At 46.3% G+C, this 141,187-nt stretch overlaps 8 protein-coding genes and 1 pseudogene across 10 annotated transcripts; 6 read left to right on the forward strand and 3 right to left on the reverse strand.

The window, feature by feature from the left end:
• Positions 1–20,143: 20,143 nt before the first annotated feature.
• On the reverse strand, positions 20,144–21,514 carry LOC131902718 (large ribosomal subunit protein eL8-like; annotated as a pseudogene).
• A 3,742-nt stretch (positions 21,515–25,256) lies between these two features.
• On the forward strand, positions 25,257–26,278 carry LOC131902719 (vomeronasal type-1 receptor 4-like). The gene has a single exon (XM_059253719.1). The coding sequence runs from the start codon at positions 25,328–25,330 to the stop codon at positions 26,276–26,278; it is 951 nt and encodes a 316-aa protein (XP_059109702.1). The 5' UTR covers positions 25,257–25,327.
• A 26,318-nt stretch (positions 26,279–52,596) lies between these two features.
• LOC131902721 (vomeronasal type-1 receptor 4-like) lies at positions 52,597–54,700 on the reverse strand. The gene has a single exon (XM_059253720.1). It carries the CDS (start codon positions 53,716–53,718, stop codon positions 52,624–52,626), a length of 1,095 nt encoding a protein of 364 aa, XP_059109703.1. The 5' UTR covers positions 53,719–54,700; the 3' UTR covers positions 52,597–52,623.
• A 15,585-nt stretch (positions 54,701–70,285) lies between these two features.
• On the forward strand, positions 70,286–80,457 carry LOC131894905 (myeloid zinc finger 1-like). The gene is made up of 5 exons (XM_059245262.1): positions 70,286–70,715; positions 71,099–71,282; positions 71,716–71,786; positions 71,906–72,026; positions 78,946–80,457. Exons 1-5 carry the CDS (start codon positions 70,323–70,325, stop codon positions 80,376–80,378), a joined length of 2,202 nt encoding a protein of 733 aa, XP_059101245.1. The 5' UTR covers positions 70,286–70,322; the 3' UTR covers positions 80,379–80,457.
• A 5,674-nt stretch (positions 80,458–86,131) lies between these two features.
• Ube2m (ubiquitin conjugating enzyme E2 M) lies at positions 86,132–89,183 on the forward strand. The gene is made up of 6 exons (XM_059245252.1): positions 86,132–86,812; positions 87,792–87,886; positions 87,986–88,024; positions 88,119–88,222; positions 88,519–88,582; positions 88,669–89,183. The coding sequence occupies exons 1-6, from the start codon at positions 86,704–86,706 to the stop codon at positions 88,807–88,809; spliced, it is 552 nt and encodes a 183-aa protein (XP_059101235.1). The 5' UTR covers positions 86,132–86,703; the 3' UTR covers positions 88,810–89,183.
• A 501-nt stretch (positions 89,184–89,684) lies between these two features.
• Positions 89,685–92,738, forward strand: Chmp2a (charged multivesicular body protein 2A). 3 transcript variants are annotated; one of them, XM_059245211.1, is made up of 6 exons: positions 89,685–89,818; positions 90,444–90,657; positions 91,928–92,107; positions 92,182–92,312; positions 92,397–92,458; positions 92,532–92,738. In XM_059245211.1, exons 2-6 carry the CDS (start codon positions 90,490–90,492, stop codon positions 92,657–92,659), a joined length of 669 nt encoding a protein of 222 aa, XP_059101194.1. In that variant the 5' UTR covers positions 89,685–89,818; positions 90,444–90,489; the 3' UTR covers positions 92,660–92,738. The 3 variants fall into 3 exon arrangements, with proteins under 3 accessions (XP_059101194.1, XP_059101209.1, XP_059101200.1); XM_059245226.1 differs by having other exon boundaries at positions 89,689–89,818; positions 90,382–90,657; XM_059245217.1 differs by lacking the exon at positions 89,685–89,818 and adding an exon at positions 89,825–89,953.
• A 777-nt stretch (positions 92,739–93,515) lies between these two features.
• On the reverse strand, positions 93,516–99,960 carry Trim28 (tripartite motif containing 28). Its single transcript, XM_059245103.1, has 17 exons — positions 99,612–99,960; positions 99,210–99,322; positions 98,919–99,051; positions 96,609–96,744; positions 96,410–96,526; positions 96,224–96,338; positions 95,978–96,124; positions 95,762–95,876; positions 95,571–95,677; positions 95,437–95,473; positions 95,299–95,344; positions 94,962–95,214; positions 94,557–94,876; positions 94,353–94,476; positions 94,164–94,250; positions 93,942–94,079; positions 93,516–93,859 (listed from the first exon to the last, which is right to left on the reverse strand). Exons 1-17 carry the CDS (start codon positions 99,958–99,960, stop codon positions 93,683–93,685), a joined length of 2,514 nt encoding a protein of 837 aa, XP_059101086.1. The 3' UTR covers positions 93,516–93,682.
• Positions 99,961–118,694: 18,734 nt separating this feature from the next.
• Positions 118,695–123,737, forward strand: Zbtb45 (zinc finger and BTB domain containing 45). The gene is made up of 3 exons (XM_059245160.1): positions 118,695–118,948; positions 120,923–122,225; positions 122,921–123,737. Exons 2-3 carry the CDS (start codon positions 120,923–120,925, stop codon positions 123,175–123,177), a joined length of 1,560 nt encoding a protein of 519 aa, XP_059101143.1. The 5' UTR covers positions 118,695–118,948; the 3' UTR covers positions 123,178–123,737.
• Positions 123,738–125,507: 1,770 nt separating this feature from the next.
• On the forward strand, positions 125,508–136,661 carry Slc27a5 (solute carrier family 27 member 5). The gene is made up of 10 exons (XM_059245275.1): positions 125,508–126,256; positions 127,315–127,524; positions 129,147–129,305; positions 131,263–131,387; positions 134,204–134,398; positions 134,485–134,575; positions 135,533–135,731; positions 135,902–135,999; positions 136,164–136,294; positions 136,371–136,661. The coding sequence occupies exons 1-10, from the start codon at positions 125,569–125,571 to the stop codon at positions 136,545–136,547; spliced, it is 2,073 nt and encodes a 690-aa protein (XP_059101258.1). The 5' UTR covers positions 125,508–125,568; the 3' UTR covers positions 136,548–136,661.
• Positions 136,662–141,187: the final 4,526 nt, after the last annotated feature.

Raw genomic sequence — 141,187 nt, forward strand, 5'->3', positions numbered from 1 at the left:
GGGTCTTGGCTGGTCAAACCTGATGTATCTTAAACTGGAACAAATCTATAGCCTTTGGCTTTCTGTGGGAACAAAAACAGAGTCTCCTTTCCAAAACAACATATCCTTACATCCAAATTTTGAAGTCAAGGAATCTTTAAAATATACATATTGGTTTAACTCAGCTTCCTTTACAATCAAATATCTCTCTGTAGTTAAGAATCCCAAAGACAACACAATCTACATTCTCTGTGTAATATTCATCTTTACGTGGCTTATTTTTTATATTAATTTTACTGTCTCTTTAAAGACTTTATCTTTTAAAACTATGTATTTGTTTATATAACTGTATATATCACCATTTTTATCTCTTTCAAGCCTATGTATATTTTACATACATTGTAAACTATTACATCTGAATCTGTCTTATTGTGAATCTATTGCTTTAAACTGCAGCAGCTGTGGCTGCTGGCTCCGCCCACCTCAGCTTCTCAACATGGTGGTGGTACGCTTTCCACCAGCTCTGGGAGCTATTGTGGGTCTCTATGCTTTTATCCAAGCAGCGTGTAGCCCAGAAACCTCTTTTTTTGTTGTTTGTTTTGTACTAGCAAAGGCTAAATCCACCACACAGCTTAATGTGTCACTTGCAGAGGCCTCATTCCCGCCATAGGCAGGTCGGCATGTCAAGCGCACACAATAGGAACCCGCCAGTAGCTCAAACCGGCAGCTGCCACTCATTTGAGAGAGACAATTAGGAACTGTTTTTAGCTCCATTTTGGAATCTTTTTTCTCAGTTTTTTGGTGGAAACTCTTGCCCCACGTTGGGCGCCATTTGTAGCTTGAGTTTTCCTGCCTGGCCCACAGTCAGGACAAATCTCTCTCACCTGCCAGTCCCACAGCCGCTCAGACTCAACCAAGTAAACACAGAGACTTATATTGCTTACAAACTGTATGGCCGTGGCAGGCTTCTTGTTAACTGTTCTTATGTCTTAAATTAACCCATTTCCATTCATCTATACCCTGCCACGTGGCTCATGGCTCACCGGCATCTTCACATGCTGTTTCTCATCATGGCGACTGGCAGTGTCTCTGACTCAGCCTTCCACTTCCCAGCTTTATCCTCCTCCTCGTGCCACCTATACTTCCTGCCTGGCCACTGGCCAATCAGTGATTTATTTACCAACCAATCAGAGCAACACATTTGCCATACAGAACATCCCACAGCAGAAAACTACAACAAATCCAACTGCAGAGTAGTGAAGCCCAGTCCCAATGCATGTAGCTACAGGACAACTTCTGCACCTAAGGCTCAGGGAACGTTGATGAAGGGGGACAAAAAGACTATAAGAGCCAGAGGATGAGGGAATCTGCTGTGGGATGGTGTCACCTGGTAGAATCAGAAGTTACACCCATAGACTATCACAAGCCTGACTTTTCAATATTTTTTAATTGAAATAGAATTAAATCACTTTCTCACCTCCTTTTCCTCTCTCCAGCCCCTCCCAACTACCTTCCCTCAAATCCCTCCCTCTCACATCCCCCCCCCACACTCTCAAGTTGATAGCCACTTTTCCTCTTATTATGGTTACATACACATGTATGTGTGTGTCATGTGTGTCGTGTGTGTGTGTGTGTGTGTGTGTGTGTGTGTGTGTGTGTGTATGCAGCAATAGATATAGATACAATCTGCTAGGACTGTTTCTGTTGTTTGTATACTATTTCAATGTTGACCACTCTGGATTGGACAACAAATAAGGGGGTTCTTCCCTGGGGGAGACATCTCCTTCTCCCAGCAGTAGTTAGTTGTCTCTAATTCTTTATCTCAGAGTGGGACCCAATGAAATTTTCCCTCTTCCATGTTAATATGCCCACTTATGTTGCCATTGTTCCAGTCTTGATTATATAGCCATTTCTAGGATAGACTCTTTCATAGCAGACTTACTGATATCCTGGCTGTTAGAACCTTTTTTGCCCCCCTTCTGAAATGTTTCCTAAATCATAGATGCAGTGGCTGGGATGGAGATATAACCATTGGAGCTGGGCTCCCCCCCATCTGTTGATTTCTACATTGTGACCACTTGTGGTTTTCTGTGATGGTCTCCTATTAATCTGAGGATTTGGAGCTAAGAAACGAAGATAAAAGAAAATATGTATTTGCCTTTCTTGGTCTGATTACCAATACTCTTGTAATGAATCCAAATAAAACATCTTTTTTCAAATAAAACATTTACAACACTCTGTCCTTGGCCAGAATCCTTTGATCTGTTATAGCCTCCTCTATGTGGAGTGAATAGATGTGTCTTTATATAACCCAAGTTAAAGTCCTTTGCAACAGCTGACTAAATAAAACATTATACATTTAAACATGAATTGGAGTGGAGTATCTGCCAAGAAAATCCTAGTGCTGTATTTACATCATTTCCACCTCTGCCTCTGACCTTGACACTTCTCCCATCGCCCCTACACTTTCTCAAAGTCATGACCTCTTCTTCTATAATTATTATTGTTCTATGCATACATTTACATAAACACTCATTTCACATTACATTTCTATGTGACCAGCTGAGTCCAGTTAGTGTTGCTTGTATGTATATGTTTTAAGGCTGATAAACTATCAGGGGCTTTATCCCTAGAAAGGGCTGATTCTTCTCTCCACAGCCATCATCATCTAGGAGTGAAGTTTTGTCAAATCCTCCAATGATGTTGGCATTTCAACTGGTGTTGTCATTATAAAGGTCTTGTATGGACAACCATAGTGTTGAAATTTCAAGGGTGCAGCTTCCCTGTCATACCTAGAAGTAAGCATCTTAGTATTTTGGCTGTTACAATCTTTCAGAACATTCTTCCACAGTGTTCTCCGAGACTTAGGAGTAGGGGTTGTGTTTCATATGAACCAATTGAGATTGGCAACCCCAAAGTCACTTACTGTCTGCATTTTGACAAGTTGTGTATCTCTACAGTAGCCTTGCTGGGAAACAACCTTCATTGACTAGGGGTGAGAGCTTCACTGTGGATGTAAATATACATGTTTAGAATACAGTTAGAAACTCTGTAGTTTAGGAAAATAGCAGCACTATTAAAAAATGAAGCGTGCCGGGCGGTGGTGGCGCACGCCTTTAATCCCAGCACTCGGGAGGCAGAACCAGGTGGATCTCTGTGAGTTTGAGGCCAGCCTGGGCTACCAAGTGAATTCCAGGAAAAGGTGCAAAGCTACACAGAGAAACCCTGTCTCGAAAAACCAAAAAAAAAAAAAAAATGAAGTGTATCTCTGAACAGAGAACTCTCAAAAGATGAAATGAAAATGGCTGAGAAATATCTTTGAAGGTGTTCGTCATCCTTAGTGATCAGAGAAATGCCAATTAAGACACTTTGAGATTTTATCTTACTAAGATCAATAAAATGACTAACAACAAATGAAGGCAAAGATTCAGGGATATGGGGCTCTTATTCGCTGGTGGTGGAGTTACAAACTAGAATAGCCATTATGAATATCAGTGTAGTCAATTCCCATAAAGCTAAAAGTCAATCTACCACATGACCCACCTAGACCACTCTGTGGCATATACCCGAAGGACTCAATATCCTACTACAGAGATACTTGTTCAGCTATGTTCACTTTGGCTCTATTCAAAATAGGTAAGAAATGGAAGCAACCTGTATGTCCTTAAACTGATGAATGCATAATGAAAATGTGGTACATACCCAATAGAAGTATAGTCAGCTGGAAAAGAAAATACTTGAAGTTTTCAAGTAAGTGAGTGGAACTTGAAAATACTATACTGAGTGAGTTAATCTAGATCCAGAAAAACAAATGGTGCATGTCTTCTCTTATTTGTGAATCTTAGCTCAAATTTTTAGGTGTGAGTATATAACCCAAAGCAACTGAAAAGTAGGATGGTTTCATGGTCACGATGGAAGGAGAAGAAGCTCAGATGAGAGAACTAGTGGGACACACAATAAAAAGGGAGATGGAGGGGACTTCGACAGAGGAGAGGGAAAGAAGGATAATGCAGAGGGAGGGAGGACAGAAAGATAAATAATACTAAGGATGTTTGGGAAAACCATGGGGATTACAATGCTCCCCTTGAGAGCAATAGACTAGTCAACAAAAACCCTAGTTCCAGACATGAGAAACCTCCCTGTGAGTTGTTGGTCAGGGGCCACCCAAGATACTTCCCAAACAATAGAGGCTAGTGTTGTTGTCTCTTGTCGTTTGCTCAGATTTAAAGAGAAGACCCTATTGCTGAAGGCACAACACAATTCAGACACTCAACCTGGGATAATTGATGTGGGAGTGATATGGAAGCCTCTTATTGAGGACTGCTTTTCATAGTATCAGAAGGCACTGTGCAAACTGGCAAACGAGAAATGCTGAAGAACATTTTTTGTACACTGAATATGTATTACTGTCATTGGTTAATAAATTGCTGACTGGCCTATAGCTGGGGAGGAAGACATTGGCTGGGAGAGCCCGACTAGGAGGACTGGAAAGAAGGGCAGAGTCTCAGGAAGTGAGAGCAAGATGCAGAGGAAATAAGAGATAAATATGACTTACTAAGATAAGGTGCCGAGACATGTGGTAGAACATATAGAAATATGGATTAATTAAAGTTGCAAGAGATAGTTCATAACAAGCCTAAGCTATCAGCCAATCATTTATAATTAATATTAAGTCTCTGTGTGGCTTATAAGGGAGCTGGCTAGTGAGACATAGATGACCAGCAGTTCCAAAATGAATTCTGCCTACAGAGAAAAGCAATCAAAGTCCTACCCAGCTGTGAAGCCTACAGACAACAATAACCAGCAAAACAAAATATACCCAGCCGTGCAATCATGATATGTTTGCTTTAAAGGCAATCAACAGCAGCCTAACTGGGCTTCAGGTCTGCTCAATAGGAGAGAAGTCATACCTGGTACTGTAAACCTAGCAAGCTATCAACCACTTCTCCTCAGGAGCACAGCAAACTTCCAGTTATTTTATTGCTCTGAAAAGTTTTTTTTGACATAGTATATATAACTAGGTATCAGGTTCAGTCAAATAAATACCATCAGTAGCTTCCTCAAAGCCCTACTATGTATTCCCTACTTACTCCCCCTGATGCTGTCTACACACTAGGCTAAAAACATATCTGAACCTGATGAGCTTAATTGTTGGCCATGTTTCCACAGAATCTCTACTGAACTGAATCTGCATTTTCCTTCTGGTTATTTGTACCTCTAATCTGATATATAGAAATGCTCTGAAACATTTGTTCAATAGCTTGATGCTATATGAGAAATGCACACCAAATCCCGGGCCCCTGAAATGCCCCCTTTTTTCCCCAAGGCTATAGCCAAGTCAAAGGAGCAATAGAAGTTAGGCATTTGTGCCAAAACTGCAATGTGGAAAAAGTAACTTACTCACCAGTGTCTTAGTTATTTTTCTATTACTGTGAAGAGATGCCATGACCAAGGCAACTTATAAAAGAAAGCATTCCATTTGGGACTCACAGTTGCAGAGGATCAGATGCCATGACCATCATGGTACAGAACTTAGCATCAGGCAAGACAGCATGGCACTGGAGCAGTATCTGAGAGCTCACATCTGATCCATGAAGAGGAGGGAGAAAGGAAGAGAGAGAGAGAGAGAGAGAGAGAGAGAGAGAGAGAGAGAGAGAGAGAGAGAACTGGGAAATAGATGGGCTTTTGAAACCTCAAAGCATATGGAAACACAGAAGCTCCTGAGTAGCAAAATATCCAGATTTAAAAAAAAAAAAAATAGTGCTGGAAGTATGACCATGCCTAACTTCAAATCATAACATAGAACCATATTGACAAAAACACACAGGTCAACAAAATAGAAACAATCACCTGATTCACAAAGATACCAAAAATGCACATTGGAGGACTGAGAGATGGCTGAGAGGTTAAGAGCACTGACTGCTCTCCAGAGAACATGGGTTCAACTCCCAGCAGCCACGTGGCAGCTCACAACTCTCCGTAACTCCAATTCCAGGGGGCCTGACACCCTCAAAAAGACATACATGCAGGCAAAACAACAATGCACATAAAATAAAAGTAAATAAATTTATTAAAAATGCACACTGGAGAAAAAACAACCTCTGACAAATGGTTAAATGGAGACTGAAAACGCATGGGTAGAAGAATAAAGCTACATCCTAATCACTCACTCTAAACAAAAATCATCTCCAATTAGATTTTCTTTAATTTTTTAAATTGTTTTATTCATTTTACATATGAACCACAGTTCCCCCTCCCTGCGCTCCTCCTTATCCCGCCCTCCTCTCTCAACCCACCCCCATCCACTCCTCAGAAAGGGTAAGGCCTCCCATGGGGAGTCAATAAGGCCTGGCATTTTCAGTTGAGGCAGGACCGAGGCCCATCCCCCACCCCACCTGTTCAAGGCTGAGCATGGTATCCCATCATATGAAATGGGCTTCAAAAAGACAGTTCATGCGCCAGAGATAGATCCTGGTCCCACTGCCAGTGGTCCCACAAACACACTAGGCTACAAAACTGTCACCCATATGCAGAGGTCCTAGTTAGGTCCCATGCAGGATCCCCAGGTGTCAGTCTAGTGTCTATAAGCTCCCACAAGTTTGGATCATCTGTCTCTGTGGGTTTCCCCATAGTGATCTTCACCCTCCTTGCTCCTATCATCCCTCTTCCCTCACTTTGACTGGACTCCCGTAACTCAGCCTGGTTCTTGATATGGGTCTCTGCATCTGCTTCCCTCAGTTACTGGATGAAGCTTCTATGATGACAGAGTAGTCACCAATCAGATTACAAGAGAAGGCCAATTAAGGCACCCTCTCCACTATTGCTAGGGGTCTTAGCTAGGATCATCCTTGTGGATTCCTGGCAATTTTCCTAACACCAGGTGTCTCACTAGCCCCATAATAGCACCCTCTATCAAGATAGCTCTTTGCTTTCTCTCCCACTCCATCTTTTCCCCAACTCAAACATCCCATTCTCTCATTTTCTCATCCCCTATTCCCTTCTCCTTACTGCCCCCCGACTCCCAGTTTACTCAGAAGATCTCATCTCTTCCCACTTTCCAGAGCTATCCACACATCACTCTTAGGGTCTTCCTTGAAACCTAACTTCTCTTCAACTGGGGTTTGTGGTCTGGTTATCCTTTGCTTTACATCTAGTATCAACTTATGAGTAAGTATATACTGTGTTTGTCTTTCTGGGTCTGGGCTACCTCACCTGGGATGATTTTTTTCTAGATCCATCCATTTGCCTGCAAATTTCATGATGTCATTGGTTTTTACAGCTGAGTAATACTCCACTGTGTATATGTGCCACATTTTTTTTATCCATTCTTCAGTTGAGAGACATTGAGGTTGTTTCCAGGGTCTGGTTATTATGAATAATGCTGCTGTGAACATAGTTGAGCAAGTGTCCTTGTGGTATGATTGAGCATCCTTTGGGTATATGCCCAAGAGAGATAGTCGCTGGGTCTTGAGGTAGATTGATTCCCAATTTTCTGAGAAACTGCCATACTGATTTCCAAAGTGACTGTACAAGTTTGCATTCCCACCAACAGTGGAGGAGTGTTCCCCTTACTACACATCCTCTCCAACATAGGCTGTCCTCAGTGATTTTGATCTTAGCCATTCTGACAGGTGTAAAATGGTATATCAGAGTCCTTTTGATTTGCATTTCTCTAATGACTAAGGATGTTGAGCAATTCCTTAAATGTCTTTCAGCCCCTTCAGATTCTTCCATTGAGAATTCTGTTTAGCTCTGTAGCTCATTTTTAATTGGATTGTTTTGTATTTTGATGTTTAGTTTCTTGAGTTCTTTATATATTTTGGAGATCAGCTTTCTGTCTGAAGAGTCATTTCCCATTCTGTAAGCTGTTGTTTTATCTTACTTAAGATGTCCTTTGCTTTATAGAAGCTTTTCAGATTCAAAAGGTCCCACTTATTGATTGTTGCTCTCCGTGTCTGTGCTGCTGGTGTTATATTTAGGAAGTGGTCTCTTGTGCCAATGCATTCAGGCTACCTTGCACTTTCTCTTCTCTCAGTTTAGGTGTATTATACAGGATTTTTTGAGCTCTCATGGGTTTTTTGTTTTTCCCTATGAAGTTGAGTATTGTTCTTCCAGGTTGGTGAAGAATTGTGTTGGGATTTTGATGGGGATTGCATTGAATCTGTAGGTTGGTTTTGGTAAGGTTGTCATTTTGATTATGTTGATCCTACCTATCCAAGAACATGGGAGAGCTTTCCATTTTCTGGTATCTTCTTTACTTTCTTTCTTCAAGGACTCAAAGTTCCTGTCATACAGATCTTTCACTTGTTTGGTTAGAGTTGCCCCAAGATATTTTATATTATTTGTGGCAATTGTAAAGGGTGATGTTTCTCTAATTATTTCTTGGTCTGTTTATAATTTGTATATAAGGAAGGCTACTGATTTTTTTTAGTTAATCTTGTATCTTGCTATATTACTGAAAGTGTTGATCAGCTGTAGGAATTCCTTGGTAGAAGTCTTGGGATCACTTATATATACTACCATACCATTGGCAAATAGAAAACATTGGACTTCTTCCTTTCAAAATTGTGTCCCATTGATCTTCTTTTCTTGCCTTATTGCTCTAGCTAGAACTTTAAGTACTATATGGAATAGGTATGTGGACAACCTTGTCTTGTTTCTCATTTTAGTGGAATCCCTTTGAGTTTCTCTCCATTTAATTTGATGTTGGCTGTCAGTGTGCTATAAATTGCCTTTATCAAGTTTAGGTATGTTCCTTGTATTCCTGATCTCCCCAAGAACTTTTATCATGAAGGGGCACTGGATTTTATCAAAGGCTTTTTCAACATCTAATGAGATGATCATGTGGTTTTTTTCCTTTTAGTTTGTTTAGATGGTAGATTACATTGACAGATTTTCACATGTTGAACCATCCTTGCATCTCATGATGAAGACTGCTGGATCATGATGGACAATTTTTTGATGTAATCTTGGATTCAGTTTGCCAGTATTTTATTGAGTATTTTGTTCATGAGGGAGATTGGTCTGCAATTCTCTTTCTTTGTTGTATCTTTGTGTGGTTTGGGTATCAGGGTAACTGTAGCCTCATAATAAAGAGTTTGGCAATGTTCCTTCTGTTTCTGTTGTGTGGAACAATTTGAGGAGTATTGGTTTTATGTCTTTTTTGAAATTCTGGTAGTATTCTGTGCTGAACCATTTGGCCCCAGGATTTTTTGGTTGGGAGATTTTTAATGACTGCTTCTATGTCCTTACAGTTTATATGTCTGCTTAAATTGTATATCTAGTCTTAATTTAATTTTGGTATGTGGTACCTATCCAGAAAATTGTCTTTTTCTTTTCATTTTCTATTTCTGTGGAGTACAGGTTTTTAAAGTATGACCTGATGGTTCTCTGGATTTCCTTGTTGTCTGTTGTTATGTCCCCCATTTCATTTCTAATTTTGTTAATTTGGATATTGTCTCTCTGCCTTTTGGTTAGTTTTGATAGGGGTTTGTCTATCATGCTGCTTTTCTGGAAGAACTAACTCTTTGTTTCATTGATTTTTTTTATTGCTCTCTTGGTTTCTATTTTAATGATTTCAGCCATCAGTTTGAATATTTCCTGTCATCTACTCCTCTTGGCCTAGTTTTCTTCTTTTTGTTCTAGAGCTGTAAGGTGTGCTGTTAAGTCACTAGTGTGAAGAAAATTCATAGCACTAAATGCCCACATAAAGAATTTGGAGAGATCTCAAACTATATTTTAAGTCTTGATACAGGACCCAACATTCTGAAACTATTAGAGGAAAAATAAGGGAAAGCACTTCAAGATGTAGACACAGGAAATACTTTCTGAATAGGACCCCAGTCCCATGAGAAGCAATGACAGCAGTTGACAAACATTACCTCAACCTGGGCAAAGGGAGGAGGGGACTGGACCTGTCTCAATTGAATCTACCAGGCTGAGCTGAATCCCCAGGAGAGTCCTTGCCCTGAAGGAGATGGGAATGGGGGGTGGGCTGGTGGGAGGGCAGGGGGGTCTGGAAGAGGGAGGACGGGGAATCCGTGGCTGATATGTAAAATTAAGTTAAATTATAAAATAAATTTTTAAAAAAGTTTCTTTACAGTAAAGGAAAGTAAATCAAGTGAAGAAAAAGCCCCAAAAATTGGACAAAATCTTTGCAAGCTATAACAACTGATAGAGGATACATAAGAATATATAAAGTTAAAAGAACTCTAAGAATTAAAGAAAACAAACAACCCAACCAGTAATGGGCTACTGAAATAAACAGACAGATATCAAATACAAAACAGAAAAGGTCAATGAGCAGCTGGGTGGTGGTGGCACACACCTTAAATCCCAGCACTCAGGAGACAAAGACAAAGGCAGGTGGATCTTTGTGAGTTCAAGGCCAGCCTACTCTACAGAGTGAGTTCTGGGACAGCCAGTACTACACAAAGAAACCTCATCTTAAAAAAAAAAACAAACAAGAGCCGGGTGGTGGTGGTGGTGCACGCCTTTAATCCCAGCACTCGGGAGATAGAGGCAGGCAGATGTTTGTGAGTACAAGGTCAGCCTACTCTACAGAGTGAGTTCTGAGACAGCCAGTACTACACAAAGAAACTTCATCTTTAAGAAACAAATGAAGTCATTGAGCATATTTAACAATAATAACTGAAGAAGATGAGGTCATGAATCTGATAGGGAGCTGGGAAGGGATATAGGAGGTGTTGGAGGCAGGAGAGAGGAGGGGTAAAAAGACATAAATACAGCACTCATGTAGGAAATTCTGGCAAAGATGTGGGGAAGATCTGAGAGGAGTTGAAGAGAGGGAAAACATGATCAAAATATATTGTATAAAAAACATTTTAACTAAAAAGTCTGTATATTGGTTACTTTATTACATACATACATAAACTAGCCATCAAATAAGTGCAAATAAAAACCACAGTGAAATTCCATTATGCCCCAGTTAGAATGACATCACCTCCCCACAACCTTTCTTCCTTCCAGGCCATCCAGATGTTCTTCCTAACACTCTTCCCATGACGCCCAACTCTCAAGTTGATAGCTTCTTTTTCTTTGATTGTATATGTGTGTGTGTATGTGTGTGTGCACAAATACACATATGTGTGCCCTCAATACACTCATATATATGGGAATACACACACACACACACACACACACACACACACACACACACATTGCTGAAAGTCGATACCAAGACAGAAAACTACAGACAATTAACGATGGTATGGAGAAGGAGAACTAGATATTCCAAGGTATGAGCCCCCCATTATGGGTTGTCCGATGCAGAATGGTGAGCCCTGAAACCATATACACACAAAAAACAAAGTTTTTAAATAAATACAAATTAAACTTAAAAAAACAATACCTACTTTGTGACACAGCTGTACCATTCTTGGGCATTAATGCAAAGAGCTCCACATGAACACAGATGGTAAAGTACTTTCTACAGAAGATTGAGGACCTGAGTATGATCCGCAGCACCCAGTAAGGACCAAGGCACAGGGGCATGTCTTTGTAACTGCAGCAATAGGAATGTGTACACAACAGGATTTCTGATCCCCTCAGGCCAGTCAGTATAGCCTAATTGATGATACTCAAGTCCCATGGGAGAGCTTGTCTCAAAGGCAACAGAAGAAGCTCAGAAAGAACATAAGGCTGAAAATAAGGAAGAGCACTGTGAGTGCTAATCAAGACACCTGATATGGCTGTTGTAAATATAAACTCACAGCAGCTGTGGAGACCTTCACAAAACCAAAACAGTTTAACATTCCAGTTTGGGGTCGATCATGAATCCCCACCCTCTAATGATAAGCTATTGACAGTTGAGGGCTTCTGATGTAGAGACAGAGACAATAGTCTCTAAGGTTGTGGCCCCTAGTAAGTTGACCATTTTCCTATAGATGACCCCACACCCAGGAGTTTATGGATAGCACAAATTGGACCCATTGGATTTTTTTAAGGGAACATGAACATGAAAAGGAGTGAGGGAAAGATCTGGGAGGAATTAGGGGGGAGAGTGAGGAATGATTATGATCAAAACACATTATATGAATTTTTCTAAGTATTAATGAAAAAGTTCTAAGGGGCATGAGAGATGGCTCAGTGGTTAAGAGCACTTATTGCTCTTATAGAGGACCCAGGTTCAGTTCCCAGCACCTACATGGTGGTTTACAACTGTCTGTAACTCCAGTTCCAGGGGATCTGGAACTCTCTTCTGACCTCCACCAGCACCAGACATGCACATAGTACACATTCATTCATTCAGGCAAACATTCAAATATATAAAATAAAAAAACATAAGAAAATATTTTTGAGGGGCTCAATAATGACTCATCAGAGCACTTGTGCCCTTCCAGAGTATTGAGATTCAGTTCCCAGAACCCGAGGTAGAGGCTTACAACAGTCAAAAGTTTGATTTTCATTCATTGTTTTTGTTTTGGAAAGAGGAAGGAGAGAGAGGACATGAGGTTGGTTGGCTAGGGCCATGAAGAGGATCTTGGAGGAGTTGGCAGAGAACAAAAAAAACATAAAATATATTGTGTGAAAAAAGAAATTTTTAAAGATATATTTATTATGCATACCATGTTCTGCCTGCAGGCCAGAAGAGGGCACCAGATCTCATTATGAATGGAGGGAGCCACCATGTGGTTGCTGGCAATTGAACTCAGGACCTCTGGACATCTCAGCCATCTCTCCAGCCCTGAAAATAAGAACTTTTAAAAACCTAGCAGGGAATGAGAGAGACACTACTAAAGCCCCAATCATACACTTGGGACAATAGGCAGTTGATGGCCACTAAGAGAGGAGAGTCATTTTTCTGTAGGAGGGTAGATACTGGCTGACTGCCCATGCCCCACTGAATGATCTCACAGCTGTGAGCACATGGACAGCACTGAGTGGATGAAATGAGTTAATTTTTTAAAAAAGCACATGAAGTTAAGAGAGAGATGTGTCTGGAAGTTGTTATAGGAAGTTGGAGAAAGTTGGAATGGGTAGGGGACAAGATCAAGATACATTGTATGCATTTTTCAAACTCATAAATAAAATGTTATTTTAAAAATCAATAAACATTAAAAACAGGCTTATACCGGGCGGTGGTGGCGCACGCCTTTAATCCCAGCACTCGGGAGTCAGAGCCAGGTGGATTTCTGTGAGTTCGAGGCCAGCCTGGTCTCCAAAGCGAGTTCCAGGAAAGGCGCAAAGCTACACAGAGAAACCCTGTCTTGAAAAACCAAAAAAAAAAAAAAAAAAAAAAAAAAAAAAAAAAAAACAGGCTTATAAGGAAAGATACCAAAACTGATATCTGGGCCCCACATGCCCAAGCATAAATGTGCACATGAGCATGTAGACCTGTAGGCAAAGCTTTCCTGTGCCTACAGCTGATCCCAAACAACCAATCAGAAACTTAATTATAAATGCTTGGCCGATAGCTCAGGCTTGTTGCTAGCTAACTCTTACATTTAAATTAACCCATGATCTTATCTATGCTTGGCCATGTGGCTTGGTAACTTTTCTCAGTGTGGCATGGCCATCTTGCTTCTCTCTGCATCTCCTCACAACTCTAGACTCCACCCTTCTTCCTCCCAGCATTGTCAGTTTGGCTCTCCCACATGACCTTATCCTGTTCAGCTCCTGGAACTTGTTTATTAAACCAAACACAGCAGCATACATTCACACAGTGTAAAGGAAAATCCACACAACCCAAAACTAATTCCACTGATGCTGGTCATGGAGAGACCATGCTTATTGTGAATCCTGGAAGTTAGGTTTCACAGCAACCCAGAGTATCACTCATTATTTAGACTTATTTTATGTGTATTGGAGTTTTGCCTGCACCACATGTGTGCTATGCTGGCAGAGGCCAGAAGAGGGCACCAGATCCCCTGTAGCTGGAATTAGAGATGGCTGTGAGCCACTATGTGGGCACCAGGTATTGAACCACATGGTTCAAAGAGAGAGCAACAAGTGCTCTGAACCTGTGATCCATGGGTCCAGTACCCTGGAATTGTATCTTAATATACTGATTAGAGGTCTCTTTGTGGCCCCTCCTCCCAGCCTTCTCCTGCACATAAGCCACGCTCAGCACCCTCTTGCTGTGTACTTTCAACAGTTGAACTACTTTGTCACTATTCATTGGTTTTATACACCTGGGAAAAATCCAAGATTAGAGGGAATTAATGTAATTTTAACAACATTCACAAAAACTTTGAAATAGAATCAAACTGGATCTACATCAACTGATAAATGGATAAGGAAAACATAGTACCTTTACACATTGTAACTCAGCTGTAAAAAAAAAATAAATTAATTAAAAAACAGCAGGTAAATGGATGAATAGGGACAACTCTCTTTTGAAGAATTTCTAAAAGTGTTAACATCACTGTGTACAAAGTGGAGTTGCTGATAAAGGCACTCTCGGTGGGTCTGGTGAGGGAAAGACAGATGAGGAGGAGAAGCAGGTTCACATGACCTGAGTGCAGCTCCAAGTGCTGGCGTTGCAGCAGATCAAGGGGAAGGAGGACTGTATGGAACTGGGGTGCACCAGGCTCAAGACACCTTCCCCTAGTCCCCCAGGGTCCTGCAACACCTGCCTCATGCAGCAAGGCATTTCTGTGATCCCTGAAACTCAGCAAAGATCTGCATGAATAGGGATGGGGGTTGGGGTCCTGCTGGGAATAAAAACTGCCCTTGACATAAAGGCAAAGGACTGTCCTTGATGGAGTCTGGTTACTTGGAGAAGACCCCTGTTTAGAGGGTACAAAGCTGGCCTAGATGATGACACACGAGAAGATAGTAATGGGGACTGTGTGATCTCCACTCCACCACATCTGCCAGAGTGGGCCTTTTCCAACATGCTTTGAGAATGTTCCCATAATAAATGCCTGTGTTTTCTTCAAGAAACATTTTGAGAGATATCAAATTGATCATTTAATCATGCAGCTAGGCATGGTGGTATACACATTTAATCTCAGCATTTTGGAGGCAGATGCAGGTAGATCTCTGTGAGTTTGAGGCCAGCCTGGGTTCCAGGACATCCAGAACTCTGTACAGAGACCCTGCCAAAAAGAAAAAAAAAAAAAAAAAAAAAGACCATCAATTATGCACCTGAAACATGTAAGCTTTTTTTTTCCTTTTTTTGTTTTTTGAGAAAGGGTTTCTCTGTGTAGTTTTGGTGCCTGTTCTGTATTTCGTTCTGTAGACCAGGCTGGCCTCGAACTCACAGAGATCTGCCTGGCTCTGCCTGCCAAGTTCTGGCATTAAAGGGACTCACTACACCCAGCCACCATCCTTTTTTGCTCTTTTTTGTATACAGGTCTTGATGACACTGCTCCTCTGGATCTTGGAACGTTTGCCCCTCTCCTTCCAGTATTTTCTGGGTCTTGCAGAGGATGTAATGGATGTCATATTTAGGTATCCAGACTTAAAACCCACTTATCCTCCGCACTTTGAATGCTTATCTGTATTATCTCTGTATTAACCATCCGCCTCTGATAGGAAGTTTCTCTGATCCAGGTAGAATCAGGACTTGTCTGTGGACATAATCATAAATATTTGGAAGATGATTAACTAGGGTCTGTTTTGCAAAACTACGCAATCTTAGAATAAAACTTTATTCTTCAGCAAAACATGTGATACAACCATGACTAATCCCCATATTACGTGGTCAAAATACATCTCCAAGTGTGGTGTCATGTTCTCTAAGGAACCTTAATATACACCATAAGAGCAGAAGCCCAATGTCTCCAATGAAACAGTGTGAGTGTTCTCTGTGGCCCGGCTCAGTGCTCAGCTTGTTCTAACAGCTGGAATAATTCCCACCACTGTCTTTAAACTTTTAATGACTGCTGGAAGCCCCTGGAGCCACCTGAGTGGCCAAGCCACTCCCCCGAGGACCTCTAACTGCCAGGTTCCACCCACAGAACACTCTAACAGCCCTAACTGCTGGACCCTGTCCCCACCCTGCATAGCAAAAACCCAATCTCCGGTCATGAAATCCCACCAATCTCCACTCGGAAAGCTCCACCCTGAAAAATTCCACCCCCTTCCCAAGAAGCTCTATATAAGCCCTCTATCCTGTTTAGTATGCTGCGGTTTCTTGCTCCAGCAGAGGCAGCCACACTCCTGTTTTGTTTGTTTGTTTTTTTCCCTCCCAAAAAATCTCTTGTGTGAGGTTTGTTGTGCAGTGTGACTTTGTGGTATTTTTGGCTGCCAGCTGCCAGGATACCTTTCCACGCGAGCTGCAATGCTTACAATTTGGTGCTGTGACTCAGATAGGCTCTCCTAGTGCCTGCGTTTCCCCTCATGGTCTAAGCTGCACTGGGACCCTATCTCTCCTCTCCAGTCCACCCGCAACAGACTCACCTTCTGCCTCACTGACTGATCTGCACCCCATCCTCCAGCGTCAACTAGGTAAGCTTTCCCTTTGGTCAGTGTAATCGTTTCCCTGAGTCTGAGGAAGTGACCGTTGAGTGTCCGGCACCCCTCTAGTACTCTTGGAAGCAGAGGTACCCCCAGCCACCGTCTTTAAGGCTTCGGCTGGCCCTCTTCACCTGACCACACTCCCCCAACCTTGGAATTGCAATCAGACAGTTTTCTTAGGCCCAATTGGGTCACAGCATCCCTTCCTGTCTTTTCTCCCTCTCTTCCCCAAAAAAAGAAGCCACAAAAGCCTCCTTTTCCATCCCTTTGCTCTGGATGACACCCTCCCTCCTAGAGCGTGGTTTTCTCTTGCCTTCTTGCTTCTACAGAAGCCCTGGTACCAGGCACCCAAGTCTCCCCAACCAGCTTAGCCATGCTAAACTTGCTACACTTGACCACCCTTGAGTTGGTGATGACCTTCTGAATGGCTTGGTCCTCCTTCTGTCCTCCCTGAGTTCAGGGGGATGCCGGAGACTACAGGCTGCGGTGACCTTTTCCCTCACCTCTCCCATCCATGGGACTCAGCACTCCATACCCTCCCATTCCCCCTTCAGATGCATCTTATAAAACCCCCAGCCTCCACCTGACACCTGACCTAAGGAGCCTAAATTTATCCACTTTTGCAATCATATTTGGCTCCAATACCCCTTAGATAATCAATCCAGAAGGCCACCTAACAGTACCTTAGATCCTAATGTTATTTGGTACCTCTACAAATACTGAGTGATCCGGGAAATTGAAAGAGATTTCCCCATTCCCTGTTTCTCTGCTCCAAGCCCTGTTTGTTTTTTCTAGTCTCCCCACCCCCACACACTGTGTGAATGTCCTGGTTTTTAAGTTACCATAGATGGATCTGTCAGTTTGTTGCAAAGTGGGAGCTAGGAGCCAGACCCAGCAAGACCGGGTGAAAGCACAGGAGTAGGCCAGCTGCGCATGCGCACACCCTGCACACATTCTTCACTGGCTGGTGCGTCTCTCAGCTCCTTCCTCTAGTGTCCTCTGTCTGTGTTCAGGGTTCCAAAAATCCTGTCTTATGCCTTCTCTGCTAGCTTACTGGATTCAGTTTTACAGGGACTAAGGTGTCTTTTAGGTATGAGTGGCACTGGACCGATGTTTTATATTGTCCCACTTCAATTAAAAGCTGGCTCTGGAGTTAGGGTATGAATCCCCCTCCTCTACCCTAAGCATGCTTGTGTAAAAGATTTCCTCCAAAATCTCTGTCCTACAGCAGGCGAGCCACCTGCTGTGTGACAGAAAGGAGAGCAAAACAAAATGAAAGGACAGACTACTCCCAATGGGGACTCTTGTACTCATCCCATACGCTTTTGGTTTTATTCTCTACATCTTTTGGTAAGGTATAAATCTTGCCTCAAAGATCTGTAAGCATATTGGGTAAGGTTAAAATCTAAACAACATGTAAACTGGGGTTCATAGTTAAAATTTATACTTAGGTCATCTTAAAGGAACCATGTGGTATGATGCCATTTTAGGATAAACCAACTAAGGAGGAAACAATTCCTAGCTATGAAGCCCAAATCAAATAATTCCTCCACTATTTTCTATCTCACTAGTAAACCTTCCCCTTATCAGCCTCAATCAGTAGTCCCTTCTCTTTCTATAGTTTCCCTTTCTTCATCCTGAGCAACAGGCTGCCCACCAGTCAGTACTGAGTATGTGGCGTTAGAGCAGAGTACTCCACTATTACATGAGACCTTACTCTATGAAAACCAACTGTATATCCAGTATATTACCCAGTCTTACAACCTGGCCTTTCATGATGTTTATATGATTCTCTCCAACAATCTTACCCAGAGGAGTCTGGGACCATACTAGGGCCCATGCAGATGAAATCCACCAAACTGAATGCACCTACCCAGTTAGGGCTAGGACAGTCCCCCATGAAGACCCTGAATGGGATTACAATACCTCAGGAGGCCTCTTATCTAGGAATTAACTTATAACTTGCCTGGAGGTCAGTATCCACAAGGCTGCCCTTAAGGTGGTAAATTACAAAAAAGTCCAAGGGGTCATCCAAGAAAAGCACAAAAATGCATCTCAATTCCTAGACCACCTTACAAGTCCTCTTGCAATATACCATTCTGCATCCAGATACCACATGTGGGGAGAAATTCCTTATGAACTTCTTCTTCTCCCAGAATTTCCCTAATATTAGGGCCAAACTCAAATGTCTAGGGAGAGGATCCCTGACTCCACAGGCAGAAGTCTTAACTGTGGCATTCAAGGTGTACCAATGAGAGAATAAAAAGTCCCAAAACAAAAATACCTGATGATGGCTGAGGCCTTTCAGTTGGCCAAAACAAAAACCCAGGTCTCCTAAAACCCAAGAACCTTGGTGTCCTTGTTTCAAATACAGTCAGGAGGGTCAAGGGGCCTGATCCTGGGCCTGTCCAAAACCTCATAAACTACCCAGACTATGTCCAAGGTGCCATTAAGAAGGGCATTGGGGTGTTGATTTGCCCTATGTCCCTTGCAGGATGGGGACCTCAAGCCCAGATCGCCCTTTATCTGGTCTGGCCATGAACACTGAGGAAGACTGGGCTCCCTTGGCCTGACTACCACCATCTCTGACAGGGAGACTCAGGTAGTTATCATAGTATCAGGGTGATTCATATCCTTCCTTCTGGACACTGGGCCCACCTCTTTGGTCCTGAAGAAGTTCTGGGAACCCATCTCCGGCTCATTCTTCTATTTTTGGAGTAAGGAGGGGGTCTTTCCAGGCTCATCGAACTTCCTTAGCCCATCTGGGCCCCTGCAACCTTGTCCCCCCGTCTCTCTGCTCCCACTTGGAGCTTATAGAAACTCCCTCCAGCGGAGTTCACTTTGGGACCCTTCCCCTCTTTCTCCTCAACCTCAATTTTATTAAAGACTCTCTCTGGCCTTAGTACAATTCAGAAGGCCAAAATTGGCATCGTCGAGTTTCAATAAAGACTTGTGCCAGTGCACAAACACAATATCCAAAATTCTCTTATATCTACACATGCTCTCTTCTCTATTTCTTCTTACCTGTACCCATCTGCTTAGTTCTGATGTATGAATGTTTATCATACAAGTGACTCTCTGCTCTAATCAACAGCCCCTCCTAATGGGGTCAGGAAATTATACCAGGCTGTCAAAGGCTGATTCAGTCTCCTACAACTCTCTTATCCATTTCTCCTACTGTGACTTATCATCTATGCGTGTTTTCTCTATTCTTGTATAATTCCTCTCCTGGAAATAAAAATCATAAAAACAGGGTTTGGGATAGAATTTAAAAAACAATGCTTGTTTCATAAGGTATTAAAGCTGCACCTTCGTGTATACATACAGGAACCTAAAAGTGTTATAAAAGTGTAAGAATGTGAAATCTTAGGAAGTGCTGAGGATAACTTAAGTTCTGAGGGTCTAAGAAAGTGTTGCCTGAGGATGTGAAAGCTTAAGTAAGTTTCAAGGTGTAAGAAAGTGTTGTGTAATGAAAGTTCTGGAGGAATAAGAAAGTGTTCTAAAGTGTCATGTAAATGAAAGTTCTGGAGGTATAAGAAAGTGATTTAAGGCATGTACATGAAAGTTCTGAAGGTATACGAAAGTGATTTAGGGTGATGGAAATGTTTCAGATTTCTTTCCCCTCTACGCTATTGTTAGATCTATACTTATGGTTCAACAAGAGCACTTGCACAGTGGGGTCTGGAGACCGCTCACCAACCGGGTACCAAAAGGAGATACTTATCCCTGTGACACCTAAATCAACTTTTAAAACACCTGTCCCCTATTCCTTCTTTCTCTATGATCAAACTAGAGATCACCATCCACATTGGCCAGATGCAGACTGTCCTTAGCAGTCTATAAAAGATAAGATCCAACAACTTCAGACAGACCTTCAAAAACCTAAGAAACAGATTGATGCCTCTGGCCAGTAGATCAATAGTCTGACAGGAAACTGGATGCTACCCTTCTCAAACCCTCTTTCCTTCTTTTCTTTTCTTTAAGTTTGTAATTTTATATTTATGTACAGAAAACTTAGCAGTGTACATTTAACCCAATTTAGTGGCGAGTTCTTTGGCCTTTCCCTTTTCCAGCTTGGCAATCCGAGCTACAGATTTAGGACCCAGGACATTGCCTCCCCAGTGGTGGCAGATCTCATCATATCTGTCATTATAATTGGTCCTAATAGCTTCCACCAGCTGAGCCAGAGCACCCTTGTCTTCCGAGTTAACCTGTGTGAAGGCAACAGTGGTGCATGTCTTCCTGTGGACCAGCCGCCCCAGCCTGGCCTTTCCCTTGATGATGCTGTAGGGGACCCCCATCTTTTGACACAGGACAAGCAGGAAGACCACCAGCTCAATGGGGTCTACATCGTGGGCAATCACCACCAGCTGAGCCTTCTTGTTCTCCACCAAGGTGGTGACTGTATTGACCCCCGCTTGGAGGACAGGTGCTCTCTTAGTTGGGACATCCCCTTTGCCAGCAGCTTTCTTCTCAGCACAGCCCTTTGCTTCTTCTCCTGCTTTGTCTCTGGCCTGTACTTGTGAGCAGGCTTAAGCAGCTGGGTAGCTGTTTGCCGGTCCAGGGCCTGGGGAACTGGTTAATGGCAGGAGGTACTTTGATCCGCTTGTAGAGGATGGCTCTTTGCCGCTGCAGCCTAATGTAAGGGGGCCATTTGACGAAGCGTGTGAGATCTCTTTGGGGCTGGATGTCCTGCCCAATGCCTAAGTTCTTAGGCCTTTTCTCAAACAAAGGATTCACCACCTTTTTGGCCTCCTGTTTCTTCACGACGGCGGGGGCCGGGGCCACCTTCTTCCCCTTGGCCTTCTGTCCCTTGGGCATCTTGCTCGGCTGGAGGAGAGAGCTCCTTCTTTTCTTAATCCCACTTGTTGTACCCTGCCTTGGAAATTTCTTCTCTAGATTTCTTCAACAACAGCTCCAAGAGGTTTTTAACCAGACTTTTAACCAGTTCCTATTACAGGATTACCAGCCTCTAACTACAGAGCCAGAGACCTGCAGCACCCAGTTACAGCCTGATGATGAACATCAAGATTGCCCAAAGAACCTCCATGCCCTGATTTAGCAGGAAGTGGTCTAATGATAACATAGCCCCCCTTCCTGTGACCATGGCCCTCCCCTGAGGACTGCTAACTGCCAGGTTCCACCCACAGAATTCTCTAACTGTCCTAACTGCTGGGCCCTGCCCCCACCATGCAAAGCAAAAAGCCCAATCTCTGGACATGAAATCCCACCAATCTCCAACCCAGAAAGCTCCACCCTCATCCCAAGAAGCTCTATATAAGCCCTCTATCCTGTTCAGTTTGCTGCAGTTTCTTACTCAAACAGAGGCAGCAACACTCCTAGTTTTTTTTTTTTTTCCATTCCAATAAATCCCTTGTGTGAGGCTTATTGTGCAGTGTGACTTTATGGTATTCCTTGGATTCCAGCTGCCAGGATACCTTTCCATGTGAGCTACAATGCTTGTAACTTCCTTAGTCCTCAAGTTTAGTTTCTGGGAAAAAATTATGGGAAAATGCACATCTTCAGATACAGACTTGACACTCTCAGGCTCCTCAAGATATCTGAGATTCACATATCATCTGGGAAAGTAATGTTTTCCTCTTGGGTGCACTAAATGATGCACAGTAAACAGGGTCATTGACACCGTGGGTTCATGTCCACTGGGAGGAAGAGTCCTGTTACCCTGTCCTTGATTCCACCATGGCTCCTCCTTAGCAGCCTTTCCAAGACACTTCATGTCTTTGGGATTCACACTGCCCTGAGTAAGGCTCCCAGTACTCAGCTCTCACTGCAACAAACAGCTATGATGACCCCAGTGCTCCTCTACCCAGTCTATCCTTTCTTAGACAGAGGACTTTGGTTTTCAGATTCCTTTTTCTCATGGCTTTCTTTCAAGTTAACTAAATTGTATCTTTTTTTTTCTTTTTTTTTTTTTTTTTTTTTTTTTTTTTTTTTTTTTGGTTTTTCGAGACAGGGTTTCTCTGTGTAGCTTTGCGTCTTTTCCTGGAACTCACTTGTTAGCCCAGGCTGGCCTCGAACTCACAGAGATCCGCCTGGCTCTGCCTCCCGAGTGCTGGGATTAAAGGCGTGCGCCACCACCGCCTGGCTCACGCAGACCTCTTAAATGCTATTGCTCTTACATCTGTTAGACTTGTCGAATACTGTAAGACTACTCAAAACACCTCATTGTAACAAATCATTATTTTCTTCCTCTTTGTAATTTTGTAAGTTTGATATGTAGTGTTACATGTCATAATATTTCTCTACACAAATATAAATGTTCTGTAGTTAAAGACATGGAATGCAAGAAATACTGAGAGTGGGAGGAGTAGTCTTCCCCAAGGAAGAGCACGCCAATTCATTATCCAATACCAAAAGTCAGCCCTGAAGACACACATGCAAGTAACATGATACAGACTGAGCAGGTGGTATTTATGTACTTAGGAATTCCACACATATACTATGAATGTACGTAACAACAATTAAAGAAAAGAGGCCATGAATTTGAAAGAGAGAAAGAGATGGTACGTTTCAGGACTTGGAGGGAGGAAAGAGAAGGTGAATTGACCTAATTATCTTATATTCTAAAAAATAAAACAATATGTATCTAACTTTAAAAATAAGATAAATGGCCGGGCGGTGGTGGCGCACACCTTTAATCCCAGCACTTGGGAGGCAGAGCCAGGCGGATCTCTGTGAGTTCGAGGCCAGCCTGGGCTAACAAGTGAGATCCAGGAAAAGGCGCAAAGCTACACAGAGAAACCCTGTCTCGAAAAATCAAAAAAAAAAAAAAATAAGATAAATGATACAACTTGAATGTAAAAAAGACATGAGATTGCTTATATAAGTAATTCTGTTCCTTTAACAGTTTCCTTGTGTGACATTATTTATTTAAGGTGACATATTTCTGTTGGTTAAGTTGAAAAACATTTTACTAGTATTTTTATTCCTTATTTGAAATTTTCATACATTTATACAATGTATTTGGATCATTTGCACCCACTAAAACCTCCCACCAACTACTCCCCTTGTGATCCCTATCATCTGCCTCCCAAGTTCATTCCATTTATTTGTTTGTTTGTTTGTTTGTTTATTCAAGACAGAGTTTCTCTGTGTAGCCCTAAAAGTCCTAGAACTCACTCTGTAGACCAGGCTGTCCTCAAACACAGAGATCTCCCTGCCTCAGCCTCCCGAGTACTGAGATTAAAGGCATTGCTACCGCTGTTTGGCCCTTCCCTTTGTTTTATATGTCTGGATAATTTGCTTGCATGTACATCTGTGCACTGTGTGTAGTGCCTCAGAGGTCAAATCCCCTTGAACTGGAGTTACCGATGGCTGTTAGCAGCCGTGTGGGTGCTGCACCCTGAACCCATCAGTGCTCTTAACCACGGAGCCATCACCTCCCCAGCCCTTTGTCATTCCTTTGCCACCTAAACTGCCTGCACTCTCATTAGCATTAAATCTCATGCAGCATGTGCAGTGTAGTAAAGAGTAAATGTTTAATGTTCCTTTGGGCAGTGCAGCTCTGTGCTCATCAGCATTTACACAGTGTGACTGTGCCCATCAATTACCGCTGACATGTTTCTGTTTTTGTTAAATGATGGATAGACTAAGATGTAGCTGGAATGTGATGTTTGGGTAATGATACATGGCTTATTTGAAATATGATAAAAATAAAACATACATTTAATCCATTTAGTACAATTTGGTTTTTGGTGTTATGGTTGTTAATTTATTGAATCATATTGACAAATTTATTGAATCATAATGACAAATACACACCATATTTGTATATTTTAATATAACATTTACATACATGCACAAATGTGACATTCCTTATATTCTCCCATAGTTCACTTCTGTATCACTCTCCAACCTCCATTTCTTATACACGGTTAAGAGTCTCCCCGTTGGGTCTGTAAATTTTCTACCAGATTCCACATGTGAGGACACATATGGTGTTTATCTGTGTGAGACTGCCTTATTTCACATAACACAATGATCTGCAGTTCTGCTCATTTCCCTGCAAATAATAGAAATAGTGACAAAAAATATATTTCTCTGCGAATGTGCTCAAGACTGGGGCTTGTATAGTAGCTCTGTCTCTTCGTGTTCTGCAGCTCTACACAGGGCCTGAGTCCCCAAAATGCTGCAGAAAATTGCTAGTGACCAAATCTACTTTTGTGGACAACCGTTTTCTTAATTTATTCTTTTCTTTCATGTGCACGAGTGTTTTGCCTGCTTGTGTGTTTGTGCAGTCTGTGCATGTCTGGTGCCAACAAAGGCCAGAAGAAGGTACCAGAGTCTCTGGAACTGGAGTCACAAACAGTTGTGAGCCCCCTAAGTGAGTGCTAGGAATCCCACCTGTGTCCTCTGGAAAAGCAGCTAGTGCACTTAACTGCTGAGCCAACTCTATAGCCCCTTTGTGGAAATTTTAAAGATTACTACCTTGGAAGAGTTTTGCATGCAATTGAATCTCTAAAGGTATTTAAATAGTCATATTACATGTCTGTGTTTTACACAATCTTCTGGGGAAAGATCAGAACTTTCAAACGGGGTTTTTTAAATACACAGTTTGATGTACTGAATAAAACTCTATAACATGCACATTTGCCTTTCAGGTTATTAACAGATCCTGCCACTTAATATAACAGCATTCAGAAGACGTTTGCATTGAGCCCACCTGCCCCAACACCTTCTGTCCTCTGAGCTTCTCAAGACTCCCTGGAATGTGGTTCCCAGATGTACCACAGCTGGATCTGAAAAACAACAGAGTTTAACATTTCTCCAACCTTCTCTTCTTCTGAAGCGTCAATCGGTGTATTTTCCCATAAACATCAGTATGTAATTAGTTCTATAATTCAATCCACTTAGCTTTCACTGAAGACCTGACAAGCCTAATAATATCTTAAGCATCACTGAGATGATTTTTCGAAGAAACACCATCTTGGGGGGTTTCTACGTATCCCAGCTCTGTGTGGGTGTCATAGGAAACTCATTGCTCTTCATGATGTATGTGTACAGCTTCTTAGTCAAATCTCGCTTTAGCAGACCTATCGATCCCATTTTCATGCACCTGATGATAGTCAATGTGTTGACGATTATATTTGCTATGATATCACATATCATGTCATCCTTTGGAGTACCCAGGTTTCTAGATGATGTTGGTTGTAAAGCAGTTTTATACATATTCAGAGTTGCCCGGGGTCTGTCCATCTGCACCACCTCTATTCTAAGCACATTCCAAGCCATTACCATCACGCCCAGTAATTCTAAGTGGGCATGGCTTAAACCTAAACTCTCAACATGGACTTTTCGCGCCTTCCTGTTATCCTGGCTCATCAACCTGTTTATATATGTGCACACCATTGAAACTATGACAGCAAAAATCAATTACACTGATCTTGATTATGGATATTCTCATGCTTACTGTAAAATGAGACCACCTGAGTACCCCAATCCAGGGTTGTTCCTGAGTGTTATCATAATAGGAGACATCATCTTTCTGACCCTCATGATGTGGACCAGCTTCTACATGGTGACTGTCCTTTACAGACACCGCAAGAGAGCCCAGCATCTCCACAGCACAAGCCTCAACTTCCAGCCATCTCCTGAACGCAAAGCCACTCACAGCATCTTGCTGCTGGTGAGCCTTTTTGTGTTCGTTTATCTGTTGAACAACTTCATCACCCTTTGTGGGTTTTTTGCACAAACAAAAATTCCAAGATTGGAGGTAATTAATATAATTTTGACAACATGCTACCCAACCATCTCCCCTTTTTTACTAATGAAGAATAATAAACTTATTTTGCAATTCACTTCTCTCTTTTCTGTAGTGAGAATGACCTGTTTTCAAAGTGCACTCCGTGGCTGAACTGAAACACACACTTTCGTATCATTAGAACACTGTCCTAATGATTTCTATGAGATAAAGAATTTGAATGTGGACCTTGAAGGCCTGATAGAACATTAGTTATAATTCAGACATTCTGTACACTATTAAAATTCAGGTAGTTAACATTTTTCTTAAATACAACTCTGTGTACATTATTTTAATAAAATTAACATTTACTACCCACTCAAATTTGAAACTTTGGACAAAATAAGTATATTTTAAGTATTCTGAACAATGTTCTACTTCTTGATTTTTTTTCCCTATTAAAATACTTCTGCCAGGCAGTTGTGGCGCACACTTTTAATCCCAGCACTTGGGAGGCAGAGGCAGACGGCTCTCTGTGAGTTCCAGGTCAGCCTTGGCTACAGAGTGAGTTCCAGGAAAGACCTTCAAAGCTACACAGAGAAACCCTGTCTCAAAAAACCAATACATATATATTTCTAAGCAAAGATTTAAAATAACATTCAGAGAATGTATTGTGTTTTTTGTGGAGTGTTCTGTCCTCAGGAACGTCTTTTACCATTGAACAAATAAATTTCCCTGTCTTAACTATTACCATCCTCAAATACCTCTATGGGAGGGACTCTTTTGTGGAATAACTGACAGTTACCTAGTGAATGTCCTCGTACCATAGCTGTCTTTGAGTCGCCCATATTTTCTTTACATTTTTAGAATGTTTTTAAATATTTTTTATTTTTGAAATTATAATATAATAATAGAATTTTCCCCTTGCTTTTCCTCCTTTCAAACCCTCCTGTATATATGCCTCTCCTTGCTCCCTATCAAATTCATGGCCTCTCTTTTTATTAATTGTTGTTACATACATGAGTGTGTGTGTGTGTGTGTGTGTGTGTGTGTGTGTGTGTGTGTGTATCCCTAAATACTTAAGTACTACCTGCTCAGACTGTACAATGATACTTGTATATGTGTTTCCAGGACTGACCATTCAGTATTGAATAACCAATTGGTGTGCTCTTTCCTGGGGATGACTTTCTCCCACTCCTGACATTCCTTAGTTGCCTGTAGTTCTTTGTGTAGGGCTGAGGCCTCCTAAGTGCAGTTCTCAGCCTGCATTAAGAGAATTTCTCTTAGCAACAATGGAGACTATTACAGAAAACTGTAGCTTGAGTTTTCCTGCCTGGCCCACAGTCAGGACAAATCTCTCTCACCTGCCAGTCCCACAGCCACTCAGACCCAACCAAGTAAACACAGAGACTTATATTGCTTACAAACTGTATGGCCGTGGCAGGCTTCTTGTTAACTGTTCTTACATCTTAAATTAACCCACTTCTATTAATCTATACCCTGCCACGTGGCTCATGGCTTACCGGCATCTTCACATGCTTTTTCTCATCGTGGTGGCTGGCAGTGTCTCTCTGACTCAGCCTTCCACTTCCCAGCTTTATTCTCCTCCTTGTCCTGCCTATACTTCCTGCCTGGCCATTGGCCAATCAGTGATTTATTTACCAACCAATCAGAGCAACACATTTGTCATACAGAACATCCCACAGCACTTCCCCTTTTCTTTTTTCCAAAAAGGAAGGTTTTAACCTTAACAAAGTAAAATTACATATAATTTGGGAATTTGGGCATAGCTTCTCTTACTACTTCCTGCTGGAGGGGGGCGCTGTATCTTATGGGGACACAAAGAAAATTTTAGGATTATGGAATAGTCCATGAGGGTGTATCGTCTGAGCCAGTTGCCTTTAAATCATTTTGGATGTTGGATCATCTGGGCCATGGTGTCATCGGAGACCTTTTAGGGGGTCTTGGCTGGTCAAACCTGATGTATCTTAAACTGGAACAATTCTATAGCCTTTGGCTTTCTGTGGGAACAAAAGCAGAGTCTCCTTTCCAAAGCAACATATCCTTACATCCAAATTTTGAAGTCAAGGTATCTTTAAAATATACATATTGGTTTAACTCAGCTTCCTTTACAATCAAATATCTTTCTGTAGTTAAGAATCCCAAAGACAACACAATCTACATTCTCTGTGTAATATTCATCTTTATGTGGCTTATTTTTTATATTAATTTTACTGTCTCTTTAAAGACTTTATTTTTTAAAACTATGTATTTGTTTATATAACTGTATATATCACCATTTTTATCTCTTTCAAGCCTATGTATATTTTACATACATTGTAAACTATTACATCTGAATCTGTCTTATTGTGAATCTATTGCTTTAAACTGCAGCAGCTGTGGCTGCTGGCTCCGCCCACCTCAGCTTCTCAACATGGTGGTGGTACGCTTTCCACCAGCTCTGGGAGCTATCATGGATCTCTATGCTTTTATCCAAGCAGCATGTAGCCCAGAAACCTCTTTTTTTGTTTGTTTTGCACTAGCAAAGGCTAAATCCACCACACAGCTTAATGTGTCACTTGCAGAGGCCTCATTCCCGCCATACGGCAGGTCGGCATGTCAAGAGCACACAATAGGAACCCGCCAGTAGCTCAAACCGGCAGCTGCCGCTCATTTGAGAGAGACAATTAGGAACTGTTTTTAGCTCCATTTTGGAATCTTTTTTCTCAGTTTTTAGGTGGAAACTCTTGCCCCACATTGGGCGCCATTTGTAGCTTGAGTTGTCCTGCCTGGCCCACAGTCAGGACAAATCTCTCTCACCTGCCAGTCCCACAGCCACTCAGACCCAACCAAGTAAACACAGAGACTTATATTGCTTACAAACTGTATGGCCGTGGCAGGCTTCTTGTTAACTGTTCTTATGTCTTAAATTAACCCATTTCCATTCATCTATACCCTGCCACGTGGCTCATGGCTTACCAGCATCTTCACATGCTGTTTCTCAAAATGGCGGCTGGCAGTGTCTCTGACTCAGCCTTCCACTTCCCAGCTTTATCCTCTTCCTTGTCCCGCCTATACTTCCTGCCTGGCCACTGGCCAATCAGTGATTTATTTACCAACCAATCAGAGCAACACATTTGCCATACAGAACATCCCACAGCAGAAAACTACAACAAATCCAACTGCAGAGTAGTGAAGCCCAGTCCCAATGCATGTAGCTACAGGACAACTTCTTCACCTAAGGCTCAGGGAACATTGATGAAGGGGGACAAAAAGACTATAAGAGCCAGAGGATGAGGGAATCTGCTGTGGGATGGTGTCACCTGGTAGAATCAGAAGTTACACCTATAGACTATCACAAGCCTGACTTTTCAATATTTTTTAATTGAAATAGAATTAAATCACTTTCTCACCTCCTTTTCCTCTCTCCAGCCCCTCCCAACTACCTTCCCTCAAATCCCTCCCTCTCACATCCCCCCCACACTCTCAAGTTGATAGCCACTTTTCCTCTTATTATGGTTACATACACATGTATGTGTGTGTCGTGTGTGTGTGTGTGTGTGTGTGTATGCAGCAATAGATATAGATACAATCTGCTAGGACTGTTTCTGTTGTTTGTATACTATTTCAATGTTGACCACTCTGGATTGGACAACGAATAAGGGGGTTCATCCCTGGGATAGACATCTCCTTCTCCCAGCAGTAGTTAGTTGTCTCTAATTCTTTATCTCAGAGTGGGACCCAATGAAATTTTCCCCCTTCCATGTTAATATACCCACTTATGTTGCCATTGTTCCAGTCTTGATTATATAGCCATTTCTAGGATAGACTCTTTCACAGCAGACTTACTGATATCCTGGCTGTTAGAACCTTTTTTGCCCCCCTTCTGAAATGTATCCTAAATCATAGATGCAGTGGCTGGGATGGAGATATAACCATTGGAGCTGGGCTCCCCCTGATCTGTTGATTTCTACATTGTGACCACTTGTGGTTTTCTGTGATGGTCTCCTATTCATCTGAGGATTTGGAGCTAAGAAATGAAGATAAAAGAAAACATGTATTTGCCTATCTGTGTCTGGTCACCCATACTTTTGTAATGAATCCAAATAAAACATCTTTTTTCAAATAAAACATTTTTAACAATCTGTCCTTGGCCAGAATCCTTTGATCTGTTATAGCCTCCTCTATGTGGAGTGAATAGATGTGTCTTTATATAACCCAAGTTAAGGTCCTTTGTAACAGCTGACAACTAAATAAAACATTATACATTTAAACATGAATTGGAGTGGAGTGTCTGCCAAGAAAATCCTAGTGCTGTATTTACATCGTTTCCACCGCTGCCTCTGACCTTGACACTTCTCCCATCGCCCCTACACTTTCTCAAAGTCATGACCTCTTCTTCTATTTATTGTTATATGCATACATTACACACACTCATATTACACATTACATTTCTATGTGACCAGCTGAGTCCAGTTAGTGTTGCTTGTATGTATATGTTTTAAGGCTGACAAACTATCAGGGGCTTTATCCCTAGAAAGGGCTGATTCTTCTCTCCACAGCCATTATCTATAGCTCTTCATCTAGGCGTGAGGCCTTGTCAAAAGTCCTCCAACAATGTTGGCATTTCAACTGGTGGTGTCATTATGAAGGTCTTGTATGGACAACCATAGTGTTGAAATTTCAAGGGTGCAGCTTCCCTGTCATACCTAGAAGTGAGCATCTTAGTATTTTGGCTGTTACAATCTTTCAGAACTTTCTTCCACAGTGTTCTCTGAGACTTAGGAGTAGGGGTTGTGTTGCAGATGAATCAATTGAGACTGGGGACCCCAAAGTCACTTACTCTCTGCATTTTAACAAGTTGTGTATCTCTACAGTAGCCTTACTGCAAAACAATCTTTATTGATGAGGGGTGAGAGCTTCACTGTGGATGTAAATATACATGTTTAGAATACAGTTAGAAACTATGTAGTTTAGGAAAATAGCAGTACTATTAAAAAGTGAATGTTGTGATTAATAATTGTGCTGAAATGTGATTTCTTTTGTATGTTACTAAAGTTTTCCTGGAGATCAGAGGTCCTTAGTGAGCCAGGGACAGAATTCAGGTGGTGGTACCCACGCCCTTAATCCGATCACATGGCAGGCAGGGTCTCTGTGTGGTCAAGGACACACCCAAGCATGGTGACCCAAACCTTTAATCTCAGTACCAACCATAGGGACCTGGAGGTCTGTATAGACAGGCAGTGACAAGGAAGTCATGTGGTTGGGTTTATAGCCAATGAGAAGGCAGAACAAAAGGCAATAAAAAAAAAGTCACACAGGAAGAAGGTCTCTCTCTCTGGGGAAGCGATGGTGGCCAGGTGGTAAGATAAGGTGGTCTTGGCTCTTCGCTATTGCTCTGATCTCTTGGGCTTTTAACTCTGTATTTGGCTCTGTGTTTCTTATTTAATAAGACTGTTTAGAATTTCATCTACAGAAGTGTGTTTCTGAACAGGGAGCTCTCAAAAGAAGAAACGAAAAGGGCTATGAAATATCTTTAAAAGTGTTCTTCATCCTTAGTGATCAGAAAAATGCCAATTAAAACTACTTTGAGATTTTATCTTACTAAGATCAAGAAAACAACTAACAAGAAATGCTGGCAAAGCTTCAGGGAGAGGTTTTAATCTTAGCCATTCTGACAGGTGTAAGATGGTATCTCAGAGTCATTTTAATTTGCATTTCCCTGATGACTAAGGATGTTGAACAATTCCTTAAATGTCTTTTGGCCATTTGAGATTCTTCTGTTGAAAATTCTTGTTTAGCTCTATAGCCCATTTTTAAATTGGATTGTTAGATATTTTGATGTCTAGTTTCTTGAGTTCTTAATATATTTTGGAGATCGGCCCTCTGTCAGATGTGGGGTTGGTGAAGATCTTTTCCCATTCTGTAGGCTGCCTTTTTGTCTTATTTACAGTGTCCTTTGCCTTAGAGAAGCTTCTCAGTTTCAGGAGGTCCCATTTATTAATTGTTGCTCTCAGTGCGAGAGCTACTGATGTTATAATTAGAAAGAGTTCTCCTGTGCCAATGCATTCAAGGTTACTTCCTACTTTCTCTTCTATCAGGTTCAGTGTAACTGGATTTATGTTGAGGTCTTTGATCCACTGGGACTTGAGTTTTGTGCATAGGGACAGATATGGATCTATTTACAATCTTCTACATGTTGACATACAATTATGCCAGCACAATTTGTTGAAGATGCTTTCTTTTTCCCATTGTACAATTTTGGCTCCTTTGTCAAAAATCAGGTGTTCATAGGTGTGTGGATTAATATCAGGGTCTTCAATTCGATTCCATTAGTCCATGTGTCTGTTTTTATGCCAATGCCAAGCTGTTTTTATTACTATAGCTTTATAGTATAGCTTGAAGTCAGGAATGGTGATGCCTCCAGAAATTGCTTTATTGTACAGCATTTTTTAGCTATCCTTGGTTTTCTGTTTTTCCCTATGAAGTTGAGTCAGTGAAGAATTCCCAGGTCAGTGAAGAATTGTGTTGGGATTTTGATGGGGATTGCATTGAATCTGTAGATTGCTTTTGATAAGATCACCACTTTTACTATGTTAATCCTACCTATCCACAAACATGAGAAATATTTCCATTTTCTGATATCTTCTTTGATTTCTTTCTTCAAAGATTTAAAGTTCTTGTCATACAGGTCTTTCACTTGTTTGGTTAGAGTTACCCCAAGATATTTTATATTATTTGTAGCTATTGTAAAGGGTGATGTTTCTATAATTTCTTTCTCAGCCCATTTGTCATTTGTATATAGGAGGGCTACTGATTTTTTTTTAGTTAATCTTGTATCCTGACACATTACTGAAGGTGTTTATCAGCTGTAGGAGTTCCCTGATGGAATTTTTGGGGTCACTTATGTAGACTTTCATATTATCTGCAAATAGCGAAAGTTTGACCTCTTCCTTTCCAATTTGTATCCCCTTGATCTCCTTTTGCTGTCTTATTGCTCTAGCTAGAACTTTGAGTACTATATTGAATAGGTATGGAGAGAGTGGACAGCCTTGTCTTGTTCCTGATTTTAGTGGAGTCACTTTGAGTTTCTCACCATTTAGTTTGATTTTGGCTGTTGGCTTGCTTTATATTGCCTTTATTGTGTTTAGGTATGTTCCTTGTATTTCTGATCTCTCTAAGACCTTTATCATGAATGGGTGTTGGATTTTGTCACAGGCTTTTTCAGTACCTGATGAGATGATCATGTGGTTTTTTTTTTTCTTTCAGTTTGTTTATATGGCTGATTACATTGATAGATTTTGTATGTTGAACCATACCTGCATCCCTGGTATGAAGCCTAACTGATCATGGTGGATTATTTCTTGATGTGTTCTTGGATTCAATTTGCCAGTATTTTATTGAGAATTTTTGCATCCATCTTCATGATGGGAACTAGTCTGTAATTCTCTTTCCTGTTGCATCTGTATGTGGTTTGGGTATCAGGGTAACTGTAGCCTCATTAAAAAAAAAGTTTGGTAATGTTCCTTCAGTTTCTATTGTGTGGAACAATTTGAAGAGAATTGGTGTTAGCTCTTCTTTGAAATTCTGGTAGAATTCTGCACTGAAACCATCTGGCCCTGGCCTTTTTTTGGTTCAGAGATGTTTATAACTGCTTCTATTTCCATAGGGGTCATAGGTCTATTTAAATTGTTAATCTGATCTTGATTTAATTTTGGTATGTGGTACCTATCAAAAAAATTATCCTTTTCTTTTGCATTTTCCAATTTTGTGCAGCACAGGCTTTCAAAGTATGACCTAAGGATTTTCTGGATTTCTTCAGTATCTGTTATTATATCTCCCTTTTCATTTCTGATTTTGTTGATTTGGATATTCTCTCTCTGTTTTTTGGTTAGTTTGGATAAGGGTTTGTCTATCTTGTTTATTTTCTCAAAGAACCAACTCTTTGTAAGTAAATTTTGCAACTCTATGGGTTTGGTCCCAGGTTTGGGCACCAAAAATGTAAGTAAATTGGTTGTAACAACACTGGGGAAAGGTGTCCCGACTACCAGGGGATTTAGGCAACACCTTGAGCTGCTTAGGACAGCTCTAATGGCTGGAACTGCAAGGAGACATTTCAGCCCTGGAGGACGAGGTATCCTGGACACCTGGAGCTGCTTAGGACAGCTCTGATGGCTGGAGATGTAAAGAGACAGCTCAGCCCTGGAAGGGAAGTTTTTCTGAATTCTCAGGAGAGTCAGACCTGGAACTGCTTCAGCATGGAAGGTTATCCTGACTCTTTGGGAAAGTCAAGGTATACCTGGTGTGATGGGGGATGGTCTCCCCGCAGAATATAGCAATCCTGCTCCTTTCCTGGAGAACCTCTACGCTGAGCTTTGCTCAGCCCCCACTTAAGGGGGCTTCCTAGCGGAGCTCTGCTTCTCCGGCCTAGGATGTTGCTTCTTTTGCTTCACTCTGAAGAAATGTTGCAATCTCCTCAGGCTCTGGAAAAAAGTGTTACTTTTCAGCTGTCTCTTACTGTGTCCACCGAGATCTCAGAAAAGATCTTCTATTCATCTCCTCCTTGCTCTGCTCTTTCTCCAAGCTGTCCCTTGTTTTGTCCACTGAGGGACGTCTCAGCAAGGATCTTCTCTATGAATGAAGATCTTCACACCCAAAATTCTTTTGGGAAAGAGATTTATTTGGGAAGGAGGAGTCCAGGAGAGTAGCTGCCTCTACCAGGATGGAGAAAACAGCCTTTTTTCTAACTGACCAGGCAGAGCAGTTTACATACGATGTCTTGGGGGTGGAGTCAATCCCAGGCCAAGGGTTCTACTATCATGTTCTGTGATTGGTTGGTTTCACATCAGTTGGCCAGGGGCAGAGATGGCTCTGATCTGACTGAGCCAAACTGTGTTTCTTTCTGCCCTGATCTGAGCCATCTTTCCCTAGTTCTGGGCTCCAGGGTCAGGGTGGGTTTCTTTAGTCAGCCCCTTTTCCCTACACCCACACTGAAGAACAATAAAAATTGATTAGAACTAATTTCAAACACAGGGCAGGAAGGCAACTAAAGAGATGAGTCTGTAGTGAGGAACATCAACTGCTCTTCCAGGGGACTCAGGTTTGATTCCCAGAACCCCCTTGGCTCACAGTCATCTGTAACTCCAGTTCCCTCTTCTGGCCTCCATGGGTACCATTTATCTATGTTGTAAACAAACATACACGTAGGCAAAACACCCATAGTAATAAAAAAGTAATTTAAGAAATTTAAAGAGCACCTAGAGATGGGTCTAAAATTTTGGCTTTCCACAAAGTCCTGAAATGACTCAGTAATTATTTCTCTTTTCCTGTGTGACTCAGCATCTCTCAGTTTCCAGGTCAGAAGAATCAATTTATTCTGATAAAAATCACTAGTCCTGTCCCTTGACTCACTTCCTTGCTTGCAAACTGAGCCTCACAAACCAAACTATAAAATGCTCACCTGACTTCTTCCCACTGTCAGGGCAGTGATCCTGGATGATGTTTCAACAGTGGTTTGTGGAAGGAGACAGTCAGGTCTGGGATATGAGGTAGTGATCCTGTGACCTCATCTCCCCCTGGGATGGCAATTATTTCACCTGTGATAACAATGATAGGGCACACATGGGGAGTCAAAGTAATTCTTGAAAAGCTTTGGCTCAGTTACTGATTTCCAAAGCGATTGTGTATTTCTAGACAGAAGAAACGAGAGGTTCTTCATTCCCAAGAGCTTAGGAAGTAGACATGTGCATTCTCTGAGGTTTGAAATATGAAAGAATATGCACAAAGCACACCCTGGATTCTGGGCTTCTGTGGGATATACTTCTGTGGACTCTAAACCAATGTTGCTCTTCAGATTCTTGAGCCAGACTATGATTTAATTCTGAACAGAGAAATAAGATCATGCAAAGGACTTGAAAGGGATGTTCAAAGAACTTACACCAGGGCTGAGGAGGTGGTGGCTGAGCAAATAAAGCACTTGAGAACAAGCTTTTGGATCCCCAAAACCCACATAAAACCTGAGCATGGTGGTCACCTATAATCCAGGCATTCAGGAGGCAGAAACAGAGAGTCCAGAGACCCAGGGTAAGATGGCTAGCTAACTGGAATTGGAAGGCTCCAGGCGCAGTGAGAGACCCTGCCTCAATACATAAAATGGGGAATACTCACTCCCGAAGTCAACTTTGGGCTTTCCCAACTACGTGAACACACATGTAAACACACACACACACACACACACACACACACACACACGCACACACACACACACCACATGCAAATGAAGCTTAGACGTCAAGAAAGTTAAATATTAATATGCAAATAGGAAGGAATTTGTTTAATTCGGTACAAATGGGTACAAATGAGAGTGCAGATGTGGTTGGAACATATTGTACTGTGTATTGGACTATCAACACTAACCACCATAGTGATAAAGAACACATATTAGTGACTCTTCTTTCACAGCTGGGACAAGATGCCTAAGAAAGCAATTTAAGTAAGGTGCTGTCCATGACAGTGAGGAAGTCTTCTATGCTACAGTCAAGAAGTGGAGAGGGATGGATAAATGACCACACTGAGCTCATTTGCTTCTTTGTATGCAGTCCAAGATTCCAGGCCATGAGACAATGCCACCCACACATACTGGTGGTCATTTTCCCTCCTCATTGAAGCTTTTCTGCCTCACAGACAACCAGACATAGGTTTCCATGGTGATTCTAAATCCAAATAAGTTGACAGTGAAGATGGTGTGTGGAACTCAGTGAGAGTCACAGAAGAAATAGAATGTCATAGTCCCACCACACATTAAAAAAAAAAATAATCAGCTGGGCGGTGGTGGCGCACGCCTTTAATCCCAGCACTCGGGAGGCAGAGCCAGGCGGATCTCTGTGAGTTCGAGGCCAGCCTGGTCTCCAAAGCGAGTTCCAGGAAAGGCGCAAAGCTACACAGAGAAACCCTGTCTCAAAAAACCAAAAAAAAAAAGAAAAAAAATAATCAAAACCATGTAGTAGACCTCAAGAGATAATTGATAAGCAAGTGTCACTTAAATGATTCAATATATAAGGAAGTCAGTGCTCTCAGTAGCATTTATTTAAGCCCACCCTGCACTGATTGGGAACAGATAAGGACCCATGTCTAGACTGGGGAGACCAGGGCTCTAGCACCTAGGCGCTAGAGGAACATTACATGCCCCTCCCCAAAACCACTGGAGCCCCAGGAACCGAGCAGCTACCTATTCCCCCGCCCCCTCACCAAGAAAACAGGTCCCACCCAGCACCGATTGGGAATAGCTGCTCCCTGAGACACAGAATCCATCAGCACCCATTGGACCAAGAGTCCAGATTAGACCAAGAGCTCCCATTAGACCAAGAATATCAATCAGACCAAGAGAGGCTCCCTCAGACACAGACAACACTTGCACAGAGTGGAGGAAGAGATGGGTAGACACCAGTGCAAAAATACAGTCAACAACATAAAGACCAATATGGCACCATCACAACCTAGTGGTTCTACATCAGCAAGAACTCAACATACCAAAGCAGAAGAGGCAGAAGAAAATGACCTTTAAAATGACTTTAAGAAGATGATAGAGGTCTTTAAAAAGGAAATGAAAATTTCCCTTAAAGAAATGGAAAAAAAGCCAGGCAGTGGTGGTGCATGCCTTTAATCCCAGCACTTGGGAGGCAGAGCCAGGCGGATCTCTGTGAGTTCGAGGCCAGCCTGGGCTACCAAGTGAGTTCCATGAAAGGTGCAAAGCTACTCAGAGAAACCCTGTCTCAAAAAACAAAACAAAACCAAAAAAAAAGAAATGGAAAAAAAGACAAACAAAAAATTGGAGGAAATTAATAAATCCCTTAAGGAAAGCCAAGAAAAAGCAATTAAACGGGTGAAGGAAACAGTCCAAGATGTGAAAACTGAAATAGAGGCAATCAAGAAGACACAAACTAAGGGAATGCTGGAAATGGAAAATCTGAGAAAACAAACAGGAACTACAGATACAGTCATAACCAACAGAATGCAAGAGATGGAAGAGAGACTCTCTGGTGTTGAAGATACAATAGAGGAAATAGATTCATCAGTCAAAGAAAACACTAAAGCCAAAAAAATGATAACACAAAATCTCCAGGAAATTTAGGACACCTTGAAAAGACCAAACCTAAGAATAATAGGAATAGAAGAAAGAGAAGAATACCAACTCAAAGGCACAAAAAATATATTCAACAAAATCATAGAAGAAAACATTCCCAACATAAAGAAGGAAATGCCTATGAAGGTACAAAAAGCCTATAGAACAGCAAACAGACTGGATCCAAAAAAAAAAGTTCCCTTGCCACATAATAATCAAACCTCTAAACATACAGAATAAAGAAAAATATTAAGAGCTGCAAAGGAAAAAGGCCAAGTAACATACAAAGGCAGACCCAACAGAATAACACTTGACTTCTCAATGGAGACTCTGAAAGCCAGAAGGTTCTGTACAGATGTTATGCAGACACTAAGAGACCATGGATGCCAACACAGACTCTTATATCCAGCAAAACTCTCAATCAACATAGACAGAGTAAACAATTTATTCTATGATAAAACCAGATTTAAACAATACCTATTCACAAATCCAGCCCTACAGAAAGCACGAGAAGGAAAAATCCAACCTAAGAAAGTTACACCCATGAAAACACAGGCAATAGATAATTCCACACTAACAAATAACAAAGAGGAGAAACACACAACACTACCACCAAAAAATAACAGGAATTAACAATCGCTGGTCATTAATATCCATTGATATCAATGGTCTCAATTCACCTATAAAAAGACACAGGCTAATAGAATGGATATGAAAACAGGATCCATCCTTCTGCTGCAAACAAGAAACACACCTCAACTTTAAAGACAGATGCTACCTCGGAGTAAAAGGCTGAGAAAAGACTTTCCAATCAAATGGACTTAAAAAGAAAGCTGGTATAGCTATCCTAATATCTAATAAAATAGACTTCAAACTAAAATCAATCAAAAGATTGAGAAGGACATTACATAATCATCACAGGAAAAATCCATCAAGATGAAGTCTTAATTCTGAACATTTATGCCCCAAATACAAGGGCATTCACATTTGTAAAAGAAACATTAGTAAGCTTAAATCACACATCAAACCCCATACACTAGTAGTGGGAGATTTCAACACACCACTCTCACCACTGGATAGATCCATCAGATTGAAACTTAACAAAGAAATAAGGGACCTAACAGAAGTTATGACTCAAATGTTCTTAATAGATATCTACAGAACATTCCACCCCAACACAAAAGAATATACATTCTCCTCAGCACCCCATGAAACCTTCTCTAAAACTGACCACATGATCAGTCACAAAGCAAAATTCAACAGATACAAAAAAATTGGAATAACCACCTGTATTTTATGGGACCACCATGGTTTAAAGTTAGATTTCAACAACAACAAACATTACAGAAAGCCTACAAGCTCATTGGAAACTGAATAATGCCCAAATGAATCACCAATGGGTCAAGAAAGAAGTAAAGAAAGAAATTAAAGATTTCCTAGAATTCAATGAAAATGATAGTATAACATACCCAAACTTATGGAACACTATGAAAGCAGTGCTAAGAGGAAAATTCATGGCACTAAATGCCCACATAAAGAAGATGGAGAAATCTCACACTAGTGACTTAACAGCACACCTGCACTCTAGAACAAAAAGAAGAAAACTCACCCAGGAGGAATAGATGTCAGGAAATAATCAAATTGAGGGCTGAAATCAATGAAATAAAAACAAAGAACAGTACAAAGAATCAATGAAACAAAAAGTTGGTTCTTTGAAAAAATCAACAAGATAGACAAGCCCTTATCCAAATTAACCAAAAGGCAGAGAGAGAACATCCAAATTAACAAAATCAGAAATAAAAAGGGAGACATAACAACAGACAATGAGGAAATCCAGAGAATCATCAGGTCAAACTTCAAAAACCTGTACTCCACAAAATTGGAAAATCTAAAAGAAATGGACAATTTTCTGGATAGGTACCACATACCAAAGTTAAATCAAGATGAGATTAAACTATTTAAATAGACCAATAATCCCTAAGGAAATAGAAACAGTCATTAAAAGTCTTCCAACCAAAAAAAGCCCAGGACCAGATGGTTTCAACACAGAATTCTACCAGATTTTCAAAGAAGAGCTAATTCTAATACTCTTCAAATTGTTCTGAATAATAGAAACAGAAGGAACATTACCAAATTCTTTTTATGAGGTTACAGTTACCCTGGTACCCAAACCACACAAAGATGAAACAAAGAAAGAATTACAGAATATCTCCCTCATAAACATTGATGCAAAAATACTCAATAAAATACTGGCAAACAAAATCCAAGAACACATCAAAAAAATTACCCACCATGACCAAGTAGGCTTCATCCCAGGGATGCAAGGATGGTTTAACATATGAAAATCTGTCAATGTAATACAACATATAAACAAACTGAAAGAAAAAAACACATGCTCATCTCATTAGATGCTGAAAAAGTCTTTGACAAAATCCAACACCCATTCATGATAAAGATCCTAGAGAGATCAGAAATATAAGGAACATACCTAAATGTAATAAAGGCAATTTACAGAAAGTCAACAGCCAACATCAAATTAAATGGAGAGAAACACAAAGCGATTCCACTAAAATCAGAAACAAAACAAGGCTATCCACTCTCCTTATATTTATTTAATATAATACTTGAAGTTCTAGCTAGAGCAATAGATAACAAAAGGAGATCAAGGGGATACAAATTAGAAAGGAAGAAGTCAAACTTTCACTGTTTGTAGACAATATGATAGTGTACATAAGTGACACCAAAAATTCCATCAGGGAACTCCTACAGCTGATAAACTCCTTCAGTAATGTGGCAGGATATAAGATTAACCTAAGTTAACTCAAAAAAATCAGTAGCTCTCCTATATACAAATGAAAATGGGCTGAGAAAGAAATCAGAGAAACATCATCTTTACAATAGCCACAAATAATATAAAATACCTTGGGGTAACTCTAACTAAGCAAATGAAAGACCTGTGTGACAAGAACTTTAAGTCATTGAAGATAGAAATTGAAGAAGATATCAGAAAATGGAAAGATCTCCCATGCTCATGGATAGGTAGGATTAACATAGTAAAAATTGCCATCTTACCAAAAACAATCTACAGATTCAATGCAATCCCCATCAAAATCCCAACACAATTCTTCACAGACCTGGAAAGAACAATACTTCATAGGGAAAAACAAAAAACCCACAATAGCTAAAAAATGCTGTACAATAAAGCAACCTCTGGAGGCATCACAATCCCTAACTTCAAGCTCTACTATAAAGCTACAGTAATAAAAACAGCTTGGTACTGGCATAAAAACTGACATGTGGACCAATGAAATCAAATTTGAAGACCTTGACATTAATCCACACATGTATGAACACCTGGTTTTTGACAAAGAAGCCAAAACTGTACAATGGAAAAAAGAAAGCATCTTCAACAAATGGTGCTGGCATAACTGGATGTCAACATGTAGAAGATTGCAAATAGATACATATCTGTCACCATGCACAAAACTCAAGTCCAAGTGGATCAAACACCTCAACATAAATCCACTTACTCTGAACCTGATAGAAGAGAAAGTAGGAAGTAGTCTTGAATGCATTGCCACTGGACATCACTTCCTAAATGTAACACCAGTAGCACAGACACTGAGAGCAACAATTAATAAATGGGACCTCTTGAAACTGAGAAGCTTTTGTAGGGCAAAGGACACGGTCAATAAGACAAAATGACAGCCTACAGAATGGGAAAAGATCTTCACCAACACATCTGACAGAGAGCTGATCTCCAGAACATATAAAGAACTCAAGAAACTAGACATCAAAATATCTAACAATCCAATTAAAAAATAGGCTACAGAGCTAAACAGAGAATTTGCAATAGTAGAATCTCAAATGGCTGAAAGACATTTAAGGAATTGTTGAACATCCTTAGTCATCAGGGAAATACAAATCAAAACAACTCTGAGATACCATCTTGTCAGAATGGCTAAGATCACAAACACTGAAGACAGCTTATGTTGGAGAGAATGTGGAGCAAGGGGAACACTCCTCCACTCTTGGTGGGAATGCAAACTTGTACAGCCACTTTGGAAATCAGTATGGTGGTTTCTCAAAAAAAAAAAAAAAGCAACTGGGAATCAATCTTCCTCAAGACACAGCTATACCACTCTTGGGCATATACCCAAGGAATGCTCAATCATACCATAAGGACATTTGCTCAACTATGTTCATAGCAACATTATTTGTCAGGGACAAGGACAGAATCTCAAGGACAGGCAACTAGATCATCTTACAGTCAGGTTGCCTAGCAACAGGACATTGAGGCAGAGCCCTTGACCCTTTCACCCTGTAAACATCCTGTACAAACATCCTGTTAGCTTGCCCCACCTTATGCAGATGACAGCTTCTTGCTCCCCCCATCCTGCAGGAACTATATAAACCCTCTTGGAGAAAAATAAAGTGGCACCTTGATCAGAATCTAGACTTGGTGTATTTCTTTTGTATCTCCTGTCCCTATCATTCCATCCTTAGGGTGGTCGAGAACCCATTGAAGCCCTGCAGGCGGGGCAATTATTCATAATAGCCAGAACCTAGAAAAAACCTAGATGCCCTTCAACTGAAGAATGGATTAAGAAAATGTGGCACATATATACAATGGAGTACTACTCAGCAGAGAAAAACAATGACATCATGAAATTTTCAGGCAAATGGATGGAACTAGAAAATATCATCCTGCCGGGCAGTGGTGGCGCACGCCTTTAATCCCAGCACTCGGGAGGCAGAGCCAGGCGGATCTCTGTGAGTTCGAGGCCAGCCTGGGCTACCAAGTGAGTTCCAGGAAAGGCGCAAAGCTACACAGAGAAACCCTGTCTCAAAAAACCAAAAAAAAAAAAAAAGAAAAAAAAGAAAATATCATCCTGAGTGAGGTAACCCAGACTCAAAAGGACAAACATGGTATGTACTCACTCATAAGTGGATACTAGATGTAAAGCAAAGAATAACCAGACTTCAACCCACAGCTCCAGGGAGGCTAGCCAGCAGGGAGGACCCTAGGAAGGATGCAGGGATCACCCAGTGAAGAAGAAATAGATGAGATCTATGTGAACAAACTGGGAATGAGGGGAGTAATGAAGGGCAAGGGATGGGGGATAAGAACATAGGGGAACGGGATGTTCGAGCTGGAACAGGGACAGAGTGGGAGAGCAAGGAAAGAGATACCATGATAAATGAAGACATCATGGGAATAGGGAGAAACAGAGTGCTAGGGAAGTTCCCAGGAATCCACAAGGATGACCCCACCTTAGACTCCTGGCAATAGTCAAGAGGGTGCCTGAGCTGACCTACTCTGGTGATCAGATGGCTGAATACCCTAACTGTCATGATAGAACCCTCATCCAGTGAATGATGAAAGCAGATACAGAGATCCACGGCCGGGTGCCAGGCTGAGCTCCAGAAATCCAATCGATGAGAGACAGGAGGGATTCTATGAGCGAGGGACATCGAGATCATGATGGGGAAACATACAGAGATGACCAGGCCAAACTAGTGGGAACTCATGAACTGTGGACCAATAGCTGAGGAGCCCCCATGGTACTGGACTAGGCCCTCTGGATAGGCGAGTCAGTTGTTTAGCTTGAACTGTATGTGGGGCCCCCAGGCAGTGGGATCAGGATCCATCCCTGGTGCATGGGCGGGCTTTTTGGAGCCCAGTACTTTTGGTGGGACACCTTTTGCAGCCTTGGTGCCACAAGGAAGGGCTTAGACCTGCCTCAACCAAAAGTACCAGCTCTGCTGACTCCCCATGGGAGACCTTGCCTTGGAGGATGGGGGAAGGGAGGTGGGTTGGTTGGGAAGGCTGGGGGCCAGGAGGAGGGAGGAGAGGGCGATCTGTGGTTGGTATGTAAAATTAATAGAAAAAAAATTTTTTTGGTTTTTCGAGACAGGGTTTCTCTGTGTAGCTTTGCACCTTTCCTGGAACTCACTCTGTAGACCAGGCTGGCCTCGAACTCACAGAGATCCGCCTGCCTCTGCCTCCCGAGTGCTGGGATTAAAGGCATGCGCCACCACCACCCGCCAGTAATAGAACATTTAATAAAATAAAAAATAAAAAAGAACTCTACATAATTGTGATATGAGAGTATTGCCTGGTTTCAGCCATACAAAACTTTTTTTTAGTTTTTCAAGATAGAGTTTCTCTGTGTTGCCCTGTCCGTCCTGGAACTCACTCTGTCGACAAGGCTGACCCAGAACTCACAGAGATCCACCTACCTGCTTCTGCCTCCCAAGTGCTGGGATTAAAGGCACCAATGCCCAGCAACATATAAAACATTTTTTTTAATTTCTTTATGTAATTTTATGTTCATTGGTGTTTTACCTGTATGTATGTCTGTGTGAGGGTATTGGATCCCCTGGAACTGTAGTTACAGTCTTGAGCTGCCATGTTGGTGCTCAGAATCGAACCAAGTCCTTTGGAAGAGCAGTCAGTGCTCTTAACCACTGAGCTATCTCTCCATCCCCATGTAAAACATTTTTACAGGCTTATATTTAGGAAAGAAAATTTTTTGTGTTTGCTTTATTTCAGGGTAGGAGTTTTTTGTTTGTTTGTTTTTGTTTTTTGGATTTGTAAGGTTTTTGGATATCCTTTTTGCTTTATTTTACTCATGTCATTGTTTAAGTGTTAAGGATAGTGCTGTGTGTGTGTGTGTGTGTGTGTGTGTGTGTGTGTGTGTGCAGTATGTGTGTACATGTGTATGGTATATATGTCTATGTGTGTGTCTGTCTCTATATCTGTCTTTGCGTGTGCAGTATGTGTATGGTATATTTGCTGTGTGCTGTGTGTGTGATAATTATGGTATATGTCTGGGGCTGCATATGTGCGGTGTGCAGGTACAGAGGCCGGAGGAGGCTGTCAGGTGTCCTGCTCAGTCTCTGTCTACTTTATTGCCTTGAGACAGGCTCTCTCACTGAACCTAGAGCTAGCCTAAAGAGCATCAAGCCCAGAATTCCTCCTGCCTTTTCTCCCTGTTTCCTTCTCCCAGCACCAGGGTTACACGTGCACAGGACCACATCCAGCTTTTTATGTAGGTGCTGGAGATTTGAGGTCAGGTCCTCCTGATCACATAGTAGGTGCTCATACCTGCTTAGCCATCTCTCCAGTGTGGTAGAAGTGTTTCTACACCTCCATGACTGTGGAGATGTATGAAAAATAGGTTCCTGAGTTGCTTCATTCTATTCAGGAATGGAACACAGCGGTCATGCTCTAGACTTACAGTCAGCAGTGATTTCACAGTAAGAAAATGTCTGTTATCTGCAGACTGCATTTCCAGTCTCATCCTTGACATCAGGGAAGAAATCTAATAGACAATGGTAAGTTGAAGACCAAACTTTCCGTGAAATGTTTTAGAATTCATAGAAGCACTAGATAATCCTCCCATATGAAATTGAATAGTGGCCAAAAGACATGTTGCCGTAGTAATAAAGACAGAAAACAGTACAAGTGTCTATTAAAGGCCAGGCAGTGGTGGCGCACACCTTTAATCCCAGCACTCGGGAGGCTGAGCCAGGCGGATCTCTGTGGGTTCAAGGCCAGCCTGGTCTACAGAGCAAGATCCAGGAGAGGCACCAAAACTACACAGAGAAACCTAGTCTCAGAAAAAAAAAATACATGTATGAGAAAAAAACTTTTAAAAAAATCAAAGTCAAAGGAAGGACAGACTAGGGAAGAGGAGCAGTGGGAATGTGGCCAAATTTCCCTCTCACTCTGAACGCTAAGACAAATCAAGGACAGGATAACAGGACTCTTCCTCCCAGTGGACACGAACCAGCTTGTCACCTATGATGTCAATGACCTTATTTACTGAACATCCTTTGATGCACCCAGATGAAAACATCTCTCTTCCAGACGCAACACAAATCTCGGACAACTTTATTAAAAGTGCAAAGTATCTGTCAAAGATGCATAGTATTTTCCCAAGTGGAACTACATCATAAAGTAAACTTCCAAAACTTGAGTCATTAAAAGTTCTTGTGCAGCTGTGGGAATTATCACAGGCCTTGGAACAAGCGGCGCACTGAGCAGGGCCACAGAGAACACTCTCACTGTTACACCCGAGGCCACTGCTCTTACAGTGTGCTTTAAAGTCCCTCATGCTCCACAGAGGACATGACGCCAGGATGTGGGTTTGACTTTGATCTACAGAACAGGGATCAGTCGCAGTGTAACACACATTGTTGGCTTGAAGCTCTATTTTAAAGTTGTTTACTACAGTAAGAAAGTAGAGGTTGCTCGAATATTGGTGTTGTTAAATATTCCTACTCAATGTATATTGCAATCCTAAAAATAAATGGTCTATGCAAGTATACGCAACCCAAGCTCTTTAGCAAAATTTGCCAATAACTCAGAAACCCTAAAATGTGCACCTCCAACATCAATGTGTTCCTGCCTTTCCTCCTGAATCAAACCTTTCAAATGGTTCACATAGACTCTCTAGGTTTAATGCCTACATAGATTTCAACTATAAAACCATGGAATTTGAAGGCTGATGAGTTAGCTTAGCAGGTAAAGGCACTTGCCACTTACCAAGCTTGACAACCTGAGTTGTCCCCAGGCCTCACGTGGTAGGAGAGAGCTCAACTCCAAGTTCTCCTCTGACCTGCACATGTGGGCATCAGCACTCATTCCAACCCCAAGCCCCAACACACTCATAAAATAAATAACTGTAAAATAAATATCTCCCACTTGGCATCTTTTAAAACCACCACATTTTTGTGAGTGTATATACATTATATAGATCACTTTGTCTTATTGTCATATTTCATACTTGGGTATTATGTAGTTGATTTTATCCATACTCCCATTACTCTCTATTCACTTCCTTACCCTACCATTTCATCTCCACCTTCTCTGAACTTAACTTCATTTAGGGGCTGGAAGGATGGCTCAGTGGTTAGGAGCACTTGTTCTCACAAAGGGCCTGGGTTGGATTCTCAGCACCCACGCAGCTGTTCACAACCACCCATAACTACAGTTCCAGGGTAAACATAATACACAGACACATGTGAAAGAAAAACATTCATATACATAAAATAAATGAATCTAAAAAAAATTTTAATTATGAGCCGGGCAGTGGTGGTACACACCTTTAATCCCAGCACTCGGGAGGCAGAGGCAGGCAGATCTCTGTGAGTTCAAGGACAGCCTGGTCTACAGAGAGTTCTAGGCCAGCCAGGGCTACACAGAGAAACCCTGTCTAGAAAAACCAAGAAACTGATTATTTTCTCTAAGGGCTGGAGAGATGGCTCAGCAGTTAAGTGCACACATGCTTTGAGGTTGTGCATTCAATACAGTGGCTGCACCTTGAGCAACTGCTGTCTTGACCGACAACTGCAGCTCTGCAGCTACCAGCAGCAGGTCGATGCACAGGGCTCAGCCAGGAGGGAATTCTGTTCCCTCAGGCACCAGCTCTGTCACAGCTGCTAAAGGAGACTTTCTCTAAATCTCTGTCCTATAGAACCCAAGACTCAAAGGTTGAGGTGAAATCCTGCTAGTCCTGAGAGGCTGAAGAGCAAATAGCCAACCTTCTCTCCTTGCAGGTATCTCCTGAGAAAGGGGCCGTCCATTTGCTCAGCCCCCACTAAAGACCCCTGCTGCGCTCCTTAGCTCCTCCCTACCACTTCCTGTCAGCTAGTGGCGGACCCAGCCTCCCGACCCCAAATGAATTTTATTTAATCAAACAATTGTAATACATCTTTGCATCATTAACAAAGGCAGCAGAAACAAATGTAGCACACCTTTACACGTTTAAAATAATATTCCACCCTGCCGGGCGGTGGTGGCGCACACCTTTAATCCCAGCACTCGGGAGGCAGAGCCAGGAGGATCTCTGTGAGTTCAAGGCCAGCCTGGGCTACCAAGTGAGTTCCAGGAGAGGCGCAAAGCTACACAGAGAAACCCTGTCTCAAAAAACCAAAAAAAAAAAAAAAAAAAAAAAAATATTCCACGACATTGCTTTTTCAGTGGACACACACTTGTTGGCTCACAACCATCTTTAAGTATAGCTCCAGGGGATCCTGTGCCCTCTTCTGGCCTCCACAGACATTGCATGCACATGGTTCACTTAAGTACATGCAGGCAAAACACCCATATACATAAAACAGAAATAAATCTCTTTTTTAATCCCTCATCTAATTGTATCTCTTTTTTCTATATTCTACCTAAGATAGAAGATATCATCCTTGTCTTACTATTCTGGTTTAACTTCCCTTAATATGATGATGTGGATTCCACCCACACTCTTGCCAATGACATAATACTGATCTTTTTGGCTCAATAATGGGGTACCATTGTGCTGCCACACAACCTATTTGAAATCAATTCCCAGTTATTACACCCATTCTACACTTTCAGAATTGTGGGTAGAAATGATAGGATAAAAGGGTAGATTAATGAATCTACTTTAATCCAAAAAACAACTATTAATCTTACATATTTTACATTGGTATGGATTTGGGTTTATTGATACAAATTTAAAGTTAATTTTCTTATACTGCATGTATATTTCTACTCTTGTTTAGGGTATTATGTTTATGCAACTCATTTAAAAATGTAATATATAATTAAGAAATACAGATTAATAGTCATCTATAATAGCAAATCTATAGTCATGTTAGGTTTTCAAAGTCATACAGAGATATATTTCAGATAGATAGGCAATCTTCAAACACTTCAAAGACCTACAGAATATGACATTTAAAACATTTTAAGAACTTAGACTTCTTTTTTTATCTTTTTTAATTAAAAAAATTTTAGTCATTTTACATACCAACCACAGATCCTCCTCTCATCCCTCCTCCTGCTACCCCCCCCCACCTCATCCCCAGCTCACCTCCCATCCCCTCCTCCAAAAGGGTAAGTTCTCCCATGGGGAGTCAGCAAAGCCTGGTACATTCAGTTGAGGCAGGACCAAGCCCCTCCTTCCTGCATCAAGGGTGAGCAAGGCGCCCCACCATAGGTAAGGGGCTCCAGAAAGCCAGCTCATGCACCAGGGATAGATCCTGGTCCCACTGCCAGGGGCCCCTCAAACAGACCCAACTATACAACTGTCTCTCATATGCTGAGGGTCTAGTCGGGTCCCATGCAAGAACTTAGACTTTTCTTGACAGTGAGACATGTCTGCTCCTGGCAGCACCAATTGCTTCAAAAAGGATGATGGACATAGAAGAAAGTCCATATGGAGTTTGTTTTCTTTATGGCAAAAGTTAGCTATGTGGGCAAAGAAACTGCCCTTGCCTCAATTGCTGACAGTTATTGTCCAAACTGAACCAGCAGGTCACAAGAAAGGTGACTGCCAAACTTTGCCAAGACAAGGTAGGACAGTCCTTCAAAGTTCCCTGCTTCACAGCAAAGTCTGTCAGATACGCTAGGCCTGTAGGCCAGAGTTGGATGACCCAATGTTACAAAGGAACTTTGGGTGACTGTCCAGGTAGCCTGATGTTCCTGTCATTAGGTAGCATTTCACCCTTCTGGGGTCTTTGATGGAGTTGAGGACTAAATAGTTATAATTATAGTTTTCCTTAGTTATAATTTTTGTTGTATATAGTTTTACTATATTAAGGTTAAAACCTTCCTTTTTAATTAGACAAAAAGGGGGAAATGCTGTGGATTATGCTCATTGTTAATCAAAAAACTGACTGGCCAATAGCAGGGAAAGAAGAGATTGGGCCAGACAGCCTGATGCAGAAAGAATGATGGGAGGGAAAAGGGTGGAGTCAGGAGAGTAGGGGGAGTCACCAGCCACACACAAAGGGAGCAGGAGATGAAAGTGCCATGCTAATAAAGGTACCACCACATGGCAGAGGGTAAATAAGGAATATGGGTTAACTTAAAATATAAGAGCTAGTTGATAATAAGCCTGAACTATTGGCAGAGTATTTATAAATAATATTAAGCTTCTGTGTCTGTTATTTGGGAGCAGGCAGTTGGGACAGGAAAACTCTGCCTACGTGTGGATACTGCAGTGAAAAATGGATAATCTTTATGTTTAATTTCTGTAGCTCTTTATGTATACCAGATACTAACCCTCCATCTGAAGTATAGCTGGTAAATATTTCCCTGCACTCTGTAGGCAGTCTGTTTACTCCATTGACTCCAGTTTTTGGGTTTGTGGAGCAAGCCCTTCAGCCACTGAATCATCTTGATGGGCCCCTGCACACAGCTTTTAATACATTGTTATAATTTTTATTACTGTAATCCTGTGATATGAAAAAATACTGAAGCAAGGTAGTTAGACTTTCTAAAACCACATAGCTTCAAAATTGCATGATACAGACGCCCCTCCCCCCAAAAAAAATCAAATACTTGATAAACACAAATGCTATACTTTTGTTTATTTTATTTTATTCAGTTTCCTGTTCCAACATGAATATTTTTTAAAGTCTGCTATCATTTAAATGTTAAATGAAAGCCTGGTAGTGAAGGCACACGCCTTTAGTCCCAGTACTAAGAAGCCAAGAGGCAGTCAGATCTCTTGAGTCAAAGCCAGCCTGGTCTCCAGAGCAAGTTCTAGGACAGCCAGGGCTACACAAAGAAACCTTGTCTCGGAAAAAAAAAAATGTTAAATGTACTCTCAATGGTCCAAGAGTTGAAGTCTTGGTCCTCGTGAGACATTGTTGGGAAGGAGTGAAACACTGTATAGGTTTTCGCCTGGTGGAAGGTCTTTATGTTGTCCTCAGTTACAAAGTGAGTCCAAGGACATCCTGGGCTGCAGGAGACCCTATCTCACCAAAACAAAACAAAACCACTGTCCTCAGTTACAAAGTGAGTCCAAGGACATCCTGGGCTGCAGGAGACCCTATCTCAACAAAACAAAACAAAAACCACTGACTATTAAGAGTTGTTGGGGACAGGTGTCATTTTCTTCAGTGTGATAGCATTGGTAAGTTATTCTTGCTCCAGAAAACAACCTCCCACCATCGCTCAGGCAAGAAAGACTTACCTGGAAGGATGACTCCATAATTCAGTAGTAGCTTGTGAATGCTGAGCCATATCTCCAGCCCCCATTAATTTTTTTTAATTGAACTGAAAGTTGCTGAGACGTTTTTCTGGCGCTTAAACTCCAATTTTGTAGGACTGAAGTTATGGCTCAATGGTAAAGAGCTTGCCTGACATTCATGGGGCCTTTCGTTCTTATCCCCAGGACCACAAACAAAATTCTAATTTTCTATTAGACATTTTATTACCATCACACTTACTACATGAGTGCTGCTGCTGCTGCTGCTGCTGCTGCTGCTGCTGCTGCTGCTGCTGCTGCTGCTGTTATAGAGGCCCCGAGCTGGATTCCCAGAACCCACCACAGAGCACAGCTCACACTTGTCTGTAACTCCCACTCCAAGGCTCCCATGCTCTGGCCTCCACTAGCACTGGCACACACACACACACACACACACACACACACACACACACACACCCCTTTTTAAAAAGAAACTCTTATTAAACTCAGTGAGGCACACACGCAAGAAGAACTGAAAGAGGGGGTAGACTTTCTAAGAAAGGCTCCAGGGGAGAAGGAAGAGGAGGAGAAAGAGAAGTGAGGGTGAAAAATGACTGAAATTTATTATTTTGGTATTTTGAAACAGTCTATTATGTATCCCTGGCTGTCCGGGAACTTGCTGTGCTGTAGACCAGGCTGGCCTTGCACTCACAGAGATCTGCCTACCTCTGGTTCCTGAGTGCTGGGATTAAAGGTGTGTGCTACCACACACGGCCTGAAATTTACTATATAAACACATTCATCTGTCAAGCAGTAAGAATTTTTAAACCATGACATAAAAATAAAATTTTAAAAGACAGTGAACTATTGTTCCTCCGAGCATCATGGGTTTAAAACTAGTGGTGTTTGTCCTCGTGTCTTGGTTTAAGGGTGCCTCTCTTGACAAGCCTTCCAGGTCCTCCACAGCAAATAACCTGAACTCATGGGTTCTTATGAAAGACTGTGAAGGAGCCGGGCAGTGGTGGTGCACGCCTTTAATCCCAGCACTTGGAGGCAGAGGCAGGCGGATCTCTGTGAGTTTGAGGCCAGCCTGGTCTACAGAGTGAGTTCCAGGACAGGCTCCAAAGCTACACAGAGAAACCCTGTCTCGAAAAAACCAAGAAAGAAGAGAGAGAGAGAGAGAGAGAGAGAGAGAGAGAGAGAGAGAGAGAGAGAGAGAGAGAGAGGAGAAAGGAAGAAAGAAAGGAGGGAGGGAGGGAGGGAGAGAGAGAGAAAGAGAGAGAGAGAGAGAGAGAGAGAGAGAGAGAGAGAGAGAGAGAGAGAGAAGAAAGAAAGAGAAAGAAAGAAAGAAAAAACTGTGAAGGGAGGAGGAAGACTTGTGAGAGGTAATGGATGTTCATCCATGGATCAGCAATCAGGCTGGACATTCCCAGAATCTAAAAGCAGGAGTTCAAAGTTCTGGGGTTCTGAAAAATCAGCACCAAGGGACTCAGAGAGGGGAAACACATAGCAAGAAACTTCAGGAAGTGTTGCAGCCACAAGTAGGAGCTAAATAATTTTGTACCATAAAATATGTAGATTGAATAAAGGAAGTAAAAGGGGATGAAGCCAGCCACCAAGAGCAGGATGCTGTGAGTGGCCCTCATCTCTGGAGAGGTCCTGGAGGTGAGGCTGAGGCTGCAACTTCGAATATGTTGGACCCTCTGGTGGTGTCTGTGTAGAAGACACACCATGTGCATGCTAGCTACCACCATAAGTGTCATCAACAGGGCACCCATAATGGATAACGGGATTGCATACAATCCAGACACGGCAACCACATACTGGCAAGCAATGCCATTCCCCATTAAGCAATCACTACTATTATCCCAGAAGACTTTTATCTCAACGGGAGAGGTGGTGCTGATAGTCAGATTGAAAATCCAGCAGAAGAGGCAGGAGAAGCAGACATGCCTAGAGACCCAGTGTCTGAGCCCTGTCCACACCCCATGCCTGGGGCTGACTGTGACTGCCTGAAAGCCACTCAGCAAGCTGGTGGTGCAGAGCGAAAGTTCTCGAGACACCCTATGGAAGTAAAAGAAGACTTGACACCCAGAACTTTCCAGGGCATGCATGAGTCCCATATCTTCTATAATTTGCTGTGCTCCCTTGGAGAGAAGAACAAAGGAATTGGCCATGGCCACGTTAGACAGAATGAGGTCTGTAGGCTTTGGTTTGCGCTCTGTGAAAAGGACGGAGCTATGCATGAAGAGCAGGTAAGTGTTTGCCAGAAGGCCTGTGCCCACCTGCAGCAAGAACACAACCTTAAGGACCATATCATCAACAGTCATTTGTGCCATGTTTATGGAGATCCAGGTTGTGTCCTGGAAGAGAGAAACACTGATAATACTGTGCTTGATTACAGCTGCCAGTGAATCCAGGGGCTTTATTAATTTATTTTTATGAATGTAGGCAGATGTGGAAGGTGTCACGTGTATGTGCACATGTATGTATGGATGCCCCACAAGACTGGGGAGGACAGAAGTCAACATTAGGTATCTTCTTCTGTTGTATTCTACCTTATTTTTTTTAAGACAGTGTTCTCATGCTGGCTGGTGGTAGCACACACTTTAATCTGAGCACTGGGGAGGCAGAGGCAGGTGGATCTCTGTGAGTTTGAGGACAGCTCGGTCTACAGAGTGAGTTCCAGGACAGCCGGAGCCCTCCTCCCCAAAAAAAAGGCAGGGTCGCTCACTGAACCTGGAGCTCACTGACAGACAAAACTAGCTGGCCAGCAACCTCCAAGCACCTTCCTGTCTTCACCTCCCCAGCGCTAAGATTACAGGTACTGCTATCACGTCTGGCTTTTTACGTGGGTGTGGAGGACACTCACTTGGGTCCTCATGTTTACAGTCTTTACCGATTTAGCCATCCTCCCTGCTCCCTAGTCTTCCTTTCTTAAAAGTTTAAACTGACGGGCTGGAGGTGTATCTCAGTGGGTAGAGTGCTTGCCTGGCTTATGCAAACATCCTGGATTCTGTGTCAGCACCACTAAGCTGGGCATGCTGGCACTCAACAGCAATCCCAGCACTCAGGAGATGGACACAGAAGGATCCACGGTCAAAGTCATCCTCCAGGACATGGCAAATTCCAGGCCAGCCTGCATTGCGTGACATCTTGTCTCAATAAATTAAAATCAAGTCAAACAAACTAAAGTCTTTTTTAAAAAGTTAAACTGAGTGGTTAGAGAGATGGTTTGGTGATTAAGGGAACAACTGGCTGTTCTTCTAGAGAATCCAGATTCAACCCCCAGCACCCACATTGGAGGCTCACAACTGTCTCTAACTCCCGCTCCAGGAGATCTTATGCCTATGGCCTCCAGGTACTATTTTTTAACTTTTATTTTTTTCCAGAGCTGAGGACCGAACCCAGGGCCTTGCACGTGCTAGGCAAGCGCTCTACCACTGAACTAAATCCCCAACCCGTATTTTTTAACTTTTTAAAGGTTCATTTATTTTTATTTCCGTGCATCACATGCCTATAGTGCCCAAGGAGTCCAGAAGAAGACACTGGAGGTTATGGAGGGCTGTGAGCCAAGATGTGGGAGCTGAGAACTGAACCTGGATCCTCTGGAAGAGCAGCCAGTGCTTTTAAATGCTGAGCCATCTCTCCAGCCTTCATTAATTTTTAATTAAACTGAAAGCTGCTAAGAAGTTTCTGGCGCTTAAACTCCAACTTTGTAGGACTGAGGATATGGCTCAATGGTAAAGTGCTTGCCTGGCATTTATGAGGCCTTTCGTTCTTATCGCCAGTACCATAAACAAAATTCTGATTTTACATTAGACATTTTTATTGCCATCATAATTAGTACATGAGCATTGAAATGCCTTAGCCTTGCTTTCAACCTGGTAGAACAGAAGTTGCAATAGCCTGGGCCTAGGAGTACCCAGCCTGTCATCCAAACATGCAGAAAACTACAAGACGATTGTCATGGGTCTGAGGGCAGCTTGGACTAAACAATGAGTTCTAAATTAGGGTATATAAGGAGAGGCTTTCTTTTTTTAAAATGTTTTAATTAAAATTTTAATCAGACAATAACTTCGGGTTGCTATTATTATATTGTCTGTTATAAAAAATAACAATATGTTATTATATTAACAGACAAAAACACAATTCCCATGTGTTTTTCATTAATTTGTGATGTTCAGATGAAACCAAGCCTCATGCATGACTGGCACTGTACCACAGAGCTAACCCCACATCCCCCCACAGTCTTACCTCCAAATGCATATGATGGCCATGCAGAGACACCATCCACGTTCTGTTCATAGACTTTCATGAGCAGCTAATGAAGACTTTGATGGGAACAAGGAAGCTCCTAGTGTTACAAGATCCTCCCGAAACTACAGGCCTTCCCACTGGACTACATGCCACAACAGGTCGGGGTGTGTGACCCGTTTCTCGGATCTTGGTCCATTCTCAGGATGGAGGAAGCATCTGCTACATACTGAGGACGCAGAACAGGGGCTCTCGCGGTACCTTGTGAAAGGAAGTGCTGAGCGCCTCCCTTCCAACTCCCACATGCCACTCAAGCTCCTTCAGCTCCACAGGGCAGCAATGGGACCTGAACACAAGCAAGTGGAAACAGAGTTCTGAAAAATGTGTAAACATCCAAAGTAAACATCAAGGAGGACACTCACCACAGACTCTGCTTTCTGACACGGTGTTGGTTCAAGAACTCGACAGAGGGGCTGGAGAGATGGCTCAGACCTTAACAGCCCTGGCTGTTCTTCCAGAGGTCCCGAGTTCAGTTCTCCACAACTATCTATAATGAGATCTGGTGCCCTCTTCTGGCAGGCAGGATACATGCAGACAGAACACTGTATACATAATTAAAAAAAAAAAAAAATCAACAGCTTGCCAGGTACAATACCTACTCCCAAGCCTAACAACCTAAGTCCGATCCCCAGAACCCACATGCTGGAAGGAAAGAAATAACTACAAGTTGTCCTCTGACCTTCACATGCACACCCACACACAAACATACGCACTAAATAAGTGAAAACTATTTTTCTTTTCAGTCTTTTGAGGCAGGGTCTCACTATGTAACCTTGTCTGCTCTGGAACTTCTTACGTGGACCCAGCTGGCCTCGAACTCACAGAGATCCGGATGCCTGCCTCTGCCTCCCGAGGGCTGGGATTAAAGTCATGTGCTACTACATTTGGCCAGTAAACAGTATTTTTTAAAAAACATAATCAACAGAAGCTGGATGTGATGTCACATACCTGTAATCCCAGCACTCTGTAGAGTGAGGTTGGAGGATCATGAGCTAAAGGCCAGCCTGGTCTACATAGCGAGTTCTAAGCCAGTCAGGGCTACATAGTGAAACTCTGTCTCAAAACAAACAAAAAGACATAGAACCATACATTTATTATCTAGGTATACATTTAATTTTTGCTATTTTTTTAAATAAAATTTAAAACCTCAAACATCACAGAAAAGACACAGAACAGAGCACTTGGGAAGAGAAGATGAACTCATGATATTGAAGTTGGGAGACGGTGGCACACACATTTGACCCCAGCACTTGGGAGGCAGAGGCAGGTGGATCTCTGCATTTGAGGCCAACCCGGTCTACAGAGTGAGTCAGGGCTACACAGAAAACCCCTGTCTTTAAAAGTAAAAAATAAAAAGATGATATTGAAAAGATACGGGGGGAGGGGGGAAGAAAGGAAGGTGAGAAAAAAAGAGAGGAGGGAAGAGGGAGAGAGAAAGAAAGAGAGACACCCTGTTATAAGTTAGGAGCTACATTATCTATTCTGAATAATGAAAAACAGAAATATCCCTGTTGAGACCAAGCTGGGGCAGGAGACTGTCATTTCTTCACGAAGATGACAGATCCTGAGACTTGGGGAAGGGTTTGCATTCAGAATGACAGCCCATCACATACATCCTGCCGGAATCAGACAGAGACGTGCAGATTACCCAAGACAAGCCATTCCTCCAGCTTCCACCCCACCACCCTCTTCCCATCCTCACATGTCCTCATGACGTGCTCGCTTGGCCTAATCACCTCTCAGCAGTCTATGGTACAAGCCCCAGGCAGAGCTGGCTACAGTGTAAGGCTAAAGAGACAAAGCCTGGCTCTGAATAGTACGTCCACTCTGGCTTGTGAATCTTCACCTGCGCCTGTGGACTTGAACCCCAGGAATCCTCACACGCTCACCTCCACAGCTGTGGCCACAAGCAGGGGAGCCAGATCCGAGTGCACAGCAGCTGTCTGTGGCCATTGATATGGGAACCGCACTCTAGAGTAAAGCCCCCAGGTGGCTGTCACTGTTTCATCTGCAGACACAGTGACATTACCTGTAAGGGGAGTCTAGGGCATTTACCGAAGAGAAAGCACTCAGGTGCCAGGTGCAAGGACCCTGTAGTAGCTGACAGTGATTAATTAAGAGGGCTTATGAACGGCTCCCTGGAGCTACATGCCACAGTGAGGGGCAGTGAGAGGCTAGGTGAGTTAGGGGTACTCTGTGATAGCGTCCCCAAAGTAAGCTCATAGTCTCCTACAGTGGAGCTGTCTCTCTGGTCACGGTCACCCATAGGTTGTCTCAGAATTATCACAAGCTGACAGCAGAAACAGGTGGTGTCTTCTCCCTGCAGCCTGGCTTTCCACTTTCTTGCAGGGCTTCTTTCCAGAACACTGCGGGACTTTGATACACTGTCTGCCCTCCCAGCAGGAGTAAAAGGCAGCCTAGACCACCTCCACCCACCTTTACTGTCCCCTGAGGCTCCTTCTCAATTGTACACTTGTACTTAACACTGATACAGTCTCTGAATTTAAAGCATCTAATCTGGAAGTGTCTACTCAGAGAAGGCAGGGACCCTGTGTGGTAGTTCTCCACAACCATTCCCTAAGCTTATATTCAACAACCCTGTAGTTTTAAGTTTCCTTGGAAGATGCAAACAAATGTCTCTTGACACCCCCCCCCCAAATATCCACCAATGACATACCAAAGTTGTAAGTCCCTCAAGGCACATGAGTGGCCTGGCTCCTCTGAGGACCTCCAACTGCCAGGTTCCACCCACAGAACACTCTAACTACCCTAATGGCTGGACCTAGCCCCTGCCCTACAGAGTAAAAAGCCCAAGCTCTGGACTTGAAATCCTACCAATCCCCACCCTGAAAAGCTTCACCCTGAAAAGTTACACACACACACACACACACACACACACACACACACACACACACACACACGAAACTCTATATAAAATCCCAAAAGTAAATAAATAAATAAATAAATAAATAAATAAATAAATAAGATCCTGCCTTCTGCTCAGTTCTTTGCTATTTCTCACCCAGGCGGAGGTAGCCACCCTTCTGATTTTTTCCCTCTTAAAGCTCTTGTGTGAGGTGTGATTTTGTGGTATTCTTTAGCTACCAACTGCCAAGATACCTTTCCATTCAAACTGTAACACTTACAAAAATACAATTCCACCCAAGTTCTGTTTGGGCTTCCTTACAGAGTACAGGTAAAAGGTTACTTGCAAGAGCATAGAAGACCCAAAACAATTATATCAAGTCCTACCCCATCATGTATGACAACCTCATGGAAGCTGCATGTTGGAGGCCTTTCATCTTGTGATGGTTAACATTACATTTAAAATTTAGACTTACTGTGCTTGAGAGACCAAAAAACAAGTGATGTGTGCCGGGCGGTGGTGGCACACGCCTTTAATCCCAGCACTTGGGAGGTAGAGCCAGGTGGATCTCTGTGAGTTCGAGGCCAGCCTGGTCTCCAAAGCGAGTTCCAGGAAAGGCACAAAGCTACACAGAGAAACCCTGTCTCAAAAAACAAAACAAAAAAAACAAAAAAACAAAAAAACAAGTGATGTCTCTAACATGTAGATCTTGCTTGTACAGGCTGTATCCTAGCATCCCACTTCCCTTTTTTCCCAGACGTTGAAAACTATTCTTAAATTGACTGATCCTATAAAAATTGCTGCTCTCGCAAGATAATAGGTTATAACACAAACTGCTGCTTCTGCTTTTGTAACCAAACTTGCTAACTCTGCCCAATGACTAGGACAACTGCAAGACATAGGTGTTAAAATGAGACCCTGTCGATATGTAGACAGAATACGTATAAACCTGTGGGGTTTGACTTTATGAACCTTGAACTGCCGTGACTAGATGCTGCATCTTGGAAGCACTCTTGGTTGCAGTCTTGGTGCCATGAGTGTCCAGCACCAGTGTTGGTTAATCCTCTTCTTATTAAAGTTTGTTCATGGTCATGCTGAATCTCTGAGCTACCCCAGGTCCAACACACTCATACACATAAAATAATATTAAAAAACAGTTAACTGGCCGGGCGGTGGTACACACCTTTAATCCCAGCACTTGGGAGGCAGAGACAGGCAGATTTCTGTGAGTTTGAGGCCAGCCTGGTCTACAGAGTGAGATCCAGGACGGGTACCAAAACAACACAGAGAAACCCTGTCTCAAAAAAAAAAAAAAAAAAAAAAACCAAAAAAAAAAAAGCAGTTAACTTGGTGCTGGAGAGATGGCTCAGTGGTTAAGAGCACTGGATGTTCTTCCAGAGGACCTGGGTTCAATTCCCAGCATCCACATGGCAATTCACAACTGTCTATAACTCTAGTTCCAAGGGACCTGACACCCTCACAATAATGCACATAAAACAAAATAAATCATAAAAACAAACAACAAAACAGTTAACTTAGCAGGCCTAAATTGTCCAATACTTGCACATCCCAAGCAAAGGCCTGGCCCTCGATCTGTTCCTAGGAGATAGTATCTAACCCTTGTGATACCTTATTGAGTATCTTTATGTAAAACTTAATGTCACACAAAACAATTCATGCTAAGGATGTGACTTACAATGAAATCCCTTGACCATAACACTGTGGAAAGTTAACATCTTGTATATGACATAGTAACAGAAACAATTCATATGATTGTGACATAGTATATACAATAATTAAGTTTGTAAAGGGACATGAATAAAATTTTAGAGTGAACTCTCCAGCAACAGCAAACTTTATTTTGCCTGAAGAGGTTGTGTCTCAAGGTCTGGCTACACCATAACCAGGGTTCAAAGCCCAGCAACTCAGTTACCTTATCACAGGAGAGCACACAGTATTTGGTTTGACAGGTGGGTTTGTAGCCTGGGGTAAGGAAGGAAGAGCATGGGGCTTCATTAGAGACAGTATCTTAGTCAATATTCTATTGCTGTGAAGAGACACAGTGACCAAATCAACTCATAAAAGAAAACATTTAGGAGCTGGGGAGATGGCTCAAGAGTTGAGAGCATTGACTGCTTTTCCAGAGGACCCAGGTTCAATTCCCAACACCTGAATGGCAGCTCACAACTGTCTGTAGCTCTGGTTCCAGGGGACCTGACACCCATGGCAAAACATCAATACACATAAAATAAATTTTTTTTAAAAGAAAGCATTTAAATGGACACTTGCTTATACTTTCAGAGAGTTAGTCCATGATCATCATGGCGAGAAGCAGACAGGCATGGTGCTGGAGCAGTAACTGAGAGCTTTACATCCTGTTCCACAGGCAGCAGAAAGAGAGGAGGGAGGAGAGAGAGACTGGGCCTGGCGTGGGCTTTTAAAACCTCAAAGCCCACTCCCAGTGACACATCTCCTCCAGCAAGGCCACACCTCCTAATCCTTCTCAGACAGTTCCACCAACGGGGGACCAAGCATTCAAATATATGAGCCTATGGGGGCCACTGTCATCCAAACTACCACCACAGGCAGAATGAGGAAAGTAAGCTGTTTCTCTAGATAAGACATTTTTTCAAGACTGTAGAGGAATGGATAGGTCTGTTCTCTTTTTGTTTGTTTGTTTGGTTGGTTGGTTAGTTGGTTGGTTAGGAGTTATTTTGGTTTAGATTTTGGGGTTGTTGTTTTTTTTTTTTTTTGTGTGTGTGTGTGTGTGTGTGTGTGTGTGTGTTTTGCAACTTTCAGAAACTGTACCAATAGCTGATTTTCTGGAACTTTTGAGCTCAGGTTAGAGTCTTGTGGGTTTTTTTTTTCAAGGGGGGGATTCCTTTTGTATATGACTGAAAAATACTTAAAAAAAAAAAAAAAAAAAAAAAAAAAAGCAAACAACCCAGGCCAGGCGGTGGTGGTGCACGCCTTTAATCCCAGCACTGGGGAGGCAGAGGCAGGTGGATCTCTGTGAATTCAAAGCCAACCTGGTCTACAGCATGAGTTCCAGGACAGCCAGGGCTGTTTCACAGAGAAGCCCTGTCTCAAATATCAAAAAAAAAAAAAAAAAAGAAAGAAAGAAAGAAAGAAAGAAAGAAAGAAAGAAAGAAAGAAAGAGAAAAAAAGAAAGAAAACAAAACAAAACCAATTACTACATCTCTCTGGTAATTTTTCCAGGTTAAACCAGGTATGGTGGTGGTGGTGGAGGCAGAGGCAGGTGGATCTCTGTGATTTCAAAGCCAGCCTGATGTACAAAGCTAGTTCCAGAACAGCCAGGGCTGTTATAGAGAAACTCTGTCTTGAAAAATGAAAAACAGACAAACAAATATTTTCCGGGTTAGCAATACCCCTTTGCTTATTGTTACACATCACTACTGGGGGCATTAAGCACTGTCCTCAGAGATCCACTAACAGAAGACAACTGAAGTGGATGGGTGGTGTAAGAGTTTTCCAGCACAAGAGCATCTTGGTGCAAAACCATCCTGGCCATCGGGAACAAAGGAATAGCACAAAGTCACACCATGCCACCATCCTCACACAAGCTATTTGTTGGGGAGAACAGAATGGCAGCTGCCTCTAGGGGGAAAGAGAGGTGTAGAGGGCTGCATAGAAGGGAAGACTTTTATGGGGGTTTTGCAACACGCCCAGTGAACTCCCAGTGAACTTAGTGGGAAAGTATCTAGAGGATAGGAAACATTGTTTGGCTGTTAATGCTGAGCATAGGAAACATGGGGCATTAATGCTGAGTCACAGGGGCCGGATTTCCAAGTCTATGAGCTCAGGGTCAAGTCAGGGGCAGGGTGCTTTTCCTTTGGTCTATGGCTTGTGCTTGGGGTCAAGTCAGGGGCAGGGTGGGCTTTTCCTGGCCCTTTTATCCTACATATGATGTTCCTGGACTCTGCCTGTTTCCACTCCTGGTGTCTGTATGTATGATCTGTAATGGTAATGGATTCACCTCTGATTTTAAGTTAGTTTGGTGTTGTTAAGGGAAGGCCTTTATTTTGGGAGGTATTTGTTTTTGAGGAGGGTCTCCTGTAGCCCAGGCTGGCCTTGAACTCATTATCTTCCTCACTCGCATCTCCTGAGTACTGGGATGAGAGGCATGTGCCACCGTACTTGACTGTTGATTTTTATTGTTGTCCATCTTAGTAGTTCGTGGATGTGCATGCACACGTGTGCGTGTACCTGTGAGTGTTTGAGCATTGCTTGTGTGCATGTGAGTGCAGGTGCACGTAGGTGTAGTATAGCAGTTTCTTCCAGCATTAAAACCTTCCGTTTTTGAAAGGAAGCTCTTCAAGACACAGGATGTTAGAAAAGACATGAAAGTGGGGAGCTGGAGAGATGGCTCAGCAGTTAAGAGCACTGGCTGCTCTTCCAGAGGACCCAGGTTCAATTCCCAGCACGGCAGCTCATAACTGTCTGTGACTCCAGTTCCAGGGGATCTGATACCTTCACACCAATGCACACAAAATGAAGTTAAATGCATTAAAAGAAAAAGAAAGAAAAGAGGTAAAACAACAGGATGTTCTAAAGTGGCCTGAAATATCCCATCCTATGGGGAAGCGCCTTAAGATCAGGAAGTAAACAAAGGTTCAGGAAGTCCCTGAAACTGACCAGATGCACTAGACTCACTCCCTCCCCAAGAATATATAAGCTGTAAGGACTTCTGAGAGACTTTCAGACCGACTGAGCTGCTCGAAAGAAGCGGGAACCTGCTAAGCTACCTGAAGGGGATAGTGTTGAGCTGCCTGCAGTCTGTGTTGTGCAGTGTGCTCCAGGTTCCCAGCTTTGTGAGCTGTCACGCATGCTCGGGTAGGTTTTGGTGATGCAGCTGACTTTGAGTCACATCTGCCCCTGTAAGTAACTCCTCACCCATATCCCTGGAAGTAATCCAAATAAAAATCATTAATTCACCAAGTTTGACTTTGATTGTATCCTTCTTTGATCTGTCATTGGCTCCCTATCTTAGGTGAGTAATATTTGTTCCATGTTTTCCTAGGAACAATATGCCATAGCATGCACACGGACATCTGAGGCTGAGTTTAAAGGTGATGAACTAATTGATTTGGTAGTGGAAAGTTCAAGACATCTGTGCTAGCTAGTTTTCTGTTAATGTAAGCTAGCCCATCTGAAAGGAGAGAACCTCAATGGAGAAAATAAATGCCTCTGTAAGACTGGGCTGCAAGTAGCAAGCCTGCAAGGCATTTTCTTAGTGATTGATGGGGGATGGCCCAGTCTGTTGTGGGTGGTACTACCTGTGGGCTGTTGGTCCTGGGTTCTATAAGAAAGCAGGCTGTAGCCGGGCGTTGGTGGCGCACGCCTTTAATCCCAGCACTGGGGAGGCAGAGCCAGGGGGATCTCTGTGAGTTCGAGGCCAGCCTGAGCTACCAAGTGAGTTCCAGGAAAAGGCGCAAAGCTACACAGAGAAACCCTGTCTCGAAAAACCAAAAAAAAAAAAAAAAAAAAAAAAAAAAAAAAAAAAAAAAATTAAAAAAAAAAAAAAGAAAGCAGGCTGAGCAAGCCATGTAGAGCAAGCTGGAAAGTAGCATTCTTCCTTGGCCTCTGCATCACTCCTGCATGTAACAAAACTTCCCAGGTTCAGGGACTTCCTGAAGCTATTTTGATTTGTTTACCTTCCTGCTTCAGTAGTTTCCCTGAAGGATAGAATGTTTCGATCTCAGAGGAAACTGTTACACAACACCAGATTCAGACCCCCCATACTCCCATTGAGTTCATGACCAGACTTCCTACAGTGATGAACAGTGATGTGGAAGTGTAACCCAAATTAACTCTTTCCTCCCCAACTTGCATTTAATCATGGTGTTTTATCACAGTAATAATCATGCTAAGATTACAGCATACTGGGTTCTAGTTATGCTATGTTTATTACTGGCAGCTTTTAACCAGCTAAAAACTAGAAACAAGCAAATAAAAAAAGAACAGAATGATTTTTAAAAACGTGTATCGTCTTGGGGCTGAAGGTATGGTTTAGTGGTTAAAGAGTACTTGCTGCTCTCCAGAGGGCCTGGATAAAGTTCCCAGCACCTTTGTCAGGCTGCTCACAGCAACCTCTAACATCGGTTCCAAGAGATTCTAGCCTTCTGACCTGTGTGGAAACCTACATATGATGTGTGTGGAACACACACTTATCAATCACAAATAAATCTTATTTTTTTTAAATGCAGTCTTGGTCAGGAATGGAGGCAAATGACTTTAATCTCAATGCTGGGGAGGCAGAGGCAGGTGGATCAGTGTGAGTTCCAGACTAGGCTGATCCACACAGAGTTCCAGGCCAGGCTAGGCAGAGCTACATATTGAAATTCTGTCTCAGAGAGAGAGGAAAAAAACTCTTACCAGAAAAGTGGTGAATTGAAAATTGTGGGTAAATCAATGGCTGTAAATACATTTGCATTTACCCCATTAAAGAGAGGCCAAGCAAGCTGAGTGTGGTAGTACATGACTAATCCTAGCACTTGGGAGGCAAAGGCAGGCAGGTCTCTGTGAATTTGAAGCCAGCCTGCTCTACAAAGTGAGTTCCAGAATAGCTGTAGGGTCCGAGGAAACTGAAGGAATTTCCCAGGCTCAAATAGTATGCAAGAACAAAGAGTGTTTATTTTTTTATACAATTTCTTTTTTTTTAAATATTTATTTATTATGTAGTGTTCTGTCTGCGTGTGTGCCTGCAGGCCAGAAGAGGGCATCAGATCTCATTACAGATGGTTGTGAGCCACCGTGTGGGTGCTGGGAATTGAGCTCAGGACCTCTGGAAGAGCAGCCAGTGCTCTCAATCTCTGAGCCGTCTCTCCGGCCCCCACAAAGAGTGTTTATTATACCAGCATGCATGTGGGGTCACCTGTGCAACATGACAACAGCCCTGAGATAAACACGCAGGCTCTTTAAGCACAGCTAAGGGGAGCTTCGGGGGGTCAGTTACGTAATTGGTTAAGCAAGCAGTGGTTACAATGGTATATTTTTAATTGGCTGAGGTTTGGTTTTATCATCTTCGGACACATCTGCACAAACTTGGACGAGACTCAGAAGGGGGCTGCTGGATTAGTCCTGGAGATACTGTGAGGCCCTCCGTGTTAGTCTCTCCCTGGACCCTGAATGTGAGGGCCTTGTAGATAAATGGCCCTTTGTTGGAAAAGACACCTGTTTGCCCTTCTCAGAGAACTGGAACCTAAATTCAGTTGTGAAAGTGGGAGAGTTTAACCCCTTCATAGCCAGGGCTACATAGTGAGATACTACAGTCTAAGCAGTGGCGGAGCTTAGGAGGGGGGTGATTTTCACTGGGACAATAGGAACGATGTCTTGAGAGTGTCTCAGAAAATGGCCAGACACCACCCATCACTGGCTCAAAGGAACTCCCTGGCTGAACAGAGCCATCAACTAGGAAAATGTTTACTGAGGAATACTCAGCGGCTCCGGTGCTCAAAGGTTGCTACAACCACAGTCCAAGAGGGTCATGGCCCCTCTCCAGATGGCACCAGACACATAATACTGGTTTTTCAAACATGCAGACTGCAAGTCATGAAGACTCACAACCAGATTTCAAAGGGTAGCTTGGGAGTCCAGGCAATGTGTAGTAGGGTCAGAGTCCCTACATGCAGCCCTTAAAAGAGTTGCAGCCTTTCAAATGCAAGACCCTGGGGCTGAAGAGATGGCTCAGGGGTTAAGAGTACTTGTTGCAGGGACTGTAGAGTTGGCTCAACGGTTAAGAGCACTTGTTGTGAAGAACATGGGTTCAATTCCCAGCACCTACATGGAGGCTCACCACCTCCTCAGGCAGCAAGCATGCAGGTGAAACATTTTACCACATAAAACAGTAAAAATAAATCTTTAAAAAAAAGTACTTGGCCAGGAGGTGGTGGCGCACACGTTTAATCTCAAGAGGCACTCGGGAGGCAGGGACAGGTGGATCTCTGTGAGTTCGAGGCCAGCCTGGTCTACAGAGCAAGTTCCAGGACAGGCTCCAAAGCTACACAGAGAAACCCTGTCTCAAAAATCAAAAAACAAAAAACAAACAAACAAACAAAAAACAAAATAAAAAGTACTTGTTGCTCTTGTAAAGGACCAGGGTTTAGTTCCTAGCACTCACATAGTGGTTCACAACTATCCATAACTCAAGTTCCAGGGGATCTAACATCTTCTTGCCACTTCTGACAGTCTCTTATGACCTAAGGCACCAGGTACTCAAGGTAAACTTGCATACACATTAAAGAAAATGAATGCATCTCAAAAAAAAAAAAAATGGAACTCTAAATACTGTTAAAAAGAAAGAAAAGAAGCCAGAATTCAAGGCTTCTTTTATCAGGAAGTAGTTTGTTGTATCAGTCATCAGGCTTTGTATCCAAAGGCTAGAGCCGCAAATGCTATAGGGTTGAGGCTTTTATACATTTTTGTCTTCCATATATGCCTATATGCATTTTGATTGGATGTTTTAAACTACTGGATAGTAATGGCTAGAATGTGAAAAGAGGGCAAAGAGAGGGGCTACAGGAGAGATGTGGTCAGTTTGCCTGGCCATAGGAGGGCGCTGACCAGCCCATGTGTACATGCATGAACACTAACCAGGAAACAATGCTTTTTTGTAGTTTTCTTCATCTTAGCCCTTGGGAAACCACGACTCCTCCTCCTACCACAAGAGGGCAATGTGTGATGCTCTAAGGGGAAAGACGCCAAAATGTTGGAGACAGAACACAGCACATGGTATGTCTGCTGAGAAAAGACACAGAAAATGAGTGGAGCCAGCATAAGAAAGAGGCCACCTGGGCTGCCAACAGAAAGGCCCTATGGGTAGGGGCTGCCCAGGACCAGTGAAGCTCAGATCAAACCAGCACAGTGTGCTGGACATGATGCTACAAGACTTCTTGTTTTTCTTGTTAGGTTCCAGCCTCACTCTGGTTCACTGCTCCGTTGCTGTCTCCTATTCCTCCCTTTTGGGATGTTAATATTCACCACCCAGGAACTCCAAGGTAAAAGCAAAATCATCAGGTGTTCAAGGTCATCAACTGTACTGAGAGCTGGAAGCCTACCTGGGCTTCTTGAGACACTACCAAAACCAAAAGACTGGACACAGTGGCCATGGCACAAGCCTTTAATCCCATCACTCGAGAGGCAAGGGCAGGGGGATCTTTTAAGTATGAGGCCACTCTGTTTACATTTAGAGTTACAGGATAGCACAGTGAAACCCTGACTGAAATAAATACATATAAATAAAACCATGACTCTCGAGGACATATATCAAAAATTTATGTGCCTCGAGGAAACCAGAAAGGCACCAAAGGTAGTTCCAGGAAGACTCAAACAATGGATCTGAAATGAAACAAAAGGTTGGCTGTAGGCACACAGAGCTGGCTATTTTGCTACCTTCCAGGTGATGTATTGGCAGAACGCGTTTGCAACCCATCAGCTTCTTGCAAATCAGTCTCTACTAGAACAGTGTGTGCACTTCAAAGATAAGAAGAAAAAAAAAAACTGCTATGTTTAGTCAGGTGTCCCAAAATTAGTTTGGTAAATGATGCGAGGAAACTAGAGGGCTCCCAGTCATCTTTCTGGTGTATTGTCAACTTTTCTATAAAGTTTCTCTTAAAACGTCTCCCCCGCGCACACACCCAGCTCTCTGTCTCTTTTTGTTGCCATCTTTTTCTCAGTCTTTGAAACCTATCAGTCCCTCTTACTGTTTTCCGTCTTTTATCCCTGCTTACCTCTGTATTCGAGTGGATAGCTGGAATTTCCATGTCTCACCTTCCTAATCCCAATCCTTTCCTGTTTCTCTCTTCCTCACGCTAAATTTTCTGACATGCCTCAGGTCCTAACTCTCTGACTCTAAATGAATGAATCTCCACCCCCTTTCATTCAGACTTGTATCCCGGGTGTGTGATGCTCACTTATATTCACGGTCTCTCTCATCCAGTCTCCGCCCCCGCAGTCTTTGGGCCTTTGCCTCTTGCTCTCGCCTCTGTGTGCGGGTATCTCTGCCTCCCTAATTCTTACCTTCATAACTATCTCGCTGGGTATTTGGTGTCCCTGTCCCCTCCCCATTCCCTCACTACAGAACCGGACAGCCTTTCCTAAACCAGGTAGTCCGGGTGTTACCCGGGAAACACCAGGTTTGGTCCCCCAGTTACCATGGAGCCCTGCTCAGTCCCACCCACCACGCAGAAATACTAAAGAAGTCGGGTGGTGCTGGGCTTGCACACGCGGAGTGCCCTGCCGACTACGACTCCCAGAAAGCATCTAGCTGAACATTTCGCTCAGCAGTTCAGGAGGTAGCTGAGGGGGCGCCCCTCCCGAGCCAGGGTTGCCATGGAGACGAGGAGGCTGACGGCGTCCTAGTGAGAGCGGTGATTGGTGCAGAACCCTGCAAATCCTGGGAAGGCCTGCAGAGAATTGACAAAAATGTGGTGGGGGGCATGCGCTGTCTGGAAGGTGGTGCTGCCATCCATTGCCCCCCGAGAGGATTGCGCACATCAACGGGGCCCTGACGCCTGGATTCGAGACGGGGAGTGTGGGAAGAGACGGCAAGGAGTGCGACCTGATCGTTGCGGCCAGCGCAATCCCCTGGGGACTGGAAGAAGGGTAGAAACGGAGGCGGGGGTGGGGGAAGGGCAGGAGGGCTTGGAGCTGCGCGCGGAGTAGTCTGGGAGATGTAGTCTATTCTGGAGGAAGCGAACGGGAGTGCGCATGTTCAGAAGCGCGCAGCCGCTCTCGGAGCACTTGAAGGGAAACTGGGAGTCCCTGCACCGCTAAGCCTCAGGAGAGGATTGAGGAGGGGTGGGGACTGCAGAGGGTAGTGGATTCTGGGATTCCGGCTGCCCAGGCATATACCTAGAGCCCCGGCAGGGGTGCGAGCACTCCCTGCAGGCGGGCCCCGTGCTGTCACGCGAGTTCGTCAATCGCCACGGCGACTGGTCACTTAGGCACCCTAGAGCGGTGGTGCTCGCGGAGACGTCTGGGAAATGTATTTCCGGAACCTCCTCTACTTGCTTAGTTGCTATTTCTCGCAGATTTGACTCGGCACCCTGAGGCGCAGAGGTGTGACTCACAGAAATCAAACTGCTTCTAAGTTGATGCCATCCCTATAATAATTTCAGATTTCCACGAAGTCCCAATTGCAGAAAGTATGTAGGGAGGGGAAGTCAGCCCTTTTACCAGTGAGGAAACTGCAGTTCACTTTAGGGCACAGAGGAGTCAGCATCTCGAACCTTCCTTGCAGACTGTTGCTCCAGTGATTTTGGGGGCCTTTGAGGGTCCTCAGAAGTGCCCCTGTCACCTCGGAACCCCAGCTAAATTAGAGAGCTGAAGAAATGGATCGTTGCTAAATGTGATGAGTTAGCTTCAGGTGTTGGAGAGGAGTTGTGGAAAGGTAGCTATCTCTTTGAGACCACACTGGGAGGGGAGTGCTGGGGCCTGAGAGAAGAGCAAGTCCGAGACTGGAGAGAAAACATTAACAGGCTGGTAATGGTAGTCGAAGAGGAGGCAGCAGGGGCAGGAATGCCCGGATATAAGTAAAGCGGCAGCCGCTGGGATGAGGCTGCTGCTATAGAAAAGAATAGAATTTAGAAAAGAGAGATAAAAAAGAATAGGATTTAGGGAAGAGCCCACGCAGCAGCCTGTACAAAGAACAGGAGAACCTACCAGACATTGCTTAGGCCCAGCTGTAGAGAAGATCAGCAAAGCAAGCTGCTGAGCTAGAGTTACGAGGGTCTCTGGGGGTGTGGCTGGCCTGTCACCGTACCTGTTCCCTCGCGTATCCTCTGCATGGAGAAGGTCTCAGGGTCAAACAATACAGCATACAGTAGGCACTCAGTAAGCATTCACTGCCACTGTCTGTCCTTATTCCAGATGCCTCCTACTATTCCTTCCCTAGGGACAGACACTGGCCTGAGACCTGATCTGGTACTCCTGATGAGACCCACTGTACTGGGCTCCCCAGGCCGTGCACCCCCAGAAAATGAGCCGGTTGTGGTGAAGCTGGAGGACTCTGAGGAGGAGGGAGAAGACACTCTGTGGGACCCGGGCCCTGAGGCTGCACGTCTACGCTTCCGGTGCTTCCGATACGAGGAGGCAATTGGTCCTCAGGAAGCCCTGGCCCAGCTCCGAGAGCTGTGTCACCAGTGGCTTCGCCCAGAGGTACACTCCAAGGAGCAGATGCTGGACCTCTTGGTGCTGGAACAGTTTCTAGGTGCACTGCCCCCTGAGATCCAGACCCGTGTGCAAGGGCAGTGGCCGGGCAGCCCTGAAGAGGCTGCTGCCTTGGTTGACAGGCTTCAATGGGAGCTGGATGGGCCTCGGAAATGGGTGAGTCAATAGCCGAGTGGAAGGTCAGGGCTAGAGCATTGGTCAAGCTTTGCTTCACTCTGGGAGTTCTGTGCCCAGCCAGACTTGCTCCTCGGTCATATGGAAGTGTCCACGGGCAGTGGGGATCCTTTGTGTGGCTGCTCACGATAGGAGCCCATACCTGCATTACCTTCATCCCCCAAGTTGGGTGAGACACAAAGGGTACCAGGCAGCCCTGTGCCAGCAAGCAGTCTTTTTGCTTTGTGCTCAGGGTCAAGGGAAGGGAAGGGGGAGGTTTAGGACTTTTGAGGACCTAGTCAGTATATCTTGACCAGGAAATCCTGCAGTGGAGTGGGTGCCCATGGACCCACCCCACTCTCTCCTTGTTCGGTGCATCTCCCTAGGTCACCGTCCAGGTACAGGGAAAGGAGGTCCTATCAGAAAAGATGGAACCTTCCAGCTTCCAGCCTATACCTCACATCAAGCTCCAAGCTCCAGAGCCTGGGGCTGAAACTCCCCCTGGGGTCATGCAGGAATTGCCGGTGGACCTTCAAATGAAAGAGGAGACAGAGGTGATGCAGAATCCAGGTGAGAGCAGACAAAGTGGGCATGGCCTAAAGCCTGGCTGGGCAAAGCTGTCTGCACTCCACTGAGCCAGGCCTTGCTAGATGAAATAGTTCCAGTGCGCCTCTGGCCCTCTTCTTCCCTGTAGTCTAGCCAGCACGGACACTGTCTCTGACCCCCACAGCCCCATTTCCACAGCTTTCCCCAAGCATCGTGGGACAGGCTGCCTCGGGACCCACAGAGATGCAGAGGCACAAACCAGCACTTGTCTCCTCTGCTTGCCTTCCAGAAAACCCTGCTTGACCCCATTCCCAACTGAGCCCTCGGCTACCCCGCCTTGTCCTTCCCAGCCTTGAGTTCCTGTCCCTATCTCCCTCGTGTCTGGAACCCGGCACCTAGCACCACTAGGAAGGGTGGGAACATTCTTGAGCTGCCTGACCCCACTCTTTCTCCTCAGAGCTCCTGGAGTCGGGGCCTCCTCCTGCTGCCCAAGAGTCTGCAGCTGCTCTCCTACCTAAGGAGGCCCAGGTGAGCCCTACACAGAATGTGAACCGCCCTTTGCCCTAAGAGCCTATAATGGGCGGGTGTCAGATGGGTCCTTTGAGCCTAGCCAAGCACAGTCCAACGGTGACCAACTGTGGTTTCAGGGTCATGGGACAGCACTGGACCAGACCTCTCCTCACAGCGACACTGAGCCTGATGTGCCCCCATGGAGTGAGGACCCTGTGGCCCTGTGGCATGAGGAAGTAGGGGGCATCTTCTCACCAGGTTAGTGAGACAGACACAGTGGGACTGAGCCCTCCTCGTCATCCCCTACACCCATAAACCCTTCTGTCCCTACTCAAGACAGCCCTATCACTGTAGTACCTGCGTTGGCATTCTCTGCCATTGACCCCTTGGCTCTTCCTGACTTTGCCCTGTATCATAATACCTTCCTGAAAACAGACCATGTGTTCCCCATACCCACATCCTGTGCCCAGTCGTGGAATTCTGCACGGCCTCCAGACTCCAGTCTCCGTCTTGCATGTTGGATACCAGAGCAGGGAAGTTTGGGATCTGGCGAGGAAAGCTTATTAGTGGACAAGGCAAGAGTAGTTCTGATACAGAACAGCCCGCTGCTGAGGATGGACCAGGACCCTGCCCAGTCTTCCTCCTCCTTGATTTACTTCCCTGTGTGAGTGCATCATCCTCTGAATCCTGGTATGGGAGGTAAAATTTGGAGAGGTCACAGATAGCCTCAGATAGTTGTCTAGCCCTGGTAAGATAGTTTATTTTTCCGTACTGGGTATGGAGCTCAGGGATCGGGCATGCCAGGCAAGCACAGTCACAGAGCTACACCCCCAGCTTCCCACTGATGGATTATGCACAAGAACTCTACTACTGAGTCATGCCTTCAACCTCTCACTGGTGGAACCTAGGTATTTGTTCCACCACTGAGCCATGCCTTAGCCCCTCCTAGGGAGGAGTTGTACCACTGAGCTATACCCCCATCCCCAGAACTCTTCTGTTGGACTCATTCTCAGGCTTCTTTTTTGTTTGTTTTTTGTTTTAATTCCTGCTGTTGAGGAGTCCTCTCTGTTTGAAATTCACGTATCTCACTAGTAGGAAATTGCCTTGAAATGTTTCTTTGGAGCACGATGTGATGGTGTAAACCGAGGCTCTTGAGAGGTCCTTTAATGTTACCACTCCAGTTTTCCTCCACCACCACCACCACCACCACCACCACCACCACTCTGTTCTGTGTGTATTTGAACATGTGTATGTGTGTCAGAGCACACATGTAGAGTTCAGACAACAACTTGCAAGGGTCAGTTTTCTCTCTGTGTCATGAGGATCCTGGGGGATCAAACTCAGATCATCAGGCTTGGCAGCACACTGAGGCAGAAGAGAACATCCAGCACAAGCCCCCGGTGCCTCAGCATTCACCTGGCCTGACCAGCCCTGCCTGTGTGCACAGGGACCACTTTGTCTTGCTTGGACCTGCTCCTCTCTTCATCCACAACTCCAGTCTCTCAGCTCTCTTGCAGGCACATTGCTTCCAGCCCCTTGGCTGCTCCCTCCTTGGGCTGCTCTTGCTGTAGACAACCATACTTCTTGCTTTCAAGCATCAGTTTATCTTCGCCTCCATGACTCCTGTCATGCCCCTTGGCTGGTTGCCTCATCCTCCAACTGTGCCTTTTGGTTATAGGGAGAGGGTCCTGTTTTGTTTTGAGATGGATCTGCTATATCCTAGGCTGGCCTGGAACTCCATATATACCTGAGATGGACCTTGAACAACTGATCCTCCTGCCTCTACTTTCCAAGTGCTGGGATTATAGGTGGAGGATACCTCTCCTGGTTTAGGCAGTGGTGTGGATAAAACCAAGGGTTTCATGCATGCCACAAGAACTTTACCAGCTGAGACACATCCCAGCTCTGTTGGTGATTTGGTGGTGGTGGTGGTGGTGGTGGTGTGTGTGTGTGTGTGTGCGCGCGCTCTCGTGCGTGTGCATGCTTGTGCATGTACATGCGTGTTTGTATTTCTGCACACACATTTGCGAACCAGGGGTTGAACCCTGGTCTTTTTGCACATGCTAAACATGCAGTCTGCTATTAGAGCTATACTCCCAGAGATCTTTTTAGTGCTTCATTATGGATACTATTTTAAAATTTTTTAATATTTATTTATTATGTATACAATGTTCTACCTGCATGTATGCCTGCAGGCCAGAAGAGGGCACCAGATTTCATTATAGATGGCTGTAAACCACCATGCAGTTGCTGGGAATTGAACTCAGGACCTCTGGAAGAACAGCCAGTGCTCTTAACCTCTGAGCCATCTCTCCAGCCCACTATTTTAAATAATAACATCATGCAAGGGACAGCATTAACAGGCTGGTAACATGCAGATACAAATGAATTCATTAAAGACACAAGTCAGAAGTAATTTGACACATGGTGGTACCTCAGCAGACAAGACAGTAAAAGAGCCTGTCTTCACAGAGCCATTGTACAGGCTGCTTTGGGTAGCAGTGAGTCTCCATGTTAAGCGCATCTCAGTGTCCTGGAGCCCTGCAACAACTGCGTTTGAGGTGTTACCTGGTTAGCAACAGCCTAGCCTGGAGACAGTAATGGTTTGTCTTATCTTGAGTCAGAAATGGCTCAACAGGACCACCCATTCTAAACAGGCACCTACATTTTGCAGCTAGGGCTTGCTCTACATAGTTAGCAGTTAATAGTCCTGCTCAGATGTGGCAGCTTCCTTGCCCTGAACCCAGCCTACCATGAAGCAAAAGCAAGCTTGTTTCACAAGGTTAGACCAGTTCAGAACAACATCCATAGTTATACATTCACATGGTGAAAATTCCAAAAGGTGTACGAAGAGTACATAGTGCAATGCCCCATCTGTGCCCAACAGCCAACAAGACAAGTTCTCTGCCTTCCAGAAGAATCTGTATGCAAAGCAGACACAATATAACCATGTACTACATTACAGTGTGTTGTTGGTCAACCAAGATCACAAATAACAATTATAATATTGCCAAAGGTAGACATGGTCTTACACACCTAGCACTTGGGAGGTGGAGGCAGAAGGTAGGCAGAAACTGGAGGATTGCCATGTCTTCAAGGCCAGCTTGGACTACAATGTGAGATCCTGTCTCAAAAAGCTGGGACTATGACCGGGCGGTAGTGGCGCACGCCTTTAATCCCAGTACTTGGGAGGCAGAGCCAGGCGGATCTCTGTGAGTTCGAGGCCAGCCTGGTCTACAGGAAAGGCACAAAGCTACACAGAGAAACCCTGTCTCGAAGAAAAAAAAAAAAAAGCTGGGGCTGTAAGATAGTTCAAGAAGAGTACTTGCTAAGCCTGATAACCTGAATTCAATTTCTGGGACCCATATGGTGGAAAGAGAGACTCATTCCCACAGATTGTCTTCTGACCTCCACATATGCACCATGGCATACACATGGCCATATTGACACACACACACACCAAAAATATTTTAACGTAAAAACCCAAAACCACTTGATGACACTGTTCTCGAGAGTTTTCCCTTTAGTTAAGCAACACATACCTAAACAGCCAGGTGCTCAGTAGCCTTTTATAAATACAAGTAGAACCAGTCTAGGATACATAGTGAAACACTGTTTCAAAAGCACAAAGAAAACCAGGAATGGTAGCACCCGCCTTTAATCCCAGCACCAGGGAGGCAAAGGCAAGCAGATTTCTGTGAATTTAAAGCCGGCTTGGGCTAGTTCCAGAACAGCCAGAGCTACATAGTGAAACCTGTTTTGTTTTAAAACAAAAAAGCACAAAGGTGAAAAGGATTTTTATGGGACTAGAGAGATGGCTCAGTGGATAAAAACACAGGTTGCGCTTCCAGAGGACCTGAGTTTGGTTCCTGGCACCCACATGGTGGCTCAGAATTGTCCCAGAGAATCCTGTTGGCCTCTGCAGGCACTGCACACACAGGGTACACAGACATACCTGCAGGCAAAACACCCATACGTATATAAAATAAAAGTATTAAAGATGGAAGGGCTTTTTGTTGTGGTGGTGGTAGTTTGGAGTTTGTTTGTTTGTTTGTGGGGTGTTTTGGTTTGGTTTTATTGTTTTTGGTTGGTTTTCTCTGTGTAACCAGGGAGTCTTAATCTCACTATGCATTCAAGACTGCTATCAAACTTACGTCAGACTTCCTGCCTCAGACACCAAGAGTGCTGGAATTATAGGCAATGCACAAGCATTCACTGCAAGAAAAGTTTAAAAAGAAAATGTTTAAGGGGCTGGAGAGTTTGCTCAGCAGATAAGAGGGTATCCTCCTTTTGCAGAGGACCCAGGTGGGGTTCCTAGCACTCAGGTCAGGCAAACTTACAGTCTCCTGTAACTCCAGCTCCAGTGACTTCTGATGTCACAGCATTCACATGCACATAGACATATATATATATATATATATATATATATATATATATATATATATATATACAATTTAAAATAAAGATACTGGGACATAGCCAGCTGGTGGTGGCACATGCCTTTAATCCCAGCACTCAGGAGGCAGAGACAGGTGGATCTCTGTGAGTTCCAGGACAACTAGGGCTATACAGACCCTGTCTCAAATAAAAATAGTGTTTTCAAATGAACAACCCTGGGGCTGGAAAGAATGGGTGCCTCACAACCATCTGTAACTGTAGTTCTGGGGACCTGACACCCTCTCTGGCCTCCTCTGGTCCCAGGCATTGCACATGGTACACAGACATACATCCAGGCAAAGCACCCATACACATAAATTTTTTTCAATGAACAAGCCAGGTATAGTGATGCACACCTTTAGACCAGCACTTGGGAGGCAGAGGCAAGCAGATCTCTGTGAGTTCGAGGCCATCCTGGTCTACCGAGTGAGTTCCAAGACAGCCAGGAATACATAGTGAGACTCTGTCCCAAAAGACTTAATAGAAAATGAACCAACCTTGCTTGGTGAGATGGTTCACCAGGACCCCCATGGTGAAAGGAAAAGACCAAATCCTGCAGGTTGTCCTCTGACCTCCACATGTGCACTACAGTATAAGCACACACACACACACACACACACACACACACACACACACCAATAAATAGGGTTTTTTTTAAAGATTTATTTATTATGTATACAATGTTCTGTCTGTGTGTATGCCTGCAGGCCAGAAGAGGGCGCCAGATCTCATTACAGATGGTTGTGAGCCACCATGTGGTTGCTGGGAATTGAACTCAGGACCTCTGGAAGAACAGTCGGTGCTCTTACCCTCTGAGCCATCTCTCCAGCCCCAAAAAATAGGTTTTAAAATACATTTTTTAAAAAAAAACTTGAGGCTAGAGAGTAAGCTCAGTGGTTAAGAGTGTTTACTGCTTTTCAAACCCATATCGGGATGTTCACAATGTCCTGGAACTCCAGTTCCAGGGGATCTGATGCCCTCTGACCTCGTAGGGCACATGGTGCACATAAACTCATGCAGTCATGTGTACATGCACGCAATATTTACAAAGAAATCTTCATGGATGCCCAAATGGCCTTATTCCCGTTTTCACGCCATGTGCTTGGCAAACAGCAGGGGTGGCCACAGGTCTTCAGACAGCTCTGTAGACTCCTGGATCACTGTGCTCACTCCTTTGTCCACAGTACTTTGGGTTGATTCTCATTAAACACTGGAAAACCCTGTTCATAGGTCATTAACACCAGGAGGAACACAACTACTAAACAGAAATACCTAAAAGTGTAATTCCTGGGACAGTGTGAAACACTGCTGCTTTGGGTTTTGTGAGTTGTTTTGGTTTTTGTTTCAAGACAGTATCTCATGTAACCCAGCTGGCCTTGAACTTGATTGCAGTAGATGACAACCTTGAACTCCTACCTCCATCCCCCAAATTCTGTGATTGGAAGTACTCAACTACCACTCGCTATTTTGATTAAATTTTCCCACCCAGCCTGTGTTGTACCAGCAATGCATACACACTTAATATGGAAACAAAGCTAGAGAGATGGCTTAGCAGTATACTGGCTTCTCTTGAAGTCCCCAGCACCCACGTGTCAGCTTGCAACCATCTATAACTCCAGTCCCAGGAAATCCAACCCCCCCTTTGGCCTCCACAGGAACTGCAGCCACGTGGTCTCGTGTGGTATACAAACAAACACACAGCCAAAAACACCTATACATGAAAAAATAAATAGTTTAAAAAAAAAAGAAGAAGAAAAAAAAAAATGTGGAAACAGGCTGGGGTGTATAGCTCCATGGTAGAATATGGGCCTAGCATGTGAGACCTTGGTTCAGGTTCCATCACTGGAAAAAAAAAAAATGCTGAGAATAGGAAACAATGTGTCAATTCAACCCTACAGTGAATTTTTCTAAGCAGGGAGTAGCCTGTTGTGTGGAGCTTAAACAATTAGTTACATTATTTCTTGTTCACGGTGTGACTGTCAGGTCACCGTGGATTGACCAAAGCTGCTGTAGTTAAATTAATTAGCTCTTAGTCTCTGGAGAGTTGTTAGCGTGGCTTTTGATTCTGGTTTCCTTTGGTGCGTCCTAATTTATCTTACTTCCCTTTGGTGCCTCGTGGATTTTCTGTCACCCATTTTGTCTCCAGCCTCAGTTGCCTCGCTTAGCCTCATACCCTGGAAGCTCACTCTGTAGTCCATTGTGGCTCAGGCTCACACCTTGGAAGGTTCACTCTGTAGCAGGAACATGTTTCTACATAGACAGTTCCCATGTTCATCTCATCTCCAACCCCCAAGCCTACATGGAATCCCCTTACTCTGATATGCGTGGGTCATCTCAAGTGTGGCCAATCCAAGCCCAAGACTAAAGAACTGCATTCCCACCCCCACTGCCTCCTGTTGATGTCACCTCTGGTCTTTATTGAATCTACATTCTTTGCTTCTTCCCAGACCCTCACTGCCCACCTAAACTGGGTCCCACTATCACCCTAGAATCCTTTCACAAAGAGGTGTTATTTTCCCCCAACGACTTAAGTCTAATCAGGAAAGCCTTTACACACACCTCAGTGTTCTCCTCACTCAGGATTCTGCCCACCTCAGGAAAACCTGTTCAGATACAACTGCCACTCACATCCCCTGTCTGCCTCACCCGTCAGTTTCAGGTCTGTAGTTGGCTCTCCCAGAGTTGGTTGGTTTAGGGCAGAAAGCCAGAGTCTAATGAAGGAATGGGTCCCCTTGTGCAGGGTTTGCGCTGCAGATGGACAGCATCACGGCAGAGTCAGATACGGTGAGCCCCCACCTCCATGTTCCCTGGGATCTCGACATGGCTAGCCTCTCTGGACAGATGCAGTCCCCCTCCCAAGAAGGAGGCTTCGCCCATGCGCTCGCACTCCCCAGCGACCCGGGAGGTGAGCAGGACCTTGCCTGCGAGGATCCCTGCCGGGGTGTGGGCCCAACACTGGTGGCGACTCGCTGGCATGCCCCAAAGGGCCGGAGCCGGGGCCGCCCTAGCACCGGGACCGGAGCGGTCCGAGGCGGCCGCTGCGACGTGTGTGGCAAAGTGTTCAGCCAGCGAAGCAATCTGCTTCGGCACCAGAAGATCCACACGGGCGAGCGACCGTTCGTGTGCGGCGAGTGCGGCCGCAGCTTCAGTCGCAGCTCTCACCTGCTGCGCCACCAGCTCACGCATACTGAGGAACGGCCTTTCGTGTGCCGCGACTGTGGCCAGGGCTTCGTGCGCAGCGCGCGCCTGGAGGAGCACCGGCGAGTGCACACGGGTGAGCAGCCGTTCCGATGCGCAGAGTGCGGCCAGAGCTTTCGGCAGCGCTCCAACCTGCTGCAGCACCAGCGCATCCACGGCGACCCGCCCGGCCCGGCGCCACCCACTCTGCCCCTCCCCGGAGTCCCCGAGCCCCCGGGCCCCTTCCCGTGCAGCGAGTGCTGTGAGAGCTTCCCACGACGCGCCGTGCTGCTGGAACACCAAGCGGTGCACACTGGGGACAAGTCCTTTGGGTGCGTGGAGTGCGGCGAGCGCTTCGGCCGCCGCTCGGTGCTGTTGCAGCACCGGCGCGTGCACAGCGGCGAACGGCCCTTCGCCTGTGCCGAGTGCGGCCAGAGCTTCCGGCAGCGTTCCAACCTCACCCAGCACCGGCGCATCCACACCGGCGAGCGGCCCTTCGCCTGTGCCGAGTGTGGCAAAGCCTTCCGCCAGCGACCCACGCTCACGCAGCACCTGCGTGTGCACACGGGCGAGAAGCCCTTCGCCTGCCCCGAGTGCGGCCAGCGCTTCAGCCAGCGGCTCAAGCTCACGCGCCACCAGAGGACCCACACGGGCGAGAAGCCCTACCACTGCGGTGAGTGCGGCCTCGGCTTCACGCAGGTGTCTCGGCTCACGGAGCACCAGCGCATCCACACAGGTGAGCGGCCCTTTGCTTGCCCCGAGTGCGGCCAAAGCTTCCGGCAGCATGCCAACCTCACCCAGCACCGGCGCATCCACACCGGCGAGCGGCCCTACGCGTGCCCTGAGTGTGGCAAAGCCTTCCGCCAGCGGCCCACGCTCACGCAGCACCTGCGCACCCACCGGCGCGAAAAGCCCTTCGCCTGCCAGGACTGCGGCCGCCGCTTCCACCAGAGCACCAAGCTCATTCAGCACCAGCGCGTGCACAGCACTGAGTAGGTCAAAACACCTCACAAGGTTGTGAGGCTGGCATCGCCCAACAGGCCCGCCCGCGGCCTGGTCTTCAGTAGGTGCTCAATAAATAGTAGATGATGCCTCCCCCACCTGCACGGTTCCTCTGCCCACCTTACGGCTGTTTCAATGTGGGCATATCCTCTACACACCCATCCTCCTGGAGAGGCCACGCACCCACCCCATTCCAAAGTTAACACTACCTACCACACCTGCTCTTTTGTGGGATAGACTCTGTACCATACCTCTGGCTTATACAGTAGGTATGCCCAGCTCAGATGGGGCAAAGTAGCTACACTCACAAAAAAAGACAGGGTTCTCTGCATCTGCCCTGGTAATTATTCAGGGTCTAGTCAAGAGAGAGGTCAACCACGGCTGTGGTGGCTCATCTTTAATCCCAGCACTCTGGGAGGCAAAAGCAGTTGATCTGTGTGTTCAAGGCTAGTCTGGTCTACAAAACAAGTTCCAGGACAGCCAGAGATGTTATACATAGAAACCCTGTCTCAAAAAACCAAAGGAAAGTAAAGTGTGGGGGGGGGGGGGGAGTTTCCTACCAACTACATGACTGCTGGGTGACTAAAAAGGGTAATCTAGCTGTGTGTGGTGGTACACAGCTGTAACCCCAGCACTTGGGAGGCTGAAAAAGTTAGACTGCAGAGAGCCCATGGTCTGGGCTACACCATGAGCTGCTATCTCAACAGCACACATTTGAGTGTGGTGGTACACACCTATAAGCCCAGCAGCTGGGAGGCAGAGGCAAGAGCCATAGTTCGACAGGCAGGTCCACATAACAAGTTTGAAGATGACCCGAATTACATAGTGAGAACCTCTCCCCCACCCCCCAAAAAAAGACAAAATACAAATGTGTGTGATGGCACAGACTTGTAATCATTCTAGCTATTGAGGAAGTTGAGGCAGGCAAACTGCTAGCTAGTTCACGGCCTGCTTGGCCTACAAAGAAACCTGTTTTTTAAATAAAAAACAAACAAACAAAAATACAGGGCTTATGGGGTGAGTAGGAGGATGGCTTAGCGGTAAAGCCATCATCAAGCCTGATGCCCTGAGTTTGATCCCTAGAACCCACATGTTGGAAGGAGACAACAAACTCATGAAAGTTGTCCTCTGACCTGCACAAGCTGTGTGTGTGTGTGTTTTCTGTGTTGTGTGTGCACATATACACACACAAGTAAATAAATAATGGGGAAAGTCATTAAAAGGGGGCCACGGCTGGGAATGTAGTTTATTGGGAGCTGTTTGCCTAGCATTCGCCAGGCTCTGGGATCAATGTCTTGTACTTTGAGGACCATTCTTATGAGCTGGAGGGAAAAACAAATCAGGAAAGTTGTTAAATCTTGGTTGCTGCTGAGAGGAGAGAGATGGGCAGGAAAGAGAGGGTAAGAGGAAGAGAGAACCATGCCATTTGAGTCAGGGTCCCAGAAAGCAGGCAGGTTCAGCTATGGTTGTCAGCAATCAGCTGGATGGGAGCAGAGCGCTGGGGTTATCAGAATGAGAATGTCCCGAGTATCAAGACAAGCACACTTAGGACTATTGCAGGTATCCAAAGAGAGTGGGGATAAGAAGTTATGCTTTTTGAGCTAGAACTCAGAAAAGTGGGCAGGCTTAACAGTGAAGATCTGCAAGCTTTACATTTTTAAGTGATGAACTGTCAAGGAGGTAGGACTTGGGAGTAGCCATTCATTGATTATCCTGTGCCGGGGTGATTGAGAATCCTGAGGAAGGCCCTTCAGGGGTGTTCTCTCCGGGGAGCTAGAAGGCCTGGCTCTGGGGAGTGTGTAGACCACTAGAAGGGCCTTAGCTGCCAGGTGGTGTTTTGCCGGTGGAAGGCCACCCTTCCCGTGGCACCTTGTTTCCCAGAGCAGCAGGCTAAGAGGCCTCTGTGGAGTCTCGGCCCTGCAGTGATAGCTAAGTCTAGAGCCCAGAGGAGACAGGATCTCATGGTGTCTTCCCTGCCATTCTCACCACATTCCAGAGCCCGGCAGGGCATGGAAGAACACTCAAGCCTCCAAAGGGATTGCCCACCTCTCAAGCTCTCCATCTTGCTGAGCTAATACCAGCAATGCCCATGACATAGTTTCCCTGTGCCCAAACTCACTGTCCAGTCACTCTCATCCTAACAGCACTCTACCATCGAACCCCTGAAACAGTCATAAGCAGACAAGCTTTCTTCCCACCACAGAGATGAGCACTGAGGAGCGACCATGGAAGATGGCCACGGGATGGATACACGCCAGATTGGGAGGTTAGACCCGGAAACTCAGACATTTCAAGATTTTCTGGTCCCCATGGGTTTGCAACTAACAGGTACTAAGAAGAAGACCCCAAAATGGGGAGCACAGGCTTCAGGCCCAGGCCCAGTTGCTAACCTCTGCAATTGGTTCCTCTCACTCTAACTACACGCCCCTTCCACCATGGCTTTGTTCATAGCTCTACAAGGGTCTCCTTCATACTAGGGAGTCTTCAGGGCTGCATTCAGCAGGAAGTCACAGGAAATACAGCTGCCAACAGTTTCCATGATCCCGGACACTTCAGGCCAGGTGCCCCATGCCATTGCTTCCTTTTCAATAGCCATCTTCCCTTCCATCTCACTGACTATAACTTTGACACAGTTGCCCACTCCCATGGATTACTGGGGTGCAGTTGTCAAAGGAGATCTATTTAGCATGATTCAGCTTAAGCCCTAAATCCCAGTGGAGGTCTTCGCTGGGTGTCAGACTGGCTCTGGGAGTTCCCAGGAATACCATTTTAAGGCCTGCATGTCCAAGCCACTTCTGTGGGAATAGCTTCACCTGTTCCTGCCATTTCATGTTGATACCCCAAACTGGGACCTGGCATCAAGTAAAGAAGACAAGTCAAACCAAGTCGGAGGCTGATCCTGTGTGACAGAGTAAGATGGGGGTCCCCGGTCCCTATGACACTCCCTTGTCCCCTCCAACTGTCAGCTGTAAAGGGACAAAGACACAGCTCCATAATCTTAGAGAGACCTGGACTCAGATTAAACTGAGATTCATGGTTCCAGTGCAGAAAAGAATTTCAGCCCTAGCCAGTATGAAGCAAAGTTGGAGATTTTATTAAAGATACTTTAATATCATCTTTAAGCATGAGAGAAGTGCTCAAAAAAGACTTAACCAAGTGTGGGTATATGTTTCCCATGGAAGAATGGGGGAAGCAGTGGATATGGAATCCTCAAGGAAGAGTCTCAATTGTCTTAGCATTAGCCACATATAATACCTTTTTGGTGGTTCTCAAGCTACACTTCAAATAGTTGCTAAGAAACCTGTTTCCTGCCGGCGGCGGCAGTAGTGGTACACGCCTTTAATCCTAGCACTCGGGAGGCAGAGACAGGCAGATCTCTGTGAATTCGAGGCCAACCTGCGCTACAGAGTGAGTTCCAGGAAAGGAAAAAAACTACACAGAGAAACCCTGTCTCGAAAAACCTAAAAAAAAAAAAAAAAAGAAACTTGTTTCCTTTCCTCTTTTGAAAAGATTGGAAGCCGGTCAGTGGTGGCGCATGCCTTTAATCCCAGCACTTGGGAGGCAGAGGCAGGTGGATCTCTGTGAGTTCGAGGCCAGCCTGGGCTACAGAGTGAGTTCCAGGACAGGTGCAAAGCTACACAGAGAAACCCTGTCTCGAAAAACCAAAAAATAAAATAAAATAAAAAATAAAAGATTGGAGACTGGCCGGGCGGTGGTGGCGCACGCCTTTAATCCCAGCACTCGGGAGGCAGAGCCAGGTGGATCTCTGTGAGTTCGAGGCCAGCCTGGTCTCCAAAGCGAGTTCCAGGAAAGGCGCAAAGCTACACAAAGAAACCCTGTCTCGAAAAACCAAAAAAAGATTGGAGACTAGCTCCAGAGATGCCTTGGATGGAACTGTAATCTCATAAGGTAAAACCAGAAGCTACTAGAATTGTTCAGGTTCAGTACACATCCTTTCCCTGTAAATGGAATTTCTGGTGAGATTCCTAGAACATTGCAGGTTTACAGCTGAGAAGGGAGAAAAACCTTTAAGCAACTGTTAATTGTACTGGCATTCTTGCTTCTCCAGGCTCCAGGGTCAGAGACGCTATTCCTTCGGGTCCCCATAATTTTCAGTGTTCTTCTCTCCTGCCTCACAGACCACCAAAGATCCTGAACCAAGAGAAGGAGACTTTAGACTCTCAGGAGTGCTGAAGGACACTGGCAGGCAAGTGCTCCCACACTCCAGTAGAACTGCAGGACTACAGAGAACAGCCCGAGCCCCATCTAGCCACAACCATTGGCCTCTGGATGGGCCAGGTATGGAGGAATATACCTGTAATCACAGCACTCTGAAAACTGAGGCAAGAAAATGACGTGAGTGCAAGGTCAGCCTGGGCTACATACTGAGTTTGAGCTCCAGAGATAGATCCTGTCTGGAGGAAGACAGATAAAGCCACAGCAGCTATACAATAATGAACATGGAGTAGGGGTAGCTGAGTAAACAGTGAAGATTAGTTCTGGAGTAGGTTTGGTTTTTTGTTTGTTTGTTTGCTTTGCTTTGTTTTGTTTTCCCCCTGGGTCTCAGAATGGGCTGTGAGTGGAGGCTGAGGTGTGAGGACAGGTGGGTGGCACCAGACCCAAGCTGAGGCCCCGTCCTTGGCCCAAACTTCTCTCAGCTTTTAAAGATAAAGCCAAGAAAAGATGCTGGGGGTGGGCAACTGAGATGACTTTAATCCCAGCACTCAGGAGGCAGAGGCAGGCAGAGCTACATAGTGAGTTCCAGGACAGCCAGGGCTACACAGAAACCCGGTCTCGAAAAAACAAAAAACAAAACAAAACAAAACAAAACAAAAAAAAACAGGAAAATGTGGGCAAGGGTGTACCAAGTCCCAAATGTAGGACCGTGGTTCATGATGGGTAGCACCGGAGATCTGTCAGATGGCAAAGAAGGGCCTTTATAAAGGAGCGGAATGGACGGAGTCCCAACCTGTTCCAGGCACGTTTTTCAAGTGGTGACCAGACAAGCAGCAGAAGCTCCTAACAGCGATTGTGGCCGCTTGCTGGTTTCCTAGATGACAGTCGGAAGTCACTGGCCCATCCTGAGCTATTTCCTCCCACCTCCCAAGCACCCTGAGCTGTGACTGGATGCGAGCTGACTCAACCTAGGTCCGTCAAGAGGCACAACGCCATTTCTGCTGGTCTCTAGGCCGCAGCTATGAGCCCTATACCCATGTCCACCTTGGACCGTAAAACTACACAGTGCACACCCTCTGCTGCACAATAGAAATCTATTTTAAGGAACAAGGGTCTCATGTGTTGGTTGCCTAGGATGTCCCTGAACGCCTGGGCTCAAGTGAACCTGATGTCTCAGCCTCCAGAACAATACGAGTTTTAAGCTAGTTTACATCAATCGCAATCTGGGTTTGCGATGAGATTAAGAGAGCTCAGACAATGTCCCTTATAACGCCCAGGCTCTGCCTTTGCTGAGCCCACAGAGAGCAAGATCCATTCTAGCCCATTCCCGCTACGCTCCGCATAAGCGCAACATTAAATGGAACCACCGACAACCAAACAGCCACTACCCGCCTCGATCAAAAATGGTTGCAAGTACCGCTTCCTGCTCTGCTGGGTGCGCTTCCCAGGAAGTACCCGCTGGACCGCCGAATAGTCACCTTCACAAACGGAAATACCCGAGCTTAACCGAAGAAGACCGAACCCAAAACTCCAACGAGGAGCAACCTGGGGGCTGCAAGGGTTGCGCAGGCGCAGAACGCAGCCGGGACAGGAAGAACCGAAGTGGGCAGGCGGCGGAAAGTGCCGAAGCGGCGGGGCGCCCGAGGCCGTTGCCGACCTCCGCAGCGAAGCCGCGCCTGCCGCGGAAGCTGAGCCTCTGTCGGTACCCTGCGGCCGCCAGCGCGGCTGCCACCTCCTCCTTCCACCTCACCGCAGCCTCCTCGCAGAGGGAGCAAGTTGGCCGGAGAGTGGCGGAACCGGGAAGGCCATCGTCCGCAGCCGCAGCGGGGCCTCACAAGACCTGAGCGGAAGAGGGGGAGGAGGGCGCGGGGGCCGAAGCAGGGGCGGGGCCGAGGATCGCCGAGTCCTCCCGAGCGCCTCCGAACGCACCCGAGGCGCTAAGCCAGGCCAAGAGCCGGACTACGGGAGCCGAGGCGGGCCGTGTGGTGGGCGCGGAGCAGCGCGGCAGGCCGGGCGGGCGGCGGCGGCAGCGGAGGAGGCCGCGGCAGCGGGTCCGAGGAGCGGAAGCGGCGCAGGAGGCGGCGGGGGGCCGGGTGGCCGGGGTCCCGGGCCCCGCGGCGGCTGCGGCGGCGGCGGCGGCAGGATGATCAAGCTGTTCTCGCTGAAGCAGCAGAAGAAGGAGGAGGAGTCGGCCGGCGGCACCAAGGGCAGCAGCAAGAAGGCGTCGGCGGCGCAGCTCCGGATCCAGAAGGGTAGGGGTCGGGACCCCGCGTTTGAGGTCAGGGACCGGGGTGTGAAAATGCAGCCGCTGAGGAGGGGTATCGGAAGTCAGGGTGCGAGGGTTGTGATGCGGGACCGGGGGTGCGGTCACTGGGGAGGGTCAGAGATTGGGGCCGGGTGTGGGGCGTTGGGATACTAAGGCCTGGATTGTTAGGGACCTGGAATCTGTTAGGGGAGGGGCATAGTTTGAGAGCCAGACGGGAACTTTGCTTTGGGGTGACGGGCCGTGAGGATAAGGTGAAGGTTGTGAGTTGGAGATAAGTAGGAAACGGTTTAGTGTATTATTTTGGGGTCTTGTAGCCCAGGACTCAGGAGTCGGGCAGAGCAGTTTTGAGTTTGCGGTGAGGGGGAAGAGAAGAAGAACGGTGACAAGGTCTAAGAAATGGGAGTGAGGGGTCAATTTAATAAGCTCCGTGCTAGAAGTCTCAGGAGTCGGATGGGAACCTGGGCGTGGAATAACCCGGAGAAGAGGAAGGCCAGTGGAGGCTAGTTGATGAAAAGGGATGATTTAGTGTCGGAAGGGTCATGGTCCTTGAATTAGGATGGACAGATAAACAGAGTGAATAGAGATCATGACTAGAGAGCGTCAGGTTTAGGGTGCTCAGGGGCTCTTGAAAACCAGGATGATGGGAGTAGGGGTTCTTGGGGACTGTGTGGTGGGAACTTCTGGTGGGGGGTCTAGGGGGATAATAAGGGTTTGCCCTTTCCCAAGAGATGGGCATCCAGTTCCAACTGAAGGTGCTTGTATGTGGGATACTGTGTATCCAGAAGAGTCCATGTAGAGACTGAAAAGTGGGGAAGAGTATATAGTACAGACTGAGAGGCGTGAAGCACACACACAACAGAGCTTACAGGTCCGGAAGGAGGACTTGAAGTTTTGCTGACACCTGCCCAGACCTACCTCCTTTCTTTCACCTGTTTCCGCTCCCTCTGTCTGCTGCCCAAATCTAGACATTAACGAGCTCAACCTGCCCAAGACTTGTGACATCAGCTTCTCAGACCCAGACGACCTCCTCAACTTCAAGCTGGTTATCTGTCCTGATGAGGTAAGAGTCAAATAAACGTGGCAGGGGTTCCCAAGAACAGACCAGGGGTAGCCCCGTAGGGAATAGGGAACCCTAATTCATTCTCCCTTCCTTTCCCAGGGCTTCTACAAGAGTGGGAAGTTTGTGTTCAGTTTTAAGGTGAGTCCCGAGTGGACAGAGGCGGCTCTGTGGAGAAGCAGCAGCAGCTGATGCATAGCCAAAAAAACCTACATTTCTCTTTTTCTGGGGCCAGGTGGGACAAGGTTACCCACATGACCCCCCCAAGGTGAAGTGTGAGACAATGGTTTATCATCCCAACATTGACCTCGAGGGCAACGTCTGCCTCAACATCCTCAGGTGACGGCACTGCCTTCCCTTTCCCTCCCAAGGCCTGCCTTCCATGCATCCTCTCGGCTGTCCCTCTCTCCCCTTTATGGTCTGTGATCCTCTGTCTTTTCATTTCCAGGTTGTCTTCTTAATAGCCTGGCCTTGGCTTGCTCCATGGCCTGCCTTGTTCCATATCTTACCCCTTTCTCACATCTCACTCTTCAGTGTTACGGGTCTCCTATGGGCCTGACCTGTCTGGTGCTAGCAGGGCCAGTGACGGCTCCCACTCACCAACCCATGATAACCTTGATGCTCTCTGCCCACAGAGAGGACTGGAAGCCAGTCCTTACGATAAACTCCATAATTTATGGCCTGCAGTATCTCTTCTTGGTGAGTAGGGGTAGGCATTGCAGGCTGAGGGTTTGTTGGCCATCTGCCTCTCTTGCCTGTTTAACTTCCACTTGTACTGGCCACAGGAGCCCAACCCCGAGGACCCACTGAACAAGGAGGCTGCCGAAGTCCTGCAGAACAACCGGCGGCTGTTTGAACAAAACGTGCAGCGCTCCATGAGAGGTGGTTACATCGGGTCCACCTACTTCGAGCGCTGCCTGAAATAGGGTTAGCAAGTACCCATCCCTGCCGGGGTTACCAGCCCAGGCATCCCCTGCAAATATTTATTGGGGGCCCGGGTAGGGTGTGTGGGGTAGCCTTGGCCCCTGCCTTGGCCTTGCCTCCCCTCCCTGTCACCTGCCCCTAGTTATTTTTTTTTAACCACCACGTGATTATGGTCGGTGCTGCCTCCTCCCCGACCTGCTCAGCGATGGGAAATGAATTGGCTTGTTTAGCGCCCCCCCCTCCCGCTGGGTGCTGTCCAACACCCCACTCTTGACTGTGGGGTAAGTGGGCAATGGTCCTGGGTCGCTGGACCCAGGCAACCCACCCCACCACCACTGGAGGTCCCACCAGGCTATTAAAGGGGAATGTTACTGCATGGCCTCTGCCTCTTCCTTCTGTGGGGTGGGAGGGACAGGTGAGGTCCACCATCGTCTGTGATGAAGAGAGTGAGTGTGTAGCCACTGTGGCCTTGGGTTGAGTGGGACCACTCACTGAGATGAGGAGCAAGCAATGGAAAGAATCGGCTAATTTCAGTACCTGGCCTCGACCCCACCATAAGGGAACCTACAGATCATCTCCAGGCTTGCCCCTTTATGCCGTGTGTGGGCCCGCCGATTTGGCCCCTGCCAGGCACTTGCTAAGATTCCATGAATGAACCGCCCAAAGAAGGGTTGAGTATGGGCCTTCCAGAATGAATAGGCCGAGGTGCCGGTGGTGCTGCAATCCTGCTGGGAGCCTGCGAGGGTTACTAGGGTGGGACTTGTGTCTTCCGCAGAGGTGCGGGGTCTTTTGCGCATGCGCATTGTTGCTGGCTGTGCGCGTGCGTCCTGCCACTTCCCAGCATTCCGGGAGAGGGTGGGCCGTGTGACGTCATGTCGTTTAATCCGGAAACGGTGGCGGCGGCGGCAGCAGAGGCTACCGAACCGAGGGGCTGTCGTTGGTGGGGGCCCAAGGCTTCGGAAAGAAAGGGGCGTGACCCGGAAGCGGAAGCCCATCGCTCTCTCGGCTCCGGTGAGTGGCCCCTGCTGGGCCGCAGGTCCCGGTTGGGCGGCAGCGTAGGAGGGCTTCTCGGCTAGGGCATCGGATGTCGCACAGTCTGCCCGACCCTGCCCTCGTCATCGAGATCCCCACCTCTGCCTGCCCTCGGTACGCAGGCTCCTCCACATCCCAAGAGCTTCCCTCCGTGTCTGTCACGGCCTGGGTGTAGAATGCCACTTCCACCCCGGCAAGCCAGGTCCCCTCATCATTCAGGTCTATTACCTCACCTTAGCGCCCAGCTTCCACCTTACTAGGTTTCAGAACACACTGCATCCTATCCTCCCTTGACGAGGCGCCCCACAGCCACCCTTTCCTCAGTACTCAAACACCTTGGCGTGCCTCCTCACGTCTAGGTCCCTGGAATACTCCAGAACCACACCCTTAAGTCTGCCCTACTGTTTGTGAAAGCAGGGCAGTGGCGGGCGGAGGGGGTGCGCCTGAGCCAGAGAAGTGGTAACTTTAGTTCTGGCTGTTCTCACTTCTGACCTTCCTTGACTAATCCTTTTTGACTACTCATGCGTACCTCCTGTCCCCAGGTCCTAACCACTGACAGGACCCTATTTCTGCCTCTTGCTGTTCTGGGCCCTGCACCCTACAGCTAGGTCTGACGTCTGCCTCAGATCTGCTGGTGGAGTCCTACCACTATGGACCTGTTGTTTGGGCGCCGGAAGACGCCAGAAGAACTACTTCGGCAAAACCAGAGAGCCCTGAACCGAGCCATGAGGGAGCTGGACAGGGAGCGGCAGAAGCTAGAAACCCAAGAAAAGAAAATCATTGCAGACATCAAAAAGATGGCAAAGCAAGGCCAGATGGTAAGTGCCAAGTGGTCAGGGGTTGGGACACAAACAAGGCAAGGTGCCATCTCAGACACTATTTTAAGGACAATAAAAGACATGTGCTTTGAAGAAAGTTGAATGAAAGCTAAGCAGGAATTTCCTAGTTTGGGGTAACTGGGAGGAACTCCTTAACATTAGTACGATAAGTGAGCCTGCAGAGAAGCTAGCCAAGGAGTGCATCAAGCAGACAACAGCAAATGTTAGCCATAACAAACCGGGAGAACGAGAGAACTGAGTGGCCATGAGCCAAACAGAATTGGAGGCTGCAATGTGAGCCAGGATGAAGGATAACCTGTGTTAACTGGCCTTGTCAAAAAAGCCAGTGAGAGCCAGGCGGTGGTGGCGCACGCCTTTAATCCCAGCACTCGGGAGGCAGAGCCAGGCGGATCTCTGTGAGTTCGAGGCCAGCCTGGGTTACCAAGTGAGTTCCAGGAGAGGCGCAAAGCTACATAGAGAAACCCTGTCTCGAAAAACCAAAAAAAAAAAAAAAAGCCAGTGAGAAGCTGGGCAGTGGGTGGCACACTCCTTTAACCCCAGCACTCGGAAAGCAGAGGCAGGTGGATCTCTGTGAGTACGAGGTCAGCCTGGGCTACATAGTTCCAGGAAAGGTGCAAAGCTACACAGAGAAACCCTGTCTCGAAAACAAAACAAAGGCCAGTAAGGATGGGAGGTGGGCGGGAGTACAGTTGGTCAGTGTGCCAGTAACATGTAAGTAGGGAATGGAAGCTGGATCTTGGATGCATTTTTTATGTGATTCGATACAGTGAGGCATACCTAGGCTCTGTCATATGGAAGAGTTGGGCGTTTTGTTTTCTTCAGTGCCAGGGATTAGACTACAGAATTTTGTGCATGTTAGGCAAGGCTCTGCCAGCATCCAAGCCCTGGCCCAAGGCAGATTCTGGTCCAGTCTAGGGGTTAAAACTGAGAAACTCTAAGAAGTCACTGGACATAAAAGGGAATAGGGATAAGAACTGAGTCTAGGCCTGCTACCTCCCTACATTTAAGGACCAGATTACAGAGAAGCCTGAATACAGGGGCCCGTGCCCGTAGTCCTAGCATTAGGAAAACAGGGACAGAATTGCCAGTAGGCTACTCTGGGCTACACAGATGGCTGGAGTGATACCCCTGAGTGGAAGGTGAGATTTTTAAAGTAATCACTTGGGTTAGTTTCCATTAGTCTTCTAGATCTCAACAGGAATAAAGTGTAACTTTACAGCATCATTGTTTATTGTTTTATGCACTGCAGGATGCTGTTCGAATCATGGCGAAAGACCTGGTTCGTACCCGGAGATACGTACGCAAGTTTGTGCTGATGCGGGCCAACATCCAGGCTGTGTCCCTCAAGATACAGACTCTAAAATCCAACAACTCAATGGCACAAGCCATGAAGGGTGTTACTAAGGCCATGGGCACCATGAACAGACAGGTTTGTCCCTCTCAGTCCACCTTCCCATCCCCATTGATCTTCAGGCTGCTCACTCACCCTCCCCCTTCTTCCAGCTCAAATTACCCCAGATTCAGAAGATCATGATGGAGTTTGAACGGCAGGCAGAGATCATGGATATGAAGGAAGAAATGATGAATGATGCCATCGATGATGCCATGGGTGATGAGGAAGACGAAGAGGAGAGGTGTGGAAAGTTAACAGGCAGGCAGGGATGTTTTCCAGGCCCCTTGCCCATTCATAGCCCTCATGAGTTGTCCTTCTTTCCTAGTGATGCTGTTGTGTCCCAAGTCCTGGATGAGCTGGGACTGAGCCTCACAGACGAGCTATCAAGTGAGTGTTCCAAACCCATCTTCTTTCCCACCCAAGTTCAGCCACAGCCCTTGACCCTCAACTCTCTCTGCAGACCTCCCCTCCACCGGTGGCTCACTCAGTGTGGCCGCTGGTGGGAAGAAAGCAGAAGCCACAGCCTCAGCCCTGGCTGATGCTGATGCAGACCTGGAAGAGAGGCTCAAGAACCTTCGCAGGGACTGAACAACTCTCCTCCAAAGGACGGACTCTATGCCCAGGGTTTTCACCCTGTCCCCTCCGCAATAAAGAAATTTGGACATAATTTCCCCCAAGGCTGTGAGATTTCCCAAACTTGTGACTAGTGGCAGCGGGACCCAACTCTAGGTTGGAGTTTGGGGTAGTAGGCAAGACTGATCTTAATCCAAAAGGCTCTGAGAACCAATCGGGTACGAGCCCCACACTTAGCAACTGGCACTAAAACTACAGGCCAACCACCCCAAGTGGGCTAGTAGCATCCTGGTAATGCAGACCTCCATCTACCAACTGAACAGGGTCTGCCCTATAAAACATGACAGTGGATAAAAAAAGGTGGTGACTGTCAGCCCAATTGGGATTAGTCTGGGGCTCAACTGGCCATTGGCCAAACCATCAGTCAATGACAAACTGGTGTCAGGATCCTAAGCAATAAGGAACAAATTCTTTGCCAGGTGTGACAGTGCAAACCTTTAATCCCAACACAAAAGGCAGGCAGATCTGAGTTAAAGGCCAGCCTGGGTTTACAGAGTTCCAGGAAATCCAGACCCTGTTTTAGAGGGGAAGAGGGGAGGGTTGGACAAAAAGAAAAATGTCTGGAATCTCAGCATGCAACCCACTTTTTAGTGCAAGCTGATTATCTGAGTAGCTTCAGGTCCAGATTTTCTATTTGGCCACTGGGAGGATCATGGTACATCTAAGACCTCAACCCAAGTTTCACAGGGATAGTGTTCAAATCCTTCACCCTGTCAAAAAGATAAGGTCCCCTGGGATGGTTTTGATATGGTGAATAATACAGGAATAATAAGTCCTCAGGAACACAGTCCTGAAAACATCTGAGGCATGATCGACTCGGTGAAATTTTTATTAAATCCACAGAAGTAAAAACCATTTTGTGAGGAGGGACTAAAGGACAGGGCCACCAAGAGCAGGAGTCAGGCCACCAAAGGAGGGGGTATGGGGTGAAAAGACAAAGACCAGAGCTTGACTGGGCTGACCACAAGAGCTCCAGCTTCAGGGACCATCACCAGGGCCACCAGACAGCTCCTGAGAACTTAGGCTAGCACTGGGAAGGTTCAGCGGTGGCGGTTCTACCAGCACAGCAGAAAACTTGGTGTCACCAAAGGCATCATTCATGCGCGTCTCAAAGAAGCGCTGCAGGCCGATGATGGACTGCACATCCGCCTTGTCCTGGGCCAATTAAGAGCAGAGTGGTGAGTAGGTCCTGGCTTTCCTCCCCCTGCGCCCTCCCTGCTTCAGTCTGCAGGCTCACCTCAGTCAGCTTGTTGAACTGCTTGAACATGCGGCCCACGTCTTGGGCAAACTCCTGGGGAGAGCTATAAGGGGGCGACAGCTTCTCTTGGAGGCGAGCACGTATCAGGGTCAGGTCTAGGGTACCACCAGGCTGCTCCTGCAGGTAGAGACAACATACAGGCTTAGGAGGTGTCACCCACCACCTCTCAGCATCCCTAACCTCTCCTGTTCTAGAACTCACCATGGAAAATGAAGACTCGGTAGCCAGCTGATGTAAAGGGCGGCAGGGTTCGTGGCAGAACAGGGCCAGAAGGACACGCTCACATTTCTAGACAGGACAAGAGAGTCAGAGTTACAGCATGAAGTAACAGAAGTTACTTCAGCTACTAGGTCGCCCAACACCTAAGAATTCAACTCATTCAGCCCTCACCCGCTGGTTGGCTGGTGAGAGCTTAGCTACCACACCAGTGCTATCTGCTCCATCCAGGCTAAGGCTTCCATCTTCCTCCTTCAGGTCAGGCAGCACATGGCAGAGGGAGCAACTCCACTCCTCCCTAGGGTCAAGTGTAGGAGATGTAAATGACGACAACCAGCCCTCCATGATGTATCTGACCCTGCCCAGCCTCACACTTACCCTGGCACATCCTGCAGGGCAGGGAGGTGGCAATCCAGGTGGAAGCAAAATTCACACTGGTTGCACATGACCAGGTCACCTGGCTTCTGACAGACACGGCAAATAGTGGCACTGTCATCCAGGATACCTGGTCCACCTACTGGGGCTGAGGTACCCTCAGGAGCCACTACTTCCAGGCCTGAGCTAGTACTGCCACTAGGTGAAGCCAGGCGGGGTCCCTCAGCACCAGGGCCTTCACCCAGAGCCATCAACACGGGCTTGGTCTCAGGACCTTCAGTGGCAGCAGGCGGGGCTCCAATAGCAGCTTCTGTCTCTTCTTCCTGTAAGACAGTGTTGTTATCAAATCTGGGGTGACAGGTGTCACTCTCTAATAATCACTGTCCTGTATTATAACGACAGGCTCACCTTAACAATGGCCATCCCAGGCAGGGGTAGGGCACCAGGAGCTCCTGGGGGCACAGTCCCAGCCTGACCAGCAGCTGCTGCAGCAGCACCACGCTCAATAACAATCAGATTGTAGTCCTCAGTGGTGCTTCCAGGGAAGACCTTGAAGACTGGTGGCTGGCTATCAGCAGTGAGATCCAGATCCAGGCGTTCAAGGCTCACGCGTGGCACTTTCCGCATGAGGCCACTTACCTCTCCCTCACCAGAGCGTGCCCTGTAAGTACATACACCTTGTTATGAGATCTTACACATCCCTACCACACCAGTACTATACCACCTACTCCAATGTCACACTTACCGCTTCATGCCGGACACATGCGGCTCTGCACTTGAGTATGGATCGTCTGTTCAGAAAACACAGAGTTGGCAGAAAAGACAAAACACGGGGTATGCACCAAGCGTTTTCAATAAAATCCCAGGCAAAAAAACCACTTACCTGACCCAAAGCCATAGCCCTCCTGTACTTCCATGGGCTAGAGACAGAACAGAGAATGTGCTCATTAAGTGGGACCAGTACTCCATGGCATCCTATGGCCCTCACCCCTTTCTTGGCTCCTCTCTCCAGCTCACCTGGCTGCTGCCAGACCCTTGCTTGTTTAGGGGCCCTGGCGCTCTTGGAGGAGCCATAGGCCCAGGACCTGTGGAGTTCGTACCAGGACGCTCAGCCACAATCTTGCCTGAAATAGAGAGAATCTTCAGTTGGTGCAGTATTGCCTAGGATGCTCCCCAGGTCAAGCAAAAAGACTGAATAAGCAACCTACCAAAAGCCTCAGCACTCTTGGTCCAGGCATTGAGATCCCACTGAAACTTCATCTCACCATGAGGCTCCACAGGATCCACAATCATTTTGAGAGCACGATGCAGCTGGAAATAGATCTAATGGGGCAAAAAGGTAGCATATGAGCTCACTTGCTAACTTACAGGGTCCCAAAGATGTTGAATGGCCATCTAGCTGAATAAAGCCCACCACTACACACCAGCTTCTTAGAAAGCAAGAGGGCTGTATTGTTATCACTTTCCAGAGCCCAAGAGGCAAATCGCAAAATGTGTTCCTGATGCTTCTGGATTTTGGTCATGGTCCAGTGCTGGCGCTCCAGACGCTCCTGCTGCCCCTCCGTCACTTTCTGCAGGTCAAGGAGAACAGGGTCAGGAAGACAGCAAGGCAGTGAGTCTAGGATCATTCTCTGCCCTAGATGGTGTCATGCTAACAGTGTAAGATTTACCTGGGCATCATTGACCAGAACCCGGCCCCGTTTATTCAGCTCCTTCATGATCTGCAGAATGGCCATCTTGACATCAACCTGCACACGCTTCTGCACATCAGACACCTGGCGGATCCTAATGGACAAGACAAGTCAAGCCAGGGAACCTTACCCTGGGACCCCAATAGCCCTGGCAAACGCACTTACGAGCTGCGAACCTCCTTGGTGTTTTTCTGCAGTGTGGCATGTTTGTCCCCAAGACGTTTCACCAGAGAAGCCAAGAGTTTACGTTGGTTCCTCACTGCATCTTCCAAGAACTGGTACCTAAAACCACACAAAAAAGTGAGCCTGCATGCTCAATTTGGAAATGGAGGCATCCACCTACCCACTCTGACTTGAGACTCACTGATGGTCCTTGTGAGCGTTGAGCTGGCAGTCCCGGCAGGTCAGAGTATCACAGCTCTCACAAAACAGTACAAGGGGTTCATGCTTGTGCACATTACAATAGACTGTGCGTTCACCATCAGGAGTCTTAGCAGGCCCTGGGAAATTGGAATCATGCCCTTAGCCATCTCCAACTCAAGTGGCAGACAAAACCCTTGCGACCCCATTTCCAGCTCATCCCACAACCTTGACCCACCTACTGAGAAGACCTAAATCACACCTACTGAGAAGACCTAAATCAACAATGGAGCTTTCTGCTCCCAGATGACCACACTATCCATCACAATGGATAAAGACAAGCTTGTGAAGAATCTCTTTACTATATCCTGGTTATCGTTCTGCCTGCCAACAAACCATCCCCAAATTAACAAGGTCCTGATGGCTCAGAGTAATGACACCCAGACACCAAAACAACAGTATCTCCCTGTTAAAAAACGCTAATTGTATTATCAGTGCCCAGGAAATTGGATGATGATGATCCCAAGTTCAAGGCAAGCTTGAGCTGCATATAGCGAATTCAAAGCCAGACTTGTCGCTATAGTGAGACTGATCTCCTTGAAAGAGGATGTACATAATCCAGGTCTCAGGAGGCAAAGGCAGACAAACCTGAGTTTGAGACCAACCTGATTTACATACTGAGTTATCTTCCCCTGGCATAACACAACTTTAATTCCAGTGCTTGGGAAGTAGAAGTAAGCAGGATCTCCTTAAGTGTGAAGACCAGCCTGGTCTACATAGTGAGTTAAAGCTGGGCGTGGCAACATACTCCTTTAATCCTAGCACCCAGGAGGCAAAAAAGTAGGTATCTGTGAGTTGAGGCTAGCCAGTTCTACAAAGTTCCAGGACAGCCAGTGCTGTTAACCGAAAGAAAAAAAAAAGTCTTGAAAAAAAAGGGGGGGTGAGTTGACCAAGCATACTGACAATCGCCTATTTTAATCCAAGCACTTTGGAGCTATGGGAGGAACATCAAGAATCCAAGGCCAGCTGGGTGGTGGTGGTGGCGCACGCCTTTAATCCCAGCACTCGGGAGGCAGAGCCAGGCGGATCTCTCTGAGTTCGAGGCCAGCCTGGTCTCCAAAGAGTTCCAGGAAAGGCGCAAAGCTACACAGAGAAACCCTGTCTCGAAAAACCAAAAAAAGAATCCAAGGCCAGCCTGGGCTACAACAAGACAATGTCTCACCAAAACAGAAAGTGATAGACTGTGGTATCAGTCCCTTTCCTCCCCAATGCTAATTAATCCAATCCAAGCGGTACTAACCAAGTCCAAACTATGTACTACTAGAACACAGGCCAGTCAGGCCTTGGCTTCCTTCATGTCACTGCTGTACCCCTGGATCTGTCCTGTGGTGTTATTAGATAGGACCTGCAGATCGCATCCTATGCCTCCTGCTTCTCAGGCCCCACCACACACCTTCCACTACCACCATCACACTGTCCCTCTGGGGCAGGAGGAACTACAACTATCACATCAAAAAATTGCTCCCAGGAGTCTGGACCAAGCCAGGTGGTTGGTGGCGCACGCCTTTAATCCCAGCACTGGAGGCAAAGCCAGGCGGATCTCTGTGAGTTCGAGGCCAGCCTGGGCTACAGAGTGAGTTCCAGGAAAGGTGCAAAGCTACAGAGAGAAACCCTGACTTGGGGGGGGGGGGGGGAGAGAAAGAGTCCAGACAAAACCCCTGCCCCCCAAAAAGACCTAGTCCGTCCATACAGCTATAAAATCCTAGATGTCTGACCATGAGCCTGCCTTAAGGGAAGGGAAAATGCTTGAGACTAACTGCTAAATCATTCCAGGACTCACCCTCACTCACTGATGGATGGACCAACAGCCTTACCAACCCTTCCTGTTCCAGAGCTCTTTCCCACCAGTCTAAAGCCAGGTGCCAGAGAACAAACATCAAATCCAAAGTCACTTCCATCTTGCCTTCACTAACTGCTTATACTAAGCTGTCCACCACCAGGACCCACTCTTCCAAGATGATCTTAGCTCAATCCTTAGTATTGACTGCAGCATACTTAAACTCTACACAGAGCCAGGCGGTGTTAGAGGCAGGACAGCCAAGGCTATAGAGAAACGCTGTCTCAAAAAAAAGAAAAAAAAAAAAACTACACACATTACCTTTTCCACCCAGACCCCCAGAGTCTGCACTCCTGAACCCAGGATTTCTTTGGGTTCTGTGTCAGGTCCCTGGAAAAACACTCATCCAGCAAGCAGGCATTTTAGGCAAATAAAAGACATGAGGGCAGCCCCAACAGCCTCCCAATTTTCACATACCCGTGGAGCGCACAGTGTGGTCCTTGGTGTACTTCACCCGTTGGTGGGCTTCCACACAGGTCTCACACAGTGGCTCAGAGCACTCCACACAATAGCTTGTGGCTGGGGCATTATCTTCACAGCTAGTGCAGCACTGTGAAAGAAAGGAGGGTTAGAAAAGGCAGTACCACCCAGCAGACCCGCATTTACTTCCCAGAAAATGCATATAATGCACTCAATCTGAGATTGCATCCTGAACCTGCTAGGCTCCGGAATAGGACATGCACGCCATTCACTCCCCCCAGGACACACCTGGTTAGCATCCTGGGCATCAGAAGAAGCCTTGCTGCCACTATCACGCATAAAATAATTCTCCACGATGTCTTTGGAGTAGCACTGCTGCTTGCACACTGGACAATCCACCACTGCTGGGACAAGAACGTGTAAAAATACTGGACGCTCACCTAAGCCATGCCTCTCACTCCAGGACTGAGCCACAGACGCTCTCCTTTCTAGGCGTTATTTCCCTCCATCTCCAAACACACTTTGCAGCTTTATGTCCAGACCAGGCCACCGGCATCGCTCAGAGGCCAAGAGCCCGTTCCCCCACTCAGCCACCAGGCCTAACCCTACCCGGGCCCCCATACTCTCGCACAGGCGCAGTCCCGAACACAGGCTGAGAGGGGGAGGGGCACCCGGCCACCCAGCACTCACTAGCGCCGTCCGCCGCCGCCGCGCCGCCATCCCCCGAATTATTCGCTGCGGCCGGTGTGGCGGGGCCTAGGCAGGCACTACAGGCCGAATGCAGGCAGGGCAGCAGCCGAGGCTCCCGCTCGGGCCGCAGGCGCTCGCGACACACGCCGCAGTGCTCCAAAAGCTCCTGCGCCTCGCCACCGCCCCCCGCGGGCGAGGACGCGGAGGCAGAGGCCGCCGCGGCTGAAGAGGCGGCGGGGCGCTTCTCGCCGCCCGCCGAGCCCTCGCCCGAGCCTGGGCTGCCAGAGGCCGCCGAGGCCGCCGAGGCCGCCGCAGCCGAGGCCGCCGCAGCCGCCGCCGAGGCCGCCATTCACACGCCGCCGGGGGGGTGGGGGGGCCGCCCAGGGGAGGAGGGGCGCGGAGCCCGCTGCGCAGGCGCAAGGGCGCTCAGCCGCCAACGGCCGGGTAGTGGCGGCTGCCGCGAGGCCGAGCTCCGCCACGCGTCTCCTGGGCCGACGCCCGCCGCGCCCCGGGCGCAGCCGAGATGCGGCCAAGCCGCTGGCTACCGGCTTCTCTGCAGACGACGGCGCCGCCCGCGCCGCCTCCTCCCTTGCTGCCGAGACGCGCGCCGCAAGACTGGCTAACAACCGCCCGACCGCGCGCCGCTCGCAGAAAGAGCCGCGGCCTGGAGGCGGGACAGAAATATCTGGCGCCGACGCCGCCGCGCACGCGCGTTGGGCACCGCAGCCCGGGGGCGGGGCACAGGCAGATTACGCAGGCGCCAGTGCCCTCCCTTGCACTCGCGGCCGCCCTTCCTAGGGCTTGCGTGGCGAGTCCGCGGGTGCGGGATTCACCCGCAGAGTACGTGCGCGATGTCTCCCGGGACCAGGGACGGTGCACCAAGGCTGACCCCCGCGTGCTTTGGCGCGCGGGTCCTGCAAAGCTGCACCTCGGGCTCCGCCTCCTCAGCGGGCGTGGCGACGTCTGCAGCCTCAACCCGGCCTATAGTCGAGGAGGAGAGGCGGGACAATGCGGGGTGGGCGGGGCCAAGCCGAGCAAAGAGACTTGAGCCCAGGTGGAGGGGGCGCGGGGTCTTTAGCAGGAAGGAAGTTCCCGCCGGAACGCGGAGGCGGTCTTAACCCAAACTTTTTTTTTTTTATTGTTAAACTCGGGAAGCACAAAGTTGCCCCAAGTCAAACCGTAGATCACAGAGAGCTACTGAGAAGCCGTTCTGTAAAACTCTGCCCAGTCCCTCGATAACCCTTTCTTAGTGTTAGCCATCTGCTGTCCTGATTTTGATGGGTTTTTTGGAGGTGGGCGAACTGAACGTTTAACACAGAAGAATAAGAAGTTGGATCTGAGTGGTGAATCTTATCTGAGGGGAAGAACAGGGACCTGGAGAGGAATCAGGACCTATCTGAGAAGAGCAGGCTGTAGAATGAAGAATCTGAGGTAGAGAATAGCAAGATTAAGCGTGACTAGGAGTCTCAGAAGCAGGATCAGTATAGACAAGGCATTCTGACCCCCTTCCCATTTCACTCCCGTGCTGAGGGTAAAAGCCTCTGTTGCTTTGCAGTGCAGTGAGGACCCTCGGTCCCCAGTCTGGGTCTGGACGACCGTGAGTTGCACGCTGGCAGCTCCAGGGTTCGCAACAGCAAAAGGCTGCCTCTTGCTGTTGCGCGGGACCAGGTGTTTCCCACGTGGCGGCGGAGAGGCGAGGAGTGTCCCGCCACTGCCTCGGGTGTGGCCTTTGTTCCCAATCAGGCTGGGGGCCTAGGGCTTTGTCCCCGCCCCAGCCTTTGTTCCTTCCTAGGCTGCTCAGCGCTCACCCTTCGGCGGGCCACGCCCCCACCAGACCCAGCCGCTGGACTCTCACTTCCTACCTCTGAAAATGAGGGCATAATCTGGAGGCTGGCGAAGCAAACACCAGGGGAAGTGTGGGCGTCCCCTAGAAATATTTGCGGAGTAATTAACAGCCCCACCCATAGCTGGTACCCAGAATCACCAGGGAAGGGGGCCTGTAAACCAAGTCTACCTAGACCCATGGACCAAACATTAGGTTACCGGACACAAGGTCAAAGTAAATAGGTGATGATGGGGACTGGGGGTTTGAATGAGTGGCAGAACGCTTGCTTGCCTAACCTGTGCGAAGCCCTAGGTTGCATCCCCAGCACATCAGAACCAGGGCAAGGGATGGGGGAGAGCCGTGATGGAGGCTAAGAAGATGGCTCAGGGAACAGAGACACTTGCCACCAAGCCTGACCACGAGTTTAATCACTAAGACTCACAAAGTGGAAGGAAAGAACCAACTCCCTCAGGTTGTCCTGGCTTCATGCTCACTATGAGATGCATGTGTGTACATGCATGCGTGCATTCACCACACACACACACACACACACACACACCAACAACAACAACAACAACAATTTTTTTTTCTTTTCTTTTTTCAAGACAGGGTTTCTCAGTGTAACAGCCCTGGCTGTCCTGGAATTCTCTCTGTAGAGCAGGCTGACCTTGAACTCATAGAGATCCGCCTGCCTCTGCCTCCATAGTGCTAGGATTAAAGGCGTGCAAGACCACACCGGGTGCAAATTTAAATTTTTTAAATGGGTATTGGTAGAAAGTACAGAAGTAACTATCAGACACTGTCCCTGAACAGTGAAGAGCCCTGTAGCTAGAAACAGGTGCTAAGACCTATAGGCAGGGCAGTCACTGGTTAGAGCCCAGTTCATTAGCAGGTGCCTATGATCCCAGCACTGGAGAGGCAGAGGAAGAACAGGACGAGTTCAAGGACAGCCTGTGCTACATAGTGAAGTCAAGTTGGAATACATACTCTCTGCTACATAGTGAAGTCAAGTTGGGATACATACTCTGCCGCAACAACCAAAAACAAACAAACAAAAAGACACATTGTTAATTTACTCCTGTAATATCTCTTCAGAGGCTGAGGCAGGGTTACAGTAAACCTGAAACTAAGGTGGGCTACACAGTGAGTTCTGGTCAGCCTGGTCTACAGAATGACGTCTGCCTCAAAACCAAAGGATTAAGAGAGCACTTGCAACTCTTGCTGAGCACTGGAGGTTCAATTCCCAGCACCCACGTGGTAGCTCACAACCATCAGTAAGTCCGGTTCCAAGGGATGTAAGGTCCTCTCCTGACTTCCTCCAGCACCAGCCACAAATGTGGTGCACATACATACATGAAGGCAAAGCATCCTACACATAAAATTTTATAATTTTTTAAAAAATGAAAAAAATCCAAATACATAAATTAAACAAACAAATAAATAAATACAAAAATGTCAATGTATGTATACAGGACCCACCAGATAAACTCGGATAAAAGTAATCTCCCCATTTAAGAATACTGAATACTTTTGGTTTTTCGAGACAGGATTTCTCTGTGTAATAGCCCTGGCTGTTCTGGAATTCACTTTGTAGACCAGGATGGCCTGGTGTTGGTTAAATGGCGCGGTGCTCGTGGCTGGCCGCCACCCACAGCGGCCATGCCAGCGGAGGAGAGTGCTGGTGGGAAGAATCAGAGGCCATGGTTACCTTTTTAGAGCTTTATTGGGAGGGGGGAGAGAGGGGGGAGAGGGAGAGAGAGGAGGAGAAAGAGAGAGAGAGAGAGAGAGAGGACAGACGGAAGGAGGGAGCAGAAAGGAAAGAGAGAGATGGACAGAGGGCCTACCCGCTTTTTAGGCTGGGACGCTGTCACAGGCTGATGACGTAATTAAATACAGACTCCTTACACCTGGAACTCACAGAGATCCACCTGCCTCTGCCTCTCAAGAGCTGAGATTAAAGGCATGTACCACCACTGCCCAGCATAATAAATAAATCTTATAAAAAAAAAAAATACTGAAATCAGCCAGCCATGGTGGCACATGCCTTTAATCCCAGGGAGGCAGAGGTGATTGGAAGCCAGCCTGGTCTACAGAGAGTATTCCAGGACAGCCAAGGCTGCACAGAGAAACTTTGTCTTGGAAACAAAATAAAACAAAAACTGAAATTACATTTGCAAAGATCCTTTTTTTCCCTAACCAATAAACACTTAGATGTTACAGAAACTAAGATACATGTTAATATATGTATATAGATGTATGGTGTCGAGAATTAAACCCAGAGAGTCCAGCATTCCACCACTGAGCCATCCCTCTAATTTACTGGGGGACTCTAGGCAAGTGCTGGACCACTGACTGACTTACATACCCAGTCATTTGTTTGCTTGTTGGTTTGTTTGTTTTAATTTGAGACAATGCTCTACTATATTGCCCAGTCCCCAAGACAGTCTTAAACTCCCTGTGTGGCCTGTCAAGCCATGACCTGAGTTCCTCTGCCTTAGCCTCGTGAGTAACTGGGATTACAGGGGAATAGCATCATGTCTAGCAGTGACACATTCCTCACACCACCCCCCAGGCAGTGTCTCACTACACAGCCCTGGCTGTCCTGAAACTCCCTATGCAGATCAGGCTGTCCTAGAACTAACTCACCGAGATCAGCTTGCCTCTGCTTCCTGGGTTCTGGAATTAAAGTGGGATTAAGGGCATGCACCACTATTCTTGGCTGTCACCAGTTTAAACTTCATATTAATCATGGCTCTCCAGTTAGGATGTATATATATATATATATATATATATATATATATATATATATATGTGTGTGTGTGTGTGTGTGTGTGTGTGTGTGTGTGTGTGTGTGTGTTTGTGTGTGTGTGTATTATAAGACCCCTTTTAGCTTAATGCAGTACCCATGTCACAAATGGGAAAAAGCAATCCCTGGAAAACAAAATCACATACGAATCCAAAGATGGCCTGGACTCTATGGAAGCCCCCACCCTTCTGCTGGCTTCCAGGTGGAGGAGGAACATCAGAGAGGCCAGGAGACACTAGATCTCATACTATAACAAAGAAAGGGGGCCTGGAGTGATAGCTCAGTGGTTAAAAGTATAACTCCTGAGCCGGGCGGTGGTGGCGCACGCCTTTAATCCCAGCACTCGGGAGGCAGAGCCAGGCGGATCTCTATGAGTTCGAGGCCAGCCTGGGCTACCAAGTTAGTTCCAGGAAAAGGCACAAAGCTACACAGAGAAACCCTGTCTCAAAAAAACAAACAAACAAAGAAAAGTACAACTGCTCTACCAGAGGACCTGGGTTCAATTCCCAGCACCCACATGGCAGCTAACAACTGTCTGTAACTCTAAGATCTGACACCCTCACACAGACATACATGCATACACTAATGCACATAAAATGAAAAGAAAAATAAATTGTTAAAAAAAAAGAAAAAGAAAAAAGAAAGGGTTTGATTCTGTTGCCGTATGAGAAAGCCAGTAATTCAAGGAAGCATAGTCAATAGCCAAAAAAAAAATGATAGAAAAAGAAAATAGCCAAAGGACTGAGGAAATAGCCCAGTGGTACAGCAGTGCTTGCTTAGCATGTTCAAGTCCCTAAGTTCAATCCCCAGTATAGCAAAAAGAAAGATGAAGAAATGGGGAATTAAGGTTGACAGCATGCTAACCAAGTATGCACAAAGCCTTGGGTTCCAGACCTATAAGAAACTGGGGTGGGGCCTGGCAGTGGTGGCGCACGCCTTTAGTCCCAGCACTTGGGAGGCAGAGGCAGGCAGATCTCTGTGAGTTCGAGGCCAGTCTGGTCTACAAAGCGAGTTCCAGGAAAGGTGCAAAGCTACACAGAGAAACCCTGTCTTGAAAAAAGAAAGAAAGAAAAATAAAAAAGAAACTGGGGTGGAGGCCTGTACCTGTAATCACATACTCTCAAAGTAGAGGAAAGAGATCAGAAGTTTAAAGTCAGCCTGGGTTACATGATAATGGTGGATGCTTGAACAGAGAGACACTCAGACAGACAGACACTTGGACAGAGAGACAGGACCCCAAAGCCTTCAGCATTACTCACGCCAGCAACTGCTCATCAGATTCACAGGATTAGGACATGTGAACTCGACATTGATTGTCCCATGCTACCTTTTCTTCGTTCCAGAAAGGCCCTTCCCACCATGAAACCTTGTTTTAACTTTTTAAGGGGTATGGGGAGGAATCTGATGCACTTCCTTTAGACAGAAGTGGGTAACAGACCCCCCTCAAAATTCAAACATGATGGATGGAAAGGAGAAAATCTATGGTGGCCAGAACTGCCTAATAGAGATCCTGTCTCAAAGCAAAACAAAACAAAAATGGTACAAGGTGGCCGCCAGCATGGCAGCGCATGCCCTGGTCTACAGAGCAAGTTCCAGGACAGCCAGGACTACACAGAGAACCCGTACCTCACAAAACCAAAAAAAGAAAGTTCAAGGTCATTTTCAATGACGTAGTTCAAAATCAGCCTGAGCTACACAGCTCCCAGTCTCAGGGGAGGGAATGATGGCTCACTGGTTAAGAGCACTGACTACTCCTGCAGAGGACCTGGGGTTTGATTCTCATTCCTCCACTCTCGTTCCAAGGTACCCGAGAAGGCCATCCTCTTCTGGCTTTCTTGGGCATTGGGCACGCCTGTGGTTGGGCATCAAGCACACACATGGTGCACAGACATACGTGCACGCAAAACACCCATATCTATAAAATAAGTGGGAAAAAAACATTTTAAGTCTTGTTTATAAAAAAGAAAAGAAAAAGAAGACTGGCAGTGGTAGCACATGCCTTTGATCCCAGCACTCAAGAGGCAGAGGCAGGGGGGATCTCTGTGAGTTCAAGGCCACCCTGGGCTACAGAGTGAATTCTGGGACAGCCAGGGCTACACAGAGAAACCTGTCTCGAAAAAACAGAGAGAGAGAGAGAGAGAGAGAGAGAGAGAGAGAGAGAGAGAGAGAGACCTAATGATAATCACTGGAACCACTTAAAAAGTGAAAGGAGGGAGAGATGGCTCCATACAGCTGTCCTCTGACCTCCACGCGACCACTGTGGTACAAAACACATACAGCATCCATGCTAATAAATACGTGTCTTAAAAAAGCATTCACAAAAAGAAACTTGACCACTTGCTTAGTTAAGGTTTCTATTGCTGTGACAAAACATCATGATCAAAATTAACTTGGGGTGGGGGGTGCTGGAGAGATGGCTCAGATGTTAAGAGCACTGACTGCTCTTCTAGAGGTCCTGAGTTCAATTCCCAGCAACCACATGGTGGCTCACAACCATCTCTAGGGGGATCTGATATTCTCTTCTGGCATAAAGGTATACGTGCAGACAAAGCACTCATACACAAAGTAAATAAACAAAATTTAAGAAAAAATTAACTTCTGAAGGAAAGTGTTTATTTCATTTTACAGCTTGTAGTCCATCAACCAGGGAAGTCATGCCAGGAACTGATGAAGAGGCCATGGAAGAGTACTGTTCTCACTCCCCATGGCTTGCTCAGCTTTGTTTTGCTTATTTATTTCTTTTTTTTTTGTTTTGTTTTGTTTTGTTTTGTTTATTTTTCAAGACAGTATTTCTCTGTGTAGCCCTGGCTATCCTGGAACTCTCTCTGTAGACCAGGCTGGCTTCCAACTCAGAGATCTGCCTGCCTCCTGAGTGATGGGATTAAAGGAATCCACTTTTGTAGTTGTGGTTGTTGTTGTTGTTGTTGTTAACAGAGTACAAATAGCATGGTTTATTTACCAAGTGACTGACTTGAAAACCTTGAGGGTGCAGAGGAGGAGAGTAAGCTGTTATAAAAGGGGATCCAGTGCTCTGCTCTGGCCTCTGCAAGCACCACATACACCTGGGACGCATAGATATGTGCAGGTAAACATACACGTGAAATTAAAAAAAAAAATCTTAAAACAAAGATGATGCTGGGCAGCTGTGGCGCACACCTTTAATCCCAGCACTTGGAAGGCAGAAGCAGGCGGATCTCAGTGAGTTCGAGGTCAGCCTGGTCTACAGAGTGAGTTCCAGGACAGCCAGGACTACACAGAGAAACGCTGTTTTGAAAAACAAAACAAAATAAAACAAAACAAAAAAAGATGGTGAAGGAGCATCCAAACACATTTATGAATAAGCATGCTGGGCCAGGTGTCATGACACTCCCCTGTAATCCCATTACTTGGAAATAGAGGGAGAAATATCAAAAGTTTCAGAAAAGCCTTGGCTATATAAACCTGACTCAAAAACAAAAAAATAAAAACATAAATATTCTTTACCTTTTAGAGATGCTTATAAGAATGTGTGTGAAATGATCTACTCAGGATCTATTTACTGTAGTACTAGAGAGTGAATCTAGAGCCTTGTACATGCTAGGTAAATAAAAGCTCCACAGCTGAACTATTATGTCTCTCCCCCGCTCCCCTGTATAGCTTTGGAGCCTGTACTGGATCTCGCTGTGTAGACCAGGCTGGCCTCGAACTCACAGAGATCCGCCCGTCTCTGCCTCCCAAGTGCTGGGATTAAAGGCGTGCACTACCACCACCCGGCTCCTCCCCCCTTTTAAAGATAGGGTCTCATGTAGCTTTGGCTGGCTTCAACCTTACTGACATGGCAGGGTCTGGCTTTGAACTTCCAGCCCTCCTGCTTCTGCTTCCCAAGTGTTGGATTACAAGTGCTAGTCCCCTGAGCCAGCTGGCCCCCTGCCCTTTTTATATCTGTATTTATTTTTGAGACAGTGTCTCACTAAATTGCCCAGGCAGGCTTTGAATTTACAATCCTACCTCACCTGCCCTTCTAATGGGATTTACTTTTAAAACAGTCCACCCCAACTCCCTCAAAAAAAAAAAAAAATAGGTTTGAGAGATACACGAGATTGGCAAAAAATAGATAATTACGAAAACACAGTAGATATATAGGAATCCACTTTCTACATACCAAGTTCCAGGACAGCCAGAGCTCCATTATAGAGACCTCATCTCAAAAACAAAACAAGGCTTTCCTACAGGTCAGTCTGGTGGGGACAGTTTCTCAACTGAGGTTCCTTCTTCCCAAACCACCCTAGCCTGTGTAAATTTGGCATGAAAACTAACCAGCACAACCACTCAATTCACCAATTGACACAATGAATCCATGATTCCTCTCCAAACTCTAAATAAGGAAACGAAGGGGACAGTTAGATTTGGAGTAGAGTGCCTGACTAGCAGGAGGGCCCAGGATTCTATGCCCACTGTTAGAGGAGCTGATTATAGGAACACACATCTGTAATGCCAGCACTCAGGAGACCAAGGCAGAAGAATCTTGAGTTCGAGGTTAGTGTGAACTGCACATTAAGTTCCAGACAATTCTGAGCTACATAGTGAAGTATTATCTCCAAAGAAGAGATTTGGGAGGTTGAGGCAGGAGGATCAGGAATTTAAATTCATCCTCAACTGGTGGCCCACCTGGACCCTATCTAGAAACAAACAAAAAAGCAGAGCAGCAGACATCTGTAAAGTTAGCACTTGGGGCAGTCGGGGCTGAAGTAGGAGGATCATTCCCAAGGTCAAGAGTCAGCCTGAGCTACAGAGTAAGTTCCAGTCCAGCCTGGGCTAGAGTGAGACCAAGGGGGGAAAAGAAAAGGGAGGGAAGGGAGTGGAATTGGGTTCCTAGTGCTAAAATAATAAAGAATAAAACTGTGAGCCAGAAAAATGTATCCTTCTGTCACCACATGATGCTTGTTACCTTGAAGTCAAACACACTCAGAGAATTTGGCACCAATCTTGCCTTCCCTGAGGGAACAGAATCTCAGGGACACATGGCACTGTGGCTTGCTTACAGAACACTGCCTGATCATTAGATGCTAAAATGTGAAAAACAGCATCTTTTAACTTGCAATGAAATCCCTGAGCAACACAGGATTATCTGCTTATGTTTACTCAAGGAGGCACCTAGGGATGTGTAGTGTCAGTGCCTGGGGATACCTGATAGTGTAGAGGATAGTCAAACTCTGTGTGTGTGTGTGTGTGTGTGTGTGTGTGTGTGTGTGTGTGTGTGAGAGAGAGAGAGGGGGGGGGGAGGGAGGGAGGGAGGGAGGGAGAGGGAGAGGGAGAGAGAGAGAGAGAGAGATCAGGCTTGGCAACAAGTGCCTTTATCCACTGAGCCATCTCACCAGCCTGTTTCTCTATTTATTTTTGAGATAGGGTTTCATATATCCTAGGCTGATCTAGAACTTGCTATTTAGCTGAGGATAACTTTCAATTTCTGATCCTTCTGTTTCCACCTTCTGTTTTTTTTTTGGGGGAGGGGGCATTGTTGGTGGTGGTGTTTTGTTTTTTCCAGGCAGTTTCTCTGTGTAGTCCTGGCTGTCCTGGAACTCACTCTGTGGAACAAGTTTGCCTCCAACTCAGAAATCTGCCCGCCTCTGCCTCCCAAGTGCTGGGATTAAAAGCATGCACCACCACCTACAGACTGCACAAAGGAGGTTTCCAGTTAGAAGACACTATTCTAAAGGTGGACTGTGGTGATGACTGCAATGTAGTGAATATGAATTCATTAAAAAACACTGAATGTTTGCCAGAAATAGTGGCACGCGCCTTGAATCCTAGAGGCAGGAAGATCTCTGTGAATTCAAGACCAGCCTGGTCTAAATAGCAAGTTACTAAACAGCCAAAACTACACAGAGAGAGCCAGTCTAACCAAACAAACAAAAACAAGACAATGCAGGCATGGTGCCATGCCTCTGTTATCTCAGCATTTGGGAGAAGGAGGAGGAAGGAAGACCAGGAGTTCAAGGCTAGCCTCCCTAACATGACCAGCTGGAGGCCAGCCTGGGCTACATAAAAATCCTGTTTCAAAAAACAGAGCAAATTTGATGTGGTGAATCGCATCTTTAATCCTAACACTGGACGCTGGGCAATGGTGGTGCACGCCTTTAATCCCAGCACTCAGGAGGCAGAGCCAGGTGGATCTCTGTGAGTTCGAGGCCAGCCTGGTCTACAGAGCGAGTTCCAAGAAAGGCGCAAAACTACAAAGAGAAACCCTGTCTCGAAAAACCAAAAAAAAAAAAAAAATCCTAACACTGGGAAGGCAGAGGCAGGAGGATCTCTGTAAGTTTGAGGCCAGCCTGTATACCTGAGTCATTGTCTTAAAAAAAAAAATCCAGCCATCTAAGTGGTTAAAGACACCCGCTGCTGCTAAACTTGATGACCTGAATTAAGTCCCAGAATCCACACATAGTAGAGAGAACCAACTCCACTCAGTGGCATGTGTGGCCCACCACTCATAAGCAAATAAATGTGGTTAAAAATATATATGTTTTATGACCTAAGTCAGGTAAATATATCTGGTTTATTCTGTAACTTTTTTGTTTATTTGTTTTTTGTTTTTCGAGACAGGGTTTCCCTGTGTAGCTTTGCGCCTTTCCTGGAACTCACTTGGTAGTCCAGGCTGGCCTTGAACTCACAGGGATCCGCCTGGCTCTGCCTCCCAAGCGCTGGGATTAAAGGCGTGCGCCACGGCGGCGGCGCCACCACCACCACCCAGCTCTGTAACATTTTTATGCAGACAGTCTGTTAATGCACTGTGGTTTCAGATGTGCAATAATTTGTACAATAGTTTATTCCCAAGTATGCCTTTAACAGAACAGATGTGTTTTCTATATAGTTCCTTGCCTTAATAAATATGTAATATAAATTTAAGCAAACTTCTATTTTGTATATTTATAAACTACAAAGTAAGAAATTGAACATTTTGTGGAGTTTGTATTTTGCATACTCAAGGTGAAAAATAAGTTTTAAATAAACCTATAATATTTTATCTGAAAAAAATACACATGTATGTGTGTGTACATATATTTACATAAAAATATCGAGGCCAGCCTGGTCTATAGAGCGAGATCCAGGACAGGCACTAAAACTACACAGAGAAACCCTGTCTGGAAAAAAAAAACTATGAATACATATATATAATATGTATGGATTTTTGCTACATGTATTTCTGTGCACCACTTGGATGCTAAATGTCCAAGGAGGCTAGAAGAGGTCATTTCTCCAGCCCTGGTAAAAAGTATTTTAAAAAATATTCAAGACTAGGCTGGGCAGTGACAGCGCCTTTGATCTCATCTCTTGGGATGCTGAGGCAGCCAGATCTCTGAGTTTGAAGCCACGGATGTAAGGATTAGGTCTTTAATTACGTCACCAGTGCGACAGCATCCCAGCCTAAAATGTGGGCGTGCCCTCTGTGCGCTCTCTTTCCGCACTCTCTCCTTCCGTATTTCCCCCCTCCACGTGGTCTCTCGGTCTCTCTGTCTCTGACTCTGTCTCTTGTCTCTGTCTCTCTCTCTCTTTCTCTCCCAATAAAGCTCTAGAAAGGTAACCATGGCTCGTGACTCCTCCGTCATCGATACATCCAGCACTCTCCTTCGCCAGCATGGCCGCCGCAGGCAGCGGCCAGCCACGAGCACTGCAGCTTAACCAACAACCATGATCTATAGAAAAGTTCCTGCCAGGTGGTGGTGGTGAATGCCTTTAGTCCCAGCACTCGGGAGGCAGAGCCAGGCGGATCTCTGTGAGTTCGATGCCAGCCTGGTCTACAGAGTGAGTTCCAGAACAGGCACCAAAACTACATGGAGAAACCCTGACAGGAAAAATCGGAAAAAAAGGGGGGGGGGGGGGGGGAGAAAAGAAAAACAAACAAACAAACAAAAAACCATTAAATAAATAAACAAATAAAAATCCAAGACTGGGGATGTGGCGTGGTAAGTAATAGAATTATTTTCTAGCATGCATGAGGCCTTGGGTTCAACACCCAGCACTGCATAAACCAAGTTTTTAGAGAGATGGCTTCGTAGATAAAAATACTGGCTACACGGGGTGGTGGTGGTGCAAGCCTTTAATCCCAGTACTCACAGAGCCAGGCAGATCTCTGAGTTCGAGGCCAACCTGGTCTACAGAGCGAGATCCAGGACAGGCACCAAAACTACACAGAGAAACCCTGTCTCTGGAAAAAAAAAAAAAAAAAAAGAATACTGGCTACTCTTCCAGAGGACCAGCATTCAATTCCCAGCCTCTCTATGGTGGCTTGCCATAGCTGTAATTCTAGTTCTAGGTGGTTCCAAGCTCTTTTCTAGTCTCCACAGGCACAACATACACAGTTGGTGCACAGACATACGCAGGCAAATACTCATGAAAATTTTTAATTAAAAAGAAACTTCTTTTTTTTAGTTTTTTTAAGACAGGTTTCTCTGTGGTGTTTTGGTGCCTGTTCTGGATCTCGTTTTGTAGACCAGGCTGGCCTCGAACTCGCAGAGATTCTTCAGGCTCTGCCTCCCGAGTGCTGGGATTAAAGGCTCATGCCACCACCGCCTGGCTTAAAAAGAAAGAAACTTTCTCTACACAGAGAAACCCTGTCTCGAAAAACCAAAAAAAAAAAAAAAAAAAAAAAAAAAGATTAGTGAAAATCAGTGTGGAGACTAGAACTAACGCTGGGACTCTGGGAGGCTGAGAATGATTTAGAACAGCAGGAGGTAAGGTCACATTCCATGGTAAGCTTATGGATAACAGAACTGAGTGAGTAAGTGGGGAAAACATTCAAGGCTAGGAGGGCTTGCAGGAGGGAAAGCTAACCTTTGGATGGGTGGTGCAAAGGCTAGATCAGTATCTACTGTAGGTGAGAGTAGCATACCCCCACCCCCAGATCCAGATGTGAAAAGGCAGCCTTGAGAGAAAATTAAGGAAGTGCTCTTCCTTAAATTGTGGCCCTTGCCCAGAGTTACAGGAATGTTTCTACATATGAAAGCTCCTCCTGTAAACCTCCAGCACACATTCCTCATCTCCACCCCCCTTTGTTGGTCTTTAATCTCTGTTTAGATGCTGTTACTTCTCTGGTAAACCTTGGAGGCAAGGGCCCTGACCTATCTCCTGCTTCTACAACCTCCGAAGTCATCTTTGGGTCTTCTCTGGTCCCCCATGTAACTTGCAGTCTTAGAATCTCTTCCAGGGGGGCTGTAAACTGCCCTTCCCCAATTCAGGAGCTCCCATTTCCTCTCCATTCTAAATTGTCCCTACTTTGTACTTCTTTATCTTGCCTGGGTTTCCCCAGCCTCCATCCTGTCTTGTGCCAGGAAGCAGCTTCCATGGGGTATGTTGAGTGTCTGTACCTGGGTGGAATGCAAACAGAACACCGCGGGGGTCTGGATCTTGGGGATGGTCTAGGGCCACTAGGGTGTGGCTTTGTTTGCGGATGTAGGACCGGAGGTTTGGACTTTGCCCCTGGGTAGTAGTTAGCTAGATGAGAACCTGGCTTGATAGTAAAAGTGGAGGTTAAGATGCTAACTAGCTGTACCTCCAACTGTAGCAGTACCCCTAACTACAGGGCCCGGGAAAATGTCCTGCGGAGAGCCTTTTTCTTTGACCTATGTGACCTCCTCCCAAAGGAGGACTATCTATATATCTCTATCCCTTTTGGTTTTATTAATATTTTTGAAGATCTGGTCACTGTGACCTCGAAGCTTTTCCCCTTCAGTGACTGATCCACGCTGTCTGCCCCTTCCCTCCTTCCAGGGCCTAGGATTTTTAAAATATTTGCAGTCCATGCAGTCTGAGATAAAAAGTTGTGTTCAGGGACGGAGAGATAGCTCAGCCTGTAAAGGCACTCACTAGCCAACAGGCCTAAACTCAACATCTCTGCCCACTCTTACCCCCATGGTGACATGGTTGAAGAGACAGAACTACCCTTAGCAAGCTGTCCTGCAGCCCTGCACATAGACACACATGCATGCATACATACAGAATATAAATATAATTCATAAAACTGTCTTCAAATATATGCATTTATTCTTTTGTTGTTTTGTGAGACAGAATCTCATAGAGATTTGCCTGCCTCTGCCTCCCGAGTGCTGAGATTAAAGGACTGAGCCACCACTGCGGGGCTTATTTATTTATTTTTGAGGCAGGGCCTGGACTTGCTAACCTCCAATTCACAGTGATTGGGCTGCCTCTCCTGGCTTCACGCAGGGCTGGAGATCCCAACTTACCGGCATCTCCAGCCCCTAGATGTTACTGTTTTTTATTGCTACTGTAACAAGTGACCAGAAACTGAGTAACTAAAAGTAACATTCTTGCAGCTTACACTGGCAGACAGGCTCTGTGCCCTCAAGCCCCACCTTGAGGTGCTGGTCCTGTGGAAACTTATGTGAAGGCTCCTGAGAAAAGTCTACTTAATAATTTATTCAGGCTGGGTGGTGGTGGTGCATACCTTTAGTCCCAGCACTCAGGAGGCAGAGACAGGCTGATCTCTGTGAGTTCGAGGCCAGCCTGAGGGCAGCCTGGCCCCTGGGCTAGAGAAGTTTAGGGTAGGGGGTGGGGTACACCAGCTAGGAGGACCCTTGTGACAGGTAGGGATGCTGGGAGAACTTGATCTGCTTTGGTATGTTAAATAGACCCTCAGCCATTTGTCTTGAATTTGAAACTTAACATAAAGGACCCAAGTTCAAGGCCTAGTGCTGACTAATGGCTCACAACTATCCACAATTCCAGTTCCAGGGGATCTGACGTCCTTTACTGGCTTCTACAGGCACCAGGCACTTGTGTGGTACACGGACATACATGCAGGTAAAACATCCATATACCATAAAATAAATAATCTTTTTAAACAGATGATTCTGGATTATTTGGGTAGTTCTAAAGTAATGAAAAAGGTCCCACCCATTTTAAGAATATTTGATGAACAACTTCGATCACATCTGCAAAGACGTTTTCAGCAGAGCGTACCTATTCAAATTAACATGAATACAGGTTTTGGAAATTTGAGCACCAAATCTGTATGTGTGTGTGTGTGTGTGTGTGTGTGTTGTTTTGTTTTAAGACAAAGGTCCTTACTGTTAGTTTCCATGTGGTAGCAGCCTGCCTCTGCCACCAAAGCAAAGTTATGCCATCACCTGTCACCAGGTGCCTCTCCACTGTCAGCTACATGACATAGGTAACCTTTAAAAGTGCCCGCCAGGCACAGCTCACTTGCTCTCTTGCCTCTTGCTCCTCTCCGTCTCTCCCCTTTCCTCTCTGTCTCTTGTTCTCTTGCCTCCTGCTCCTCACTTGCCTCTCTCCTTCCTTCCTCTTGTCTCTTCCTTTTCCTCTCTGAGTCTGTCTGCCTGCCTCTCTCATGTCCCCACTCCGACGCCTTTCACTCTTCCACCCCCCTCCCCCTTCAATAAACCTTTTGCACTAACTCTTTTGAGCGGTGGTGGTGTGTGTGGTATGTTGCTTAGTGGCATACTTTGGCAAGGCCTGCTAAAAGGTACCCACTTTGCCTTTTTTTTTTTTTAAATCATTACACTTACTATGCAGCTCTGCCTGAAGTGGTTCTCACTCTGTAGCCCACAGTAATACTCCTGCTTCAGCCTCTCTGAGTGATGGTGACTGACACAGGGATGGTAGATGCCCATTAAATGGGAAGCTAGCAGTGGAGACCTAATATTGCAAGCTACTCAAAACATAGAGTTAATCCAGTTGGGCTGGTCGATCACCTAGCTAATGGACAATTCCTCAGAAAGGTGGGACCACACCTAGGAAGGTGGCCTCTCCTTAAGAGACACTGGAGAAATGGGTGGAATAATTCCACCTTGAATGACATGTTGTACTTTTCTTTTCCCCCAAGTCCCCACAAGCCCCCATCCTTTCCATTGGGTCTGCCTGAAGGGATGAAACGGCGCTGGTGGGTCGGCGGGCCGGCGGAAAAGTTACGAGCCACGGCTACCAGAGTTAGAAAGAGCTTTATTAGAAAGAAACCAGGCCTGGAGAGACAGAAAGGTGGTGGGAACAGAGCAGAGAGGAAACAGAAAAGAGAGAGGGGTGGGGGGGTCTGTGTGCGGCTTTTTAAAGCAGGGACACAGTCGCCTGCTGATGACATAAGGCGCCAAACAAGACCCCGAGCTGCGCATGTACGGAATCCTAACACTGCCCACCTTGCTGATACACTGTTTTTGTTCCTTTTTGGTCTTTTTCTCTCCAACACTGGCCAGAGCCTAAATCCGCATTTTCTGATACTTTAGGCTTCCTTATCTTTCTCTAAAGCTCCTGTCCCTGTCCACGTGTCTGTCCACCACGTGGCTGATTTCCATGCTGGTTTAACTCAAACAGTACAGCTGGTTTGTTTTCTTTCTCTCCTCTGGGCTTTTATGCCATGCCTGTCCCAGTCGGTTTTATTACTATTATTTTTTAACTCTAGTAAATTAGTCTTCTTTGAATAAACTTTTCCTGCCTTTTGAATCTTTAATTAGTTCAAAAAATCCATTCCTACACCCCTAGATAGTATCAATAGGGTTTACAGATGTACAGCAGTAGGTTGGGTACCAAGTCTTAGAAGGGTATTTTTAGAATCCGGACTTCTTCTTGCCAGATTAGTTTGGTGATGCCTCATAGGCTTACAGGATGGTAGCCCAGGATAGAGCTATACCTGTGTGTTACTGTACAAGGCTCTAGGATGGAGCAGACAAATCACATGACAGAAGGTGGTACAGCCTGAAGTTAGGGTAGACCCTGGTGGCATAGCAGTCCAGTAAGAAAGTGAGGGTATAGAGAGGGGTCCCTGAAGCTGGAGGGGAATGAGAAAGGACAAGCCTGTCCAGTATGAAGGAGGTAATTCAGTTGAGGGGGAAGGCAAAATCTTCTTCTTGGGCTTAGAATCTGAACAGAGGTAAAGATGCCAGACCATTATGCTAGGTCATTTTGCTATTTGAACTCAGGGTCTCATGCACACTAAGCCACTTCCCCAGCTCTTTTACTTACTTAGGAGGGTTTTGTTTTTGTTTTTGTTTTTTGATGAACAGGTTCTTACAGCTGAGGTTGACTTAAATTCCCAATCTTCAAGTTTCTCCCTCTCAAGTGATAGGATTACAGACATTCCTGGCTGTTATAACTTAGGTCATTTTGTCTTGCCAGGCGGTGGTGGCACCCACCTTTAATCCTAGAATTTAGAAGGCAGAGGCAGGTGGATCTCTGTGAGTTCGAGGCCAGCCTGGTCTACAAAGGGAGTTCCAGGACAGCCAGGGCTACACAGAGAAACCCTGTCTCAAAAAACAAAACAAAACAAACAAAAAATTTAGAGTATTTTTTAGACAACATCTTGTGTTGCCCAGACTGGGCTCAAACTCTGATATATGGAGATGACCTTGAACTTCTGACTCTCCTGCCTCAATCTCCCAAGTGCTTGGATTACAGGTGTTGAACCACTACACATGATTTCTGTGACGTTGAGGATCAGACCCAGGGCCTCTGAACGTTAGGCAAGCACTCAAGCAACTGAGCTATATTCCCAGCACTAGAGCTGGGTTCCAATAAGGTTTACCTGGCAAACATTTCACCAGACTCTTTTAAAAAAATAATTTGCTTATCTCTATTTTATGTGCATTCGTGTTCTAGCCTGCATGTATATCTGTGTGAGGGTGTCAGATCTTGGAGTTACATCCAACTGTTAGCTGCCATGTGGGTGCTATGAATTGAACCCACGTCCTCTGGAAGGGCAGTCAGTGCTCTTAACCACTGAGCCATCTCTCCAGCTCCCTTACCAGACTTTCAAACACATCTACAACATAGCTATCCGACATCTGTCCAGGACGGGGAACAAAAATCCTGACATCTTCCTGAGGCACCAGGTCTGCTAGCCTCAACAGTACTAGGTAGGTACACGGGGCCCTAGGGCTCTCTGCATCTCTCCAGCCCTACTCCCTGGTACCTGGTTGGCCTTACATGGTGGCTTATTGCCCCCAAGAATGGAAGGCCAATCCATCACTTGATAGGTTTGGTTCATGGGTGCCTTGGACAACAAAAGGACCACTCCGGGGGGGCCTTTTTGGAGGACGGCTGTTCTCTCTGCCTAAGCAACTGGTCCCTGCTGTTTGGTGTCTGACTACTTTCCACCCCATTTCATGTCCTACACTCTATTCTGGTCTGTGGCCAAGCTGAGGCATTGATTCCACAACTACTCATTTATAGAATGGTGAATTCCTGGGGGTCTGAGCGGGTCGAGGTGGGAGAACCAAATGAGGATGCTTCCCTGGGAAGGCGGGCCTGTGTTCTTTCAGGCGACTGCAGGGGAGTCCTGTAAAGCGTCCTCATCTGGAATGGGAGCATGAGGAACTCAAGAGAAAAGGTAGGAGAAAAGCCACCCGTCCCAGGTCTGGGTTCGAGCGCCCTCTCCAGTTCGGTTGAGAGTACCGAGGGCGTGGCCAGAGAATTGATTGACAGCTCACTCATATCAGCCAGGCGACGACGGAAGCGTGCTCAGGACCACTGATCCCTGGCAGCTCCGCCATCTCCAGCCTCTGAGATTTTGGTTCTGACGCGGACAAGACCGGAAGTTGGGCCCGATGACTGCCTAGTCTTAATAGAAACACCGGAAACGTGTTCCCGACTATCGTTCCGCCTGCGCCGCGGCCATCGGTTCCGTTTCCCGGCCCGGAAGTGCGGCCTTCAAGTTCACAAGCCAGGAGGCAGCTACTGCGGGGCCTGGTGCCTGAGGAGTCTGAGGTGGGGTCGAGCGGCCATCCCCCTGCCTCAGAGTCAGAGGGAAGGCCGGGGCGTGCTTGGGGAGGGACGCCCGCGTGAAGATCGGTGCACACGTTGCGAACGCGAGAGGGCGCTGTAGGATCGGGGCAGGACGCGGGCAAGGGTGCGGAGGCGGGAAAGAGTGGGTGCAGTCGTAGCGGGCCTGAAGGGAGCTCTGGCACAGGGTGGGAGAGAGACAGGTTGATGGAGCAAGGTGCATGGCATGGGTGAGGATGTGGTGGCGAGAATGCAGCAGTAGATGTGCGAGAGTGTGCCTTTGTTATAGGCCATCCAGAAAGGTCCTGCTGCATCTGAGTAGTCCCAGCCCTCCGGGAAGTAGGTCGAGTGTGGGTTTGAGGAGTTCAGGACCTATGGATTGGCACACAGGTTGAAAAAGGAGGCCGCTGGCAGAGGCAAGTGCAAAGCCTTGGTCCGTTTGAAGAATTAATCCATCATCGTAGAGGACCCAGATAAACTAGGTTAGCAGGCTCCCTCTGGCTGTCGCGTGAGGGAAAGGCCCGGAGGTGGGGATGTGTAAGGGACTTACAAGGTGACTTCCAACAGTCCAGGCCAGTAGTCACTGGCACAATGTATAAGATAATCGGAGAGAAAGGGAGGAATCAGCCGCGACAAAGGGAAGGACGCGTTTGCGTTAAGAATATGGAAACGTTGAGTCTGAGATCTCAGTAGCCCTTGTATAGGGGTAGGATTTAGTGGGGCCCTAATCTGGAGCCAAGGCCCTTGAAAGACAGATGTTAGGGTGTATACTGTGTCTTGATTCTCTCCCTTAGAGCAGAGTTGTATACAATCTGATCCAAGTGTAACATCTTTATTTGTTAAATAAAGAAACAGGCACAGAGACCTGGAATTATCTACTTGGTGGGTAACTGGCACATCTCAGCTTCCTAGCTCCTGTGTGTGTGTGTATGTGTGTGTGTGTGTGTGTGTGTGTGAGAGAGAGAGAGAGAGAGAGAGAGAGAGAGAGAGAGAGATGGGGGAGTATCTCCTCTTTTTCAGGGCCTCAGTCCTCAGGATGGTAGTCTCAGGTGCATAAGAAGTGTGTGGGTTGCTTAACCACACTGGGTTTCAGCTTGCTGGCTTTTCACAGCCCTTGTGCAGGTTCTTAGCACCTCTCAGGGCTCAGGTGATGTAAAGAAGAAACTTGGCGGTAGTGCTTTGTTATATGTACTGTTTATTTGCTTTCCTTGGGTATGAGGGACACTGCTGATGTCCAGCCTCTACAGGTGTTCCCATATGATGTGCCAGGAGGCAGGTGCATCCCACCCTCCTGAAAACCTCCACATACACTAGTTAATGGTACCTGGTTCTGAGGTAGTCTTGGATCTGCTTGGGGCCTTAGTGGTGCTAGGATAAGCAAGTTTGGCTAGGGGAGAATAGAAAAGAAAGAAAAAAACCAGAGTGGAAAGTGTATCATGGCTAGCCTGGTGGAGATGAAATAGCCTATTGTTTCCTCAGGAAGGTCATTCTCAATGAGACAGAGTAGCCAGTTTGGAATGGGAGTTAGAAGGTAGCTAATTTTAGTTACAAGGTAGCCAGTTTTGAATGGGAGTTACTGGCTTTTGCTTTGTTTTGTTTTAAACAAGGCTACCCCTTGGGAGGAGGGCCATCCTGGGATTTAAGGATATTAAATTTTGGGCCTACGTAAGTTTCCAGAAGAAAGCTAAGCCTGGATCTTCCTTGGAGCAGAAAACAGGGGATCTATGCTAGTGTCGCAGGGATGGAGGACATTGAAGAGTACCTAGGCCAGGAGTGCTGGTGTGTTTTATGTGTTGGTTCAGGGACTGTGATGACCTGCCAGGGACGCATGAGGTGGGCCAAGGCTGGGGATGTAGTGCACTGTTGGTTTCTGTGGTGAGGATTTAAGGGGACCAGGACATAGGATGACAGAGAGTACTTAGCTGACAGCCCAATCCCCATTATCTCCTCATCTCGCAGATGGCAGCGACCGAGGCGGTGCACCACATCCACTTACAGAACTTTTCGCGCTCACTCCTGGAGACCCTCAATGGGCAGAGGCTAGGGGGTCACTTCTGCGATGTGACTGTCCGCATCCGTGAAGCTTCCCTGCGCGCGCACCGCTGCGTGTTGGCCGCGGGCTCACCCTTCTTCCAGGATAAGCTGCTGCTTGGCCATTCAGAGATTCGTGTGCCACCCGTGGTGCCTGCGCAGACGGTGCGCCAGCTGGTCGAGTTCCTGTACAGTGGCTCGCTGGTGGTGGCTCAGGGCGAAGCGCTGCAGGTGCTCACAGCAGCGTCAGTGCTTCGCATCCAAACCGTCATTGATGAGTGCACGCAAATCATCGCGCGTGCCCGCGTCCCCAGCACCCCAGCACCTGCACCTCTGCCGCCACCCGTGCCCCCTCCACTTGCTCCTGCGCAGCTGCGCCACCGTCTGCGCCACTTGCTGGCCGCCCGCCCCCCGGGTCACCCCAGCGCAGCGCACAGCCGCAAGCAGCGCCAGCCTGCTCGCCTGCAGCTGCCCGCACCCCCAGCACCCATCAAGGCCGAGGGGCCAGATTCGGAGCCATCGCTGACTGCTGCCCCTGAAGACAGAGGTGAAGAGGATGACGATGAGGAGACAGACGAAGAGACCGACGCTGAAGAGGGTGAAGGCGGGGGCGGCGGCCCAGGTGAGGGCCAAGCGCCCCCTGCCTTCCCCGACTGCACAGGGGGCTTCCTTACAGCCACCGCTGACAATGCGCGTGAGGACCCGCCTGCGTCCACCGGCATCACTGATTATAGTGGTGCCGGCAGAGATTTCCTTCGCGGGACTGCTGTGACCGAGGATGTGTTCCCAGATAGTTATGTGTCTGCTTGGCATGAGGAAGGCAACGGAGGTCCAGAAGGTTGTCCGGTGGAAAGCTCTGCTCCACCCGACTGCGCACTGGCTGGGCCTCGACCTACCAGCGTGAAGACCCCTGGACCGCCTGTGGCTCTCTTCCCCTTTCACCTGGGGGCCCCAGGTCCGCCAGCACCAACACCTCCTACTCCATCAGGGCCAGCCCCTGCGCCCCCGCCCACCTTCTACCCCACGCTCCAGCCAGAGGCAGCTCCCAGTGCTCAGCTGGAAACTCCGGTTGTATCTGCTGCCCCTGCTGCTCCTGCCACAGCCATCTCAGGCACACCTGGGCGCGCCCCAGGTGCCTCGGGTGCTGAGCAACCCGCCTACGAGTGTAGCCACTGTCGCAAGACATTCAGTTCTCGGAAAAACTATACCAAGCACATGTTCATCCACTCTGGTGAGTGGGAGAGGACAAGAAATCGGCTCTACTCGCACAGATTTCTGGGATCCTTAAGCACTGGAGATTTGGTTCCTGGGTGGGATTGGGCCCTTGATAACCTTTGTTTTGTATAAACCTGGAAATTTAGTTCCCGATGTAAAGTGGGAGCCTGCCTTTTCCAAAGCCTCCCAAGGTCTTAGAAAACTAGATTCAGCCTGGGATGGTCAAGTTAAAGGAAGTGTTGGTGGAAATTTGACCAGTTTTGGGGGTGGGAGCTGCAGAAAGGGGCCTGAGGTGATTTATGGGGTAAATCATTTATTTGTAGCTAGAGTTTTCCTGCCTGGCCCACAGTCAGGGCAAATCTCTCTCACCTGCCAGTCCCACAGCCTCAGACCCGACCAAGTAAACACAGAGACTTATATTGGGGGGTAGAAGAATCCTTGAAGTCGGATGCGATCTGAGCATGTAGCCAGTGTTGTTCCAGACAGGTAGAGTTCCTTGTTAAGGAACCCTGGCTGATCGTGGCATAATTGAATGATGATGTGGGTCCAGGAGAAGGGTTCCCAGTAGAGCAGGATTCCAGAGTGGTTTCCTTGACAAGCAAAGGCGTCCTGAACTGACCCAGGACGGGAGAATAGAGGAGTCCCTACCAAGGAGTCTCCAGGGAGAGCAAGCTGGACTAATGTATGTGTGGCTTGCTTTGTCGTTTACAGGGGAGAAGCCACATCAGTGCGCAGTGTGTTGGCGATCCTTCTCGCTACGCGACTACCTGCTCAAGCATATGGTCACACACACTGGCGTACGAGCCTTCCAGTGTGCTGTGTGTGCCAAGCGCTTCACGCAGAAGAGCTCACTCAACGTGCATATGCGCACACACCGGCCTGAGCGTGCACCCTGCCCTGCCTGTGGCAAGGTTTTCTCACACCGCGCACTGTTGGAGCGCCACTTGGCAGCTCACCCTGCACCTTGATTGGGATCCAGATGTACACAGTATGGAGGTGCAGTCAGACCCTTGGACTAGGTCCACTCCACCAGAAGGCTCTTGCTCCGGAGTATGGGACCCTTTCTCTTCCCCACTCTCACCCCATTTTCCCTGTGGACTTGGGACGCAGAACCCTATTTCCCTCCTACACATGCTTAGCATCTCTGGATGGGACATGACCGGGTTGAGGATGGTCAGGGACTCTGCCATCTCAGAGACCTAGACCGTTTCCAGGTTGAGCTGGGCACACAGACTCTTGGAACCTGATGCAGGATTTTCGGCCAACCCCCATTTGGGTATGATGTCTAGGTCTGTCCTCTGCCCTAATGCTGGGCCAGTGTGAGTCCTGCTTGACATGCTGAACGGGTTCTGAAGGGGGGAGTGTGGGGGAAACCATAGCTATGAAATATAGATGTAGATGAAGAAAAAGACAGAGACACAGAATAACTTCCAGAGGTTCTGGGTCAATACCGCAGACCTTGACTTTATTGCTCACAGCCTTTATATACACAAAAGCAAAGGGGGGGCAAAAAGACCTCCCCCTTTCAAGGACAAAGTACAGTTAAGTATAAACACTTCCTTAGTACTCAAGATCTCTGGTGACCACACCTTACAGCAAGCGTCCTGTAAATAGGCCTTGAGGTATAAGATACCTAGTAACCAGCCTTTGGCCAAAACATCCTATCATGCTGTCTTGCATGTTAAAACAAGCTCGGACTCTCTGATCTTGAGTCAAGATGAAAACAGGCCACAAGCTGGGGGTCTCTGTGGGCCCCCACATGCTAGAATTCTCTGACCTCACCCCCAGTCTGGAGCCACCCTTCCCTCATCTGGCACCCATGGAGGCTCAGATGGACCTACTATGGGACTTTAGAATTCCGTTCTAATAAAGGACATTGGGCTAGTGCATGCTAGTAGGTTTTCTGGGCTATGGGGTGGGGGCTTGGTCCCCATGTTCCTGGGTTGTACCTTTGCAGTCCCCTGAGATTTCCTGGGCAGGTAGGCACAATTTGGTTTGATAGCCTGGACTTTTATTTTGGGATTTAGGTGGGTGGGCTGCATATATGACAGTCACCCAGTTTTCTTGAAGTGTTCAACCCTGTAGGGAGGGGAATCCCAGTCCCAATGCTGGCTGCTATATACACAATGGTTGGAGTCCCCCTTTCAACCAGAAATCTTATAGACTCAAGATTCTCCCTCCTCCATTCTGATGGACATGAATGTTGGACATCTTGTGAGATGCCCAGAAGGGTTCTTTGGGCACCAGGCTGCTTTGAGGACATTTGAACTTGGGCTTCAAGTACTAGAGAACCCAGAGTGAATGAGATGGCTGTGTCAGGTGGGTGAGAAGCAAGAATGGCTAGGTCCCAGGTTGCCTATTGACTAGAAGGTGACCAAAGAGCCGGGTGGTGGTGGCGCACGCCTTTAAGCCCAGCACTCGGGAGGCAGAGCCAGGTGGATCTCTGTGAGTTCGAGGCCAGCCTGGGCCACCAAGTGAGTTTCAGAAAAGGCGCAAAGCTATACAGAGAAACCCTGTCTTGAAAAAAAACCAAAAAAAAAAAAAAAAGAAGAAGAAAAAGGTGACCAAAGAAATCAGCATTATATCTGCTATCAGCTCAGAGACCCAGCCCTGTCTCCTTCCCACCTCCGATACACTGATGTCTCACTGTAAGGGTTTGGTCCCAGGAGAGGAGCTCTAGTTTGGAAGGTCAGGCCCCAGCCCTACCTGCTTGTCTCCTGGGCCTGTGGAGCTCTTCTCTGTCTGGGCATCACAAGCAGGGCTCTCAGCCTTTTGAGTCCCAAGCCTCAGACCACAAGGATTCCAGAAGTGAGGCAGAGTCCCAGTGCAGCAGGCTCGTGGTGGAGAACAGAAGTGTGTTTAAATCCAGGTGACAGAGGTGTTCTAAGTGTTTACTGAGCTGTCACCGTGTACCTGCCAGTCAACGAATTTCCCTTGATAGTTCGGGGCAAGGGCTGGGTTTTGTGAAAGGACCTCAAAGCAGGTACGTGGAGCCATGGGTTGGGCTTCTTACCATGCTTTTTCACTTGGCTGCAGTTCGGCAGGCCCTATTCCCTGTCTCCCTAGTTTCCCATAGTTAACAGACATGAAACGGAGACAAATGCTAGCCTCCAGAGGAGGCCGTGGTGACCAAAGGAGGTGGAGCAGGCCTCGTGATCAGGTGGAGGGTTGGAACAGCAGGAGGACTCCCAGCCAGTAAGAACTACGTGACAGAAGGACAGAGTCCAGGGGTTAAGAGCAGTTGCTGATAGTACCTATTTGGGGAGTGGGGTAGACAGATTCCCTTAAACGCAGCAAGTTAGGGCTTCGGAGCTCTGGGCAGTTGAGACTACACGCTCTCAGCCACTTCGGAAAGGGCCATGGGTGTTTGGCAGAAACTGACCTTCCTCCTACTTTTCCTGCTTTTGCTGATTGGCCTGAGGCAGCCCCCATGGCCAGCAGCTATGGCCGTGGCCCTGCGTTGGTTCCTGGGAGACCCCGCATGCTTTGTGCTGCTTGGCTTGACATTGCTGGCCAGACCCTGGATCAGCCCCTGGATGCCCCACTGGTTGAGTCTGGTAGCTGCGGCTCTCACATTAACTCTGTTGCCTCCACAGCTACCCCCAGGGCTACGCTGGCTACACAAAGATGTGGCCTACGTATTCAAGATCCTCTCCTATGGCCTGAAAATTAGGCAACTCCTTAACAGGCAGCCTCCAGAGACCTTTGTGAGTGCTTTGGAGCGGCAAGCGCAGGCACGGCCTGACCAGGTAGCTTTCGTGTGTACAGGGCCTGGGGCCTGTTCCATTACGAACAGCCAGCTGGATGCCAGGGCCTGTCAGGCAGCATGGGCACTGAAAGCCAGGCTGAAGGATACCACAAACCAGCAGGCCACAGAGACTGCTGCTCTCTTAGTGCTCCCCTCCAAGAACATCCCTGCTTTGACTGTGTTCCTGGGGTTGGCCAAGCTGGGCTGCCCTGTGGCCTGGATCAACCCATATGGCCGAGGGATGCCCTTGTTACACTCTGTGCTGAGTTCTGGGGCCAGTGTGCTCATTGTGGACCCAGGTGAGTGCTCCAGGGGCAATGAAGAAAGGGGACAGAAGCAAGGGAGGCCAGAAGTTTCTGGAAGATGAGCAGTGTTTGTCCCTGTCCCATGCAATTAGGGTCAAAATGTTGGTTCTGGACTCACCACTTTATTTTTTTCCCTAAATCTTTCAAGCCTATTTGACTAATTTGTTTGTTTGTTTTTTCGAGACAGGGTTTCTCTGTGTAATTTTGGTGCCTGTCCTGGATCTTGCTCTGTAGACCAGGCTGGCCTCGAACTCACAGAGATCTGTTTGGCTCTGCCTCCTGAGTGCTGGGATTAAAGGTGTGTGCCACCACTGCCTGGCTAATTTTTTTTAATTTTTTAAAATTTTTTTATTTTTTCATTTTATTTATTTATTTATTTATTTATTTGGTTTTTTCGAGACAGGGTTTCTCTGTGTAGCTTTGCACCTTTCCTGGAACTTACTTGGTAGCCCAGGCTGGCCTCAAACTCACAGAGATCCGCCTGTCTCTGCCTCCTGAGTGCTGGGATTAAAGGCGTGCGCCACCACTGCCCAGCTAATTTTTTTTTAATTGAAGTTTTTGTTGGTTTGTTTGTTTCCAAGACAGGATCTCATTATGTGAAGCTCTGGCTGTCCTGGAACTTGATATGTAAATCAGGCTGGCCTTGAACTCACAGAGATCCACCTGCCCCTGCCTCCTGAGTGCTGGGATTAAAGATGCCGGGCCATGATGCCCAGCTTTATTTGACTAAAGTTGTATTTTATGAATTACAAGGTTCTTCTGTTAGTTTTTTGAGACAGGGTTTCTCTGTGTAGCCCTGGCTGTCCTGGAACTCACTCTGTAGACCAGGCTGGCCTCGAACTCCTCAATCCTCCTGCCTTTGCAGACCCCACCCCCGCACCCCATTGTTGGGATTAAAGGTGCGCACCACCACCGCCCAGCAAAGTTCTTTATTCAATAATGAGGAAGCTTTTCTGCGCTACTTGCTTTTCTGTCTTTGGGTCTCTGAGACTCCCTCTTGACTTTGAAGGAAGGTAAGATTTACCTCTTTTTTTCTCTGATGGTCCATGTAGACCTCCAGGAGAACCTGGAAGAAGTCCTTCCTAAGCTGCTAGCAGAGAATATCTGCTGCTTCTACCTTGGCCGCACGTCACCCACTCCAGGTGTGGAGGCTCTGGAGGTGGCCATGGATGCTGCACCTTCTGACCCAGTGCCTGCCAGCCTTCGAGCTAAGATCCAGTGGCGAAACCCTGCCTTATTCATCTATACTTCAGGAACCACCGGTGAGGAGGCCCACGTCCCTGCCCCCACCCTCCCACACTCTGACCTTAACCTCACTCACCTTTCCACCGAGCCTTCTGTTTGTCCTCTGACACCCAACCTCTGACTTTGACTCTGACCCTGAGTGTGGTTCTGTTTTGTTTGGATTTATTATCACCAGCTCTGAAAACCAACCACAGAGTGGGAGGTGGTGCTGTTCACATGTAAATCGCAACACTCCGAGGGTTAAGAGGCCAGAGGTTGTGGAGTTCAAGGTCTGCTCCTTTCAGTGGTTTGCATCCTAAAATCAAACAATACACATATTAACATGTCCCCTGTGCAAGAATGACAGGCAAATTCACAAAGCATTCCATTCCATGTTTTTAAAAAGGAATACAAATTCAAGCTGGGCGTGGTAATGCACATCTTTTTTTTTTTTTTTTTTTTTTTTTGGTTTTTCGAGACAGGGTTTCTCTGTGTAGCTTTGCGCCTTTTCCTGGAACTCAGTTGGTAGCCCAGGCTGGCCTCGAACTCACAGAGATCCGCCTGGCTCTGCCTCCCGAGTGCTGGGATTAAAGGCGTGCGCCGCCGCCGCCGCCGCCGCCGCCGCCGCCGCCGCCGCCGCCGCCGCCACCACCACCACCACCCGGCGGTAATGCACATCTTTAACCCCAGCACTCAGGAGGCAGAGGAAGGAGGATCTCTTGAGTTTGAGGCCAGCCTAGTCTTCAGAGCAAGTTCCAAAACAACCAGGGCTAGACAAAGAAACCTTGTCTTGGGATAAATAAATAAGGAATGAAGTTTCTTTTTGATGGAAAAAAAAAGGGGGAGAAAAAACGGAAGAAGGAAGGAAGAGAGGGAAGAAGGAAGGGTTGAAGTCTGGGTTACGTAGTGAGCCCAGGCTAGCTTGAGCCATAGAGAGATCTTGTCTCAAAAAACAAAACATGCAGAAAAACCAACAACAACAAAAAGACACTCAACAGTTTTTTATGTTTATTGTTACTTACTGTTTTGGTCTTTTGAGACAGATTTTTTTTTAAAAAAAAATCTATTTATTTGTTACATATACAGTGTTCTGCCTACATGTAAATACCTGCATGCCAGAAGAAGGGACCAGATCTCATTATAGTGAGCCATGTGGTTAACTGGGAATTGAACTCAGGACCTGTGGAAGAGCAAGCAGCCAGTGCTCTTAACCTTTGAGCCATCTCTCCAGCTCTTAAGACAGAGTCTTGCTCTAACAGTTATTTATTTATTTATTTATTTATTTATTTATTTATTTTTGGTTTTTCGAGACAGGGTTTCTCTGTGAAGCTTTGGAGCCTGTCCTGGAACTCACTTTGTAGACCAGGCTGGCCTCGAACTCACAGAGATCCACCTGCCTCTGCCTCCCAAGTGCTGGGATTAAAGGCGTGCGCCACCACTGCCCGGCAGCTCTAACAGTTTTAACTGACTTTGAACTCCCTATGTAGCTGCCTCACCCTCTTGAGTGCTGCGATTATAGGCTTGCCTCACCTTACCCAGAAAAATCTTCCTACTTGGTCCCCTCTGAGAGGCTCAAAGGCAGGCAGGCTTGTCTGTGGAGACCCACCCTGCAGTGTGGTCTTTCTTCCTACCCAACCCTTATTGCTCTGTCATCCTCCAGGACTCCCAAAGCCAGCCATCCTCTCACATGAGCGGGTCTTACAAGTCAGCAAGTTGTTGTCATTCTGCGGGGCCACAGCTGAGGATGTGGTCTATGTTGTTCTTCCTCTGTACCATACAGTTGGCCTTATCCTCGGAGTCCTGGGTTGCTTAGAACTTGGTGAGTCTTCCAAGGACCACGGCGTGTTAGTGGGGGGGCAATCAAAAGGACATGATTCTATACTCTTTACCCTGAGTTTGTTTTCCCCACCCCAGGTTGGGCCATGTAGCCCAGGCTGGCCTCAAACTTGGTATATAGCTGAAGGTGGCCTTGAACTTCTGATCCTTCTGACTCTATCTCCCAAGTGCTGAATTACAGGTGTGTGCCGCTGTAGTGCTCGTGTTGAAAGACTCCTGAGCAAGACCGCCACAGAGCTGATATTCAATGCAAGCACACAGGGGTTTATTAATAGCAAAGCTTGGTCCCTGCCCAACACTCGACACAGCAGGTGGAGGAGGATGGCCAGAGCCCTCACTTCAAGGGGTTTATATAGGAAAGGTCTACGTGCAGAGGGTTACATATCTCGGGACTGGACAAGGGGGCTAGGGGTGAGGTAGTTCTTTGAAGTTACTGGCTGAACTGTAAGCATGAAATTACTAGTGGCTAACAAGATGCAGGGTATCTACAGAGACATACATTTTTTTACTCCCTATAACCTGTTTTGCTGAGTCTAGGATATATACACTTAGATTTATGGTTCTAGCCCTATCTCCATACGAGTTCAATGAGTTCAGTCTCTGGTCAGCTGTAAAACTGCTGGTCAGCAAATACCTTTGGAGGTGGGGGTGTCTCTGAAGAGGGCTTCTGATTTTTCTCTCTCACTACCATGCCCAGTTGTAGATACTTTAGTTATTTATTTACTTTTCCTCGAGAGACAGTGGTGGCAGTGCACGCTTTTAATCTGAGCACTTGGGAGGCAGAGGCAGGTGGAGTTCGAGGCCAGCCTGGTCTACAGAGCGAGTTCCAGGACAGCTACAAAGAGATACCCTGTCTCAAAAAAAACAAAACAAGCCGGGCGGTGGTGGCACACGCCTTTAATCCCAGCACTCGGGAGGCAGAGCCAAGCGGATCTCTGTGAGTTCGAGGCCAGCCTGGGCTACAGAGTGAGTTCCAGGAAAGGCGCAAAGCTACACAGAGAAACCCTGTCTCGAAAAACCAAAAAAAAAAAAAAAAAAAAAAAACACAAAACAAGCAGGGCGGTGACCAATACCACTAAGCTCGATGCAACACTCAGGAGGCAGAAAGCTGGAAAACTAATGCAGTTACAAGCTCAGCCTGGTTACATGCACAGCAAGGTCCAAGCCAACCACAGCTAGTGACTCAGTAGTTAAAACTACCTGCTGCTCTTGTAGAGAATCCAGGTTTGGTTCCCATGCCAACATCAGAGGGTTTCTCATCACCTGTCATTCCAACTCCAGGGGATCTGATGTCCTCTCCTGGCCTCTACAGGCATTCACATGCATGTGGTGCATATACATACATACATGCGTACGTACATATATACATACATATGTATGTGCGCGCGCATATAGGCATGCACACATACACATTCAGGCATGTACATATACACATAAAAAACAAACAAATCTGCTAGGTGGTGGCGGTGGTGCACACCTTTAATCCCTTCACTTGAGAGGCAGAGACAGGTGGATCTCCAAGTTTGAGGCCAGCCCAGTCTACAGAGTGAGTTCCAACAGAGCCAGGGCTATAAAGAGAAACCCTGTCTTGAATTGCCCCCCCCCTTAAAGAAAAACAAAAAATCTTTCATAAAAAATCAAAACAGGACAAAAAAATGCCTTCTAGAGGCTTCATCCCCAAACCTGCAAAATAAATAGTAATTTTGCAGGTTTGGGGGTAGTCCAAGACCTTGTACATTCAAGGTCTGTTTTTAGTGAATTTGGGGCAAGTGCTCTATCATTGAGCCACACCACCATTCCCTCACTGGTAAATCTTAGATGTGTGGGTCATTTAAGTGAGTGTAGTATTACTTTGCATTTGAAATGCCACAACCAGGTGATCACATAGATTCTCTCAGCAACATGGAACATGATCACTCATTTTTTTTTTTCCCTACCAGGAGCCACCTGTGTCCTGGCCCCCAAGTTCTCTGCCTCCCGCTTCTGGGCTGACTGTCGGCAGCACGGTGTGACGGTGATCCAGTATGTGGGTGAGGTCCTGAGATACCTGTGTAATGTTCCTGAGGTGAGGCTCTAGGATGAAGGCTCCCAACTGAATTCCCAGGCACGGAACCCTAGATGACTTACCGGATAAAGTAGTTGTCAGATAAAGATTTAGATGAGGAGTGAAGGCAGGACTCAGGAGTAGAGGACAGGCTTAACATGTGTGGGACCCGACATCAAAGACAGAAAGACCCATACCTATGGGGCTCAAGCAAAGTCACCTCCTGGCTACACAGAGTTGAATGTCAGCCTGGGCAACACTGACACTCTGCTTCAAAACAAAGTCTCACATGATAAGTTCCGAATACTTTCCACATTTTCTCGTTTCTTTCTCATTTACTTATTTATTTATTTGGTTCTTTGAGACAGGGTTTCTTTTTCTTTCTTTTTTTTTTTTTGATTTTTCAAGACAGGGTTTCTCTGTGTAGCTTTGCGCCTTTCCTGGATCTCGCTCTGTAGACCAGCCTGGCCTCGAACTCACGGAGATCCACCTGCCTCTGCCTCCCAAGTGCTGGGATTAAAGGTGTGTGCCACCACCGCCTGGCCAAGTTTCTTCTTATTGTAAAATATGAAAACAGCCTAAGAAAGGAAAGGTTTCTTTAGCTCACAGTTTTAGATTATAGTGCATTGTTGTGGGGAAGTCAAGGAATTTTCTTTTCTTTTTTTTTCTTTTTTTGTTTTTGTTTTTCGAGACAGGGTTTCTCTGTGTAACAGCCTTGGCTGTTCTGGAACCCTTTTGTAGACCAGGCTAGCCTCAAACTTAGAGATCCACCTGCCTTTGACTCTGAAGTTCCGGGATTAAAGGCGTGCACCACCAGGCCCAGCTAAGGCTTCAGGAATTTAAAGCAACTCCTCACATCACATCCACAGTCAAGAGCCTCAAGTAATGAATTAATGTGCTCATACCAATACGCACTTTGCTCTTTCCCCTTCGTTTAGTCCGGTCTGTAAAATGACATCATCCACGTTCAGGATGGGCTTCCAAAGTCAATCCCTTACAGGCATGCCACAGGCCAGTCTAGCCTGTGTGGTCAGTCCTTCACTGAGACTCCTTCCGCCCTTGGTTCTAGATTGTGTCAAGATGGCAAACTAGCTATCACAACGGAGGTGACTCTACCTTGTGCAGTTTCAGTGACTTAATTTTAAAAAACAGATGAGAACAGTCCCAACCTGGACCTTAACCAGCCCTGGACATCAGTTTGCAAATACAGCTACTAATGGTAGATGCTGGAATAAAAAAAAGAATAACAACTACCTGAAGGGGGCGCTGTAAGCATGAAATGAATTTATTATGTAAAATATCTGGAACAGTGTGACTCAGGGTAAACATGCTAGATGCCCTTATTCCCACAGAGTAATGAGCTATGGTCCTTAGAAAACTGTCTCCAGGTAATATGCCCTACCTCCCAGTCTCTTCCCACCCCTTCAGTTTCAAATCAAAAGCCCCACGAGAATCCTTCCCAGTAAGGTCCCTTCCTTGGGTAACACTTCAAGATAAGGTTTCAAGCGGATCGGTGGTGGTGGTGGTGGTGGTGGTGGTGGTGGTGGTGGTGGTGGTGCATACCTTTAGTCCCAGCACTTGGGAGGCAGAGGCAGGCGGATCTCCGTGAGTTCGAGGCCAGCCTGGTCTACAGAGCAAGTTCCAGGACAGGCTCCAAAGCTACACAGAGAAACCCTGTCTAGAAGAAAAAGAAAAAGAAAAGAACAAAACAAAACAAAAAAAGATAAAGTTTCTAGTAACTTCCCAGTTTACCTATAAATGAATGTCACCACTCCATAGAAACCCTTGTAGATAATGCCTCCAGATAACAATTCTCCCAGATCAATGTTCCTGGAAACTACCCCAGGTAGTGTCGGATGGTCAGATGCCTACCTGAGGCTGATGTCTCCAGTTACTCCTAGCTAGGTAACTCTGCAGATAAGGCTACCCCAAGAAACTTTCTCTAGGCAAATGCCCACAGGGATAATTTAGGTACAGACACCGATAATTTTTGTTTGTTTTTTGTTTTTTGTTTTTCGAGACAGGGTTTTTCGGTGTAGTTTTGGTGCCTGTCCTAGATCTCACTCTGTAGACCAGGCTGGCCTTGAACTCACAGAGATCTGTCTGGCTCTGCCTCCCAAGTGCTGGGATTGAACGCGTGTGCCACCCACCGCCTGGCTCCAATAATTTTTTTTTTTTTAAGATGGAGCTCTCGCTATATAGTCCAGGCCGGCCTGTAATTTGCTATGAAGCTCATTCTGATCTCCAACTAATAGTCCTCCTGCTCAGGTTCCTGAGTGCCAGGATTATAGGCATGCCCAACACTCATGTCTAACTCTTTTTGTTGTTGTTGTTCGTTTTTTTTTTGTTTTTGTTTTTGTTTTTTTTTTGGTTTTTCGAGACAGGGTTTCTCTGCGTAGCTTTGCGCCTTTCCTGGGACTCACTTGGTAGCCCAGGCTGGCCTCGAACTCACAGAGATCCACCTGGCTCTGCCTCCCGAGTGCTGGGATTAAAGGCGTGCGCCACCACCGCCCGGCTGTTGTTCGTTTTGTTTTCTCTATATAATAACAGTCCTGGCTGTCCTAGAACTCTCTCTGTAGACCAGGCTGGCCTCGAACTCATAGAAATCCTCTTGCCTCTGCCTCCCGAGTGATGGAATTAAAGGTGGAGTGGTGGGACCTATACTTAAGGAATCTACCTGGAGTACTTAAGAAGAGTTAGACATTACTAGGCAGTGGTGGTGCATGCCTTTGCGTGCCTTGGGTAAATTCCAAGATTAAGATATTTTCTTCAGAAAGAGTTCCCAGCCATAACTTCCAGGGCACCACTTTCTGACCCTTCTTGGGATGTCCCTGCAGCAACCAGAAGACAAGAAACATCCAGTCCGCTTGGCAATGGGCAATGGACTTCGGGCAGATGTGTGGGAAACCTTCCAGCAACGCTTTGGTCCCATTCAGATCTGGGAATTCTACGGCTCCACGGAGGGCAACATGGGCTTAATGAACTATGTGGGACGATGCGGGGCTGTGGGCAAGACCAACTACTTCCTTCGAGTGAGTGGACGGGACTCCCAGCGTGATGGCGGTCCTGAGGCTGAGCCCCCAGGAACTTTGCCAATGCTCCCCACCCTCCATCCCAGATGCTGAATCCCTTTGAGCTTGTACAGTTTGACGTAGAGACGGCAGAGCCTGTGAGGGACAAACAGGGTTTCTGCATCCCTGTGGGGCCAGGTAAGGAGGTCAGCAAGTCTTTAGATGTGTGAGGGGTAATTACTTCCACCTCCTTGGCTGGAACAAGCTGCCTAAAGTCCTTTTTATTATTTTTATTATTATTTTATTTCAGTTTTTGAGTGTAATGTCTCATATAGCCCAAGCTGGTCGTGAGCTCTTATTCCTTCTGCCTCTACTTCCCAAATGCTAGGATTATAGGAGCGTGCCGCCACACCTGGCCCAAAGTCTTAACATGGTGATAGGTGGTGAGATCTGCAACCCTCACCTTGAACTCAAGTCACTGGCCTGTCTGACCATCACTTGTGGACCTCTGCTTTACAGGATTTTGGCTCTGCCCAGCTCTCCTCCTTCAGTCTTATTCTGTTCTACTGCCTTGATGTGTGTCTATTGGTTCTCTTAAGCTTTCTGCAGGGGTCACAACCTCTGAGATATCAGTCCTTTACCCTGTACCTTCTCTCCTGGGGTTTTGCAAGGGCTCTGGTATGTCTTTCTCCCACTCACCCCCTTTGTCAGTTCCTTACCCCCACCTTGTTTCTTATGGACACCCTGATGCTACCTTCTCTTTTTCAGAACTCTCTGATTCTCCAAGTTTCTCTCTCCTCCTCTTGGTTTCTCTCGCCTTTAGTCTGAGTGTCTCCCATCAACCCATCTTTTAAAATTTTATTTTATAGACATGAATGTTTGCCTGCGTTGATGAATGTGCACCGCATGTGTGCTTGGTGCCTGAGGAAGGCAGAAGGTGATTGTGAGGCACCATGTGGATGGATGGTAGCAACCTAACTTTAGATCTTCTGGAACAACAGCCAGTGTTCTTAACCACTGAACTATCTCTCCAGCCTTAACAGTACAACTTAGTTCTACCTTTGGCTGGATGAAGAGTGAGGAACCTCTGGCAGGAGCAGACTTACGAGCTGATGGAGTTCTCATTTAGTGCTTATTTTCCATTTATACCTCCAGGAGAGGCAGGACTCCTATTGACCAAGATACTAAAGAACCAGCCCTTCCTGGGTTACCGTGGGTCCAAGGAACAGTCCAAGCAGAAACTGGTTACAGATGTGCGCCGCTCAGGAGACCTCTACTACAATACTGGCGATGTACTGTCCTTGGACAGTGAAGACTTCCTCTACTTCCATGACCGCCTGGGTGACACCTTCCGGTCAGGCATGGGTGGTTTGGGGAATGGGGCTTCTGGGGTCCATTCTGCCTAGGGATGGATGGGACCCTCTCTTCCCTGGGGCTGGGGTCGCTCTGCTCGCTCGGGGGAGGGTAGCATCCCTTTCAGGGGGCGGACATTCCTATCTTGGGGCGTGGCATCCCATCCTGCAGGTGGAAGGGTGAAAATGTATCCACACGAGAGGTGGAGGGAGTGTTGTCCAGCCTAGACTTCCTACAAGAAGTCAACGTCTATGGCGTGCCTGTGCCAGGTACGGAGAGTTTGCCCGACTTTAAACATCCTGCACCTTTGGGGATGGAAGGTGGTCATTACAAGTCTGGGGCGCCCTTGGGGTACAGAGAAGTTAAGAGCTATGTCTAGTTGCACAGCCGGTGAGCAGAGCTGGGCCAGCTGAGTGACCAGCGTGCTTTCTAGGGTGTGAGGGTAAGGTTGGCATGGCTGCTGTGAAGCTGGCCCCTGGGCAGAATTTCGATGGGCAGAAGCTGTACCAGCATGTCCGTTCCTGGCTCCCTGCTTACGCTGTACCTCACTTCATCCGTGTCCAGGTGAGAGCAAGGCAGCAGGAGCGGATGGATGAGGGAGTTGGTATCACCGTCAGGGCTCATGATTACTGCTTTGCAGGACTCCCTGGAGGTCACGGGCACCTTCAAGCTGGTGAAGTCACAACTGGTGCGTGAGGGTTTTAATGTGGCAGTCATTGTTGACCCATTGTACATACTGGACAACAAGACCCAGACCTTCAGGCGTCTAATGCCAGACATGTACAAGGCCGTGTGTGAAGGAACGTGGAAGCTATGACCAACTCAAAGGCTATCCAAAAGTGTGGAAACCGACGCTGGCCAGGGTTCTTAGCATCAACTTCACAAAGTTGTCCGGATCCCAGATACCCATGGCCTAGCAGCACTTAGAGAATAAACTTGAATGTGTGTGCAGAAGCCTGTGTGTGGATTTGAAACAATAGATGAACGCGGCTGTTGAGTGCTGCCCCTCCCCTCCCCCTCCCCTCCCCCTCCCCTCCCTCTCCCCTCCCCCATCCCTGCCTGCTCCAGGGTTCCCTGCCAAGGACCAGCTTTGAAGCTTTGAAGCTGCTCCAGTAAAGAGAGTGCTGACTGCAGCTCTGGGTCTTTGTGTGTAGTCTTGGATGTCGTGAAACTCACTATGTAGACTAGGCTGGCCTTGAACTCAGAGATCTGCCTACTTCTGCCACTATGCCCAGCTCCCTTTTGTTTTTTATTATGTGTATGCATGTGTGTGGGTATGTGCATGTGAGTGCAAGTACCCACAGAGATCAGAGGCATCATATCCCCTTGGAGTTGGAGTTCAAGCAATTGTGAGCCACCTCGTCTAAGTGCTGGGAACTGAACCCAGGTCCTCTGGAAGAGCAGTCAGTGCTCTTAACCACTGAGCCATTTCTCCAGCCCCCCACCCCTACCCCGGGATGTTGCTTTAAAGGCCAAGGGGTGACAAAAGTGGTGTTTACCTTTCTAGTGTTACCAGGTGTCTTAGGGTTACTCTCCGTACGATGAAACACCATGACCAAAAGCAAAATGCAGAGGAAAGGGTTTATTTGGTTTACAATTGTAATCCATCATCAAAGGGAGTCAGGACAGGAATTCAAACACGGCAGGAGCCGGGAGGCAGAAGCTGATGCAGAGTCCATGGAGGTGTGCTTGTGTCTCATGGCTTGCTCAGCCTGCTTTCTTTTAGAACTCAGGACCACCAGACTAGGGATAGCCCCACTACAATAGGCTGGGCCCTCCCCCATCAATCACTAATTAAGAAAACGCTCTGCGGGCTTTCTTACAGCTGGATTTTATGGAGGCATCTTCTCAGTTGAGGCTCCCTCCTCTCTGATGACTCTAGCTTGTGTCAAGTTGACATAAAACTAGCCAGCATATCAGGAAAATGGCCGGTGGGGTTCAAAGTCTCAGTGGCCTCTAATGCTACTATAACATTCCCCTATCAAGAGTTGAGAACCTAAAATCATTTAGGAGATGGGCTAAAATTTGAGAATCAATATAACCGGTGAAAACCTAGAGATCCAATTTTAAAGGTGTTCACCTGCAGGGAACAGTGTCTGGACTGGAGGTTAGGTCTCACTCACATACTGCCTCAGGGCAGGAATGCTGGTTTAGAGGAAGGAGATAAGAACACAGGAACCAGAATGCTTTTCTAGCATCTTTGGCCTCCAGCCAAGACAGGACCCATGACATTTCTGGCTAAGAACAAGAACAGAACAGCTGTTTAGGGGTCTCTGCCCTGAACTGCATGACCCATCTCATATCCTCGTCACCATGGCTCTGGAAAATATGGTCTGTATTGTGAGGAGGTGAGAGTACTTGTATGAACTGTGGTGGTAATCTAGACAGGATTAGGTGGGCGTCCCAAGGCCTCAGAAGTATTGGGACCAGAAATGGCCCTGAGAGAGAGTGACTCTAAGAACCACAGGCTAGAAGAATGCTGAGGTCACTGGGAGGTGTTCTCTGTAGGTCAGGAGCCGGAAGTGTTTTGAGGGACTCGGTGTTAGGTGGTGGGCATGGAAATTCCTGCTGGAGTTGTGGGTCAGGCCCCCAGGGCCAGTTGTTAGTGGACGAACCCCAGGCCAGCTCATTCCCATTCCCATCCCCTGAAGAAGTGTAACCACTTTGTTGGTGAACAGCCCTAGCCAACTAGCCTTGCATAAGAACCACATTGCTGTGAGTTCATGAGTGCAATGGCCCTGTTGTTTCTAGAAGGCCCTTGTTACCCAACACTCCACACCAACCTCTGGCTCTTACAATCTTTCTGTCCCCTCTTCTGTGACATTCCCGGAGCTATGTTAGGAGGGGGATGATATGAAGGACCTATTTTGGGCTGAGTAACTCCACAATTACTCAGGGCCGAGAGCTGCACTAATCTATGGATATAAAGATATGCATTCAGGAGGCTGTTTAATACTAAGTTCATTGAACTGGAGAATCTACTACTATTATTTAAGACATGATATGTATCCCAGGCTGGCCTGGAATTGTGTAGCCAAGGATGACCTTGAACTTCTGATCCTCCTACTTCTACCTTCTCGGTGTTGAGATTCCAGGCACGGGCTACCGTGCCCCATTTATGTAGTTATGAGGATTCGAGCCACAGTTTCAGGTACTCCACCTGAGCTACAGCCCCACCCACCACAGCCACTTTAATCCCCAGGTCCTTAGCTTCTCTCTAATCGGGAAACATTGCTTCCTTCCTCAACACTTGGTCATTTGTTTCTGTCAAATTGTCTTTGCATAGTTTTATTCTCCTTTCAATTCACATGAGTTTTTGTTTCGTTTTGTTTTTTGAGACGACTGTGTAGTTCTAGTTGGCCTGAAACTCTAGTTGGCCTGAAATGTGTCAATCAGGCAGGCCTCGAACTCATTGACATATGCCAGCCTTTGCCTCCTCAGTGCTGGGGTAAACACATTCACCATCATATTCATTGAGTATCGGTTTGTTTTGGGTTTTGTTTTTTAATTAATTAATTAATTTTTATTTTATGTGTTTTGTCTTCATGTATGTCTGTGTGAGGGTGTCAGATCTTGGAGTTATAGATAGATGTGAGCTGCCACGTGGGTGCTGGGAATTGAACCCAGGTCCTCTGGAAGAGCAGTCAGTGCTCTTAAGTGCTGAGCCATCTCCCCAGCCTTTGTTTTATTTTAAAAATAGACCTTTCATGTAGTGTTTGTGACAAATATTTGCCTCAAGTAATGTTTGTGTATTTTGGACAGAGTCTGATTACTTTACCAAAGCTAACCTTGGACTTGAATCATTTTACCACAGCCTACCTAGTATTCGGATTACAGGTGTGCCCGACTGTGCCTAAATCAAAATTAGTCTCTTATATATTAACATGACCCCCCCCCCAGTTTCATTAAAACAACTCGATTTCTGTACCTTTGCGTTTCTTTTATTTCTTTCTTTCTTCTTCTTCTTCTTCTTCTTCTTCTTCTTCTTCTTCTTCTTCTTCTTTTTAATGGTTTTTGTTTTTGTGAGACAGGGTTTCTCTGTGTAGCCCTGGCTGTCCTGGAACTCACTCTGTAGACCAGGCTAGCCTCGAACTCAGAGATCCAACTGCTTCTGCCTCCTGAGTGCTGGGAGTAAAGACTTGTGCCGCCACCACCTGGTTTATCCTTAACATTTCCGGTAGAATCTATCTCTAGGTAGGCCTGGTGGTGTATGTGGGAAGTGGAAACAAAAGGATCAGGACCTAGCCTGGACTGCATGATACCTTTCCAAAAAACAGAACATAAATCAGGCTAATGGTGGTGACATATGCCTAAAATCCCAGTACTTAGGAGACAGAGACAGGAGGATTACTGCTAGCTGGAGACAAGCCTGTTTTACATAGTGAAACCCAGGCCTGTTAGGGTTACATAGCAAGACCCTATCTTTTTTTTTTTTTTTTTTTTTTAAAGATTTATTTATTATGTATACAGCATGTATCCCTGCAGGCCAGAAGAGGGCACCAGATCTCATTACAGATGGTTGTGAGCCACCATGTGGTTGCTGGGAATTGAACTCAGGACCTCTGGAAGAGTAGTCAGTGCTCTTAACCTCTGAGCCATCTCTCCAGCCCAAGACCCTATCTTGATAAATATATAAACAAATAAGAAATCAATAAGAAAATCTGCTTCTAAGCTGGGCAGTGATGGTATATGCCTTTACTCCCAGCACTCATGAGTTAGGCAGATCTCTGAGATAGAATCCAGCTTGTTCTACAGAGTGAGTTCCAGGACAGCCAGGACTATACAAGGAAACCATGTCTCAAAAAAAAAAAAAAAGGTAGAAAGAATGAAAATCTGCTTTTAGTAGATTTTAAAAAATGTGTTGTCCTGAAGTTGTTAAAATACTCTCTGGAAAAAAAAAATCAGAAACCAAACAAAATCCTGATATGCTCTTCATTGGGTACATTTAATCTTCTTTAAAAAAAATAAAAACTCGGCCGGGCGGTGGTGGTGCACGCCTTTAATCCCAGCACTCGGGAGGCAGAGCCAGGCGGATCTCTGTGACTTCGAGGCCATCCTGGACTACCAAGTGAGTCCCAGGAAAGGCGCAAAGCTACACAGAGAAACCCTGTCTCGAAAAACCAGAAAAAAAAAATATAAATAAATAAATAAATAAATAAATAAATAAATAAATAAATAAATAAATACAAATTCACCAGGCGGTGGTGGCGCACGCCTTTAATCCCAGCACTTGGGAGGCAGAGCCAGGTGGATCTCTGTGAGTTCGAGGCCAGCCTGGGCTACAGAGTGAGGTATCTGAGCTTCCGTTGGGTTTAACCAGGGTAGGGGTGAGGAAAACCCAAGTGGGGAGGAAGAAAAAGGTGGGGCCAGCACGAGGATTGGGTAAGATTACAGGAAGACTCTGTGGAGACTCACAACAGTAGGAATAGAGGAGAAAGACACCTTCTCCCTGTCTTT

Source organism: Peromyscus eremicus, chromosome 1 (genome assembly GCF_949786415.1).
Source record: "Peromyscus eremicus chromosome 1, PerEre_H2_v1, whole genome shotgun sequence".
NCBI lineage: Eukaryota > Metazoa > Chordata > Mammalia > Rodentia > Cricetidae > Peromyscus > Peromyscus eremicus.

Bases quoted from the DNA above. Each gene is read 5' to 3' on its own strand.
- LOC131902719 (XM_059253719.1), top strand. From the start codon at position 25,328: ATGATTTTTCGAAGAAACACCATCTTGGGGGGTTTCTACGTATCCCAG.
- LOC131902721 (XM_059253720.1), bottom strand. From the start codon at position 53,718: ATGTTGACTTCTGTCCTCCCCAGTCTTGTGGGGCATCCATACATACAT.
- LOC131894905 (XM_059245262.1), top strand. From the start codon at position 70,323: ATGAGACCCACTGTACTGGGCTCCCCAGGCCGTGCACCCCCAGAAAAT. The intron at 70,716-71,098 runs GTGAGTCAATAG...GCATCTCCCTAG, and splicing joins TGGATGGGCCTCGGAAATGG to GTCACCGTCCAGGTACAGGG. The intron at 71,283-71,715 runs GTGAGAGCAGAC...CTTTCTCCTCAG, and splicing joins AGAGGTGATGCAGAATCCAG to AGCTCCTGGAGTCGGGGCCT.
- Ube2m (XM_059245252.1), top strand. From the start codon at position 86,704: ATGATCAAGCTGTTCTCGCTGAAGCAGCAGAAGAAGGAGGAGGAGTCG. The intron at 87,887-87,985 runs GTAAGAGTCAAA...TTCCTTTCCCAG, and splicing joins TGGTTATCTGTCCTGATGAG to GGCTTCTACAAGAGTGGGAA. The intron at 88,223-88,518 runs GTGACGGCACTG...CTCTGCCCACAG, and splicing joins GTCTGCCTCAACATCCTCAG to AGAGGACTGGAAGCCAGTCC.
- Chmp2a (XM_059245211.1), top strand. From the start codon at position 90,490: ATGGACCTGTTGTTTGGGCGCCGGAAGACGCCAGAAGAACTACTTCGG. The intron at 92,108-92,181 runs GTTTGTCCCTCT...CCCTTCTTCCAG, and splicing joins TGGGCACCATGAACAGACAG to CTCAAATTACCCCAGATTCA. The intron at 92,459-92,531 runs GTGAGTGTTCCA...CTCTCTCTGCAG, and splicing joins CCTCACAGACGAGCTATCAA to ACCTCCCCTCCACCGGTGGC.
- Trim28 (XM_059245103.1), bottom strand. From the start codon at position 99,960: ATGGCGGCCTCGGCGGCGGCTGCGGCGGCCTCGGCTGCGGCGGCCTCG. The intron at 96,527-96,608 runs GTGAGTCTCAAG...GTGTGGTTTTAG, and splicing joins AACGCTCACAAGGACCATCA to GTACCAGTTCTTGGAAGATG. The intron at 95,877-95,977 runs GTGTGTAGTGGT...TTGCCCCATTAG, and splicing joins TCTTGCTTTCTAAGAAGCTG to ATCTATTTCCAGCTGCATCG.
- Zbtb45 (XM_059245160.1), top strand. From the start codon at position 120,923: ATGGCAGCGACCGAGGCGGTGCACCACATCCACTTACAGAACTTTTCG. The intron at 122,226-122,920 runs GTGAGTGGGAGA...TGTCGTTTACAG, and splicing joins GCACATGTTCATCCACTCTG to GGGAGAAGCCACATCAGTGC.
- Slc27a5 (XM_059245275.1), top strand. From the start codon at position 125,569: ATGGGTGTTTGGCAGAAACTGACCTTCCTCCTACTTTTCCTGCTTTTG. The intron at 131,388-134,203 runs GTGAGGCTCTAG...ATGTCCCTGCAG, and splicing joins ACCTGTGTAATGTTCCTGAG to CAACCAGAAGACAAGAAACA. The intron at 136,295-136,370 runs GTGAGAGCAAGG...ACTGCTTTGCAG, and splicing joins CTCACTTCATCCGTGTCCAG to GACTCCCTGGAGGTCACGGG.